The sequence below is a fragment of the Hyperolius riggenbachi genome, chromosome 12, assembly GCF_040937935.1.
Source record: "Hyperolius riggenbachi isolate aHypRig1 chromosome 12, aHypRig1.pri, whole genome shotgun sequence".
NCBI lineage: Eukaryota > Metazoa > Chordata > Amphibia > Anura > Hyperoliidae > Hyperolius > Hyperolius riggenbachi.
Genome location: NC_090657.1, coordinates 188506555 through 188650733, shown reverse-complemented (window position 1 = coordinate 188650733; position 144179 = coordinate 188506555). Strand labels below are relative to the sequence as shown.

At 46.5% G+C, this 144179-nt stretch overlaps 1 protein-coding gene across 1 annotated transcript; it reads right to left on the bottom strand.

The window, feature by feature from the left end:
• Positions 1 to 43910: 43910 nt before the first annotated feature.
• Positions 43911 to 110418, bottom strand: RBM38 (RNA binding motif protein 38). Its single transcript, XM_068263906.1, has 4 exons — positions 109940 to 110418; positions 82244 to 82367; positions 78749 to 78803; positions 43911 to 45735 (listed from the first exon to the last, which is right to left on the bottom strand). The coding sequence occupies exons 1-4, from the start codon at positions 110105 to 110107 to the stop codon at positions 45435 to 45437; spliced, it is 648 nt and encodes a 215-aa protein (XP_068120007.1). The 5' UTR covers positions 110108 to 110418; the 3' UTR covers positions 43911 to 45434.
• Between the last annotated feature and the right edge of the window lie 33761 nt (positions 110419 to 144179).

The following is a 144179-nucleotide window of genomic DNA, read 5'->3' as shown; positions in this document are numbered from 1 at the left end:
GAGCCCAATATAGTGCAGTAAGTCTAACAATTGTTGGCGAAATAATTAACAGATGTGGATATACATATACTCACAAACACGGGTTACCACATAGGCAACCACTTGAACTGCAGGTGGGGAGTATTAGAACCTGACCCCACTCAGGTTTAAGAAGTCGCTCTCTGTAGATAGAAAGAAGGGGACAGTCCCCTCCACCCAAGGTGGACTATATACTGTGCAAATTTGGACAGAGGCGCCAGGCAGGTTAAAATGATCTAAAAACAACTAAAAAGGAGGAGTACAGGTGGACTTACCTCCTGAAATGATGGACAATCAAGATTGTTCAAATCGCAAATAACAATTTATTTTGGCACTCCGCAACGCGTTTCGCAGGTATAACCCGCTTCATCAGGCAAGGAGTGCAAGCTCAAAAAGGTCCAATAGTGGCAATGCGCCTCTGTAACTCACAGAGGCGCATTGCCACTATTGGACCTTTTTGAGCTTGCACTCCTTGCCTGATGAAGCGGGTTATACCTGCGAAACGCGTTGCGGAGTGCCAAAATAAATTGTTATTTGCGATTTGAACAATCTTGATTGTCCATCATTTCAGGAGGTAAGTCCACCTGTACTCCTCCTTTTTAGTTGTTTTTAGATCATTTTAACCTGCCTGGCGCCTCTGTCCAAATTTGCACGATTGAGGTGGATGTGCGGTGGCCAGATCAGGAGGTAACTTTGGTGGCGGGGAGGTCCCAGGTTACCTTTGACCAGCGGTCCCCTGATCATAACTTAACCTGGGTCTGTTCATGGTTCAGTGGCTGGTTACATACACTGGATTCCTGGCAGAGATGTGTATGGAGCTTTAAAGGAACCCAAGGAGGTGTGAGACCTATGGAGGCTGCCATATTTATTTCCTTTTAAGCTATACCAGTTACCTGGCTGTCTTGCTGATCTTTGTGGTCAGTAGTGTCTAAATCACACACCTGAAACAAGCATGCAGCTAATCTTGTCTGGTTTGTCATGCATGCTTGTTCAGGGTCTATGGCCTAAAAAGTATTAGAGACAGAGGATCAGCAGGACAGTCAGGCAATGTGCATTATTTAAAAGGAAATAAACATGTCAGCCTCCATATCCTACTCACCTCGGCTTCCCCTTAAACAGTGCTGACCAACTTCATGGGCATGGAGGGCCATTTTTTTTTCTGACCCCATGGTGGAGGGCCGAAGGTTCTTGCTGGAGCCGCAGCCCCCCCCCCCCCCCCCCCCCCGCAGTAAAAAAAATGCAATTAAAGGACAATTAGATTGGCAGCACTTTCCACAAAATGCAATGCAATTGGCAGCAGATCCCCACAAAATGCAATTCAAGAGGTCATTGAAGTTGCGCGTGCTGAAAAACAAGGGTACCGTTCTGCGTGCCGAAAAATGGGTGTGGCCATGGACCAGAATGTGGGTGTGGCCACGGGTGGAGACAAATTTACATGAAGTTAGCAATGTGGGACATTAGATCAGGACAGTGGTGGCAAACCTTTTGGAAGCCGAGTGCCCAAACTGCAACCCAAAACTCACTTTATCGCAAAGTGGCAACAGCAATCATGATGCCCCCAACAAGACAAATTTAGCAATAATGAGGCCCCCAACAAATCATGAGGCTCCCAACAAGACACATTCAGCAATCTTGAGGCCCCCAACAAGACAAATTCAGCAATCGTGATGCCCCCAACAAATCATGAGGCACCCAAGAAGACAAATTCAGCAATCATGAGGCACATAAATAGACAGAATTTCACATAAATAGGCAGAATGCCCCCTTAATATGGTTGACACCTCTCACCTGGCTTTTAAATTCTCCTCTACTGGCTGCTGTGCCTGGCAATAGTGTTTTTGGCTGGATTGGGGATGATGTGTGGGCTGAAAGGCCTTGCGGTGATGCTGTGGCCGGGCTGGCGGTGATGCTGTGGTGTGGCCAGCTGAGGTAGTGACAGGTGCCCCCCAGTTAGATAGTGACAGGTGTCCCCCCAGCTGAGGTAGTGACAGGTGCCTCCCAGTTAGATAGTGACAGGTGTCCCCCCAGCTGAGGTAGTGACAGGTGCCCCCCAGTTAGATAGTGACAGGTGTCCCCCCAGCTGAGGTAGTGACAGGTGCCCCCCAGTTAGATAGTGGCAGGTGCCCCCCAAGTTAGATAGTGACAGGTACCCCCCAAGTTAGACAGGTGCCCCCCAAGTTAGATAGTGACAGGTGCCCCCCAGCTAGATAGTGACAGGTGCCCCCCAAGTTAGATAGTGACAGGTGTCCCCCAGCTAGATTGTGACATGTGCCCCCCAAGTTAGAGACAGGTGCCCCCCAAGTTAGATGGTGACAGGTGCCCCCCAGCTAGATAGTGACATGTGCCCCCCCAAGTTAGATAGTGACAGGTGCCCCCCAGCTAGATAGTGACATGTGCCCCCCAAGTTAGATAGTGACAGGTGCCCCCCAGCTAGATAGTGACATGTGCCCCCCAAGTTAGAGACAGGTGCCCCCCAAGTTAGATAGTGACAGGTGCCCCCCAGCTAGATAGTGACAGGTGCCCCCCAAGTTAGATAGTGACAGGTGCCCCCCATCTAGATAGTGACATGTGCCCCCCAAGTTAGAGACAGGTGCCCCCCAAGTTAGATAGCGAGGTGTCCAGTCCCCGTTACCTGTCATCAGCGCTGTCCTCTCCCGTGTCCCCGCTGGCGCTGCCTCAGCTCAGACCTCACAGATCGCGGCGACTGAAGAGAGCAGAGTGCGCATAGCACCCGCGCGGAGGAACTTCACATGCGGAAGTGACAAATGATGTCACGTCCGCATGTGAAGTACTCCGTGTATGCGGGTACTACACATGCGCACTCTGTTCTCTTCAGTCGCCGCGATCTGTGAGGTCTGAGCTAAGGCAGCGCCAGCGGGGACACGGGAGAGGACAGCGCTGATGCAGGCCAGCGGGGACACGGGAAAGTGCGCGTTTTGAGATTGCAGGCATGGCGCCTATAGCGGAAGCCATGCCTGCAACTCAGGGAGACGAGTGGGCCGCAGCTGGAGGGGGCCGCCAGTTGGACAGCGCTGCCCTTAAAGGTAGCCTCTCCTATTACAAGTAAAGGTATCCATACATGACTCAATTTTCGGCATCAAAATCCAGCCACTACGATCACAGTGATCAAATCTGGCAGATGTTAATGCTGCAACATGGCACACCAAACGATCATTTCGATCGATATCCAGGCAAAATCGTTTGAAAGGATCAATCAGGTACATTGGAAAATCTCAAGGGATCAATCATGTGCACGGCAGTAGCAATGTTCGATTTCCCAACGACTAATGGGCTGGTCTCCTCCCAATTAGATTGTATCATTAATGGCTACTTTAACATTTGCCATTGTAATGAGCTAATTAATGTCAATCATCTGTCAGAAGTCATATTGTTGTGGTTGATTGGTTTAAAGCTGGCCTTCATACAGGTGTGTTTTTTTTTGGTTGTGAATGCTAGCGTTGCTGTGATTACCGGTAAACGGCCGCTAATCGCCCTATTGTGAGTGGGCCCTTATCCTCCTGTTGTATTTTGCAAACCGCCTGTTATCAGTTGGACGTCTTGTTGTCTTTTGCTAGACTACACACACACAACTGTCATCCAACAGACCAAGTTTAGATGATAGTTGGGTGGAATAGTTGCATGCGTGTACACACCATACAATTAATAGATGACATTTTCACCAATTCGATAACTTATTTCCGTTGTCCTGAAAAATCGAGAGCTTTTCTTTGATTGGGGAAAAATTGAACATGGGTGTTGGTCAGATTTTTTAATTGCTACAATCAGTCAGAAAAATGGATTGCTATTCTTGAATTGAGCAGATATTCAAATAATTGTATGGTGTGTGCCCACCTTAAGGGATCTATTGAGAATGGGATCATTCAGGATCAGTTTGGCCCACCAGCTGCTTCTCTGTTTTCATACAAAACAGTCTGAATAATCTGATCCAAATTAATGGGCACCTTTAGTGATTGACCATTTAACTCTTGAGGTCCACAAATTCCCCCCCCCCCCCCCCCCCCCCAGTGACCAGGCCATTTTTTACAATTCAGCTCTTCGCCACTTTAACAGTTTATTGCACTGCCATACAACTTAGCACCCAAATGAATCTTACCTCATTTTCTAGTCACAAATAGGCCTTTCTTTTGGTGGTCTCAGATTGCTGCTGCGTTCATTATTATTATTTTTTTTTTATTAATAAAAAATGATCTTTTAAAAAACAAAACCTATTTCCTTTATTCAGCGAATGTCCCCACCCAATTGCCCCTGGACTGCGATCCATACACTATGCTATGCCTACATGGCATAACACCAGGGCCGGCCCGCTCATGAGGCGGGGTGAAACATTTGCCTCAGGCGGCAGATCTGGGGGGGCGGCACCCGCCCGTCCATGGACGCTGGGGCCGCCCGCCGAGCTGGAGGGGTAGCGGGCAGAAAGGGGGTATTGGGCCTAGCGGCGGGGAGGGGGGTCGGACCCCCCCCTCCCTCGCCTGGGTCCCCCGATCTGCGCTCCTCCTCCAGCGTAAAGTACCAGCCAGCGTGCATATGAGAAGAGGCAACGGGCGGGGGAATCACTCACCTTCCGCGTTCCATCGCGTGCTCCACTGACATCACTTCCGGCAACGCCGCCCACTGTATTGTAAGTGGACGGCCTTGCAGGAAGTGACGTCGGTGGAGCGCACGATGGAACGCGGAAGGTGAGTGATTCCCCCGCCCGTTGCCTCTTCTCATATGCAGGACAGGTTGGCTGGTACTTTACGCTGGAGAAGGAGCGCAGATCGGGGGACCCAGGCGAGGGAGGGGGGGGTCCGACCCCCCTCCCCGCCGCTAGGCCCAATACCCCCTTTCTGCTAGCTACCCCTCCAGCTCGGCGGCACCACCCCCCCCCCACCCACGGGGGGGGGGGAGCGATTTTTTTTCTAATTTTGCCTCAGGCGGCAAAAAGTCTAGGGCCGGCCCTGCATAACACTATGGCAGGGAATGGATTGTGAGCCCATCCGAGGCACAGTGAAGTGACAAGGCTGTCACTTGTACAGCGCTGCGGGAGATTGCAGCGCTGTTTACATATATTTACCCCTGTATTTGAAAAAAAAAAAAACAGCCTGCCAGCCACAGGCTGGCAGGCTGATCCCAGTGTCCCCCTTTGCTGGCTAACGAGCGTGAGCTCTCGCCTAACCTCGTGCATCGTGAGATCCTGCGTTAGGCAGTCCTGGGGGAGCCACTCTGCAGCCGTCATCCGACGTTAGGCGGTCACAGAGTGGTTAAACGATCAGCATGTCCCAGACAGCGATCTGTCTGCTGATGCAACACTGTCTGATCAGGTAATCTGACCTCTGCAGCAGCTACATTTGCACTGCTACAATTGTGTTCAAAATTATTCAACCCCCAATGCTGTAAAGGGTTTTAGGGAATTTAGTGTACATTTGTAATTGTGTTCAGAATGAAATCTTACAAGGACTTTTTAAAGAACCAAATTCAACTAAAATGACATCAATTGTTTTTATAATACAGTATTAAATGGGTTTTTTTTTGCGATTTCTTCATTGACACACTTATTCAACCCCTTAAAGACTACCACTCTTAAGAACAGAGGTTCATTCAAGTGTTTTCGATCAGGTATTGAAAACACCTGTGGATGTTAACGAGCAGCAATCAACCATAATAAGCACCAATTAGGCAGATTTAAAATGACTGTGATACTCAGCTCCTTCTAGGCATTTACTGGTGTGTTTACAAGCATGGTGAAGTCAAGAGAATAGTCCAGGAAGGCAAGAGAAGAGGTGATTTCTCTTCACAGGAAGGGCAATGGCTATAAGAAGATGGCAAAGATGTTAAACATACCAAGAGACACCATAGGAAGCATCATTCGCAATTTCAAGGCAAAGGGCACTGTTGAAACCCTACCTGGTCGTGGCAGAAAGAAGATGCTGACTTCGACTGCTGTGCGCTACCTGAAGTGCAAAGTGGAGAAAGAATGCCACATGGGGGTTGAATAAAACTGATAATGATGTGAGCACAGAAAAGACATTTGTGGTTATTTCATTATAAATGTTATGTTATATTTGTCTGACTTACAAGTGCCTCTTTCATTTAATTGTAAACAAGATGACTGAAATGATCAAAATCAATGTCAAACTGGCCAAAACACTCAATTATTTTGAACACAACTGTAGATGCAATACAGAGCTGTAAGGGCCCGTTTCCACCAGAGCGAATCTGCATGTGTTTTCTGCATGCAGATTCGCATAAACAATATAAATCAATGGGCCTGTTCCCACTTCTGTGCAATCGACTGTGAAGAAAAAGTCTGCACAGCAGAGCCATCAGAATTCGCACACCGCAAGGCTAGTGTGCAATTCGCCTGTAATGTATTTAATAGGTAATTCGCCTGCATTTTCGTTATGCAAATTTTCCATGCAAGTTTGCATACGTTTTCGCTTAAATTCAATGTAAAAGCTCACAGGCACTAACATGATTAAATTGACATACTTACAAACAGATGTGAATTTTAATGGGTTTTTGCGTTAAAATTCACATACAATCGCATACAAATTCGCATCCGCATGCAAATTCGCTTTTTCTGCAACGGAATCCCACCGCACTAGTGGAAACAGGCCATAAGACACGTCAATTGCACTGTGCTGCTGGTGACCCCTCCCACCACTCTCTCGCAGGGACCCAGTGGATCGCCCTATTTCCCCCCCCCCCCCCCCATAAAAAAAATAAAAATGAAGTATTGGATCTTCATACGGGCAGCTAAAGGCCATGAATACACCATCTGCCAGCTGGACTGGCTCCCCCCCACCCCCCATGAGGTCACCGCTGAGCATGTCTGCAGCCATGTTTAGACGTGACGTTGCAGTTCCGTGTCAAACGTTAAAGCGCCTGTCATTACCACTGCTGCCATTCAGCTGCATTTTAATTGTACCAGAACGGCGCTGGTGGGCGGCAGCCATTCTCAGACATGACATGTTTCAGTTTCGTGTCAAGAGCTAGAGCGCCTGGTGTTACCACTGCTGCCATTCAGCTGCATATGAATTGCACTGGAATGTCGCTGGTGGGAGAGAGACACGCTGACCTGCTCGACAAGTGCACAGTTCAACCTCCCGTCCAAAGTGGCCTTATCCACCCAGTATATCACTTGAAATACTGATTTAAAAAAATGTTTCAACAGATTTTCATTTCATTCGATGATTTTACTGAATCTAATGTCTTTGCAAAGCTTGATCATTTTTTTTCCTTTTCTTATTTTAAAGAACCACTGTGGCAAAAAAAATTTAAATTTAAAATACATGTGTATGAATATGTATCAAATATACATTTATCCCAGAGTAAAATGAGCTGTCACTTAGGGTAATCTGTAAAAATCTGACAGATTTTGGATTACTTCATCTGCTCATGGGAGATTCTTAGGGTATTATTTAGGTGCGTACACACATGCGACTGTAGTCGTTTGAAACGATCATTCACTGATCATTTTAAATGACGATCGTTTAAAAAAAAGCAGCCAATGACCATTAAGTCTAACGACAGACGAGCTAGATTGTTAAAAACGAACGATCTAGCTTGGCGGATTTTTTCCAATAACGATCGTTTGCAAAAGTAGCACATCGTTGGAAAACGGTTGTTCGTACTAGACTTGACATGCGCATTTCACTATTTCTTCATGGAACTTTTCATTTTTATGCGCAAGCGCAATCATTGCTTTACGTGATGTAACGTTCGTTCTAATGATCAGATCGTTACACACCTTTAAAAACTAACTTTACTTAGGTCGTTCTTTCCTGAATTAAAAGTTCGTTCGTCGTTCACAACGAATGATCATTGTCGTATGTGTGTACGTAGCTTTAGTCTTCAAAAACACTTACTGAATGGCAGATGCTCAGTCCAACTGCCAAAATAGTGTGCAGGTGATTTGGGAAGCTGGCTGGCATCTTTTTATAGACTCTTTTTATGGAGTGATTTTTGTAAAAATAAAATAAAGGAAATACTGAGACTCCCCCATGAGGAAGACTAGTCCAAAACCTGTTAGATCTGCCAGACTTTTACTGCTTACTGGAAGCGACAGCAACATAGGAGAAAAGTAATTTATAGCTTGTTGTACTCTGGGACAAATGTACATCCTATATGTATGTATTTTACATTTTGTATTTTTTCAGGATAGTGTTCCTTTAATGTCTGCTACCAGAAAGCAGTAATGGTTTTGCAAGCTGGGAAGCTCAGCATAGCCTTATATATACATCTGCGTGCGTCTTCCCATTAATTCCAGGCAGGGAGTCACCAGGTACGCAGAAACCAGTAAATTAAGGCTCTATAAGTCCGGCTAATATGTGTGCCGGCTTAGGGACATGACAGGCCGGTCACTCCGCAATCCCTGTTTATGTTCACCGGATTGCCGATTGCTGTAAACGAGTCCCCTTTTAGTGGCTGAGTGCGGCATATGGTGTTAGCGGGGCCGGCGACTGTTTATAAGTGCTTTATTCCAGGCCCGAATTCCTCCGTCCCTCCAAATCCTCCATTAACCCCTTAGAGTGGGAGATTTGCCGCTGGGACCCTAATTGTTCAATGCGGCCCAAACATGGCTCGGTGAAAAGGGCCCCGGCATGGCGGAAGCAAAGCAGGGGGAGAGTGAAGGATCTTAATAATTAATATTCCGCTGAGCAGAGGGGACTTCGGCCAAAGCAAAAAGCCATCGTTACGCTCTCCTAATATCAGGTGATGTGCCTCCGATGGCATTGTTTCTATCAATCGTGAGCAGAAGCATGAGCTTGTCATTAGCTTTTTCAGCTATGTACCTATTATTATTATTATTTAGTGTTTATATAGCGCCATCTTCCGCAGCGCTGTACAGAGTATATTGCCTTGTCACTAACTGTCCCTCAGAGGGGCTCCCAATCTAGTCCCTACCATAGTCCTATGTCTGTATCGTGTGGTGTATGTATATTGGTCTAGGGCCAATTTAGCGGGAAGCCAATTCACTTCTCTGTATGTGTTGGGGATGTGGGGGGAAACCGGAGTGCCCGGAGGAAACCCACGCAGGAACGTGGAGAACATACAAACTCTGTGCAGATAGTGGCCTGGCTGGGATTTGAACTGGGGACCCAGCGCTGCAAGGCGAGAGTGCTATGTAATGAATGGTACACATGATGCAATTTCCCGTCAGATTGACCGTCTAATCGATCAATTCTGACAGGTCTGATCTGATTTTCAGTTGGTTGATTTTGTATAGAAGTTATTGGAAAAACGATCAGAAAATCAGATTGGCCCTGTCAGAAATGATTGATTCAGTTGTCAATTTGATGGGAAATTGCATTATATGTACCAGGTGTAAGAGTTTTGTCATCCAATCTATCGTGATCATTTAGAGTGATTAGTTCAAGATTGGTCGCTGTACAGACATGCTGGTGAGCTACATGTTACAGAGGAACTCCAGTGAAAATAATGTAATAAAAAAAGTGCTTAATGTTTACAATAATTATGTATAAATGATTTAGTCAGTGTTTGCTCACTGTAAAATCTTTCCTTTCCCTGATTTACATTCAGACATTTACCACATGGTGACATTTTTACTGCTGGCAGATGATGTCACTGGAAGGAGCTGTGCTTGCTTTTTTGGCAGTTGGAAACAGCTGTTATTTCCCACAATGCAACAAGGCTCCCACAGTGTGATGTCAGAACCATGGTCCTGACATCACACTGTGGGAGGGGTTTCACCACAATATCAGCCATACAGAGCCCCCGATGACCCATTTGAAAAAAGGGAAATATTTCTCATGTAAAAGGGGGTATCAGCTACTGATTGAGATGAAGTTCAATTCTCTGTTACGGTTTCTCTTTAAGCTGTGTACACACAGTAGAGTTTTGACATCTGCAACAACAGTTCCCGATCATTTCAGGTGACAGAGTCTTTACAAATCTTCCCCCGATGATAGATATGGCATGTATTGCCTGTGTGATACCTCCTGCCTGTCCTCTCCCTCCTCCGTACAAAGAACCAAGCAGCTTAAAAGTCGTCCTGAGGTTTTATACTGTTATCTCACCTCGGGAGGAACAAGTCAGGACCGCATTTAAAGAGGCCCTGTGGTAACATAATCAAATGCAGTAAATTATTTAGGATACCCTCTTTTACAGTACTTTCCCTGGTTTCAGTATCAGAAACACTTCCTAAAGCTATATACTGCTGTGTGTTGGTATGTAGCCCCGCCTTCCCAGCCAAGGCTGCTAAGCTACGTGGAATTTCCTCCCCTCAGAGCATTCTGGGAGACCATGTTTATTTTCTACTGGCTTCAGAACTCTCAGTAAACGAACATTCTGCAGTGATGCACCTGCCAGTACTAAAGATGTTGCTACCTATCATAAGTTTCAGAATTTGAGGAAAGATTTAACAGTGGTCAAACGTAGCTAATTAATAAATATTGTAAAAAAAAATAAAAAAAATAAGCAAGTATATTCATTACATTATTTTCACTATGGTTCCTCTTTAAGGTTTTGGGGAGAGATTATTAATGTTATTCCTGTATTTGATTCACGGATCCCCTTTGAAGCCTAAACGCAAATTCACAAAATATCTGCAATTTTCATGATCAGCTCTCTAATTATTATATAAAGAGTTAAACATTACTATATAAAGTTGTCAGCCAGCGTTTGCCCATTGTAAAATCTTTCCTCTCCAATTCAATCTGAAATTTATCACAGGCAGCAACATTGTCCTGGCAGGTGATCTCTGAGGAATGCTTGTTTGCTGAGAGATCTGAAGCCAGTACAAAACATACCTGGTGTCCCAGAATGCTCCACGGGGAAGGGAGGTTAATTCTGCATATCTAATCAGCCTAGGCTAAATATCATTGGGAGGGCAGTGCTACATGCTTTACGTTTTATAGCAATATATAAATATAGGTGTTTATGATGCTGAAACCAGGAAAATTACTGTAAAAGTTGCTATCCTGAACAAGTAACTGTATTTTTCTATGTGTGGTTACAGTGCCTCTTTAACATGTTACGCTGTACAATCTGTTATGCAGGAAGAGGAAAGGACTTGGGCCACCTGCAGAGGATTAGGCCTATGTATCTGGGCTGCAGACATAAACAGCCGCTAATTTACCATACCAGCCTTTCTTACCTTCGTATTTGTTCCAGGGTTGGGACCTATGTACACACTAGAGATCACACTTTGGCGAGGTGCCTTTTCAGAAGCTAGCTTTTGTATAGGTGCCCCCCAATATGGCATGCCGCAATGACATCCAAGCAACCGCGGAGTGCATTATTCACATCCTAACCCCACCTCCCAGAAGCCACTTCATTATCCGTTGATCTGTCATCCATAGCAAACAGATGCATTGCTAGCCTCTAGGCTAGAAACATGTCTGTGCAGCACTTGAGAGGGTATATCTGCGCGTGCTGCCCCCTGCTGGTGACATAGTCTATGATTATGCCTGACCGAACCCTCTCACCTGAATGTTGCAGATCGTATGCAATTCCTGCTAGATTTGGCACTGCAGACACAGATGTATACCATTACACTTGATTGGCTGATGGGCTGTCTGTGGACCATATAAAATGGCTTGTGTTTTGCATTCAGCATTTAGATAGAAGCAGTGTGGGTGAATCACCTGGTGGTGGCAGCAACGGGGCTCACCTACACTCCCCCTCTTGCTGTCACATGTGGGTTTGGGGGTCCCGGGCAGTGGCAGAGCCCGAGCCCCCGTCTGTCATGTGCACCAGTGTTTGTGGTTGTACAGCACTTGACCCTGAATTGCGGCCTAAAGGAATTGACTCCAGAACCATGCGGGTGACAGTAATTGTGCTTCAAATGTTTTATAACCCGAGGATTAGTATGACAGCCATTGCCTTGCATTGTTCTCAGAACAGGATCAGCACTGGTGGTCTCCACATTTCTCCCGTGACCAGTACACTTTGAAGTTCGGCGGACGCCCTCCTGGCCCATACAGGGTTGTAAAGCAGCGCTATAAAAAATCCCTCCGCTCTGTAAATAACATTTATTGCTTTATAAACGTTGTGGCGGTGCCCGGAGGCAATCGCTTTCCTGAGCAATTGTAAAGTTATCTTTCCTTTTGTTTTTTTTAAACATGCAGCCCGTTTTATGAGAGGTAAAATGTATCTGTCAAGGGGGAAGGAGAGATGCAGCTTTCATGGAAAAACTCTGAGGCCAACTGAATGAAGAAAGGGGGTAGAGCTGTGAGATACTCTCTCGAATGTCCATCCTACTCAGATACACAGGAAAGGAACCCTACTTGTTTCGCCACACAGGAAAGGAACCCTACTTGTTTCGCCACACAGGAAAGGAACCCTACTTGTTTCTCCACACAGAAAAGGAACCCTACTTGTTTCGCCACACAGGAAAGGAACCCTACTTGTTTCGCCACACAGTACAGGAACCCTACTTGTTTCGCCACACAGTAAAGGAACTCTACTTGTTTCACCCCACATTGTAGGCATATGGTGATGGGGCAAGCAAACATATCAAAAACAATTAATCATAGTAGTTGTAACGATTGGGTGCTGCAACTCAGACATCTGATTATTTGTGATCTGCAGAATCACCAATAATACAGACGCTATACCTGATTATGTGGTGATCTGCAGTATCACCAATAATACTAGTATAGCTAGCTGAGAGTAAGGTGTGGTGTTGGGTGCAACAGTAGGATAATTGGATAGATCTCACCAGAGGAGCTGGTGAGTACTATCTGCAACAACAGTGCTAGACCTCACCAGGGGAGCTGGTGGGTACTAGCTGTAACAATAGTGCTAGGCCTCACCAAAGGAACTGGTGGGTACTAGCTGTAACAATACATACTTCTCCAGAGGAGCTGGAGGGTCTACTAACACAAATAACAATACCTTTACCAGAGGAGCTGGCAAAGTACTAATAACGAGAGAACTAAAGTAGTTTGGCTAAACCTTACCAGAGGAGCTGGTAAGGTACTGACAGTACAAATGACTGAATAGTCTAACTAAACCTTACCAGAGGAGCTGGTAAAGTAATAACAACACAAGTAACTGTATGGTTTAGCAAGACCTTGCCAGAGGAGCTGGTAAGGTACTAACAGCACAAGTGACTGAATAGTTTAGCAAGACCTTACCAGAGGAGCTGGTAAGGTACTAACAGCACAGGTGATTGAATAGTTTAGCAAGACCTTGCTAGAGGAGCTGGCAAGGTACTATCAGTCACTGGGGCTTATACAAGTGAGTCTGAACCTCACCAGAGGGGCTGGTGGGTTCTAATAGCTCGAGCACCTCACCAGTAGCAAGGGCCCACTGGTGAGTAGAATAGTCAGACAGGCAAAGTTCGATAACAGGCAGGTAGAGACAGTACCAAAACGGCAGGCAAGAGAGTAGTTAATATCAGGCAGAGGTTCAGCAACTAAAGTCAGAAAGGCAGAGGTACAGAATCGTTTAGCAATAGCAAGGTCAGAGAGTAGCCAGAATCATACACAGGTTATCAGAAATACAATGTAATAATAACTAACTATAGATAGATGTATATGGAGTGTTTGCGATATACATCTATCCTCAACAGGCACCTCACTAGGTCTGAGCGCTAACACGAGTGTATTCGCAACAGCAGACCAGTTGCCAATGATCTGTGAAGGCATAAGAAGCCGAGGAGAGCCCAGCGCCACGCCCCCTAGCAATCAGCCAATCCGAGCGGCGCGAGTCACTCTTGACGGCAGCCGACCGGCAGGTCAGCTGACGCGCCTTCTTCCAGCATAAAGGGCCTGTCTCCGCGCAATACAGAGACCCTATGAGCAAGAGACAATGACGTTCCCAGCGTGCTGGACGCCGCCGGGACGGACAAGGCCTGTGAACAGGGAACAAAGGCGGCTGCGGGTATAGCCTGCGTATCTGCAGCTGCCACAGTTTCAGATGTTACAGTAGTCTAATACACAAAACTCATCATCCCTGTATTACAGCCTTATGAACTTCTTTGCTGCTCCTCTCAGTCAAGCTCCTCATTGGCTATCAATTAACCAGAGGATCTATTTCAAACTCTTAACCCTAACCAATAAAGCTTTCCACAATCTCTCTCCCCTGTACATCTCCTCACTAGTTTCCAGATACCAAACCAACCGCAATATCAGATCTGCACAATTGCCTTCTTTGGTCTTCTTCTAGCATCCCCTCCTCACATTCACGTATACAAGATTTCTCACGAACCTCACCACTCCTCTGGAATCTACTTCCATAATACATGCGTCACTCTCCAACGTTTGAAATCTTTAAAGGGAATGCCCAGGATGAATGAACATCAAAAATCTACTTACCTCGGGCTTCCTCAGCCGTACTGTGCCCTCGCTGCTGCTCTGCGGGGGCTGGTGGCCCGGGGTCCCCTCCGGTACAAGAGACCTACTTGCGTTCCAGTGTGCGACTCACGTAGTCGCGCTGACGTCATCGAGACTGTACTGCGCAGTAGTTCTGTGCTTGTGCAGTACAATCCAGAGGATGTCTGTGCGACTCCGGGAGCCGCACGCTGTAGCACAAGTAGATGCCGACCAGGCAAGGTCGCGATCTGCACCGGGGGGGACCGGGAGCCACTGGAGCTGCGTCGAGGGCACGGGACGGCTGCCAGGGGCTGGAGGAAGCCCCAGGTAAGTAGATTTTTGATTTTTATTCTTCCTGTACCTTCCCTTTAAGCGCTCTCGCTCAAAACTCACTTTTTCCGACATGCATACACTCTAATTAACCACTTGAGGACCACAGTCTTTCTACCCCTTAAGGACCAGAGCCTTTTTCTTCATTCAGACCACTGCAGCTTTCACGGTTTATTGCTCGGTCATACAACCTACCACCTAAATGAATTTTACCTCCTTTTCTTGTCACTAATACAGCTTTCTTTTGGTGCTATTTGATTGCTGCTGCGAGTTTTAGTTTTTATTATATTCATCAAAAAAAGACATGAATTTTGTCAAAAAAAAGATTTTTTTTTACTTTCTGTGCAGACATTTTTCAAAAAAATTTCTGTATACATTTGTGTCCAAATTTATTCTGCTACATGTCTTTGATAAAAAAAATCCATTCAGTGTATATTTATTGGTTTGGGTAAAAGTTATAGCGTTTACAAACTATGGTGCCAAAAGTGAATTTTCCCATTTTGAAGCATCTCTGACTTTTCTGACCACCTGTCATGTTTCATGAGGTGCTAAAATTCCAGGATAGTATAAATACCCCCCAAATGACCCCATTTTGGAAATAAGACATCCCAAAGTATTCACTGAGAGGCATGGTGAGTACATAGAAGATTTTATTTTTTGTCACAAGTTAGCGGAAAATGGCACTTTGTGACAACCACAAAAAAAAGTTTCCATTTCTTCTAACTTGCGACAAAAAAAAAATGAAATCTGCCACGGACTCACTATGCTCCTCTCTGAATACCTTGAAGTGTCTACTTTCCAAAATGGGGTAATTTGTGGGGTGTGTTTACTGTCCTGGAATTTTGGGGGGTGCTAAATTGTAAGCACCCCTGTAAAGCCTAAAGGTGCTCATTGGACTTTGGGCCCCTTAGCGCAGTTAGGCTGCAAAAAAGTGCCACACATGTGGTATTGCCGTACTCAGGAGAAGTAGTATAATGTGTTTTGGGGTGTATTTTTACACATACCCATGCTGGGTGGGAGAAATATCTCTGTAAATGACAATTTTTTGATTTTTTTTTTTACACACAATTGTCCATTTACAGAGAGATTTCTCCCACTCAGCATGGGTATGTGTAAAAATACACCCCAAAACACATTATACTACTTCTTCTGAGTACAGCGATACCACATGTGACACTTTTTTGCAACCTAGGTGCGCTAAGGGGCCTAACGTCCTATTCACAGATCATTTTGAGGCATTTGGATTCTAGACTACTCCTCACAGTTTAGGGCCCCTAAACTTGATTGATGAGTTCATAGAAGATTTTATATTTTTTATCACAAGTTAGTGAAAAATGACACTTTGTGAAAAAACAATAAAAATTAATTTCCGCTAACTTTTGACAAAAAATAAAATCTTCTATGAACTCGTCATACACCTAACAGAATACCTTGGGGTGTCTTTTTTCTAAAAAAGGGGTCACTTGTGGGGTTCCTATACTGCCCTGGCATTTTACGGGCCCAAAACCGTGAGTAGTCTGGAAACCAAATGTCTCAAAATGACTGTTCAGGGGTTTAAGCATCTGCAAATTTTGATGACAGGTGGTCTAAGCGGGGGGCGAATGTGGAACCGGTCATAAGCAGGGTGGCCTTTTAAATGACAGGTTGTATTGGGCCTGATCTCATGGATAGGAGTGCTAGGGGGGTGACAGGAGGTGATTGATGGGTGTCTCAGGGGGTGGTTAAAGGGGAAAATAGATGCAATCAATGCCCTGGGGAGGTGATCGGAAGGGGGTTTGGCCGAGTGATCAGGAGCCCACACGGGGCAAATTAGGGCCTGATCTGATGGGTAGGTGTGCTAGGGGGTGACAAGTGGTGACAGGAGGTGATTGATGGGTGTCTCAAGGTGTGATTAGTGGGGGGAATAGATGCAAGCAATGCACTGGCGAGGTGATCAGGGCTGGGGTCTGAGGGCGTTCTGAGGGTGTGGGTGGGTGATTGAGTGCCCGCAAGGGGCAGATAGGGGTCTAATCTGATGGGTAGCAGTGACAGGGGGTGATTGATGGGTAATTAGTGAGTGTTTAGAGGAGAGAACAGATGTAAACAATGCACTTGGGAGGTGATCTGACGGCGGGTCTGCAGGCGATCTGATGGTGTGGGTGATCAGATTGCCCGCAAGGGGCAGGTTAGGGGCTGATTGATGGGTGGCAGTGACAGGGGGTGATTGATGGGTGGCAGTGACAGGGGGTGATTGATGGGTGATTGATAGGTGATTGACAAGTGATTGACAGGTGATCAGTGGGTTATTACAGGGAAGAACAGATGTAAATAATGCACTGGTGAATTGATAAGGGGGGATCTAAGGGCAATCTGAGCGTGTGGGCGGGTGATTGGGTGCCCACAAGGGGCAGATTAGGGTCTAATCTGATGGGTAACAGTGACAGGTGGTGACTGGGTGATTGATGGGTAATTAGTGGGTGTTTAGAGGAGAGAATAGATGTAAACAATGCACTTGGGAGGTGATCTGACGGCGGGTCTGCAGGCAATCTGACGGTGTGGGTGGGTGATCACATTGCCCGCAAGGGGCAGGTTAGGGGCTGATTGATGGTGGCAGTGACAGGGGGTGATTGATGGGTGGCAGTGACAGGGGGTGATTGATGGTTGATTGATAGGTGATTGACAGGTGATCAGTGGGTTATTACAGGGAAGAACAGATGTAAATAATGCACTGGCGAATTGATAAGGGGGGGGGGGGGGGGTCTGAGGGCAATCTGAGCGTGTGGGCGGGTGATTGGGTGCCCGCAAGGGGCAGAATAGGGTCTGATCTGATGGGTAACAGTGACAGGTGGTGATAGGGGGTGATTGATGGGTGATTGATGGGTAATTAGTGGGTGTTTAGAGGAGAGAACAGATGTAAACAATGCACTTGGGAGGTGATCTGACGGTGAGTCTGTAGGTGATCTGATGGTGTGGGTGGGTGATCAGATTGCCCGCAAGGGGCAGGTTAGGGGCTGATTGATGGAGGCAGTGACAGGGGGTGATTGATGGGTGGCAGTGACAGGGGGTGATTGATAGGTGATCAGTGGGTTATTGCAGGGAAGAACAGGTGTAAATAATGCACTGGCGAATTGATAAGGGGGGGTCTGAGAGCAATCTGAGCAGGTAATTGGGTGCCCGCAAGGGGCAGATTAGGGTCTGATCTGATGGGTAACAGTGACAGGTGGTGATAGGGGGTGATTGATGGGTAATTAGTGGGTGTTTAGAGGAGAGAACAGATGTAAACAATGCACTTGGGAGGTGATCTGACGGCGGGTCTGCAGGCGATCTGATGGTGTGGGTGGGTGATCAGATTGCCCGCAAGGGGCAGGTTAGGGGCTGATTGATGGGTGGCAGTGACAGGGGGTGATTGATGGGTGATTGACAGGTGATCAGGGGGGATATATGCATACAGTACACAGGGGGGGGGGTCTGGGGAGAATCTGAGGGGTGGGGGGTGATCAGGAGTCCCCAGGGGGCAGTTTAGGGACTAAAAAAAAAATAACGTTGACAGATAGTGTCAGTGAGTGATTGATGGGTGATTAGGGAGTTGATTGGGTACAAACAGTGGTCTGAGGGGTGGGAAGGAGGGGGTCTGAGGGGTGCTGTGGGCTATCAGGGGGCAGGGGGGTGATCAGTGTGTTTGGGTGCAGACTAGGGTGGCTGTAGCCTGCCCTGGTGGTCCCTCGGACACTGGGACCACCAGGGCAGGAGGCAGCCTGTATAATACACTTTGTATACATTACAAAGTGTTTTATACACTTTGTAGCGGCGATTGTGGGGTTAACAACGTGCCGGCGCTTCCGAACGGCCGGCGGGTTGTCATCGCGGGTGGGCGGAGCCAGTTGCCGGGGGAAGCGTGCGCCACCAGTGATGCGATCGCTCCCCCGGCATGCCGAAAGGACGCAACGCCCATGGGCGTATTGCGGCCCTTTCGGCGTCCACTTTGCCGCCGCCCATCGGCTGTGGGCGGTCGGCAAGTGGTTAAAAACCCATGGCCTCTAGGTATTCCTATTGTATACTACCACCAACTCTTCCCCCCCCCCCTCCCCCATTCATTTAGTTTGTAAGCTGACAAGATCAGGATTCTCACGCTTTTGTGTCTTGGCATTTGCTGTACATTTTGTTCATGATGTCACATTTGTCACTGTAATTACTATATCCACCGACTCTGTATTATGTACCAACATCTATATTTTGTGTATACCATTGTTTGTATTATTATGTATCCCATGTTTGGTTGTACTCTGTACAGCACCACAAAATATGTTGATGCTTTATAAATCAATAATTATGATGATCATTCAGTATGTTGTTTACCCAGTCACTTTATGCGCCCTGATGAAGCCCCTGCAATATGGGACAAAACATATAGTTTTGTTTTCTTCACTGTTTTTGAGTGGGTATTGTTGGATGGATATTTTTGGGGAAAAAACAACTTTAAATATTATTAGCCAATCACATAACTATCAGGTATCAAATAAAGTGACCCTGAACACAACTAAAAAATGCCATACTGAACTTACCTGAGGCTTCCTTCAGCCCCCTCAGGGGCGTAACTACAAATCACTGGGCCCCCCTGCAAAACTTTGGATGGGGCCCCCCTACCCTTGCACACGGTATAGGGACTGTCTACAATTCTTTGACTACAAATCTTTGTATGATTCATTATCAGTGGCTGAGCAGATGCAGTCATTAGAACAATTGTGCAGAGAACAGGACGTTTTTTCTCTCCTTGCCCTCAGCTGTCAGTCTCTCAGGACGGGGCCCCCTGTGGCTTCTGGGCCCTCCTGCGGCTGCATCCCTTGCAGGGTCTATTGTTACACCCCTGAGCCCCCTGTAGTTCGTGTGCTCCCTTGGTGGCCTCTAGGTTAGAGGTCCCCAATCTTTTTCGGCCTTGGGACCGCTATCTAAATCAAACGTTTCCCTGTGGACTGGGTACGGACGTTGTACGGGTGGCAGATTGATGTTGCAGGTTCGGGGGGGGGGGGGGGTGATGTGGCTTAGGTCGCCAGGTACACCTGTAGGGTATCTAGGTATAGTTGCCCCAGTATAGGGAGTATAGTTGCCCCAGTATAGGGAGTATAGTTGCCCCGGTATAGGTAGTATAATTACCTTAGTATAGGTAGTATAGTTACCCCAGCGTAGGGAGTTTAGTTGCCTTAGTATAGGGAGTTTAGTATAGTTGCCCCAGTATAGGTAGTATAGTTACCCCAGTACCCACGTACCCATCTTGCTCTCGCGCGCCCATCTCATTCTTGCTGTCGGTCGCCTGTCTCCAGAGCGCCTGGTCGCTCATGACCTCACGAACTATGGAGGGCTGGAGGAAGCCCCTGGTAAGTGTTCTGGTGATCGGAGAGAATGTTGCCAGGACTGAGAGGTGTTCTGATGATCGGAGAGAATGTTGCCAGGACTGAGAGGTGTTCTGATGATCGGAGAGAATGTTGTCAGTACCGAGAGGTGTTCTGGTGATCGGAGATAATGTTGCCAGTACTAAGATGTGTGCTGGTAATCGATCACCAGGAAGACATCCTCTCAGTACTGTCAAGATTCTCACCGATCACCGACAACCTCTTAATCCAGGTATCACTGTCTCCGAGCACCGGTGCAACACCCTCAGAACGGTTCCAGCTCTGAATGAGATGAGAGCGTCTTTAGCATGTCAGAGTCACCCATTGGATGAAATTAAACAAACACAAGAAGTTCTGTTTCCACCATATTACAGGTTCTCAAATGTGTCAAAACTAATTCAATATATACAACAGTTCTAATGGCGCAGTGGATTGAAGAGCTAGCCTTCTGTGTTGAAGACCCTAGCTCGAGGCCTTGTGTGAAAGGTTAAAACTCAGTGGCGTACCTAGGGCTTTTGGCACCCGGTGCTGGGTATTAAAAGACAAGCCCCCCCCCCCTCCGTGGCCACAACCTGCGAAACATGGGCTTGGCCATGACCAGATGAGGACGGAGCTGACTGTAATTTAAGGTATTAGCTAGTGTAGTTGCCCCAGTATAGCTAGTACACTTGCCCCCAGTATAGCTAGTACACTTGCCCCCAGTATAGTTGCCCCAGTAAAGCTAGTATAGTTGCCCCCAGTATTGCTAGTATAGTTGCCCCCAGAATAGCTAGTATAGTTGCCCCCAGTATAGCTAGTATAGTTGCCCCCAGTATAGCTAGTATAGTTGCCCCCTGTATAGATGCCCCCAGTATAGTTGCCCCAGTAAAGCTAGTATAATTGGCCCCAGTATAGCTAGTATAGTTGCCCCCAGTATAGCTAGTATAGTTGCCCCCGGTATGGGGGAAGCTTGGAAGGAGGGGTGGCAGGGAGGGGGGCCAGACCCCCCACCTTCCTCACCTGAGCCCCCTTCTCCTTGCGCTTCCCCCCTCCTAATCAGCAGCAGCTTTAAATAAGCGGGCAGGAGCGAGTGGAGAGGACTTACCTGCTTCCTGGAGATGGCGCACACGTTATCCTCACGTGACGCTGGTCTCCGACTTCTCTGTCACTCACTGCGCTTCCGCTAATCAGGAAGCACAGTGGGCGGTGGAGAAGGCGGAGAGCAGCGTCACGTGACGATGACGTTATGCGCCATCGCCTGAAACGCAGGAAGCAGGTGAGTAAGTCCTCTCCGCCCGCTCCTGCCGCATATCTAAAGCTGCTACTAATTAGGAGGGGGGAAGTGCAAAAAGGAGGGGACCCGGGTGAGGGAGGTGGGGGGCCGTCCCCCCTCCCCGCCGCCTTCCCCACCACCCCTCCATTCTGTGTTGCTTCCCCCTCTGTGGGAGGCCTTCATGACACTCCCTGGGGCACCCGACACCCGGAGCGGGGCGCCCCCTGCCGCCCCATGGTAGGAACGCCACTGGGTGGCAGGGAGGGGGGCCAGACCCCCCACCTCCCTCACCTGAGCCCCCTTCTCCTTGCGCTTCCCCCCTCCTAATCAGCAGCAGCTTTAGATAAGCGGGCAGGAGCGGGCGGAGAGGACTTGCCTGCTTCCTGGACATGGTGCATAGCGTCATCCTCACGTGACGCTGGTCTCCGACTTCTCTGTCACTCACTGCGCTTCCGCTAATCAGGAAGCACAGTGGGCGGTGGAGAAGGCGGAGAGCAGCGTCACGTGACGATGACGCTATGCGCCATCGCCTGAAACGCAGGAAGCAGGTGAGTGAGTCCTCTCCGCCCGCTCCTGCCGCATATCTAAAGCTGCTACTAATTAGGAGGGGGGAAGCGCAAGAAGGAGGGGACCCGGGTGAGGGAGGTGGGGGGTCCGTCCCCCCTCCCCGCCGCCTTCCCCACCACCCCTCCATTCTGTGTTGCTTCCCCCTCTGTGGGAGGCCTTCATGACACTCCCTGGGGCACCCGACACCCGGAGCGGGGCGCCCCCTGCCGCCCCATGGTAGGAACGCCACTGGGTGGCAGGGAGGGGGGCCAGACCCCCCACCTCCCTCACCTGGGCCCCATCCTCCTTGCGCTTCCCCCCTCCTAATCAGCAGCAGCTTTAAATAAGCGGGCAGGAGCGGGTGGAGAGGACTTGCCTGCTTCCTAGACATGGTGCATAGCGTCATCCTCACGTGACGCTGGTCTCCGACTTCTCTGTCACTCACTGCGCTTCCGCTAATCAGGAAGCACAGTGGGCGGTGGAGAAGGCGGAGAGCAGCGTCACGTGACGATGACGCTGTGCGCCATCGCCTGGAACGCAGGAAGCAGGTGAGTGAGTCCTCTCCGCCCGCTCCTGCCGCATATCTAAAGCTGCTACTAATTAGGAGGGGGGAAGCGCAAGAAGGAGGGGACCCAGGTGAGGGAGGTGGGGGGTCCGTCTCCCCTCCCCGCCGCTTTCCCCACCACCCCTCCATTCTGTGTTGCTTCCCCCTCTGTGGGAGGCCTTCATGACACCCCCTGGGGCACCCGACACCCGGAGCGGGGCGCCGCCTGCCGCCCCATGGTAGGAACGCCACTGGGTCAACTGCTCTTGTTTTAATTGATGAAGACCTGTTTCTGAGCAGAGCTGATGGCTCAGGGGATTAGAGTTCTGGCCTGCTATGCTGGAGACCTTGAGGAACAAGGAGAGGGATGGACAATACACAGAGGTTTGTGGATCTAGAATGAGCATCCCTTTGTGCTTACTTTAGGAACTTCTGAACAAGTATCCTTTAAGACAAGAATAGTCTACCTTCGCCACAAGTAGGGATGATCAATCAATTTTTTTTATGCACATTTTTGTGCAAATATATGCAGTGCACCTAAACTGAGAGGGATATGGATGTTTCCTTTTAAACAATACTAGTTGCCTGGCAGTCCTGCTAATCTCTTTGGCTGCAGTAGTGGCTGAATTTCACACATGAAACAAGCATGCAGCTAGTCCAGTCTGACTTCAGCCAGAGCACCTGATCTGCATGCTTGTTGAGGGGCTGTGGCTAAAAGTATTAGAGACACAGGATCAGCAGGAGAGTCAGGCAACTGGTATTATTTAAGAGGAAAAATCTATATCCTTCTCAGTTTAGGTTCACTTTAGGCATGGCTTTTGGGTGGGGCTGCCTCAATCAATCAAGACAGTCACTTTCAAATACTGTTATGCCTCATACACACGGGCTACAACTGTCGCTGCAACCACATGGCACGCGTGTGTTGCGACGACAGGTCGCCCATGTGTATGCGACGCGCACGACGAACCGTCGCTTGTCAGAGCAGTCGCCAGGCGATTGACTTGGCCAATCGCCGGCAACAGCTGTCGCCGCAACTGTCGCTAGTCTGCCGTGTGTATGCGGACTAGCGACAGCAACTCCATACACAATGTATGGAGCTTCCGGCGGGGGGGAAGGAACCTTCGGCGACAGCTTCCGCCGAATCTGTGTCCCTCTGTGCGCCGTGTGTACGGCTGATGCACAGAGGGACCTGGCGATGAACTGTCGCTGCTTTTTTTTTTTTTTTTTTTTTTTATTATGGCTCTAGCCACAGCGGTGGCTCGTGTGTATGAGCCATTAGATGAATAGACCACCAAGTAATAGGCAGGAGAGGAAGCCCAAGCTATTGGGGGGGGGGGGTGGAGTTACAGGGACCCCTCTTATACATGGGACTGAGGAGTGAGGGTGCTTGTCCATGGCTACAAGGTCTTCAGAATCTGGTTTCTCATTAGAGCTGAGGGAGTCTATCCAGGGTTAGATTTCAGGTTTCTCAATAGTTTGTTCATGTATTCATGCTACATTCTAGAAATTAAAATATGATGGCAGCAGCTCTGCCCTCATTCAGGCCGCAGGGGAATCTTCACCTCCCCAATCTGGCGGTTTTTCACTCTGCCCTCATTGGACAGCAAGTTTGCCATATGCAATGTGTGCAAACTACAGATGAGCAGAGGTTGTGACCCCTACAAGTATGGCACCTCCAGCTTCATCACCCATCTGGCCAAAAAACATGTTGTTGAGCATGAGGAGTTCAAGAGGCTGAAGCAAGCTGGCGCTGGCTCCCACCACCACAGTGCCACAGGCCACTGCTGCTGATACCACCACCTATATTCAACCCAAACACAATTGCGGTGTCATTTTTTGGAGGTGTCTGGGCTGAAAACTGTCATGTCCCAGTTGTGCGGTTGGACTTTGGACACAATGTGGGCTGCACGACCGTCGACCGCTGTCTGGAACCTATCCTGATGTTAATAATTTACAGGCTTTGTTTTGTCCACCAAATAATAAATTAGTGTTTCCCTTTAAAGGACTTCCGAGGCCAAAATCCGGGCCCAAAACATAAAAAAAGTTAGCTACCTTCATGGCTTTGTAAGGCACGGAGGACGCCGTCCGCGCCCTCCGTGCCGTTCCGCCTGGTCCCCTCTGGTGAATAGCCCCCCCGAAAGGCTGCGACCCCACGGTCCGGGTCGGCATCTTCTGCCCCTATAAAGATGGCCGCCGGAGCTGGCCACGGCTGCGCAGTCCGCATAGCCGCTACTGCGGCTGCGCAGCTCTAGGGCCAACCCTCCGATCCACGCTGCCTGTTACGTAGCGGCTATGCGGACTGCGCAGCCGTGGCCAGCTCCGGCGGCCATCTTTATAGGGGCAGAAGATGCCGACCCGGACCGTGGGGCCGCAGCCTTTCGGGGGGCTATTCACCAGAGGGGACCAGGCGGAACGGCACGGAGGGCGCGGACGGCGTCCTCCGTGCCTTACAAAGCCATGAAGGTAGCTAACTTTTTTTATGTTTTGGGCCCGGATTTTGGCCTCGGAAGTCCTTTAAAAAAACATGATGCTACATGCATCATTTACCCTAAAAACTCTTCTTAAAGCTATTCAAAGGGCACTTCCGGTTTTTCTACCCGGATACTCGAATAGGTCGGGTATCCGCGGGTAATGCGGTCGGATGCGGATATCCGAATCGAATCCGGATATCTGGGTACCCGGATCCGAATCCATTCGGGTATTAAAAAGTACTACCCGAGCATCCCTGGTTAAGAGTAGTCCATCCTTGTCATTAGGTCTGTTGGAGTGCTTTTATTGGTCATATGTAATGCAGGTGAAGGTTGTTTGTTGTAGCATAAATGTGATAGTTTCAGAAAGAAAAGGCTCATACACATGCTCAACAAAAGTCTTTAACGACAAGGCATTATCACTGATAAGCGGCGACCCACGACTGATAAGACGCAGCTCAAGTCAATCCAACTGTTGGATTGACTTGAGCTGCATTTTATCAGTCGTTGTTCGCCTCTTACCAATGAAAACGCCTTGTCGTCTTGACAAAAGCTGTCCAACTTTACTTGACAAAAATTGTCCAACTTCTTCAAGTTGTTTGATAATGGTGCATTTAAAAGACTTTTGTTGAGCGTGTGTATGTGGCTTAAGCCTTTTGGCTGTCATACCTATAAGAAAGTGATAAAATTGTTGATTAGTCAATCAAAATTGAAGGAAGGTGTGTACCAGACTTAACAGTCTGGAGTGAATTGAACAAGGGCTGTTATTCTTTATGTCCACAACAATCCTTAGTGGTCAGCCAGTCCTGCAGCCAGGGAACAACGAGCGACATACACTGTCCAGTATAAGGAGGAGAAGTAGGAGGACTCTTCACTACAGACGTGGCCAAAAATATCTGGCCTGGCCAATCACTTGTAAGCTGGATTCATTTGAAGATGGGATGCCTAGCTAGACAACAAACCGATGGTCACAACAATTACAAAGAGTCATTTTAGTGGCACATACATAACTTCAGTACTCTCGATGTTGAGTCATAGTCCTGTACTGTGTGAATCACCTGTTGGTATAAAAGAACGCCTTTGGTTTGTTGTATTATTCATGATGCATTCTAATGTATGATTGGTTCAAATTATGATGCATTCTAAAGTATGATTGGTTCAAATCCTTAGGTGGCCTTGTGTTAAGTAGTAAAAAAAATAATAATACTTAGCTGATGGCTCAGGGGATTAGAGGTCTGACCTGCTTTCTAAGGGACCTTAATTCAAACCCTTTGAGAGTCTATGGGGTGAAAGTGGACTGTTCTTCTTTCAAGTAGAAGGTAGATTGTGTGGTTGCAATATTTATGTAATGGTAAACTATTTAGGAACCTGAAATATGATAGATAACAATAGCTGTGTATGGGTAGAGCATGTGGCTCAGGAGGTAAAAGGTCTGACCTGCTATCTAAGGGACCCCAGTTCAAGCCCTGTGAGTGTCTTTGTGTTGAAGGTAGACTTATTTAAGTATGAATTACTATTTAAGCACTGGTAAGCTGCTGAGGAGCTTGAAATATAATGGACGAAGACATCTGTGTATGAGCAGAGCTGGTGGCTCAGTGGAATGGAGCTCTGACCTGCTATGTGATGAACCACAGTTCAATCCCCCAAGAATCCTTGTGGTGAAGGTAAACTCTTTTATGTACTAAGTACTATTTATGCACTGGTAAGCTGCTGAAGAACCTGAAATATGATGGACGAAGACATTAGTGTATGAGCAGAGCTGGTGGCTCAGGGGATAAAAGGTCTGACCTGCTGTGCTGGAGACCTTGGTTCAAATCCCAGAAGTATCACAACCCTGCATGGAGGTACTTCAGAGGCTCAGAGAAACTTTCTTCCATTGATGAGGAGGAGGGAAATATAAAAAAAATTAAATCTATCAAGGAAGAAAAAAAAAGTAAAAATATACTAATATATATAAAAAGAAAAGTTACAAAAAAAAGAAAAATTATATAAATAAAATAATTTAGAAGCAATAAAAAAAAAATTCATACATGTAATGTTTCTACTAATATATAATTATTAGAGCTTTATAAATACAATAAATAATTAATTAAGTTGTAATGTTTTAATAAGTATTTTGTGTATGTATTGATTATGAAACCTAAAAAGTTGAAATTTTTTGCTAAGTACAATTTCGGAAAGGGGCTCCCTCAAGCAAGACAGCCCCTTCCAAATACTGTCAGATGTATAGACCACCAAGCAACGGGCAGGAGAGAAGGCCCAAGCTATTTGGTGTTACTGATGCATGTTACAGGCACCCCTCTTATGCCTGGGACTCAGGAGCTGAGGTGGCTTGTCCATGGGCCACAAGGTCTTCACTTGGTGGTATCTGAACTCAGGTTTCTCAGCACTGCTGTCAGAGTCCAGTGATTGAACTCAGGTTTCTCAGCACTGCTGTTAGAGTCCAGCCAGGGATTGAACTCAGGTTTCTCAGCACTGCTGTCAGGGTCCAGGATTGAACCCAGGTTTCTCAGCACTGCTGTTAGAGTCCACCCAGGGTTTGCACTCAAGTTTCTCAGCAGAGCTGTCAGAGTCCAGGATTGAACTCAGGCATCTCAGCACTGCTGTCAGAGTCTTTACCCTCCAGGCTATCTCCTTCTCCCAAACACAGAGCTGCTCGTTCTTATATTTCACATTGACCAACAGCTTAAATGTCACTAAAATACTGTAGGGATTGAACCGGCAACTCTCATACACGCCTGAGTCATGAGCAGACTGCTTTCCCCTGAGCCATATCCTTACTGGATAACCAGGAGAGACATCTTTCTATCTCATTATAGACTAAAGCTGGGAATAAGTTAAAAGCAAGCAGTTGGATTGAACCAGGCTCTCCAGCAGCTACACACAGAGTAGCATGTTCTACTCCACTGAGCTATACCATCAGTGACAACCACCCAAGGAACTCTGTGAGTTTTTAGGCAATTGCTGTGCTTCAATAACTATAGTCACTCATACTAGAGCCCACAGATCCAAAACTATTATCAGAAGGGTGCTAGGCTCTGAGAAATGCAGCTCCAGACCATTGCTACAGTGATTTTTAATAAATCCAGACACTAAAACATTTAAAATATTTCTATTCATCAAAACATTTAAACTACAGTACTATAGAAATACCCAGGCTAGAACCTGTACCCAGGGGCGTAGCAATAGGGGGTGCAGAGGTAGCAACCGCATCGGGGCCCTTGGGCCAGAGGGGCCCCAAAGTGTCCACCCTCTATCACAGTATTAGCTCTCTGTTGGTCCTGTGCTGGTAATAATCACTTCTATAGATGCTTTGAATAGTAGTAATCATTAACAAACTGTTCCCCATTCCCTTCTTGCAACTCTGACACTGTGGTTGTCCTTAGCAGGTTTTGGTGCGCCGTATCAATTGTTATGTATAGAGTGCTTGGGGGGGCCCCATGTAAAACTTGCACCGGGGCCCAAAGCTCCTTAGCTACGCCACTGCCTGTACCTTACAGCCTTACTCCTGCATCCACAGCAGGATACCAAACCACTGATCCACCTGACCTAACAGGGTTCTCAAGGTCATGGCCGGCTCTACACTCTGAATAGTTAGCAGGAATGGAAAATCAATTTTTTTAAAAGATCCAGTTCATGACTACATTTCTCTCTGCATTGCCTCAAAGCCAACAATACAGGTCAGGATGCGGATAGAGAGCTGGTCACCAGGGGCGTAACTACAGGGGAGCAGCTCCTGCAAATGCTGGTGGGGGGTGAGCTGTAAGGGGGCACCACCCACTACTTCACTCCATCAGATCAGGTGTTTTCATGGCTACAATTGTTATGGATGTGAAGATTATTGCCCACTTCTTTTATGACCCTTGCAAGGTGAGCCACCATGCTGTAAGGGTCACCAGGGGTAGGCAAGGGAAAGGGTGTGAACATTTTTTTTTGTGGGGGGGGGAATCAAAGTTTTGCTGAGGCCCCCCTTGATTTGCAGTTGCTGGTTACCTCCATGCATTGTTGATGGCATTTGAGGGTAGTTTGGATATAATTCGCAGGTGTTGCACACTGTATTTGTCAATGTGTGGGGTGGTGGATCTCAGCACGGTGACTACTCATATCAGCTCCTCAAGCCACATTCCATGGAGCAAATAAGAGCCTCCAATGCCCAATATAATAAAACAACTCCTGTTCTTCAGCCCATGTGCACAGAACCGTTATCATCTCAGGATAGGTGCAGAGCGGCCGGTATGGACCTCACGTTTTTAGGGGCCTTAGAGCCTCCGTGACATCGTCGTGACGTCACACTGTTGGCCGCACTGACACCACACCAGCCAGTTCCCAGTACAGAGCAGAGCTACGGGAAGATGGCTGCCGAAGCCCTGCTCTGGAGACTATGACCTCGATTCATCATTGTCTTTGAGATAACTTTTTCTAGTTTGTTAAATTACCGAATTTGAAGTTTATCGATTTCTAGTTGTATTTTTCAAGGTTTTTCTGCATTTGGTGTGAAATAGATAAAATATCGATAACAATTCGGTAACGTGTCGATATTTCCATTTTACAGCAGTAATTTAACACAAGGCCATAAGATTTCCATGGAATTGTGGGTAAAAGGTAGTCCTTTGAACACTACGTAGCAACATTCTGAATAGGGCTTAACACCTGGACCAGGATTCTGGAAGTGGTTCGGGACAATCCCACAATTTCGGCAGCTGTGGCTTGATAGGAGCCTTTTCTAAAAAAATGTAGTGCAGCTAGCAATTTAGTTAACCCTGGCACTGCCTGTGTTCTCTTACAAGATGATTCAAGAGAAATGCAGATGTCCTGTTATAGCAAATAAATCCATTCTCTTGCAAATTGATATGGTTCTAGACCTTATTCTTGCCCTTATGCGCCTTTGAATCACTCTCAGCTGATACCTAACCACTTCAAATGGCTCCATCTTCTCTGTCAGCAATGATCTGACAGGAGTAACGACAGAGCAGTGAAGGCGATAACTAATCCTAAATGTAACGCTAAACCACGCCCACTTTCATTTTCATGAATTGCACTTTCTTCCGTTTTAACGCATCATTACCGAATTATTACCGAATGCTCGCCAACAGCTGTAGATAATTTTTATGAATCCTGAAATCAACTTAACGAATTCAGTATTTTACCAAACTGTCGTTAACCAATTCGATAAGTCTTGATGATCGAGGCCTATTTGTGTCTCCAGTACAGGGCTTCGGGCGCCATCTTCCCGTAGCCCTGCTCTGCCAGCGCGGGAGATTGGAGGAGCAAGATCTCCGGGGGAGCTGCGCACCAGAAGCCGGCCGGAAGAGAAGAGTTCTGTCAGGTGAGTAAATTATTATTATTTTTTTGCAGAAATGTGGCCCAAACTGCGTTTTTTATTATCTGCTGAAATGTGGCCCAAATTGCGTTTATCATCTGCTGAAATGTGGCCCAAATTGCGTTTATTATTATCTGCTGAAATGTGGCCCAAATTGCGTTTATTACTATCTGCTAAAATGTGGCTCAAATTGCATTTATTATTATCTGCTGAAATGTGGCCCAAATTGCGTTTATTATTGTGTGCTGAAATGTGGCCCAAATTGCGTTTATTTTCTGCTGAAATGTGTCCCGAATTGCGTTTGTTTTCTGCTGAAATGTCACCCACATTGCGTTTATTTTCTGGTGTCTGGGGTAACTGCCGCTGCATTTATTATTTAATGGTCATAGTTGGCTATATTTGCTGCTTTGGGGTTACGGTTACGCTCCACCCATACAATGTCATGGCCACACCCATTTTTCAATGCGGCGCGCATAGCACACCACAAACCCCTCACGCCCATTTTTCGGCACGCTGCACACGCCGCTCACGCCCCGTCCTGCTCCACCCACATGTCATGGCCACGCCCACTTTCTTGCAGAATAGCCATGCCCAGGATAGGGCCACTTCCTGCACTCCGCTTGGGACCACAAAAACCTTAGCTGCACCCCTGTGCACAGGTGTGGTAATTAGTGTCTCAGCAGAGCTGATTAACTACAGGAGCCCATACACTGGTCAATTTCTTTGATTGATCGATTCGGTGGAAACGATCAATCAAAAATAAATAAATGAATTCTTTCCAATCGATCGATCGATTTGTGGCCAATTACGATGGATTTGATCTGACAGGATGGAAGATCTAGGTTGATCTGTTGCTGCCAGCAGATCAATGGCCCATAGAGTTGCATTGGATCTAATGGTCCAATAAAGCATTTAGATAGATTTCCAATAAATTTCATTCTGAAATCAATTGGAAATCTGTTCCTAGTGTGTGGCACATATCAGATAGATTCCTGTCAGATTCAACTTGACAGGCATCTGACAGAAATCTATCTGATGGTCGAATCTGCTGCAAATCTATCAGTGTATGGCCACCTTACCTGTGTGGTTTCCTGAAAAACATGCACTGTTGCGCCTTGAGGACAGGGTTGGGGAACACTGAAAATAAAAAAAATGTGCCTTTTATTTATCGTCTCTGTTGTCCACATCTGTGTTGTGGAAATGTAGCAATTTGAGGCAGTAAGGGTGAGAACACACATCCAATTTTGATCAGCCAATTTTTCCACTTCCATGCAGTACTAGAGCTTGCCTACACAATCTGAGATAGTAATCACAGTGTGTTGGCCCGCATGCTACAGTGAGGTGGCAAAATCTGCCTATTCAGACTGTGTCTACAATCACACTGAGCTGGTTCGCACTACAACAGTTTTTTTTCTGAGCGCTTTGGGATTTGAAAAGCTCTTGCTAATGTAATGCTTTGGGTGTGATCCCACTTCAGCGATGTGATTTAATAAAAATCCCCCATAGCATTGCATTAGCAAGAGCTTTTTCAAATTACTAGAGCTAAAAAAAAAAATAAAAAAAAAAATCTCTTGCCGTGTGAACCAGCCCCTAACGCTAAGCAGCCTCCACTTCTCCCCCATGACAAGTGGGATTAACACTTACATTTATTTTTATTAACCTGTTGCCGACTGCTCCACGCCAATTGGCGTGAGCAAGCAGTGCGGCAGCCCCAGGACCGCTCCATGACCATTGGCGTGAACAGTCTTCTATGGGGCTAGCAGGAGATCGCGAGCAGGATGCGCGTGCATCTCCTGCTTGGGGGCGGAGCTCCACCCCACCTTCAGTCTGCGAGCGGCAATCGTGTGACACGGCTGTCCCCCTGGGGGACAAGAGAGTGATCGGCTCTCATAGGCAGAAGCCTATAAAAACCGATCGCGTGATTGGCTGGCTGGGGGGGGGGGGGGGGGGGGAAGTTACATTTATTTAAAAATAGTTTATATATTGATAAAAAAAAAAAAAAAAAATGTGGGGGCGATCAGACCCCACCAACAGAGAACTCTGTTAGTGGGGAGAAAAGGAGGGGGGGGGACTCACTTGTGTGCTGTGTTGTGCGGCCCTGCAGCTTTTGGCCAATTAAGTAAAAATGGCCTGGTCACTGGGGGGAGGGGGTGTTAACACTGCAGTCCTCAAGTGGTTAAATTAATAGTTTCCCCCCAGGGCCACCACAAGCATGCCCGATCACCATTTTCGGCTCAAAATTAGTTGAATTGTTGAACTGTATAATCAAGCATGATGGATATCTCATGCCGACGTGATTGGTTGGGTGCATAGCAATAACCGCATGCGATATTGCCACAACTGTAAAACGCAACATAACCCCTGGCATGCACCCCCCCCCCCCCCAAAGTAAATCTGCCCCCCAATTTCAATGTCCACTGAAATCGCTCATATGGAACATGCTAACATTTGAGGGGACATCAATGGAATGAGGACAATTTCCAAGATATTTCATGCTGAAATCCATTGGGAATCGGTCTGATCTGTTGCCTGCCAATACACCGCAGATTCCATCAGAGAGAGATCTGTCTCTTGGTTGATCTGCCCACACAGGCATATTAACCACTTGCTGACCGCACACTCATACAGTGCGGCGGCAAAGTGGTAGCTGGAGGACCAGTGACGCACATCTGCGTCGCCAGGTGCCTCCCTAATTAATCAGAAAAGGCCACTCGCGCGAGCAGCCATTTCCTGTTAGATCATGGAGCGGGTCTCCGTGAATAGCCTGCGAGCCGCTGATCGCGACTCGCAGACTAAACGTAAACGCAGGAGACGTTTGTCTCCTTTGTTTACATTGAACGGCGCTGCTGCTACAGCAGCGCCGTAAGGCAGATCGGTGATCCCTGGCCAATCAGCGGTCGGGGATCACCACCATGTGACAGAGGACAGCCTGTCACTGGCTGCACAGGACGGAGAGCGTCCTGTGCAGCCCCGATCACCAGGGGTGAGAGGGAGGGGGGAATTTTGCCACAGAGGGGGGCTTTGAGGTGCCCCCCGCAACACCCAGGCAGGCAGGAGCGATCAGACCCCCCCTGCACATCATCCCCATAGGGGGGGGGGGGGAGGGGGAGGGGCGATCTGATCGCTCTGCCTGCAACCTGATTTGTGCTGGGGGCTGCAGAGCCCACCCAGCACAGATCATAAAAAAACACGCTGGTCCTTAAGAAGGAGGGGGGGGGGGGTAAAGGCTGAGTCCTCAAGTGGTTAAAAAATAACTGAAGTGAGATATGAAGTCTGCCATATTGATTTCCTTTTAAAGGGCACCTCAACCGACATGGAAAAAATAAAGTTTCACCTACCAGAGGCTTCCACCAGCCCCCTGCAGACGTCTTATGCCTGCGCCGTCACTCACTGATCAGCCAGTCCCCTGCCATGGCTCAGTTTCATTTTCAGCAGTGGGCCCGCTGCCAGGCATCTGGTAAACAATAGCCGTTACAATACTAGTTGCCTGGCAACCCTGCAGAACTATTTGGCTGCAGTAGTGTCTGAACTACACCAGAAACAAGCATCGCTTGCCTGCGATTGCATTCAGGTCCGCAAGCGTGATCTGGCTGGTGAAATCTCACAATTTGCCCTTGTGATGCCCGGTCAATAGAACGAGAATCACAGTGCAATCGCCCCCAAAATGCTGCGGCAGTGTGATTATATCCATAGGGATACATTAGTAGCAGCTAAAAAAACGCCCAGTGTGAACCAGCCCTTATTAGAGGCAGAGGATCAGAAGGGCAGCCAGGCAACTGGTATTGCTTAAAAGTAAAATAATTATGGCAGCCTCCATATCCCTCTCACTTCAGTTGTCCTGTTGGCCAAAACAACATTTCTTCAGTCTTCTGGAACCAACATGACTCATGTGCTCCTCCTCCCCCTCCATAAAAGAATACAGGAGGCCCGGCCGATGCAGTCATGCCTGACTGTCACAGAATACTATCGGTCAACATGAACGCAAGCCATTGTTTCATTTAAAGTGTAACTGTCAGGCATAAAATCAATTCTTTATTTGTATCTGGTAAACAAGTAATAAGGATGCTAACCAGGCAATCCAAAAGTTAAAGAGAACCCGAGGTGGGTTTGAAGAATATTATCTGCATACAGAGGCTGGATCTGCCTATACAGCCCAGCCTCTGTTGCTATCCCAAACCCCCCTAAGGTCCCCCTGCACTCTGCAATCCCTCATAAATCACAGCCACGCTGCTGACAAACAGCTTGTCAGAGCTGGCTGTGTTTATCTCTATAGTGTCAGTCTGCTGCTCTCCCCGCCTCCTGCAGAACTCCAGTCCCCGCCTGCATCCCTTCCCTCCCTGCTGATTGGAGGGAAGGGACAGGGGCAGGGATCAGAGCTATGCAGGAGGCGGGGGAGCATCTGAGACTGACACTACAGATGTAAACACAGCCTCACAGCACGGCTGTGATTTATGAGGGATTGCAGAGTGCAGGGGGACCTTAGGGGGGTTTGGGATAGCAACAGAGGCTGGGCTGTATAGGCAGATCCAGCCTCTGTATGCAGATAACATTCTTTAAACACACCTCGGGTTCTCTTTAAAATTCACTATTACTTTTCTTGTTGTTCACTCCGATTGGCCAATATTTCTTATGCTGAGACAATGCACTTTCTATAGTGGAGGGTGGGCAATGCAAACACAATAAGGCAGAGTAGAGTAACGGAGGAAATGACATCAGGATTGGCTTCAAATAGTCACAGTTAAAATGGGAAATGCCCAGAAGTATTTTCTCTCTTTTTTTTTTTACTATAGAAAAATCACTAACATCAAATTGTGGATAGTGCAATACAGGTGTTATGTAAGTACAGCAAGCACTTTGCAATTCAATAGAAAGGATAGCAAATACAAACACACTCAGAAAATGGTGCACTTTAAGTTAATTTGCATTAAACCAATCTTGAATTATTAGCTCTTAATTACTCTTAAGGGGCCCATACACTTACCGATTTTCCCACCGATATACAGCAGATTTGATCACTGATCGAATCAGCTGTGAAATCGTTGCACAAACATTTACCAAATAATCAATTTCCATCCAAAATCAATCGCTCCCATCAATCTGTCTGTGCGGAAGATTTTGTTCGATCACCGGCAGTGCATTGATAGCGGCGTTAGAATGCCCGACGACCGATGCTAGCGGCAATAGATTACCTGATCCGGCCGGCGCGAGTCCCCGCTGTCACCACTGCTTCTTCTCTGCACTGGGCTCAGAGTCTGGCAGGCTTTACTTCTTCCTGTCCCAGCAGGAAGTTTAAACAGTAGAGCGCTCTCTACTGTTTAAACTTCCCCAGACAGGAAGCGGCAGCTTGACAGATGGAGAATAGATTTCATGCTGGAATAGAGTCACAATCTGTTTGCAGTAAAGGCAGCCATTAAATCCTCAGATTCGATCAGAGAAGGATCTGTTAGTTGATCTGATGGCAAATCGACCAGTGTATGGCCACCTTTAGCCAGTATAGATGATCAATGCAAATCAGGGCATGACACACTGGAGAGCATTTTGTGAGTGGTTTTCATTTTTTTGAAACACACTTCCATTGACTTACATCAAAATCGTAGTAAAATTGATGGCCAAAAATCTCACATTGATAGCTATTTTGCTGCAATTTTAATGTCAGAGGAAGGTTTTTTTTTTTTTTCTCTCCAGTGTCAAGGTTCAAACTCTGGCCCTATTCTAAGCTGTGTGTAATTTGCATTACATCTGCATGCAGGCCTTTCAAATACACTTCCTGACAATTTTGATTAATCCAGTTCCAAGCTGCATTAAGTTTGCATGCATCATTTACACACCAGGTCTTTTTAGCAGGCATGCTGATCCTCAGCCATGCTGGCATCCCTGACCGCCCTCTAGATCTCTAAACGATATACTGGCGTCTCTGTACACACGCTGGCATCCCTGACCACCCTCCAGATCTCTAAACAATATACTAGGGTCACTGTACACACATTAGCATCCCTGACCACCCTCTGAATCTCTAAGCAATATACTGGGGTCGCTGTACACACGCTGACATCCCTGACCACCCTCTGAATCTCTAAGCAATATACTGGGGTCGCTGTACACAGAGGGTGGTCAGGGATGCCAGCATGTGTACAGCAACCCCAGTATATTGCTTAGAGATCCAGAGGGTGGTCAGGGATGCCAACGTGTGTACAGTGAATCCAGTATATGGCTTAGAGATCCGGAGGGCGTTCAGGAATGCCAGCGTGTGTACAGTGACTCAGTATATCGGATCTCTAAGCGGAGGGTGGTCAGGGATGCTAGTGTGTGTACAGCAACCCCAGTGTATCGTTTAGAGATCCACACTGGCATCCCTGACCACCCTCTGGATCTCTAAGCAATATACTGGGGTTGCTGTACACACGCTGGCAGCCCTGACCGCCCTCTGGATCTCTAAGCAATATACTGGGGTTGCTGTACACACGCCAGCAGCCCAGACTGCCCTCTGGATCTCTAAGCAATATACTAGGGTCGCTGTACACACGCTGGCATAACTGACCACCCTCTGAATCTCTAAGCAATATACTGGGGTCGCTGTACACAGAGGGTGGTCAGTTATGCCAGCGTGTGTACAGCGACCCTAGTATATTGCTTAGAGATCCAGAGGGCAGTCTGGGCTGCTGGCGTGTGTACAGCAACCCCAGTATATTGCTTAGAGATCCAGAGGGCGGTCAGGGCTGCCAGCGTGTGTACAGCAACCCCAGTATATTGCTTAGAGATCCAGAGGGTGGTCAGGGATGCCAGTGTGGATCTCTAAACGATACACTGGGGTTGCTGTACACACACTAGCATCCCTGACCACCCTCCGCTTAGAGATCCGATATACTGAGTCACTGTACACACGCTGGCATTCCTGAACGCCCTCCGGATCTCTAAGCCATATACTGGATTCACTGTACACACGTTGGCATCCCTGACCACCCTCTGGATCTCTAAGCAATATACTGGGGTTGCTGTACACACGCTGGCAGCCCTGACCGCCCTCTGGATCTCTAAGCAATATACTGGGGTTGCTGTACAGAGGGCGGTCAGGGCTGCCAGCGTGTGTACAGCAACCCCAGTATATTGCTTAGAGATCCAGAGGGTGGTCAGGGATGCCAGTGTGGATCTCTAAACGATACACTGGGGTTGCTGTACACACACTAGCATCCCTGACCACCCTCCGCTTAGAGATCCGATATACTGAGTCACTGTACACACGCTGGCATTCCTGCCCACCCTCCGGATCTCTAAGCAATATACTGGGGTCACTGTACACATGCTAGCATCCCTGCCCACCCTCCGGATCTCTAAGCAATATACTGGGGTCGCTGTACACACGCTGGCATTCCTGCCCACCCTCCGGATCTCTAAGCAATATACTGGGGTCGCTGTACACACGCTAGCATCCCTGACCACCCTCCGGATCTCTAAGCAATATACTGGGGTCACTGTACACACGCTAGCAGCCCTGCCCACCCTCCGGATCTCTAAGCAATATACTGGGGTCGCTGTACACACGCTGGCATTCCTGCCCACCCTCCGGATCTCTAAGCAATATACTGGGGTCAGTGTACACATGCTGGCAGCCCTGACCACCCTCTGGATCTCTAAGCAATATACTGGGGTCACTGTACACACTGGCAGCCCTGACAGCCTGCCCACCATCTCGGATTTTAGGATAGTGTGCGTTTGAGGCTTTATTTCTTTCCATTGCTTATTGTCCCTCTGAAGCTCCATTAGCACTGCAGCACACACAAACACACACTAACGAGGAGCTTTTTCTTAAGCCTGGTACACACATCCAATTTTGATTGACCAAATTCTACCTCCATGTAGTATGAAGCTCACCAAATATCGACTACTATGAACAGATTATGTAGGTCAAATCCCACACTACGTAGAGGTGGTAAAATTGGACATGTGTATCATCTTGGAATTGGGCAACCAAATTGGCAGCAACTCCAATAGAGTTTGTCCCAAATTCAACAAAATTTGCACAGACCGCGTCTCCTCTCATCTTCTGATTTTAACCACCATTGATTCAACGTATAATATTTTGGGCATACTGGAACACACTCAATTCTCTCTCGATTTGATAAAATCTTCGACCTTACAGCCAAATCACTTTACGTATGGCCACCTTCAGTGCGACCGTTGAAGATGCAGTTTGCAGGCAGATGCAGGCCACCATTTCAAGTCTACATGGTGTGTACCAGGCATTAGTACATTTCCAAGTTCAGAAAAAACTATTAGAAATCAAATTGATCATTTTTCTGGATAATTTTGTATAGAAGTGATCTGACCTGTCAGAAATGATAGATAGACTTGACCCATCTGATGGGAAATTGCTTGGTGTGTACCAGGCATTGGGCAGGAGCTGGGAAGTTCACCAGTTCTCCTTCAAGAGCATGTTTTCGTTTAAAGATGAGTGACCTACCGGTATCTTCTAATCAACAGAATAACTTTACATTGTAAACACCAGTAAATATTTTTGGGATCTGAGATGTCAGAGATTTCAGTGGTATTACTATCCCCATTTTAGGGGCCATGAGCGTGAAGGAGTTTATAAACACATGAAATATGAAGGTACAGAGTAACTGTCAGGCTGCAGAAGCTAATTTAAATCTCTATTCTCCTGTGTTAAACAGTTTAGAAGGAAGCTCAAAAGCCATTAGTGAAGATAAACATTTCAGTTACCTTTGATGTGTGCTTATCTTAAAGGGGAACTGAAGAGAGAGGTATATGGAGGCTGTCATGTTTATTTCCTTTTAGACAATACCAGTTGCCTGGCAGCCCTGCTGATCCTCTGCCTCTAATACTATTAGCCATAGCCCCTGAACAAGCATGCAGCAGATCAGGTGTTTCAGTGGTTCAGACTTATAAGTCTGATCTGACAAGACTAGCTGCATGCTTGTTTCTGGTTTTAATCAGATACTACTGCAGAGAAATAGACCAGCAGGGCTGCCAGGCAACTGGTATTGATTAAAAGGAAATAAACATGACAGCCTCCATATACCTCTCTCTTCAGTTCCCCTTTAAAGTCTGTTATAGACCCATAAAGACGCAAGCCGCAGCTAAACTGCAAAGCATTCTGGGGCCCTCCCCTCGGCTGCTAATGAGACGGTACAGGAGCTTCTAATCAGTCCAGCGCTGCGAAGCACTGATAAATCTCGGGCAGACTACACTGCAGGAGTCAGCTATTGTTCCTAGCCACATGGCTCATTAATATTCACTGCACACCGTGTTGTTCAAGAACGAGCTTATCTGTGATCAGAAGCAGGCAGGACATGACGACACATTTGGCTTCACAAACATGGAGCCTGCCATGAGCTGTCAGGAGCATCTATCTCTGCATATACTATATACAAAATCTGTGAAATCCAAACGTGGACAGTGAAATGCATATGTAATGTAAGTACAGCCAATCTTTAGCTACTGATATATGTGTTTATTTTCTCTGAGACCCTATACCTAACAGCTCCTCTTTCACACTTCTAGCCAAGCTTAGAGATAAAAACAAGTGAGAAAATGGAAAAAGGTAAAGTTTTCAACATAATTGGAGGCAGCATCTGTTAAGAATTTGGACTCTAATTTACAGTTAAAGCAGAACTGAAGTATCGATTTAAAAAAAAAAGTTTCACTTACCCGGGGCTTCTGCCAGCCCCCTGCAGCCAACCTGTGCCCACGCCATTACCAAACGATCCTCCTGTCCCCCGCCGCGGCTCACAGCAGCATCACAAGGCTGATTCCTGATTGATTTCAGCATGAAATTGGCCTTTGGTGTATGGGCAGCCAAAAGATCTCTCTCTGACCAACAGACAAATCTCTCTGATCGAATCTGATTAAATCCGCCCATATACAGTGTGATGCAAACGTTTGGGCAAGCGTGTTAATAGTCTTTTTTTTTATCGTAACAACCAACGATTTATACAGGAAAATCATGTCAGTTAAATATATTATATAGGAGACAGTAATATTTGAGAAGTGAAATGAAGGTTATTGGATTTACAGAAAAAGCGCAATAATTGTTTAAATAAAATTAGACAGGTGCATAAATTTGCACAACACAAAATTTTGGGCATGGCGTTCCAATAATTCTAAATGTTTTGAAATCAATAAAATAACAAATTGGCTTGGTAAGCTTAGTGACCCCTGACCTACATACACAGGTAAATCCAATTATGAGAAAGATGGACGTATGTCTTTTTTCAACCAAAATAACTATGTAACTAAGTAAGTATTTAAGGGGGTCAATTGCAAGTTTCCCTCATCTTAATTTTCTTTGAAGAGTAGCAACATGGGGGTCTCAAAACAACTCAAATGACCTGAAGACAAAGATTGTTCACCATTATTGTTTAGGGGAAGGCTGCAGAAAGGAGTCTCAGAGTATTCAGCTGTCTGTTTCCACAGTTTGCCACTTCGAGCCTTAACTTGAACTGAGCCTGTGGTCTTCCATTTCTTCAATATGTTCCTGACCAAGAAAAATCTCGGATAAACAGAAGCGACAAATGATGAGAACAGTCAAGAGTGAATTCACAGACCAGCACCAAAGACCTACAACATCATCTTGCTGCAGATGGAATCATTGTGCATCGTTCAAGCATTCCGCGCACTTCACACAAGAAGATGCTGTATGTAAGAGTGATGCAGAGGAAGCTTTTTCTCCACCCACAGCACAAACAGGTTCGCTTGAGGTATGCTAAAACACATTTGGACAAGCCAGCTTCATTTTGGAATAAAGCGCTGTGGACTGATGAAACTTGAGTTATTTGGGCATAACAAGGGGTGTTTTTCTTGGAATTCTGTTCTTTTTCCTCCATGCATAACACCTGCTATCTACAGTAAAATATGGTGGTGGTTCCATCTTGCTGTGGGGCTGTGTGGCCAGTGCAGGGACTGGGAATCTTGTCAACATTGAGGGACGCATGGATTCCACTCATTATCAGCCAATTCTGGAGACCATTGTCTAGGAATCTGTAACAAAGCTGAAGCTGCTCCAGGGCTGGATCTTTCAACAAGACAAGGGCCCTAAACACTGCTCAAAATCCACTAAAGCATTCAGGCAGAGGAACAAGTATAATATAAATGGAATGGCCATCTCAGTCCCCACCTGACCTGAATAGAATTGAAAATCTGTGATGTGAGTTAAAGAGAGCTGTCCATGCTCGGAAGCCATCAAACCTGAATGAACTAGAGATATTTTGTAAAGAGGAATGGTCCAAAATACCTTCAACCAGAATCCAGCCTCTCATTGGAACCTACAGGAAGCGTTTAGAGGCTGGAATTTCTGCAAAAGGAGGATCTACTAAATTGATTTCATTTCTTTTTTGTGGTGCCCAAATGTATGCACCTGCCTAATTTTGTTTAAACAAGTATTGCACACTTTCTGTAAATCCAATAGACTTCATTTCACTTCTCAACTATCACTGTGTGTCTCCTATAGGATATATTTAACTGACATTTTTTTATCGTAAAAACTAACGATTTATACAGGAAAATCATAACGATCAACAAGGATGCCCAAACTTTCGCATCCCACTGTATTCCTTGATTTATGGCTACCTTAAGTCAATCAAAAGATACATCAGAACAGAATTATCAGAGTAATATGACTTCCCCATAAAGATCCTAGTCCCCAACTTATTTATTTAAGCCAAAGCGATGGAGAGAACTCACCACTGTGCAGGTCTGTCGCTTATCCAGACTGTTCTACCACCTTGTGGAAGTCACAAGAGGACTTCTTGAGTCAAGCCAGAAGGTGCTTCTCCACTTACCAAAGAAGCATCTTAAAGGATACCCAAGGTGACATGTAACATGATGAGATAGCCATGTGTATGTACAGTGCCAAGCACACTAATAACTATGCTGGGTTGCTTTTTTATATTTCTCTACCTGAAAAAGTTAAAAATCAGGTAGTGACAGTTTCTGAAGGCTCATACACACATCAGACTATAGTCTTTGGAAAATGAAAGATCACAGACCAATCTTACCACCCTTCATGTAGTATGAGAGCCATACCTACACAGTCTATTCTATGAAGCAGAACTCCACATCAGAAAAAAATCTTTGCAAGATGCTGCACACACAGATGCTGTACAGACACAAAAGATCAGTATCTGCAAAAGATCTGTTCCTGCCAAAAATCCATTCCTGCAAATTGCAATGATAGTCTGAGATCTGCAGATCATCATACACACATGATTTAACTGACATTCATCTGCAGATCAGATCCACCAGGATGGATTTTCAGATCTGCGGATGATTGCTTGATCTGCAGATGAATGTCAGTTAAATCATGTGTGTATGATGATCTGCAGATCTCATAGACTATCACTACAATTTGCAGGAATGGATTTTTGGCAGGAACAGATCTTTTGCAGATACTGATCTTTTGTGTCAGTACAGCATCTGTGTGTGCAGCATCTTGCAAAGATTTTTTTCTGATGTGGAGTTCAGCTTCATAGAATAGACTGTGTAGGTATGGCTCTCATACTACATGAAGGGTGGTAAGATTGGTCTGTGATCTTTCATTTTCCAAAGACTATAGTCTGATGTCTGTATGAGCCTCAAGTCAGGACTGGATCAGACTATAGCTTTACCCTCACTGATAAGGAAATACAACAATAAAACACTTTCCTAGCAGCAAATGGCTTCTGAGAGCAGAAGTGAGATAAAGGGGGTCAATAGTTCATAGATTTGATCTCTGGCATACTTCAATAAATGTGTCACTGAGCAGAAACAAACAGTAAAAAAAAAAAAAAAGTAGATGTAAATCTAAAATAAATCTGTGGGATATCTTTAAACAACTGCATCTATCCTCTATTAGAAATGTCTTTTTTTTAAAGGACACCTACGGTGAAAATTAACTCATGTGATAAAGAGGACCTGAACATAGGACAGAAGGAAAATTGGGAAATCCTCCCTGTATGTATTTAGAGAGTTTAACCTGTCTAATTACCCCTCATCTGACTAATCACAGCTGTAATTTGATCTCACAGCTGTGTCAGCTGGCTGCCTGGGCAGAGCAGCTAATTTTAAACACAGGAGGTTAACCCTTAGGCCCGGTTCACATTTGCGTTTTTTCCCCAGAACGTAAACTGGATGTGAATGGATCCAATGTTAACCTATGGATCCATTCATATGCGTCCATTGATACGGATACGTTCTTTGAAGGTTATTACGCTGTTGTGTATCTTTAAGAGCAGAGGGGAGTTCAGATCCGCTTTAAGGTCGACCGCTATGGCTTTAACCACACTGCCACCACTGCCTGAGCGGAGTCCCTTTGGGCTGAATAGTGGCTTGCCACCTCATCTGAGGTTTTCAGCTTTGTGCCGCTTGCATTTTCTTTTAGGAATAACGAAGTAGATTATCCAGACCAACGCAAGGGACATTTTAACAAGAGTGGATCTATTGCACAGAGAAACTCAGTTGTGTTCCAACTGTTAAATTAAACCTGGTTCATGGTCTGCTTTAGTTTTAAAGGTCACCAGTCTTGTCAAGTAGGGATGAGCTGTAAGATACGAATATTTACAAGGTGATGTACATTTTGTTCAGCTTGTGAATGGACCAATCAAAGTCACCGACTGCTGCATCCTATTAATCCATTTTCAAGTTGCATAAATTTGCCTAAACATACCCAACAACTCAACCATCAGAAACGCCCCTTATTGATGTAATGAATGCCCCAAATAGCCACTTGCACCGCACATACAAAAATAAAAGAACACATTCAATAGCCAAGGCATAAATTGAGTGATACATGAGAATTTGAATATTTGTTTTATTTATCAAAATTTTCCCTATGTAAACTCTCTAGAGCAGCGTTGGAACTATACACCATCAGTAGGGTTTTGTTTTTGTGCCTTGTTACAGCCATGCGCCTCCATCATGATCAGACTACATCAACTGAAAAAAAAAAATTAGCCCTTTTTTTCTATACATTTTTTTTTAGCGTACCCAGACCATTCTCCACACTTCCTTGTGACAGTCATTCAAGCAATAACAGTCTCTTATGTTAAAGGGCAGCCAAGACCCCTGGCCGATTACCAAACGAAACAGGCCGGAGTAAATACAAAAAAAAAAAATCAAATCTTTTCCCGTTTGCCTCTTCCCTCCAAACAATTAGTACATTGTGACCGGAAGGGCATTTGTAAATTAAAGAGAATTGGCTTTTTTTTCCCCTTTTGAGGACCAGCGTACAAGAAAAAAAAAACCAAAACATTCCCGTATCTATGAAATGTACAGAACATGTATAGAAAATGTACAGCCACAGAGCGGTCAGGGCATTCTTTTTGTAGTCATAAAAATTTTTAGTTTTTTTTTCAGCTTTCCCCCGACCCATTTATAAGCATGTCCTTGTAAAATCACTTTAGGTTTTTTTGCGTTGCCTTGACTATACCATAAAATACTGCATTTTGTCCGTCTGTCTCAGTATTGCAGCAACAACAAAGACCTTAGCAGTTACATTGCGATTTGTTTTTTTTTTTCTTTAAATATACAATAAAATATTACAGTGCTGTGACTTATGGAGGGTTTCTTCCCTGCTTTCGCCACCCCCACGCTGAACAAGCCATGAGAGCTATTGTCCAAAAAAACCCACCTCCATTTGCATATTGAAATAGCCAGCAATTGTCAAGAAAAAAAAATAATTTAGCGAAAAAGGAGGAGAAGAAAAAAAAAAAAAAAAAAAAAAAAAAAAAAAAAAGCGAATGTTTCCACCCTTTTTCCCATAGCGATTCACAGCGCAGGTGAACAAAAAGAAAAGAATTGCAATAAATATTCAAAAATAGTTACTTCTAGAAGGCATCGCTGAGTATTTGAGTACTTTTAGTTTTTAGACATATCCACGGAAGTAAAAAGAAAAAAAAAATTGTCATAAAAAATAAAAAAAAGTAATCCTGGTGAGGTTGTTTGATGTACCTTACAGAGAAACAATGGGAGAGACGAAACTGAAATGAGAATCAACTCAAGTTTTCCCCCCTTCAACAAATAACAGGATGGAGTTGATTTTTCGTCTCTTCCCAGCAAGACCAAAAACTTCTCAGGATGCCCCAAAAAGTTTTGCTCAACGAAAAGAAGTTGCCCACCTTACTTTTAATACAACTGAAATGTTAGGTCACAGCTTCCTAGGTGGCTGGGTTAATACACTTTGTGGGTTTCATTTTTTATTATTATTTTTTTTCTTTTTTTGGTAGTCTTGTGCTGAAGCTGTGTCATCTTCTAGTCAAAAAAAATAAAATAAAAAAAAATAAAAAAAATCAGGAATTTTGAAGTGTAGTGTTCTGCTCTCATTGGATCCGGTCGGCTTGAAGCTGTGCTGGCTGGTACTGGATGTAGGCAGCAGGAGGGGCTCCAGTGGCCGTGGCAGACATTGGCTGTTGGACTGGGCTGGTGTAGCCGTACCCGACATAACCGGCAGCAGGCGATGCTGCGTAGGGGTACTGTTCGTAGGCAGCGGTGGTGTAATGAGAGTAGGCTTGCGTAGCAGCGTTGTATTCGATGTACGGAGAAGGCAAGGACTGGATAGGGGTTGGAATGACCACGCTGGGTTGGATGAGCGCCGGTGGATAGATGTACTGAGGGGTCAGCCTGGAATAAAAAAATAAAATAAAAACATTGAATAGTTAGGAATTATGAAAATATCCTTTTCAGTATCATTTTATTGCTAATTTAAAAAAAAAAAAGTGCCTACAGGCGCTTTATGTGGGAGAGGCAGTACCCCTTAGTTAAATGACAGATTACAGTTTAATCCCTGCCTTATATCCACTGACCTCAGGCACTTTCACCCTAATCCTTGTCTCATGTCATTAAAGAGAATCTGTATTGTTAAAATCCCACAAAAGTAAACATACCAGTGCGTTAGGGGACATCTCCTATTACCCTCTGTCACAATTTCGCCGCTCCCCGCCGCATTAAAAGTGGTTAAAAACAGTTTTAAAAAGTTTGTTTGTAAACAAACAAAATGGCCACCAAAACAGGAAGTAGGTTGATGTACAGTATGTCCACACATAGAAAATACATCCATACACAAGCAGGCTGTATACAGCCTTCCTTTTGAATCTCAAGAGATCATTTGTGTGTTTTTTTTCCCCCTGCATCTCTCATGCACTGAAGTTTCAGGCTGCTCTTTTCTTCCTGCAAACAGCTTTGCCGTTGTCTGTAATTCCTCACTATGTGAAATCCCAGCCAGCTCAGAGGACGATTTATCTAGCTTGTAAAAGATAAGAGAGAAGCTGCTCTAATCTAAATAACACACAGGCAGTGTGCATAGAGGGGCCTGGAAGGGGGAGTTCATAGCAGAACCACAACACTGAAGAATTTGGCAGCCTTCCAGACACAGGCTGACAAGTCTGACAAGATAGAGATAAGTTGATTTATTACAGAGACTGTGATAGTACAAAGTGCTGCAGTAAGCCAGAACACATTAGAATAGCTTTTGGAACTTGTAGGATGATAAAAAACAGGATGCAATTTTTGTTACGGAGTCTCTTTAAGGAAGATGAGACAATGATTAGAGAGAGTAAGATTTTAAGGAAAGTAAAGGTAGCCATACACTGGTCGATTTGCCATCAGATTCGACCAACAGATAGATCCCTCTCTGATCGAATCTGATCAGAGAGGGATCGTATGGCTGCCTTTACTGCAAACAGATTGTGAATCGATTTCAGCCTGAAACCGATAACAATCTGCTGAACTGCTGCTTCTGCTGTCGCCCCCCCCCCCCCCCCCCCCCCCACATACATTACCTGAAGCCTGGTACCGGGCATCTTCTCCGCATTGGCTCCCGGCGGGCATCTTCTCCGCATCAGCTTCCGCATCCCGGCATAACTGTCGCTCCAGTGACAGCGGAAGTTCAAATAGAGCACCCTCTATTTGTACTTCTGCTGTCACTGCAGTGACAGCGGAAGTTATGCTGGATGCCAGTATGCGGAAGCTGATGCCAGCCAGGAGGTGATGTGGAGAAGATGCCGGGAGCCAGCTTAAGGCAATGTATACCTGCGTCGGTCATACGCCGCTAGCGATGCGCTCTTTACCCGCGGCGATCGACGGTAATTTCCCGCACGGCACGATTGACGGGACCGATCTATTTCAGGCCGAAATAGATCGAAAATTAGCGTGTTGCGTGAACGATTTGACAGCAGATTCGATCCCAGTGATCGAATCTGCTGTCGAACGGCAGGTAATCGGCCTAGTGTATGGCCAGCTTTAGTGACAAAGGCAGGGATCAGAGTGCAGAATATTTTACTTGGGGTGTGGCCTGTGTTCAGGGGGTGGAGTTTAGGGCACCTGAACGCCTGTGCCTACAGACTTCTGAGTTGTAAGTCCAGCCCAGAGTGGGTACTGAAACTGTCTGGCTCAAATATTGGAACAGGTAGAAAAGGATTCTGGGAAGTTCTGCCCATATATTTGGTGCAATAGCTCTGAGGCTGGAAATGTGACTTCTTTGGAAATTTATCAAGCTTAACCTAGCCATGGGGGTTCTTCTCAGGGTTGTGTGTGTACCAGTTATGTGTACATATCATATTTTTTAATCACCTGATATTTCCTTCAGCAACCTGACACTAATTACAGTCAGAGAGAGAAAATGCAAAATTATCTTTGACTATTGATATAATTTGATAAAGCAGGCGAGCATAAAATTGTTCAAAAATTAATACTAAGTCCACATAAAAGTCAAATATAATGAGTTTGTAAGCATTCAGTATCTCAGGAACGGTAAGATTTGGTCACATTGCTGTTATAATACAGCAATAAAATATATTTATATTCAATGTATGTATTGCAAGTGCTGTTCATTTATCGCTACGCAATTTTTATGCTGCAACTAACTTTGCCATAATCCCTTACATTCTTTGAATAAAAAAAAAAAAAAGGGGGGGGGGCACTAAGACACGCCCTTGCCACACCTCTAGCCACTCGCCCGGCCACCCTCCTAGTCAACCACATCACAAAGGCTTCATAAGCCAAAAGATGTGGTTTTATCATTCATACTACACTGGTCCTGTCTATCAGTTATATTTCTCACCTTAAATTAATATACATTTCTTAATAGAATTCGAAAGGATAGAAATAGAGAGTCCGTTAACATTTAGGAGAACCAAATACATACCCATATATACACTCGCATACAAGCCGAATCACATATAAGCTGAGTTAGCCACTTTTTCCTCAGAAACCAGGAAAATGTGATTGACTCGCGTATAAGCCCCCTCCCCTGTATAGCCCCCTCAACATTAGCCCGATGTGCCCCCAGTGCAAGTCAGCCCCTCTCCCCATAGCCAGATATGCCCCAAGGATGATACAGCAGTGTCTCAAGATGCCACTAGATTGAGTCATAGATAGGAGATCGTAATTGCCAGAATCCTCGATCATTGCACCACTGACACATGGCTTGAACGCTCCACAAGCTAGAGGACACAGGGTGTGCAGAGTGTACTGCTCAAAACTACATGTTGCAGGGGTTGGGGGGCATGGACACAGCAGGAAGCCAGTTGGCAAGAGCAGGATCACTAGTGCACAATCCTATCCTTACACTCCTCTGCCAGTAACAAAACCTGCTCCACCATCTGTTCTGCTCTAATAACTCACATATAAGCCGAGGGGGTAACTTTTCAAAAAAAAATATGTTTGTGCTGAAAAATTAGGCTTCTCCGCAAGTAAATAAGGTACATCATACCTTCCAACTTTGAGATAAAAGGGACATTTTAAGACACGCCCACCACAGCCCTAGTTAGAAACCAGAATTCAGAAACAAGAGTAATTTTATAATTCAGACCACACTGACCCATCTCCATTTTAAAATAAGAAATATGTAATAATTGAATTATATTTAATAATTTAATAGAAACAACATTTAGTGTATTCTATCTACTGAAAAATGTGTTTAATACATGCCATATATTTACAGTAGACTGCTAAAAGAGGGACAAATGAGGGAGAACGAGGGACAAAGGGATTTGCCTAAAAGGACAGTTGGGAGCTATGTGTTGCCATCCTTAAAGCACCCCTGAATAGGAGGGGTAAAAAGTTATGGTGGGCTAGAAATGAATCAACTTGAAAGTGGTATGTTTGACAGATGCATCACTGAGTGATCTATGAATGTGGCCTCCAGGGAAAACAAAGGTGATCTAGAGCAGATTCTCAACCCCTCTTGACCCCCACCTAAACTGTAGTGTTGGGCAAACACCCTCCATATTTAGGATTTCACTATAACTAAATTCACCAGGTGTGGCGATGGTGGCCAGTGATTTGCAAAAGTGTCCAGTTTCCTCATGCGGAAAGGACATTGCAGAAATTGCCACTTTGACGATTCTGAAATTGTGATCTTGCTGATCGCGATTTCGGTTTAAATTCAGTCTTTCAGGCCTACCTCTGATCAATGATGTGCTATGTATAGTGGAGGGCCACTAGACACCAGGGAACCTTATCGGGGAAGGAGGGGGGGGGCACCAGACACCCGTGAACTGTATAGAAAGGAGTTGGCTACTAGACGTTGAGGTTGGCCTGCTACTTGGTCCTAGTGTTCAATAATCGGCCCTCTGTATAGGACAGAAGTGTCCAACTCCAATACACAAAGTTTCCAAGTAACTAGTAGATGGCATTGGATAGCCATATCTGCTGGTCTATGCATATAAAGGTGACCACTAACCATTAACATTAATTTGGCAAATTGTATTAACGATTCTTCGTATGACCGATTGGAAATGATTGTTTGGGACCACAAATGGACTAAAAGCTCCTAAGTCCGATCAGATGAATGAACTTAATCCAATTTTTGGATCGATTTTATTCATCTGATCGGATTGGTTAGGATAGTTTTGTTCATTAGTGGTCCCAAAGGATCATTTCCGATCGTTCATACAAAGAATCACAGCTCCAGTTATTCCTGCAGCAAAGAGGAGCTTTTCAGCCACTACAACCGCAGCAGCAGCAGCACTGTGCACGGAGTACAATGACCGGCAATGTGAGCTGCCTGTAATGGACATTCTCAGCTAGCTACAAATTCAAAATAGATCATTTTTTTTGCATTAAACTACAAAAAAAACAATAAAAACAAACAAAAAAAAGGAACTTGTTCAACACCAATCTAGGTTTATGGCGATTTTACAAGGAATATGGAATTTCCGATCTACAGATGCTGTTGATAATTGCGGGTGACATTTTGCTAATGGTAGTTTCAGGCAATAGCACAATAGCTATTGTTGTCCAAAAATGCTGCCGGGATCGCAGCCAACAGCCTGGACTGCTCTATGGAGAGGGGAGGGCAGGCTCCCAGCACCACAGTGACGGGCGGCCGGGCATTCTCCACGTTGATGGGAGAGCGGTACAGACACGTATACTCCACACTGGTGATCCTGGACTAGTCACCAACAGTCACCTCCAGGAGCACTAAACTCAATGTGAGACGCTAGTCCAAAAACCACAAGTGGTTAGAAGGAAATAAACAAGGCAACCTCCAGATCCCTTCAGGTGACAAGCATTATGCGAGGACAAACCTTAAACCCTCATACACCCATACGAGGACTGTCACCAGCAAGCACCCCCAACCCCCCCCCCCCCTCAAAAAAAAAAAAAAAAACAGTAATACAAAGTTATACTTACCTCAATAGTGGGAAACCTCCGGATAGTTCAGAGGCTTCCCCATCCTCCTAGATCTCGTCATTCCAGCCCTGCGACCCTCTGAATATGTTCAACAAGTTTGTTGAATATGTCCTTGCGGCTGCACCCCAGTCTGTGTATAAGTGTGGCTTCACTGCGTATGGAACAACCGGCACAGTTTCACAGAGGTGCTCTTGTATAGCTTTTTTCCCTCCATGCACAAGCAGCTATGATCTACTGCCCAGACCATACTTGTACCCCCCCCCCCCCTCCCCACCTGAAGAGGGTCCTGATGAGCAGTGGTGGGATGAAGGAGGATGATTGGAAAAGTCTCTGGATAGTATTCCTTCCACTGAGGCAAGATGGCAGGGAGAGTTGATGAACTATACTCTCGACCAAGGCAAGATGCCAGTTTGATCACTCACTGACCATCGAGGTGGATCGGGGTTTGCTATGCCCATACTAGATTCTCCCCAACCGAGAACAATATGGCTTGTGTATACACTATACGAGTCTCTCTTTAGAACACATAGCCCAGGCTAGGACAGGGAAGACAGATCCTGACCGACTGCCATATTTACTGTATTTTGCAACCTTGTCTTCATTGAGGCCTTGAAAGGCAAAAGTTTTCGTTAAGTAATATAAGATACACCCGAGGGAGAACGCTGATGACTCACAAATCACAAGAGCTTTCTGGCAGATAAACAGAAATCTGATCACTGATCTAACGATTGTTTACCCCACAGAGCCCTTCAGTTGGCTTATATGGAAACGGGACAGAAAATATTTGTTTGGGGCCCGGCCACAGCTCTGGAGACTGTTTGTACAACAAAGGCTCTTATCAGTTGTGGTGTGTGATGTCACACAGAGAGCAGATCAGACGCTAAACCGGAGCAACAGCAAAAGCAACCCAAACCAGAGCAAACCTCCACGGCAAGGCTCTCACTCACACCTCCACGGCAAGGCTCTCACTCACACCTCCACGGCAAGGCTCTCACTCACACCTCCACGGCAAGGCTCTCACTCACACCTCCACGGCAAGGCTCTCACTCACACCTCCACGGCAAGGCTCACTCAAACCTCCACCAAGTCCCCCGGCAACGCCCACTCAAACCTCCACCAAGTCCCCCGGCAACGCCCACTCAAACCTCCACCAAGTCCCCCGGCAACGCTCACTCAAACCTCCACCAAGTCCCCCGGCAACGCTCACTCAAACCTCCACCAAGTCCCCCGGCAACGCTCACTCAAACCTCCACCAAGTCCCCCGGCAACGCTCATTCCCTCAAACCTTCACCAAGTCCCCGAAATTGATCCTTCACTTCAGCAAGTCCCCGACAACACTCACTCAAAACCCCAGCAACGCTCCTACCAACCTCCAGCAAGTCCCTAGCAACGCTCATTTACTCAAACCTCCACCAAGTCACCAGCAATGCTCCTTCACTCTAGCAAGTCCCAGGCAATGCTCATGCACTCCAACCTCTACTAAGTGCTCTCTCCTGCGAGGTTTGCTGAAAGAAAAATGAGAATTACTTTAGGGGGCTTCCCCACCAAGCTGGAATTAAGCCCTACCCCAAAACTAAGCCCTAGCGGCAGTAAGGGGAAAAAAGTATAGCAACTTGTGTTTCTACTGGAGCCGATGGTCTAGCAGGTAGAACCATGGCTCTATCATTGGGCCAATCGCTCCTACTCCCTGGTTGCAGTGACCGGCAAAATAACGGAGCCATGGTCCTGCCTGCAAGACCATCTCGGCTCCAGTAGAAACACAAGATGCCTTCCTTCTTCCCCATAGGCTGAAGTTCGGAGACACAGCGGCATAGAGCTGGAAGGAAGATATTGGAGGACATGGCAACAGCGGAGAACATAGGGGGGACAACACTAAAGATACAAGGGGGACAAAGAGGCACACAAGAGGTGGTTCCAGCAAAGGAAGAGACGGCACAGTGGGGAAGGCAGGAGGACACAACACAAGACTGTTCATATAAATATAAGACATCCCCTGAAAATAAGCCCTAGCGCATCTTTTGGAGCAAAAATTAATACAAAAAAGACAGTCTTCTAGAAACTATACCGCTTTTCCCTGAAAATAAGATCAGTTCACACTTAGCAGAACGCAAAATTGAAGCCTGCACAATAATTACTGGACAATGGATGAGATGCTCGCAAAAGCATATGGTGGAAACACACGTGTTCCGAACTCCAACCAGACCACAAAGGACCATCGGGGCGGACAATACACTGTCCCCACCCGCTGGCTGTTGGAAATCCAGCTCTAATGGGAAACACAGTCTGTGGCCTAGTGCACACCAGAGCGGTTTGCGATCCGCTTGCAGGTGCGGATCCGCTAGGGTAATGCATTTCAATGGGCTGGTGCACACCAGAGCGGGAGGCGTTTTGCAGAAACGCATACTCCCGGGGTGAGGCATTTTTTGGATTGCGGATGCGTTTCTGCCTCAATGTTAAGTATAGGAAAAACGCAAACCGCTCTGAAAAACGGCACTTCAGAGCGGTTTGCCAGGCGTTTTTTGTTACAGTAGCTGTTCAGTAACAGCTTTACTAACAATACATGAAATCTACTACACCAAAAACGCTTCACAAAACCGCAAAATGCTAGCTGAAACGCTACAGAAGAAAAAGCGTTCAAAAAACGCTAGCAGATCCGCAAAATGCTAGCAGATTTTGAGTGTACACCAGGCCTAAGACCTCATATACGAGTCAGTTCCTGGCCAAGGCTGCCAGTCAGGGTCATCTCAGTGGAGAATCTAACATGTGTACAGAACCTACGAAGCTGCCGGTTCAGCCTGTTGGAGCACAAGCGGCGGCTATTCTTATCCTCCTTAACCTCACCAGCTCCATCCTATGTCGTACCTCGACCCCCCCCCCCCCCCCCCTCCCCAGCAACAGAATGCATCGCTCGCCTATAGGCTAACATCTGCACAGCGGTGTCCTCAACTGTCGCAGATCCCTAACGGAGAAAGTCTTCATACTCCTGTTTGGGGCTTTACTCTCTAGCCATGCTGCTTGACAAGTCGTCAGCAGGGAGGCATGGTGTCAACTGAGAGCAACCAATCTCCATGCTGCCTGCCCATGTGACGTAAAGGAGTGGCTCGACTGGCTGGGAAGAAGAAGGCAGTTGTAGGTTTCTTAAGTTCTTGTTCACTATGAGCTTGCTGGGCAATCTAACGCCAGGTTTCTAAAGAGGAGATATTTCTGCACTAACGATTATAGGATGATTTAGTGATAGTAAACGCTGATATAGTAAACCTTCAGGTATAGTAAACAAAATAACCAGATCTTGGCCAAACACCATTGTAAGTAAATGCCTGGCATAGTAAACCCTGCTATAAGAGAACTTCGGCTATAGTGAACCTGTGTTTGGCCCCCAGTGGTATTTTGTATCCAGCTATAGTGGAATGTGGGCAGACACATGTCATGCCAGTGAGATATCCATGAGCTGTGGTCGGCGGGCAGGCTGCTACTTGTAGCCTGCTTGGTACTCTGGGCCTGAGTGGATCATCTCAAAAGCACCGTGGGACCTATGCTGCCTGATTACTGAGGGAATTGCCCGTCATCTGTGACATGATTGTGCATGGTTGCACTGCTACAGTATCATCCAGGTGCCATGAGGACAGAGGAGAACACTATCAGTACTGTATTTGCACTAACTGGTGAGACCTATGCTTCCTATGTAAGCTGCTGCCTGATTACTGAAGGAATTAACGGTCGTCTGTGACCTGCTTGTGCATGGCTGCAACACTACATCATCCAGGCTGAACAGAAATATGGACAGAGGAGCACTGTCCATACTGTACCTGAATTAACTGGGGAGAGCTATGCTTCCTGTGCAAGCTGTTGCATGATTATTGCATGCAAATCCCTGCATATTGAGTACTGTGCATGTTGATCTAGCTTAGACACTTTTGTGCACGCTTGCTGAAGCATTGAAGAAAAAAAGGACTCAATTATTGACTGAATTAACCTCCCTGGCGGTACAATAAATCAGCCAGGGGGCAGCGCAGCACTTAATTTTTTTTTTAAAGGATGTAGCTAGCCTAGCGCTAGCTACACGCTTCCCCCCTCCCTTCGCCATCCCTCCCAACCCTCCAATCGCCACCGGCGCTTTTACCCTGCAGGGAATCCCGTTCTGAACGGGATTCCCTGTATGGGCTTCCCCATTGCAATGGCGACGATCGCGATGACGTCATGGCGGCGATCGTTTTGCTACACGCAGCTAGCAAAGTGCTAGCTGCATGTAGCAAAGAAAAAAAATATGTAACGCGGCCCAGCAGAGCCTGAGCAGCACCCTCCGGCGGCTTACCCCCGTGTCACACACGGGGTTACCGCCAAGGAGGTTAAGATGAATAGTATACTTTGTGCTTAAAGGATACCCGAAGTGACATGTGATATGATGAGATAGACATGTGTATGTACAGTGCATAGCACACAAATAACTATGCTGTGTTCCTTTTTTTTTTTTTTCTTTCTCTGCCTGAAAGAGTTAAAGATCAGGTATGTAAGTGGCTGACTCGGTCAGGAAGTGGCTACAGTGTGACCCTCACTGATAAGAAATTCCCCTTTTTACCTCTTTCTTGCTCTCATACGACATTTTCTGCTAGGAAAGTGTTTTGTAGTTGGAATTTCTTGTCAGTGAGGGTCACACTGTAGTCACTTCCTGTCTCAGTCAGGACTGAGTCAGCCGCTTACATACCTGATATTTAACACTTTCAGGCAGAGAAGGAAAAAAAAAGTTAACAGCATAGTTATTTGTGCGCAAGGCACTGTACATACACGTCTATCTCATCAGGTCACATGTCACTTCGGGTATCCTTTAAGTATGACAATTTCTGACATAGTTAACGCCTAATATGGTTAACTACCAGTACTTGGCTTGGTCCCTTTTAGAGTTTGCTATAAAGGGATTCTACTGTAATGTTCTATCAAATGCATTAAAAAAAATATATATTAAGGCTTTAAAGGGACTCCGAGCAGTGCACAAACTATGGAAAGATGCATATCATTTTAAAGCTCTCTTTCTCCTCTTTCCAATGATATATAAACCGCTGCCCTACGCCTTTTAGTTTTCTTTATTTTCGCGATTGAAATTGCCGCGGCCGTGATTTCAATCGCGAAAATAAAAAAAACTAAAAGGCGTAGGGCAACGATTTAGGTGTCGCCAGAAAGAGGAGAAAGAGAGCTTTAAAATGATATCCATCTTTCCATAGTTACATTGTATTACACAGGCCGACTTTTTCTGCTGAATGGAGCTGCTGACACTGGGGAAAGTGTCGTCCTGTGTAATACAAGTAACTATGGAAAGATGGATATCATTTTAAAGATCTCTTTCTCCTCTTTCTGGCGACACCTAAATCGTCGCTCTACGCCTTTTAGTTTTCTTTATTTTCGCGCTTAAAATTGCGGCCGCGGCAATTTCAATCGCGAAAATAGCGAAAACTAGAAGGCTTACGGCGGTGGTTTATATATCATTGGAAAGAGGAGAAAGAGAGCTTTAAAATGATATGCATCTTTCCATAGTTTCTGCACTGCTCGGAGTCCCTTTAACCCTGTCTGGGCACTAGCAGATTGCATGTGTGGTGACAGTTTTATCCCCTTCATTGTCCTGTGACACCCCCCACAGGAGGGGTGCTTCAAACAATTACTGGTCAGCTGTAAGGAAATGGCACCTTGAAAGAAGGAATTATCACTTTGGCCAGCACAGTCACACTTCAGCAAATGGTCACCCCACAGGTGTCTATTGGAGAGACCTCACACCATTCACTGCAGCACAATACTGTCATCTGTGGTCACTTTTACCAGTCAACAAGCTAGTTTGTGAGTTCTAGCATTTGTCCTAACTTTGTACATCCTGATCTATGCCAGTTAGTGATGGTCATGTCTAGGAGACTTCCTGGAGAAGCAGGTGATCAGTTTGGCCAGGTGATAGATATACAAGTCTCTGGTTTGCTAGTCATGATCATGTGATAAAGCAAGATGTGATCTCTGCAAATCCATCAGCTGACCAAACAAATCACATGCTTCTCCACGAGTTCTCCTAGACATGATCAGCACTAATGGCAGATCCAGATCACACAGTAGGTGGCGACACAGTGGAAAATGTACCGTAAAGTCATATATAAAGACTTTCACCCAAAATGATCCATCAAGCTGGAAAGCCTTCTCTACAGATTGCCACCTGAAACAATCACTGATTACTGCCAGTTGGGAGAGCTTCTATATTCCAGCAGCAGCTGCCACAGAGATGCCTCGTCCAACAGAGTATGATGTTCTATACAATAGGAGGTGAGTGATGGTGGGTTGTGTAGGACAAGATGAATTAGGTTGCTTGACCTCTGCATAGGACAGAACAGAAGGACTATGAGCGTTACTTTAGGTGCCGAGGCATCGGCTACAGTGGACAGAAGTTTGGCTGTGGGCAGTTTGGTCCATCAGTGGGTGCTCAGCTAAAGTTTGGGGGGGGGGGGTCAGGTTAATACTACATGTAGGTGGTGGTGAGGGAAAAGGGGGGGGGGGGTTCATGTGAGAATTAGGAAAGAGTAGGAGTTAGGAAAGTTGATTGTAGAAGGTCCATAGAGTTACCTTCAGAGGGTCAGTTAGCTGTAAATTGGATTATATTGTACAAAGTATATTGTCCTGTCACTATTTCAAGCTGGGTGTTGCTTGCATCAGGGAAAGGTATGGATTCACATGACTATGCCTGGACTTGCAAGATGTATCCCCGCTGTGTTACCTGCAACACCTCTGCATTCAGAGTCCTACCACCACTGAGCCATACCAATGCCCACATTGCACAGATGAAGGAATCACTGGCCCGAAACATCTGTCTGCAAGCTGGAGGGTAAATTTGCCTGAAACATCTGTCTGCAAGTTGGAGCACGCAAACTTAAGTTACAGGCAGCAGTTCAGGATGCAGGTTTGGCTCTTCAGGTGGAATAAGAAGAAAAAAAAAAAAAAATAAAAAAATATTTCCCTATTCACTCATTGTGTTCAAATGACATGGCGTTACTCCCAGCTCATGTGGTTCTGAATACTTACAAATACCTTCTATTTTGGGAAAGCAATATTTAAGTTCTTAGTGGTTGTGGTTTTCTGTAACTGTTCCATGGAATCGCACCACTTCCAAAATGGAAGGATAATGGACATTCCTGTAGATTATCTGATAGGGACATGAGATTAGGACGACAAGTGACGCGAATAGCTGAATATGCTTCACGGAAGATACTGCCATGAATATGCTTCACGGAAGATACTGTCAGCATAATACAAATGCGGGAAACAGATCTGCACTGTAACTTATGGGAATACACAAGTGGTTAAACTACAAGTCCCAGCACTCTCTGCTCCACAGACAAGAGGGTCCAGCTACAAGCTGGGAATCTATTCCAGGGAAGACTGTGTGCAGACTGGAACGATAGCCACGGGACGTTCCTAAGAAGCAGATTAGACACAGCGACCATCCTTGTAATTATATTCTGCATTTTCCCATGCTGATTACATGCAGGAAGGAGAGACAGGATTGGCCATGACCACATTTGGGAAAGATTTGATTTCCTTTCCTTGGGGAGGGGGGGGGGGGACCGCTGCAAAAGTATTTTTTATGCCAGATGTTCATGCCACACTTTCGTGCCAGTTAACGGCGTATTTAAGGCAAAAGCATCTGGCATACAAAAAATACTTTTACAGCGGATCCCCCTCCCCCAGCGTTATCTAGATTGGAGGGGGGGGGGGGGTGTTTAGTCTGCCGCCATAGGGCTTCTATACTAAAACTGAAATGTTGTGGTAGAATTATGGAGCTGGTTAGGTACAGGAATGTTTTTCTTACTTGCATGGACTATAACTTTAGGGTGATGCTTTTGCCTTTAATACTCCATTAACTGTAGTAATAAGGTTTTTGGCATGGAGTATTAAAGGCAAAAGCATCACCCTAAAGTTATAGTCCATGCAAGTAAGAAAAATATATTCCTGTACCTAACCAGCTCCAGAATTCTACCACAACATTTCAGTTTAGATCAGGCTGGGGAGGGGGGAGTCACCAGCACCAGTGACGTGGGACGCCGGCACCACAGCGGGAACCAGCACCAGTGACGTGGGACGCCGGCACCAATGGAGAGACCAGCACTGGCTTTGTAGGCCACACAGGAGACAGCCCTGACGACATGAAGCACACATCTCACAGTGGTGACCAGCACTGGAAACATCCAGCTGATATGCCAGAAGTGACGGCACAAAATGTTAACTTTTCACTTTGTTTTAAAAAAAAGTTAAGAAATGGAAAGTTGAATATTTATTGAAGGAAGCGGTTATATACTGTGAGGCGTGCGGACGACATGTTTATAGCTCAGGGAATCAGGCGGTGACAGCAGACGGACGTTTCATTATATCAGGTAACTGAGCACACTTTGTTGCCATAACACATAAGAGGAACATTTATGAGATGAAATGTGAGCAGTTTATTCTTAATAAATTTTCCTCTTCAATGCACTTCCTGGAGCAGCGACAAGCCCGGGAAGAGTGTGCCGGGAACGCCAGCGGCTCAGACAAGCAGGTTGTACACACACACACACACCATGTGACACTGTCGCCACATCCACACAGACAGCAATCATGTGACTCAGTCACACGGCTTATCCACACAAACACCAGTCATGTGACACGGTCACACGTCCGGTCCACACATAAGCAGCAGAATGTGTATGGAATGGGTTGGTTTTGAATATCGCTCGCCATTACCACCATGCACTTGATCAAGCAAGTACGACCGATTGTTTGTCCGTTGGGCATGCACCGATTTTCATCGGATTAGATGATAATAAATCGGATGGTCGATCGGCTGCTAAAGTCGCCTGATTTATGACCACCTTAAGGTGCCCATAGACCTAGCGATGTATGGGCAGATTCGACCAAGAGACAATTCTCTCTGAATGAATGAATGAATGAATGAGAGAGAGAGAGAGAGAGAGAGAGAGATCTGTCAGCTGCCCATACACTACAGGCTGATTCCCGGTGAATTCATGCTGAAATCAATCTGGAAACGGCCTTGCACGCCGCATCCGCCACCCCGAAACTGTGCCTCCCTAATGAAGACTGTCTTCCCAATGCCTCATGTAAAGTATTCATTACCTGTCCGCAGCCTGCGCTGGTCCGTGTGTGCGTGTGTGTGGTGACGTCACACGCGCCCTTACTAGGAAACCACGTGGGGCGCGAGTGTATGGAGAGGGAAATGCGCCTGGAACAGCGGAGGGACAAGCGCACACTGGACAGGTAATGTGTCCTTTACACAGGGCACATTCTTCATTAGAAGGGACAGCGGCGGGGATTTCGTTGCAAAATTGCACCCAATCGAGCAAGTTGGCCCTTCATTTTGCGCAATTGAGAATGTGACCAGTTTTCACCCCGAAATTGGTAGCATTGTTGGTCGGGCATGCACTTGGCGGCACAGAGTTTCATCAAATTTGATTATAATAATCAAATCTGATGGTCGATTGGCTGCCAAGTCGCCTGATGTCTGGCCACCTTTAAAGTTTTAAAAACACATCACCAAGAATTGAACTTCATCCCAATCAGAAGCTGATACCCCCTTTTACATGAGAAATCTATTCCTTTTCACAAACTGATCATTAGGGGGCTCTGTATGGCTGATATTGTGGTGAAACCCCTCCCACTAGAAAACTGAGGACTGTGGTCCTGGCAGTTTCTTGTCCGTAAATCTCACTGCATTGTTTCCAACTGCCAAAAAAAGCAAGCAGCAGCTACATCACCTGCCAGCAGTAAAAATGTCACCATGTGATAAATGTCAGAATGTAAATCAGGGATTTAAAAGATTTTACAATGGGCAACCACTGACTAAATCATTTATACATAATTGTAAAAATGAAGCACCTTTTTTATTACATTATTTTCCCTGGAGTTAAATGAAAATACAGGCATGTGGCTGGCTGTTTGGATTGAGAAAGGACTCCTCACTCCTTTATACTCAGCAGGAGCTGAAGTGCTGAGTATAAACAGCACACAGAGATAAGCAGTGCATACAGGGAACACTTTGCAAGCAGTGGGGAAGGAGGTTTGCTGCTAATATTCTCTCTAGCATGGATCAGCACTCACTGCTGCCAGTTTACTCTCTGCATAAGCAGAGCAAAGGTTAGCCAAACATCTATCGACCTCAGTATGGTTGATCAAAAGTCAATCGACTAGTGGCCCACACACACTACAAGCGATATCCTATGCAATTCACCTTCACTATTCAATCTGAGCGATATTGTGCCTCCACATGTCATTCGATCAACTCTAAACAGATTTTTGCATGCAGCGCACAAACAGTATCCGATTCCTGTGCGATCGACATCTTGCTAAGCTGGTCAATTCGACATGAGATCTGCCACTTTTAAGCGATTGGGCATACCGGAACACTATTCTCTATCACAAAAACGATCAAAAGGTTGATCATACATCCAATTCGCCTAGATGTATGGCCCCCTTCTGCTGAGAATACACCATGCAAGCTCTCCTCCCGGTAATCGGGCTATTATTTCCGACATGCCCAATCTGTTTCAGATTGAGAAAGGGATAGATTTTGCAAAGTTATCGGAAAATCAATTTATCGACCAGGAGTAGTCTGGACATGTACACATGCTACAACATCCTGTGCAATCACCACACACACACACACGTAAAGTCGACCTGAACTCTTGCACAAGACAGAAGGAAAACAGATAAATGCACCCTGTATATATTTAGAGAGCTTGGCCTGTTTAAAGAAAATCTGTAACCCAAAAAAATAAATAAAAAAAAAAAAAAAAAAGTTCCCCTGGGGGGTACTTACCTCGGGTGGGGGAAGCCTCCAGATCCCATCAAGGCTTCCCCCGTCCTGTGTCCCACGGCGGCGGCGATACAGATCCCCGAACAGCGGGGTTGTAAATATTTACCTTCCCGGCTCCAGCGCAGAATCGGCTCTCCGCTCGGAGATGGACGGAAATAGCCGATCACTGTCGGGCCGCTCTACTGCACAGCCCCAAGTCGCCTGCGCATTAGAGCAGACCCGACGGAGATCAGCTATTTCTGAGCAGACAGCCACAACAGCACCTTCGCCGGAGCATGTACCGGTAAATATTTCACAGCCTGCCAAAGTGTCGGCTGTGCGTTCCGTGGGCTGCAGCGAGACCGCCGTGGGACACAGGAGGACGGGGGAAGCCTCGATAGGGTCCAGAGGCTTTCCCCTACCGAGGAGAGTACCCCCCAGGGGAACTTTTTCCATTACGGAGTCTCTTCACAAGTAGTAAATTTGATCTCTCCCATGTCACATGATTGCCACGGCATAAACGGCAGAGAAGCTCATTTGAAAGCGCAGTATGTTAACACATCTGCTTCCATGAATCAGAAAGTAGAAACTGCAGATTTACTGCAGGATTTGTATCAGCTGTAACAAAAATGTTTTTATTTAAAGGCTATTATGCTGCTCTTTTAGAGCAGTGGTCCTCAAACTAAGGTCTGCAGGCCGAACGCGGCCCACCGAGGCCTTTTCACTGGCCCTCCAAAACACAAAATGTATGACTTCTAGACGCAGCCTCCTGTACCTTTAAATATTGGCAGCCCGCATATAGAATAGCAGTGCTGGCATCACCCATCCACATACTGTAGAAGCCAGTGAGCAGTCATTCCCTGGCTTCCATTCCAGTTCTGCATCAGGAGACGCTGCTGTCCGCAGGTTGTCGCCTGGGTATGCTTCATTTTATGTATACTCCGGTATACAACATGAAGCATGTTGACCCGGCCCTCGACTCAAAAACGTTTGGGGACCTTTATTTTAGAGCAAAGAAGTAGTTCTGGGTCCCCTTTAATGTCCTTGGGCCAGCAGGCAGATTAAAGAGAAGCTGCACATGTCTTATCAGGTTCACAGCTGCTGAGGGAACTTCCTCTCCTGCCCCCACATTGTCACCCTGGCCCATTTGCACATCACAGGGAGGGCCCACACTGGGCTCAGGAAGCAGCCCTGCACCTCTGCTAAACACACAAGGCCGGGTGGCTGAGCAGTCACAGGAGGGGGAAATCACCACACAGCAGGCACTTGCTAGGTTTTGTTTTTCTTTAAATTGCAAAGTGACAAAAAGTGACACATGGTCAACAAAGCATTAACAGGAGTACTCTGTCCTCTTCAGCCCCTGGCCCAGAGGGCATTTACCCATAATTCACCACTACACACACAGATCTACTACTGCAATGTCTCTTCAAACGGGGCTTTAGATGTGGACATTCTAAACTCCAATCTACACGATATGATTCTTTGTACGATTAGATTACGATTCTATTTACAATCCGATTAAATCCGACATGTTCGATCAGGATTAGATTCGAGTCAGTTTGCCATTGTTTTGCAATGGCAAATCGAATCCCGATCGGACATGTCGGATTTAATCGGATCATAAATAGAATCGTAATCGAATTGTACAAAGAATCGTATCGTGTAGATTAGGCTTAAAAGTAGCCATACATCTAGCGAACAGCGGTGATGGGCAGATTCGACTAAGACAAATCTCTGAAATCTGATGAGATATGTCAGCTGCCCATACACCACAGGCCGATTCCCAATCGATCTCATGCTGAAATTAGTCAGGAATTGGCCTCATGACGCCGCATCCTCCCATCTCACCACCTCGATACTGTCCCCCCAGTAGCCAGGTATACAATACCCGTCTGCAGCCTCCGCTGCTTTCAGGATTCCTCCTCTGCATACACCCACGCGGTTTCCTAATAAGGGCGTACCTCTGATGTCACACGTACGCCCTTACTAGGCAACCATGTGGGTTGCGTGTGTATGTAAATTGGAGTGCACCGGAGCCAGCGGAAGGACGCGGACAGGTAATTAATACCTTGCACTGGGCACCAGGGGGACCACGCCAGGGTTTACGCCGAGTCCATTGAGAGTCGCAAATTTGCACGCCGTTCCCACCGCGCACCCTATCGAGCAAGTCGGCCCAGCATCTTGGAGCATGCGCGATTGACAATGTGCCCAATTTTCGTCCGGAAAGGAGTGGCTGGATAGTGTAATGGTGTTAAGGGCTCTGCCTCTGACACAGGAGACCAGGGATCGAATCTCAGCTCTGCCCGTTCAGTAAGCCAGCAGCTATTCAGTAGGAGACCTTGGGCAGGACTACCTAACACTGCTACTGCCTATAGAGCGCGTTCTAGTGGCTGAAGCTCTGGGGTTTTGAGTCCGCCAGGAGAAAAGCGCAATATAAATGTTGTGTGTCACTTGGAAGCAGATTTTTTTATTGAGTTTTAAGTTTTTTAAAAAAGGTATACAACATTGCAGTAGAAGGAGCTTGACATGAAAAAGTTTCCATTGTAAACAGAGGGTATGGTGAACAAACTGAGCAATCTCAACAATGCATCACCCTGTTCTGTATTGTTACTCTGTGTGCGGATTGCAGAGTGTGCCCCAGAGGATTAAATCCAGCTATATGAGGCATGTTTTTACTTGGCAGCACATTGTCATCCAGTTCGATTATAATAATCGAATCGGGTGGTTGGAGGGCCGCCAATAATGAATTGGACCAACTTTTGGTCCCATTAGGGCCCTTTCCCAGGAAGACATACTGGACACTTAAGCTGCACCCCAAATTATGCCTTCAACACAAACCTATTGACGCAAATTTACATAAATCTGTACATCAGCCTTGAAAGGAGGACACATGAAGAAAGATGGATGGGGTTCCCGAAGAGGGACTGTCCCTCCAGAAAAAGACAGTTGGGAGCTAGGAGTAAGCGCTTGTGTTGGTGTGAACACATGACTTTACCCTGCGCGTCAGTTGTGCATTCAGCAACCACCGCCGCACAGAGGATGTGACGTGAATAATTCTGGCTCTTATGCAAATTGTACGCAGAAGATAAATAAACGAACACGCACATTTAAAGCGGGCCTGAACTCAGAACTTCCTCTCTTCTCTAAAAGATAGGCAACAGCATAATAACCTTTAAGGAAAACAACATTTGTTACAGCGGATACAAATCCTGCAATAAATCCCCAGTGTGTATACTTCCTGCTTTCAGGGAAGCGGACATAGGGTTAACATCTGGTGTTTACAAATTAGCTGCTCTAAGGAGGTAGCAGCGATTCCTGAGCCGACAGCTGAGAGATCAAATTATAGTGGTGATTAGTCACAGATGAGGGGGGATTGGACTAAACCAGGCATAGGCAAACTTGGCCCTCCAGCTGTTAAGGAACTACAAATCCCACAATGCATTTGCCTTTATGAGTCATGACTGTGGCTGTCAGACTCCTGCAATGCAGACTTTAAGTTCCTCAACAGCAGGAGGGCCAAGCTTGTAGTGATGGGAATTCCGGCTCTTCTCGGAGAATCGGCTCTTCTGAATCGGCTCCCATTAAAGAGCCGGCTCTTTCGGCTCTCAATCGGCTCTTCATTAAATATCACTGGACACCACTCAGAATCGGAGGAAAAGCCCCGCCCCCGTCTCCATGACAACTCCAGACTGCATCGTTGACTGCGGCAATCCCTTCTGCTACTGCTCTGGCCTGCCCCATACACTCCTACAAGCTGCAACTACAGGACTACATCTCCCAGCATGCCTCAGCGCCCTTTATTACACAGAAAATCAGAGCTGTGTGGGGCGGCTGAGGCATCGGATCTTTCAAAACTGAGAGCCGGCTCTTGTCGTTCACAGCAAAGAGCCGGCTCTTAGAGCCGGCTCGTTCGTGAACGACCCATCACTACAAGCTTGCCCATGCCTGGACTAAAGTTTTCATACATACAGAGTGCATTTCTCTGTGTTTCCTTCTGTTCTGTTCAAAAGTTCAGATCCATTTTAAAAAAAGGAAATAAATATGGCAGCCTCCATATACCTCTTGCTTCAGTTTCCTTTAACGAGCATGGCATACTGGCTAAAGCGTGCAAAAATCACCACCGACATCCGATGCCCTGGCACTGCCCAATTTCTACAGAGGCATTCTGAGGTTATGTGGCGCCAAATATGGCTGCTCCGCCCCCTCACCCCCCCTTTCTTGACCATCTCCCCCTTTTGCTGTGGCAATTTATTATCTCTGCCATCCCCTCCCCCTCAGCCCAGCAATCACTGCAGGCGGCCCTCCCAGGCATCTACACGGCGGTATTTTGCTCGCCTTTCTTGGCTCTCCGTAAAGTAAACGACGGCCGGAGCCGGCGGTAAATTAAAGATTCCTCCTTTGAAAAGTGCTTACGATCAATTTGCAGCGATAAAACAAGCGGAATGGGACAGGAAGGATTTGTATTGTTCCAGCCCTATACTAATCACCCAGCGATATACGATGTGTTTAAACAGTGAGGATTCTGCCACAGTTGCCCCATAGATCAGCTTTATAATCCGCATTCCGAAACTTCCCTGCGCTGAAGCCGGTCGCTGCAGAAGATAGGCCTCCCCGGGAACGAAGACGCAGAGGGTCAGTTCTGCTATGGCAACGGACCCGCGTTATTAAAACAGAATCCTTTATAATAAGCTGCACACGGCAAGATAGGAGTTCATAAGGAGGTCTCACTCTATAAATAGAAAGGCTTGTTTGGCAGATCGACCAACCAGCTAATGGCAGTCATTCAAAGGGATAGGACAAGTCTGTTTAAAGTATACCTGAACTATGCAAGTCCGTTGCAAAAACCCATCCAAGCACCCTGTAAAGACTAAGGAACTGTAGTGAAAATGACAATGAATAAAATTGCTTATTGTTCACAATATTCATTTATAGAGTGGTCAGTGTTTGCCCATTGTAAAATCTTTCCTCTCCCTGATTTATTTTCTGAAATCTACCACTGGGGGTGACATCTTTAGTACTGCCAGTGATCTCTGCAGAATCTTGGTTTACAGAGAGTTCTATGCACAAAAGGGATAATCTGGCAGCTGTAAAAAGGCTGTTATTTCCCACAATGCAGCGAGGTTCAGACAGGAAACGGTCAGGACCATGGTCATGACATCACACTGCGGGAGGGGTTTCACCACAATGAAGTTCTATCTTGGGTTACAGTTCCTCTATAAAACCCAGGAAGCACAATGGCCTTCTGCCTACGAGAAATCAATCTTGCACTGCCCCATTTAAAAAGGTTCCCATATACATTACTTGATCTGCGGCATCAATATCGGTCCAATTCGATCATAAAGGATCAAATCCGGCAGAGATTGATGCAACAAATTGGTTGCCCAATTGTCATTTAGATAGATTTCTGTCCAAAATGGATTCGAACGATTGAATCAGCATTCTAGAAAGATCTCACTCAAAAAGGCTTGATACAGCGCATGGTAGTAGTGGCGTTTTATCTCCGGACAGCCGACAGACCTCCAGGACAATGGCTATCATTCATAAAGCGTTCCCGCATGCGGAAATGCTAAAAACAGCCGACTTTACCGACCACAAAGCAAAATGTGTATTTATGAAGGCTGTTTCCGCATTCGAATCGGACTTTCCCGAGCAGAGCGATAAATCATTGCAGTATGCGGTGATTCCATGCAGAAATGTAACAAAATATCAATTCATAAAAACTAACGCAGGCGGTATGCGGACGGGGATTACAGCTCCCCTGGATGTAGCGATAAGCATGCGGAACACATTGTAGTGAATGGGAGAGACCTCCCAAGCAGCAGCAGAGAGAACACCGCACTGAGGGACTCGGCCAGCTTCTCCTGTTTCCGTATGCCTACCGACAGCCTACAGCGGGATATCTCCGCACTTCTAGCGCAACAGGCAACATTTTTATGAATGACCACCCAGAAGGCTGAAATACCGACAGCGGTGTTTCCCCGCACGGATTTCATTTACCGACAGCACTTCTATGAATGATAGCCAATGTCTCTCCCCCCACCAAACGTAAAATGTGTACTAATAGCCCTTACTTAAATGAAAACTGGGTGGAGGAGTTTATAGTTATTTATCTTTATGTATTTGGTGCCCGATTCATCTGCTGCGCCCCTATGAAGTCACTCCGAGTGTCAAGCAGCGACACCCACAATGTTTCCAAGCACTGCCCAAGCTCAGGCAATCAAGGAATTTGATGCCTGCACGCTTTCAGACCCTGGATCATTTTCAACCAAGACCCCATTTCGCCTAGCACTGGCCCTACTGGACAACAAGCATTGTTTTAATTGTTTTTATCAGGCCATATAAGCAGATGAATTCCAGGCTCTACTCATTAGCCAAAGGGGAAAAGATAAAAATGCAAGATGGCGGCACCACTTAACAAGGCGCAGCTTCCCATTGCTCAATCGTGGTTGAAACACTGAGAAGCAAGACGACCCATACAGCAACTAAAGCGGCAGTTTAAAAAGGCTAGTTTTGGAGCTATTCATTTAAAAAAGGTATCCTGATCTGGCAAAAATGAAACTGGGACTTACCTGGGGCCTCCTCCAGCCCACCGTAGGCTGCAAGGTCTCCCAGCATCCTCCTGGCTCCTCTGCCGGTCCTGCGACTTTCAGGCTGAAGGTCAGCAGTATACTTCCTGGACGGGCATGCTACGAGTCATGCTGGCTGGCGTGAAAAATCCTGCGCATGCGCGGTTCAGAGTTAGAAACCAGTGCATGTGCAGGACTGTCGTACTGGCTGGCATGATGACACGTAGCGTGGCCATCCAGGAAGTGTACTGCCGACCTTCAGCCCAAAAGTCGCCGGTAACAGCCAGGAGGATGCCGTGGGCTGGCTTTAAGGCAAGGCCACAGAGGCCATGGCCTAAGGCACCATGAATCAAGGGGTCCATGGCCACCCTGCTTCCACAGGGCAGAGCAATAGAGCCCAGCAAAGGATAGGGGAAGCATAGGACAGGGGAGCATAGGATGAGGGTTCTCAAGACCAAGGGAGACAGGGGACAAAGTGGGGTTGAGGCCTCTTGCACAATGCAAATCAGACTCCTGATTCCGATTTGCAATGCCAATTTTCCCTGGATGCCATCAACACAAGAAGAAAAATGCCGGGGGAAAAAAACGCAGCATGCAGTACAGATTAAAAAAATAAAAATAAGACGCAATTGTGTCAAATTCAAAATCGGAATCACATGTAGTGTGCAAGAGGCACAGTGGGCAGTAAAATGTACAAATCCGACCCTGGCTGGAGGAAGCCCCAGGTAAAGTACCAATTTCATTTTTATTGACTTCTCAGGGTCCCTTTATTATAGAAAAAAACAAAACAAAAAACAGACGACATAGCTGATCAGGTGGCTGGATAGTTGGGCTGTTAGAAGGGCACTGCAGCTGAACAGAGGGGCGCAGGATGACGGCAAGGCCACAGAGGGACTACAGGAAGCTAGAGGTAAGTAAAATTGTCTATGTCCAGTTTTATTCCACTACCACAGAAATTGGGCCAAATCTCTATTACCATATATGGCAGGATTTTATTTGCAAGAGGAAATAAACAAAAACATTTGATAGGGCCATCTTGTCTCCTCAGTGGTGAGCGATTAGCAGCAGGTCTCCCTGGAGGGGTGGAAGGGGGGAGAATCAGCACTGTGTGGAACAGCTAGATGACCCCATGAGGTGGTAGGTCCATTGACCGTTCTCTCCCACCTTAGCTCAAGGGTTGCAGGCTGATATTTATTCCCTCACAGGCTTGTACAGTATTTATGGTTTTGGATCAGTCCCCTCAGAGGAGGAGGTCTGAAGTAATGCTGCTCCTGGGGAAATCTCTCCTGCACAAGCTGTGGGGCGAGGAGGCCACATGCTCTATCATTTGCTGTGTCATGCAGACTCATGGCTCAGGCGTTCCCCAGCTGTGCAGACCCAACATGAGGCCTGAGAACACACAGGGCAAACCCAGGGCAAGTTCTGAACACTCAGCAGGAAGAACAACAGAGGAACGTCAGAGGGAAAACACCGAGACCTTCCATACAGACGTCATCTCTAGCCAACCACTCAGCTTCTGGCCCAGGCTTAAAGAGAATCTGTATTGTTAAAATCGCACAAAAGTAAACATACCAGTGCGTTAGGGGACATCTATTACCCTCTGACACAATTTCGCCGCTCCCCGACGCATTAAAAGTGGTTAAAAACAGTTTTTAAAAGTTTGTTTATAAACAAACAAAATGGCCACCAAAACAGGAAGTAGGTTAATGTACAGTATGTCCACACATAGAAAATACATCCATACACAAGCAGGCTGTATACACCCTTCCTTTTGAATCTCAAGAGATCATTTGTGTGTTTCTTTCCCCCTGCATCTCTCATGCACTGAAGTTTCAGGCTGCTCTTTTCTTCTTGCAAACAGCTTTGCCCTTGTCTGTAATTCCTCACTATGTGAAAGCCCAGCCAGCTCAGAGGACGATTTATCCAGCTTGTAAAAGATGAGAGAAGAGAGAAGCTGCTCTAATCTAAATAATACACAGGCAGTGTGCATAGAGGGGCCAGGAGGGGGGAGTTCATAGCAGAACCACAACACTGAAGAACTTGGCAACCTTCCAGACACAGGCTGACAAGTCTGACAAGAGAGAGATAAGTTGATTTATTACAGAGACTGTGATAGTGCAAAGTGCAGCAGTAAGCCAGAAAACATTAGAATAGCTTTTGGAACTTGTAGGATGATAAAAAACAGGATGCAATTTTTGTTACGGAGTCTCTTTAAGCCAAAGGAGCACACCAGGAGAACTTCAAGGACAACTGAAGCAAGCAAAACCAGTTGCCTGGCAGCCCTGCTGCTCCTCTGTCTCTAATCTTTTAGCCATAGACCCTGAACAAGTATGCAGCAGATCAGGGGTTTCTAACATTGTCAGATCTGACTAGATTAGCTGCATGCTTGTTTCTGATGTCATTCGGACACTACTGAAGCAAAACAAATATGGGATTGACTAAAAGCAATGGGTCCTAGGGAGAGTGAAGAAAGACATTTATGGGGTTGTAGACAGACAATAGTCAGCAGCACGGTGGCATAGTGATTAGCACTCGCTTTGCAGCGCTGGATCCCCGGGTTGAATCCTTGTCAGGGCACTATCTGCACGGAGTTTGTATGTTTTCCCTGTGTATGTGTGGGTTTCCTCCTGGCACTCCGGTTTCCTCTCACATCCCAAAACATACAGATAAGTTAATGGTTTCCCCCTAAATTGGCCCTAGACTATGAAACATACACAACACGTTACATACGTACACCTATGACTATGGTAGGGGATTGTTGAGCACCTGAGGGACAGTTTGTGACATGAATATACTCTATATAGCGTCAACATCTTTCGCAGATCTGTACAATTACCGGTAACAACAACCAAATTGAGGCATGCATATGGATTTTTACTGAATATGAACGGAAGTGTGATGTGTTATGAAAAATAGTTCCATTTTGGGATGTTTTTAATATCTTGTGTATAGAAAAGCAATTTTTATAAACACTATGAATAGGTCAGATGCTTCTCATTAGTGGCACACACTGAGCACAATTACTAAAAAACTACAAACTCCAACCCAAACACAGGCTTCTGATGCAGACAATAAAATACATAGACAGTGCTAAGGGGGTGAAGCTAGTGTGTTCTGTTGACCAGGGCCTTTGTTTTTATAAGGTGAATTGGTCAGATATGCAAATCGTACCAGCTTGAGTGTCAGTGTAATGCAAATTGCATGTCTCTAGTCATTACTTCATGCAGATACCCTTTCTGCCATTTCTTTCTTGTTCTGACCTGCATGCAGTTTACATTTGCATTGAAGACAAAAATTTGCATTTATTTTTTGTTTTTAATAGATGCAAGGACATCTACAGTGTGTACATTATAAGCTTTTTTTTTTTAAGCACGTTTTGCTCATTGTAGCACTTGAAGATTTGATTTCAAAATTAAATTTTTTTTCCCATTTAGGGGTAAAAAAAAAAAAAAAAAAAAAAAAAAAAATACACATGCGCATCTATACGCTTGTGTGAGCTTCTATGCCAGTGGTCCTCAAACTAAGGCCCGCATGTGGCCCCCTGAGGCTTTTTTACCGGCCCCCCCCACACACAAATTGTATTATAGATGTGGTCAGCTACATCTTTAAATTTTGGTCGTCCGCATATAGAATGAAGCCAGAAACCAGTAATTCGCTGGTTTTCATTCAAATTAGACATCAGGTGACACTGTTGTCCAATTGGACTGCAGGTTGTCACCTGGATATGCTTCACTGTCTGGCCCGCAAAGACTTCTACATCATTTTATGTATACTTCGGCCCCACAGCAGTATGAAGTATGTTGACCCGGCCCTCGACTCAAAACGTTTGGAGACCCCTGTTCTATGCGCTACAAAAGCGCACCCATTCACATGCATTGATGTGCGCTTTACAGCTCAGCGCACAGAAATGCATGCAATGCTAAGTTTTTGTAACGCAGCTTAGCGCATAGATGTGAAAGAGGCACATTACATGGGAAAATCAATACCTTGCAGAACGCACAGCGCAATGCGCACAGAACGCAGCTCCACAGATTGTGATAGGTTTATTAGTGAAATCGAATCACAATCTGTTTGCAGTAAAGGCAGCCATACGATCCCTCTGATCAGATTCGATCAGAGAGGGATGGCAAATCGACCAGTGTATGGCCACCTTAAGATTAGCAGCAGATAGATTTTCTGATCTGATGTGTTTAGGAATTTTTTTTTACTAGGGACAGATTTCCAATAAATTTCAGTATGAAATCTATCGAAAAATCGATTTGATGGCATTTTTTTGCCATCACATTTCCATTAGGTCCAAAGCAAATTGATAAGCAATCTCATCAGATAGACCTAGATTTTCCAGCATGTCAGATAGATTGAAATCGATCTAAATCGTCCGCAAATCAATTGACCGGGCAATTGATTTGCGATCGATCGCTCGCTAATCGGCTGAGTGTATGGGCCCCTTAATACTGATGGTAAACTAGCTGCAGTTTTTGCTGATCTCTGCTACCTTCAGTATGTACAGTATATTATTATTATTATTATTATTATTATTGATTTATAAAGCACCAACATATTCTGTGGCTCTGTACAAAGTAGGAAAACAGAAAGGGGTACAGAATACAGACAAGGATATACATTAAGTATGGACACTGGTGCAAAATACAGAACTGGTGATAACAATCACAGATGTAACATAAGGAATACAAATGTATAACAAGCAAGCTATGAAAGAACAACAAAATCCAAGACACAAAAGGGTGTGAAAGCCCTGCCCTTGCAAGCTTTCAGTATGAGCTGTTATGTGCCCAATATGGATAGTAACCTAGCTGCAGTGTGTGCTGATCTCTGCTATGTCCAGTATAAGCTGTTACTCTGTGTCTAGTATGGATTGTAAGCTAGCTGCAGTGTGTGCCATCTCATCTGTACGTGTGATTTTTTTTTACCCTGTGCCTGTACGGATAGTAAACTAGCTGCCGTGTATGCTGAACACCACAGTCAAATAAACTTTCTCTGCAGAGGTGCTCAGTGCTTCAGTAGAGAATACTGACAGTAAAGTACAGGCTGCAAATGGCTTCCAAGTGTAAAGCTTGGAATGGATGCACAGATCCTGTCCCCCCTAACAATTACTGATTGAGAATTAAAGTGAAAGTTTAACCACCCTGGCGTTCTGATTAAATCGCCAGGGTGGCTGCGGGAGGGTTTTTTTTAAATAAAAAAAAAACTATTTCATGCAGCCAACTGAAAGTTGGCTGCATGAAAGCCCACTAGAGGGCGCTCCGGAGGCGATCTTCCGATCGCCTCAGGCGCCCAGAATAAACAAGGAAGGCCGCAATGAGCGGCCTTCCTAGTTTTGCTTATATCGACGTCCTGACGTCAGCCGCCTCCGATCCAGCCCTTAGCGCTGGCCGGAACTTTTTGTTCCGGCTGCGCAGGGCTCAGGCGGCTAGGGGGGCCCTCTTTCGCCGCTGCTCGCGGCGAATCGCCGCAGAGCGGCGGCGATCAGGCAGCACACGCGGCTGGCAAAGTGCCGGCTGCGTGTGCTGCACTTTATTTGGTGGAAATCGGCCCAGCAGGGCCTGAGCGGCAGCCTCCGGCGGTGATGGACGAGCTGAGCTCGTCCAGACCGCTCAGGAGGTTAATAAATGAGCGCTGTACACATATGCTGTTTGGCTATAGCTGAGCGGCACATACTGCTCAATGAGGGTAAGTGCAAAAAGCATTATCTTGCAGCATGGTTAAAAGCGCTTGTTCAGGGTTTATGGCCAAAAGTATTAGAGGCAGAGGATTAGCAGGGCAGCCAGGCAACTGGTATGGTTTAAAAAAGGACAAAATGTCAGCCTCCATATTGCTTTCACTTCAGATGTCCTTTAATTTAACGTACACTACAACCATTACGATACTGATAAGGTAAGGAGGATGACTTTTAAACTAGTTTCCACATTTTGACCTACCTTTCATAACTGTTACCTGTACCAACCAGGAATAAAAACACAAATACAATTTGAGGCCCAAGTGCTGTACGGACATGCTGCTGGGCTAAAGCCAAGTGACCTGTACCATTGCTATGGAGAGGGAGGAGAAAGCAGTGACAGCAGTGCACAATATATGAGGCTCCAAGCAGCTGCAGTAAGGAGCTGAATAATGTGGTCGTGAAACGCTGCCGCTCAAAGATCCTGTGTGCATGATCTGTAATTGACCGCAGGGGACAGCTGTACACATGCTAGATTCGGTGCCAAGATGGCTCCGAAAGTTTTTCTTCTGTGTGTGCAGGAGTCTGCACAGGGGTTTAACACACAGACACACACACACAGACACACACACACACACACACACACACACACACACACACAGACACACACACAGACACACACACAGACACACACACAGACACACACACACACACACACACACACACACACACACACACACACAGACACACACACAGACACACACACACACACAGACACACACACAGACACACACACACACACACACACACAGACACACACACACACACACACACAGACACACACACACAGACACACACACACAGACACACACACACACACACAGACACACACACACACACACAGACACACACACACACACACAGACACACACAGACAGACACACACACAGACACACACACACAGACACACACACACAGACACACACACAGACAGACACACACACACACAGACACACACACACACAGACACACACACAGACACACACACAGACACACACACACACAGACACACACACACAGACACACCTTGGGTTCTCTTTTAAGCATTGCCAGTTGCCAAATTTAGCCATTGCCCCTGAACAAGCATGCAGTGGATCAGGCATTTCTGACTATGGGCATAGTTCAAAGCTTTTTCACCTTATGTTACACTTTTAAGCTCCCAAAAAGCAAAAATATAATCTAATTAAGGGAAGAAAAAAATTATTAAAAAGTTCATCAGGAACAACATTGAGTGATTATTTTGCTTGTAAATGTGCTTAAAGGTTATTTTTATCATTTAGGTGATGAGACATTTTTGTTTTTTGTGAATACTGCAGCCAAATAGATCAGCAGGGCTGCCAGGCATATGGTATAGTTTAAAGGATAACTGTAGTGAGCGGTATATGGAGGCTGCCATATTGATTTCCTTTTAAGCAATACCAGTTGCCTGGCAGTCCTGCTGATCCTCTGCCTCTAAAGCCCAATCTACACGATAAGATTCTTTGTACGATTCGATTTACGATTCGATTAAATCCGACATGTCCGATCAGGATTCGATTCAGTTCGATTTGCCATTGCAAAACAATGGCAAATCGAATTGCATCGAATCCCGATCGGACATGTCGGATTTAATCAAATCGTAAATAGAATCGTAATGGAATCGTACAAAGAATCTTATCGTGTAGATTGGGCTTAATACTTGTAGCTATAGACCCTGATGAAGCATGCAGATCAGGCATTTGTCATTGTCAGATCTGACAAGATTAGCTGCATGCTTGTTTCTGGTGCGATTCTGCAGGCAAATCGCTCAGCAGGGCGGTCAGGTAACTGGCATTGCTTAAAAGGAAATCAATATGGCAACCTACATATACCTCTCACTACAGTTGTCCTTTACGGGCAAAAAAGTCAACATAGTTAAACAAAACAAAAATAAATAAATAAAAAAGGGAAGGAACCACTCAGAATGCTTACAAATAAAGCATAAGGAAGAGGGGGAAAAATTGAAATCCAAGAGAAAACAGAGGGGGTTTTCCAGGGCCAGCCCTAACAAAGGCCGGCGCCATCACCCCAGCACACTTCCAGAAGCGCAGCGACCATTTGTGTCATGTCACCAGCGCCGCGCATTATTCCTCTTTCTACAGAGAGTACATCACCCCGGCCTTCCATAATTATAAAATAATGATAAAGGCGCACAGCTGGTGCCGCCCTCCCTCAGCCTGACAGCGCAGTTAACCAGCGATCGGCCAGGGCAGCCCTCGGGAAAAGGCAGGGAACCGGCCGCAGAGGGGCAGGGAAGGGTTAAACGGCTCGCATTGTGTTGTGTCTATTGTTCTCCCCGAATCACTCGTGTTTTCCAGAACAGCTGCCGTGCCCAATTAGCGGACTGTTCTGGCGTGCTAGAGAAAGGAGCGGATAAGCCACTGAAAGGGGCCCAGACAATAGACCACTATCACAGGGAGTCAGGGACCCAGCACAACATCTGTCTGAGATTTCTCCCAACGGCTGGGGAGACCGCTGAGGCTACACAGCCACCCGAGAGAGAGGGGGGGGGGGGGGGGGAATGGAAGATAGACACCCTGTGTGAGACTTCCACTGCAACAGTCCCAGGGAAAGAGACAGAGCCAAAAAAGAAAGCGCGCGAGAGCCAAAAAGAAAAAAAGTGCGCTAGAGAGCGCAACACACAGCAAAAGAGCGCAACAGAGCGAGAGAGAGAAAGAAAGAGAGAGCAGGAGACAGATAAATCCAGAGATAATAAACAAGGCTTCCTTCATTAAGAAATTGATGGCCCCAATTCCAGACTTTCACTGCTTAGATAAAAAAAAAAAAAAAAAAAAAAAGGGGAAGATGCTGAGGTCTGTTGAAAATTTGTGTGGCAGGAATAGATCTCTCAGATCAGATGTCAGGTAGGGATTTATCTTTTGGGCGCATCAGAGGGCCGTCTGCCAATGTATGGTCCCTTTATTGCAGCACAGAGGTCATTCCCATAATAATTCCTGTCTGCATGGACAGTGCAGGGTTTCTCCCAGAGACCAAACCACAGATCCGCTTGCCCTAGCAGCATGGTTGAGCACAGGTAGTAGGAAGGGCGTTAAAGCCCCATCTAAACCATACAATTTTTTTGTGCGATTTGATCAGACATGTCGGATTGAATCGAATCGCGCAAAAAAAACAAACAAAAACAAAAAACTGTATGGTGAAGATGGGGCTTAAGCCCTATCTACACCATACAATGTTTTGTCCGATTCGATTTAATCCGACATGTCCGATCGGGAATAGATTCGATTCAATTTGCCATTATTTTGCAGTGGCAAATTGAATCGAATCCCGATCGGACATGGATTGAATAGAATAAAAAAAAAAATAATTGTATGTTGTAGATGGGGCATTAGACTGTCAGGACCATGGGACAGCATCTGATTAATGGTGGATTACACCAATACCTCCAACAATGTGTTGAGACACACACACACACACGGCTAGTAACCTGTACTCATCTTGCTAAGGAAACACCGCTCACCACACCCCCATGCCAAAATGGGGAGCAGGACCAGGTGAAGCCAGACCAAACGACAGAGGTAGAAATAAAGTCCGCTTGACCAAATGGGATAAAAGTCCAATCTTTACTGGCAAATTGTTCTGGACAGAGACATCATCTCACGCGTATTGGAGCACAAACTCACTCTTTAGCCATAGCTAAAAACGGGGCATGTGTAGTCACACCCAGATGGGCGGATCAGTGCGCTGAAACATGCAAATTGACTTTTCTCAAAAGGCATAAAGTACAAAAGGCAATCTGCATGTTTCAGAGAGAACAGCGATGTCCCGCCCCCGGGGAGCTCACCACAGTGTGACACTAATCAGACATCAACATGGGAACGGCTATAGCCCTAATGACAGGTGTACTTCAGCAGCTCGATATAAATCAGAAAGCAGCATGACCAGCGGTCCCTGCCTAGGTGTCCCACCATTCATCTACGCATGTCAAATGTAGAGATCGACTCCAGGATTTTCCAAATTAAAATGCTAAAAATGGACATGGATGAGCCCCCCCCCCCAAAAAAAAAATAAACCACCTTTCCTGCTCGATTTGATTGGCCCAATAGAAACCAGCACAAAGTTTGCATTAACCACTTGAGGACCACAGTGGTAAACCCCCCTAAAGACCAGGCTGTTTGTTTCGTAATTGGCCACTGCAGCTTTAAGGCACAGTTGCAGGGCCGAACAACACAGCACACAAGTGATTCCACTAACCCACCTCCCCCCCCACCCCCACCCGCGTTTATTTTTTTAAAATCAATATTTATGTTCATTTTTAATGATTTTAACTGTTTTTGTCCTATTTTGTTTCTCTCCAATCCCCTCCCTCCCCCCAGCTGGCCAATCACTCGATCGGCTGTCATAGGCTTCTGCCTATGAGAGCCGATTGCTCTCTTGTCCCCCAGGTGGACAGCTGTGGCAATAGCTGCTCGGAGACTGAAGAGGGAGATGCGCGTGCAGCCTGCGCGCGATCTCCTGCAAAGTGCAGCTCCAGGACTTGACGCCAATTGGCGTTAGTCGATCCCAGGGCTGCCGCTGCGGCCACGTCCATTGGAGTTAGCCGGTCTTAAAGTAGTTAAACATGTATGCAAATTGTAGCAGTGATAGAGAATGGAATGCCCCTTATTACGATCCAATCACAGCTCCTAACAGTAATAGTAAGGGCAATATGAAATTATCTGTGGAGGCAACACTCCAAACAACCCCATCCTGGTGCACACAGGAAACTAGGATGGCCTATTCAGTATACTGAAAGGTTGGGGGAAGGGACATCCCTCCTATGTTAGTCAATCTGCAGAGCAGCATATTTCCACACTGAGCCACAAGTCTTCCCCACAATAAAAGAAAAAAAAGAGAAAAATCGTTCAACGGACTCACCCGATAGGTCTCTGAATGAAGGCCGGATGTAACTGTTGTACTCCAATCGTAAAGCCTGTAAAAATAAAAACACAAAAATACAATGCTTCAGTGTAAGTCATTGCTAGGAGAAGTACCGTAATATGCTAATTATTGACTACCCACAATACAAGAAAAAAAACAAAAAAAAAAACCATGCCAGTTATAAAGTGAATGCTCAGACTTGACTATATCTTTGAAGTACCCCTGACCTGGTCCCCTCCCACCCGACACTTTTTAATATTGTTTTATCATTGGTGCTGTGACTATAGCACACAGCACTAGTGATGGGTCATTCACGAACGACAAGAGCTGGTTCTCAGTTCCGAAAGAGCCGATGCCTCAGCCGCCCCACACAGCTCTGATTTGCTGTGTAATAAAGGGCGCTGAGGCATGCTGGGAGATATAGTCCTCTTGCAGCTTGTAGGAGTGTATGGGGCGGAGCAGAGCAGTAGCATGAGGGATTGGCCCAGTCAGAGAAGCAGTCTGGAGTTGTCATGGAGACGGGGCGGGGCTTTTACTCCGATTTTGAGTGGCGTCTAGTGATATTTAATGAAGAGCCGATTCAGAGCCGTAAGAGCCGGCTCTTTAATGGGAGCTGATTCAGAAGAGCCGATTCTCCGAGAAGAGCCGGAATTCCCATCACTACAAAGCACCATCCCCCCCTCCCCCTGAGACTCCCGTTCTGCTCAGTTGTATTCTTCGACTGAGCAGAATGTCGAATATGGGCGGGGAGTAAGTGGCAGCTCTTCTCCTCTGCCCATCCTTAGTCCCGCCCCCTCCACTCGCCGCTATAGTTACCCTTAGGATTCACTGCATATTCTTCTCACTACAGTAGTCCTTTAAAGCCCGTTTTTCACTGACCATGATCCGATCTGAAAGTTGGAAACAATTTTCCGGAAAATTCGCCATCACACCGTACAGAACAATCAGATCACAGAGCGGTTGTGGTTTGCAGTGGTGAGGGCTCTTACTCTGGCACACACTGGCGTACGAGTGCAGGGAGCACTGTAGGCCAGCTGGGAAGTCCGTGGGGCCCTGCAGGATCAAGCCTCTTGGGGCCCATTCACACTGGGGCAATTAGTGGCCGTTTACTGCTAATTGCCGGCGATCGCTAGCGCTTTTTAAAGAGCTAGTGTAATGTAAAGTATATAGCAGTAATCTCACTGTTGTGATCACCAGCGATTTGCAGTAAACGCAAAAGGTATGCATGCATCGCTTTCTCGTCACTCAGTGATCGCAATATTAAAGTGCTAATCCCGAATGCCCAAAAATCACTGAGGCTAGAAACCCACTAGGAGCGATTTCTAAGCACTAGCGATTTGAAAAAGCTCTTGCTAATGCAATGCTATGAGGGATTTTTATAAACTCACATTGCCCAAGTGGGATCACACCCATAGCATAAGAGTTTTCCAATAACAAAGCGCTCAGAAAATCGCTCCTAGTGGGTTCCTGGCCTAAAATGTACAGCAGAAAAATACACGTTATACCGTGAAAATAAATAAATAAATAGGATTCACGTGTAGTGTCACAGAGCCCTTGGGCTCACTTCCTGCTGGACACCCCAAATATCCAGCTATCAGGGACTCACTTCAGAGAGGGTCTGCCCAGATCCTATACTTTAGCAAAGACGCTCCTCCTCCACCCCTCCCCCCCCCCCCCCCCCCCCATTAATTGCTTTATCAACTCTGCCACCCTCCTGTGTCTGAACTGCAAAAGCTGTTCTCCCTTCTCAGCCTGCAGTGTAAATAGTGGCTGATCAGCAAGCACAGCTTCACCAGGGCACAGCAATCTCCTGAGCGTCAGCTGATGTGTGTGACATGAAGTTCCATGGATTATCTGAGCACACAAGAAGTGTCTGCATATTCCCAGCTCACCTCATTTCACCTGAAGCTGCTTGTGAAGAGGCCTTGCAGCTTGCATGCAAATTGTTCCGCTGCAGCCCACTATGGCTTATGTGCCCCACGTCCCCAGTGCTCGTCACCACCATGGCTAATGTGCCCCACGTCCCCAGTGCTAGTCACCACCACGGCCCATGTGCCCCACGTCCCCAGTGCTAGCCACCACCATGGCCCATGTGCCCCACGTCCCCAGTGCTCGTCACCACCACGGCCCATGTGCCCCACGTCCCCAGTGCTAGTCACCACCATGGCTAATGTGCCCCACGTCCCCAGTGCTAGTCACCACCATGGCTAATGTGCCCCACGTCCCCAGTGCTAGTCACCACCATGGCCAATGTGCCCCACGTCCCCAGTGCTAGTCACCACCATGGCTAATGTGCCCCACGTCCCCCAGTGCTAATGTGCCCCACGTCCCCAGTGCTAGTCACCACCATGGCCAATGTGCCCCACGTCCCCAGTGCTAGTCACCACCATGGCTTATGTGCCCCACGTCCCCAGTGCTAGTCACCACCATGGCCCGTGTGCCCCACGTCCCCAGTGCTCGTCACCACCATGGCCCATGTGCCCCACGTCCCCAGTGCTCGTCACCGCCATGGCCCATGTGCCCCACGTCCCCAGTGCTAGTTACCACCACGGCCCATGTGCCCCACGTCCCCAGTGCTAGTCACCACCATGGCTAATGTGCCCCAAGTCCCCAGTGCTCGTCACCACCATGGCTAATGTGCCCCACGTCCCCAGTGCTCGTCACCACCATGGCCCGTGTGCCCCACATCCCCAGTGCTAGTCACCGCCATGGTCCGTGTGCCCCACATCCCCAGTGCTCGTCACCGCCATGGCCCATGTGCCCCACATCCCCAGTGCTTGTCACCGCCATGGCCCATGTGCCCCACATCCCCAGTGCTTGTCACCGCCATGGCCCATGTGCCCCACGTCCCCAGTGCTAGTCACCACCACGGCCCATGTGCCCCACGTCCCCAGTGCTCGTCACCACCATGGCCCATGTGCCCCACATCCCCAGTGCTCGTCACCGCCATGGCCCATGTGCCCCACGTCCCCAGTGCTAGTCACCCTCACGGCCCATGTGCCCCACGTCCCCAGTGCTAGTCACCACCACGGCCCATGTGCCCCACATCCCCAGTGCTAGTCACCACCATGGCTAGTGTGCCCCACGTCCCCAGTGCTCGTCACCACCATGGCCCGTGTGCCCCACATCCCCAGTGCTAGTCACCGCCATGGTCCGTGTGCCCCACATCCCCAGTGCTCGTCACCGCCATGGCCCGTGTGCCCCACATCCCCAGTGGTCATCACCGCCATGGCCCGTGTGCCCTACATCCCCAGTGCTAGTCACCACCATGGCCCGTGTGCCCCACATCCCCAGTGCTCGTCACCACCATGGCCCCAGTGCTAGTCACCACCATGGCTAATGTGCTCCACATCCCCAGTGCTCGTCACTGCCATGGCTCGTGTGCCCCACGTCCCCAGTGCTCGTCACCGCCATGGCTCGTGTGCCCCACGTCCCCAGTGCTCGTCACCGCTATGGTTTTCAACACATTCGTAGAAAAAGGGGGATCCTTACCACTCTGTACGTTTCGTGGCTTGGCTCCAAGATACGCCAGGTTGACATTTGCTTTCCTGCCATCAATGATTGGATTGGGGTCTTTGCAAGCTCGGTCGGCTGCCGCCCGGTCAGTCATGGTCACCTGCAACAAACAACATATTGACTGAGATGTGGAAGCAGCTGCAATACAATTCAAGGGGAAACGCCATCCACCTAGGGGCCACTGCTACAGCTCAAGCACCCAACACACTGCCCTGCTCTGGGGAGGTCACCACACCGCGACCAACATGAAGCACCATATGGAGGTCACCACACCTCGGCCAACATGAAGGGCTCCAGAACCGATGTTCTGTAGCTCGATTAAGACGAGCTACTTTAAATATCTCACCTGAAATCTAAAAAGGAGGCAACAACCTACTATTGAAACCATCCCTTCATGGCTGAGGGGAGGCAGCATGCTATAAATGATTAGTGCCAACATATTACACGGCGCTTTGTCAAAATAGGTTCATAAGCAATACTTGGGATTAATAATGATAAAGAGAAATAGGGTAGATGGAGCGGCCTACAGCCTCTGCTCTTGTCATTCTCCCAACATGCCTCACTTGGCATAGTCACATGATCTGGAGTCAAGGCTGAACTTTTTTCTTTGATTTAAATGCATAAACAGGTACATTGAGAGACAGCAGTACAGCGTCTCTAGTTAACAGTTAGTTCCCAGCAAGTGGTTTACTTTAAAGCAAACCTGTTAGATACTTACCCAAGTAGATGGAAGGCTCTGGATCCCATAGAGACTTCCTGGTGCTCGCCACGTCCCATCATTCCTGCACTGTAAATCCTGTTGTATGCAGCCCGCTGGGTCTCCAGTATTTCACAGGCAGCCTTTGGAAATACAGGCTTCTTACTAAGTACTTCCAAGGGCTGCCTGAGAAACAGGACTAACGCATCCGTACGGCATGTGCACAAGTCCAGACTGGCTGCCCCCAACATGGCAAAGAGCTATGCGCCCTAGCAGGTTATATACCTTGAACAGAGGACAGCGCAGCGCCTAACCTGAAGTGAATTTCCTCACATCATGGTCCCTGGAGGCCCCTTTTACACTTGCAGGTAATTCCTGTGTTGGGTTACACTATTTTACCACAAGGGGCTGCAAAAGCAATGAAAATCTATGGAGACTTTTAGGGCCTGAGCCCACTAACGCAGTTGTGGACAGTTGTGTCCGCTTTTCAGAAACACATCAGTGTTACGGATGCTGAAAAGTGGACACAGCTGCGTACAACTGCGTTAGTGGGCTCAGGCCCTTACACTTATTGCGGTCTGTTGTGGTGCAGCGAAAGTATCCAAGCCAACACAAGGGCAGCAGCGCGTTACCGCAAGCACCGCATGAAATGCACAGTGCTTCGGGTAACGAAGTCTATGGGCGATGTACATCAGGGAGTACATCACTGAGCGAGGGGGTGCTATGCATATGACTGATGCAGGGTCATACGATTGTTGAAGGAGTACCACATACCCACCGGAACACCAAAAAAGAAGTAAAACTGGCCTTAAAGTTAAGGTCCGAGCAGCTTTATGAAAAAAAAAAAAAAAAAAAAAAAAAAAAAAAAAAGCAGAGGAGCATTTCCTTTTAAAACAACGCAGATTGCCTGGCAGACCTGCTGATTCTCCGCCTTGAACACTTTTAGCCAAAGACCCTGAACAAGAATGCAGCAGATCAGACTGTTGACTGTAGTCTGACTGGATTTGCTGCATGCTTGTTTCAGGTGTGTGATTCAGATATTACCGATGCATAAAAAAAATAAAAAAAAATAAAAAAAAGTAGAGCCAAACTATGTGCATGGTTTAAAACGAAATATGGCAGCCTCCATGTACCTCTCACTTCAGGGGTCCTTTAAATGATTTAATGGCCAGTCTAAATGTATAATTTTCCTAAGCCGTGGACATTTGCTGCATATTTATAGGTGGGCACACACGTCAGATAAAAGTCTTTGGAAAATGAAAGATCACAGACCAATTTTACCCCCTTCCATGTAGTATGAGAGCCATACTCTACACAGTCTATTCTATGAAGCTGAACTCCCCATCAGATAAATTCTTTGCAAGATGCTGCACACACAGATGCTGTACACATGCAACAGATCAGTATCTGCAAAAGATCTGTTCCTGCAAAATGCATTCATAGTCTATGATATCTGCAGACCTCATACACACCTTGTTTAACGGACAATTATCTGTAGATCAGATCCACCAGGTTGGATCTTCAGATCGGCAGATAATTGGCTGATCTGCAGATGAATGTCCATTAAACAAGGTGTGTATGATGATCTGCAGATATCATAGACTATGAATACATTTTGCAGGAACGGATCTTTTGCAGGAACAGATCTTTTGCAGATACTGATCTGTTGCATGTGTACAGCATCTTTGTGTGCAGCATCTTGGAAAGATTTCTGTCTGATGGGGAGTTCAGCTCCATAGAATAGACTGTGTAGAGTATGGCTCTCATACTACATGAAAGGGGGTAAAATTGGTCTGTGATCTTTCATTTTCCAAAGACTTTTATCTGACGTGTGTACGCACCTTAAGAGATCTCCAGAGGGCAAGACCTCATTGGGAACATGACAAGAGGCTAGGGTGTGTATACACGCACAAACTGCACCCGTGTCATTGAATAATCTTTTAGTCGGGTGTTACATCTATCGGCTTGGCGGCAGATCGTCCATCCGATATTTATTATCGTATTGAATGAAAATTGGTGCTGCGAAGAACATGCCCGATCGACAATACACCTAATTTTAAGCAGAAATTGGTTGCATGTATCGATCAAGCATGCTGCAAGATGCCGGGCTGTCGTGGTCAATCAGCTGCATTCACCACAGGCTCAGGGCACATGCAACCCACATGGAGTAACATGGGCGCATAGGACATCACACACACATCCACGCTGGCAACCACGTGGGACGTGTGTATGTATGGGGATTGCAGACCAAGCCTGCGGTGGACACAAATATACTGCACTGAGGGGGGCACATTTTACATGGGGGGGGGGGGGGGGGGGAAGACAGTGCGGTAGGCAGCGGATGCAGCATCACAAGGCCGATTCCCCAGAGATTTCATGCCTAAATCAGGAATCGGTCTGCGGTGTATGGGCAGCTGACGGATCGCTCTCCAATCAGAGGGAGATCTGTCTCTTGGTAGATCTGCCCATGATGTATGGGCATCATTAGAAAGTAAAAACTGAACAACAATCATTTGATGAAAATGCCCTTTTGTTTGAGCACTCTACTGTAAGGGCCCATTTACACTAGAGCGTTTTGCCACAATTTTGGCAACACTCAAACGCTAGCGCTTTTTAGAAGCGCTAGTGTAATAAAACCCTATGGGCCCGTTCTTACTAGGGCGATTTGCGGCTAGTGTAATAAAACCCTATGGGCCCGTTCTTACTTGGGCAATTTGCGGCTAGTGTAATAAAACCCTATAGGCCTGTTCTTACTTGGACGATTTGCGCCAATCGCCGCAAAACGCAAATGCGTCGCCTGCACCATTTTCAGGCGATTTCCCAGCGATCACGTTTCAGCGCTATAGAAGCACTAAACGCAATCACGGAAAAAAATCACTGCAGTGTTCAGTGATTTTTCCGCATGAAATCACTCCTGCAAAACGCCGACAAAAAACGTTGGGTTTTGCAAACGCAAGTGTGAATGGGCCCTGAAGGTTCAATGTTGGGATCATTAAATCTGACAGTGTCCCCGCTGTTCACACTGTACATGGTGCGTTATCGCCATTGTCTGTGCCATTACTTCATACACCATTTGTACAGCACCAGAGAAGCAGGTCAAGGCTACATAATTCAACAATCCTTTCAAAAAGCGATGAAAACAGTGGTGTAGTTTTATCTAAGGATACATATATTAAAAGAAAAAAACCAAAAACCCTCAGAATGGTCATCTGTTTCATGCAATTGGCCGTCTTGCTTTCCCAGATGACAGCACAGCGCGAGGTCGTAGCTTCTCTGTATCGGTCAGTGAAGCAGTGAGCTGGCAGCAATGCCACATTCTCTGTACGGGGCTGGGACTTCCAGCCTGTGAACTGAAATGGCCTCCAGACATATTAGCATGCGGGCCAAGTCCAGTGAATGGGAGCCAGGTTGCTTTGCGGTAAGGGACTCTTTCACACGGAAGGGGGGTACTAAAGACGGCTATAGATCACTTGATGTACGATGGACCGCTAGACCGATTCCTCTCTGATCCAATCGGATGAGAGAGATCTATTGCCTGGCAACACACTGCACACCAATTTCCAACAGATTCCAGCATAAAGTCAATGGAAGTTGTCCTGCGGATTCTGCTTGCTGGGCCACCACACAAGTGCATCTGTGTGCCCTCCATGCCCACCTCTCCACGGGCACGACTCCTGGCTTCCCCCCGATGTCAGCGGTGATATCACATGACCCGTGTCACATGGTACAGGTGCCCTTAGCGACAGGGCATTGGAGTAGGCCAGGAGTCATGCTAGTAGAGAGGGGAGGCTTTAAAGGACAACTGAAGGAGAGCTATATGGAGACTGCCATGTTGATTTCCTTTTAAGCAATACCAGTTGCCTGGCAGCCCTGATGATCCTCTGCCTCTAATACTATTAGCCATAGGCCCTGAAAAAGCATGCAGCAGATCAGAGGTTTGACATTGTCAGATCTGCTTGTTCTGGTGTTATTCAGACACTACTGCAGCCAAATAGATCAGCAGGGCTGCCAGGCAACTGGTATGGTTTAAAAAGGAAAATTAATATGGCAGCCTCCATATTCTTCTCACTTCAGTTTTCCTTTAAAAACACAGCACAGGCAGGGACATTTTACACTTGAGTGGACACTGCCTGGGGGTCCATTGGTCATTGCGACACAGACATCGTTGTCGCACACATGATGTAGCCCTTGTGACCGAGATTTTTCCAACATTGCCAATTGATCCATTTGACTGATTTCAGCGGGGAAAAACAATTGATCAACAGATTGGTTGGCGGCCATATTGCAGCACCATTTCTTTTCCAATCAATAAAATGATACCTTAATGCTGGCAACACACGATACAATTTTCCATCCGATCAACGGGAAATCGGCCATTATTTCCGATATGTCCAATCGGTTTAAGATTGAGAAAGGAAAAGATCAAAAAATCAATTCTTTTATTGATCTGGAGCAGTTTGGACATTAACACGCACTACACCTTCCTGTCAGATTACCCATCGATTTGACAGAGAATTGCATCGTGTGTTCCCAGCATTACTGTCCCTCAGAGGGGATCAAAATCTTATCCCTATCATAGTAATTTGTCCATCGTAGCCGAATAAGGCAAATCTAGGGAAAAGCATGCATGCATGCATGCATGCATGCATGCATGCATGTATATGGGAGGAAATCAGAGCGCCCAGAAAAAAAGCCAAGCAAACAGTGAGAACATACAAACTCCATGCAGCGATTCAAACAGGGGAACCAACATTGCAAGGCACAATACAGACAAGACCATCATAGATTTCACAGACCTTCTCAATTGGAAAATATACAAAGTGTTTTGAGGGTCAGAGACCACAATACAGAGCTTGTGTACAGGAGTTTTCCAGAGAACAGCAGAATCTAGAGAAACGATTGCGTCACACAACAGGCGGTGCATGTTCAGCCGGCACACAATGACCACAGCAGTACGGCCCTTTTCTGTGACAGACGCTGGCTTTTACAAATTTTAACAAAAACCCACCAGGTATTAAAGGACCAATGCAGTGAAAAAAGTAGGCAGTAAAAATCTGACAGAACAGACAGGTTTTGAACTAGTCCATCGACTTATAGGGGATTTTCAGGGGTTTTTTTTTGTTTTGTTTCCAAAAGCATTCCCTGAATGGCAGGTGCTAAGTCTAACTGCCAAAATAGTAAGATACCAGCCACCCTCCCTACTCACTAGCATACCATTTTGGCAGTTAGATTTAGCAACTAGTTCAAGAAAAGCTTTTAAAAACAAAGAAAAAAAAAAATGATAACCCTCCATGAGGAGATGACTAGCTCAAAACATGTCATTTTAACGACTTCCTCCCCCCCCCCCCCACCCCCCACCCCCCACACACACACACTGGAATGGTCCTTTAATGCAGCCTGGATACTTGTTGGAAAGGTTTCCTTTGCTTCCTGACCGGGAGAATTGGAAAGACTCACCTGACAGTTAATGGTGACAAATGCCCCAATTGGTTAATTATTCACAAACCACTATTTTACGACAACCATGAGATTCTGAGATCGGTTCACCTGCCAATAAAGTATTACTGCTGTTTTTTTGTCAAAACAAGCGTGGCCAAGTCCCCACTCCGATCTCTGGACATGTACAGCTGAGCCCAGGAGGAAGTTAGAGTCACCAAAACAGAAGTTTAGGTTGGGGGAGGGGGGGGTTGAAGTTTTTTTTTTTTCACTGATCTGAAGAAGCAGGCAAGCACCCACAAAACGCGTTGTCAATTTTATGTGCTCAAATAAAATACCTTATTTTGATAAAGTGGTCCAAATCCTTTGAGAGGTAAGATTAGCTCTATGTTTATAAGGATTAACAGCTTATTAGCCTATCATGCATTGGGCGCCTCCACATCTGTTTTTTTTTTTAGCGGAGGAAAGAGCGGCAGCAAACTTAAAAAGAGGGTCCAAGCCAGTTGTGGTGGGGGTCGAGGAGGAGGTGGGAAAGATCTGGAGGATGCAGGACTTCCCACGTAAGTAAAGAAGGTCAGCTTAGCGGACCAGAAGGGCCGGTACACACTGCTGTGCTTAAAACAAAAAAAAAAAAAAAAAAACACACATGCTTTTTTTAATGCAAGGTCTTTTGAAAAATCATGAAAACCGCAAAGACCTGTACACACTGGTGCAATGCGTCTTTTCTATTTTCATGAAGACTTTGCGATTTAAAAAATCATATAAGACTATAAAAAACGCAGCGCAAGCCCAGCAGTGTGTACAGGCCCTAACAGAGGTGAAAAGATCCCATGTTAATCAAAAGGATCTGTCACAAAGCTCTGGCCAAATTGATCCGTTCAGCAGCGATTCTTCTTGATCGTTGGATGCGCTGCATTGACTGCGTGGAACAGAGGGACACAGGAAGAAAACTGATTAGTCACATGCTTATTTCTGGTGTAATTCAGACAATACTGCAGCCAAATAGATCAGCAGGGCTGCCAGGCAACTGGTATTGTTTAAACAGGAAATATTCTTCTCACTTCAGTTGCCCTTTATGAAAAACATCTAGTGTGGTTATTTTTTTTTGATGAGCACAAAACCTCATTAGGATCGGGCTTCTCTCAAACCTTCACTGGACAGGACAATAGACGGACAACGTATACAGACTGTTCTGCTTTGCGTTTCTCAGTTTAAACGGGCTTAATCGGGAGTGCTCAAGTCTTACGCTGCACGCTTACAGAGCCTGGAATCTGGCAACCAGAGGCAAGCAATGGACTCCCATCATTACACCTGTCCATCTGCCACAGCTCACACAATAGTAACAGTCCTCCCATGCCAACCACTCATAACGCACGTGTGCTACCGGCCAAAACGCCATGTTCCAACGCGGAGAGTGGCAAATGGAAAAACTAACTAGAGGACACGCCCAGAGTTTTGTGAGTGATATGGAGGCAGCCATATTTACTTCCTTTTAAACAATACCAGATGCCTGGCCATCCCTGCCATTCTCTTAGGCTGCAGTTGTGTGAACTCACCTGAAACAAGCATGCAGCAAACTTCAGCCAGAAACATCTGATCTGTATGCTTGTTCAGGGGCTATGGCAGAGTATCAGCAAGACAGCATGGCAATTTCCATTCATTAAAAGGGAATAAATAGTCACCTTCCATGCCCTTTTCACTTCAAGTGTCCCTAATGGCCCATACTCACAGGCTGCAAAAGTGGCCTGTCGTCAGCACACGTGAGCGTGTGCGCGACAGGCCGGCGACAGCTCGTCGCCAGGTCCCTCCGCATACACACGGCGGAGGGACCTGGCAACTAATGCGGCGGAAGCTGTCGCTGTTGTTCCTCCCCCCGCCGGAAGTTGATGGTATTCCCTGGGTGCTGCTGTCGCTAGTCCGCATACTCATGCGGACTAGCGACAGCTGCGGCGGAGATGGCGACAGCAGCGACGGTTCGGGGTGCGCGCCCGTGCAACGGCTCATACTCACGGGCAACCTGTCGCCGCAACGACATTTGAAGCCTGTGAGTATAGGCCATAAGATCAGGATTATTGGGGGGAGATCTGTGTATATATACATACACACACAGTATATTATATATATATTGCCTCTCCAGGTCCAGATAGTTAACTGCTGCTCAATCTATAGCTGGGGGCCAGCTTACCAGCTTTGTCCCCCTTTGCACACTTTCCCAGGGCAGAGGTGATCAAAGATGCCCGTACACTCATTTTGTAAACTGTCACCTGACATGATCACAAAAGACTACTCGCTATAAAAACAGATGTTACTTCTCTTTCCATTCTGTAGAATGGATTACTCAGAGTACCACATTTTACCTCAATTACAGTTTCAGCATCAGAAACATTTCCTATATGTATATATATGGAGCTACGGCGGGTGCCCTTCATCAGATAAGGTGCAAACAGTCTGCATTTTACCTGATGAAGGGGACTGTCGTGGCCATGAAACAACGGTCATAACTAGGTGTGTACTTCAGCTTTGAAACTACTGGAGTACTAACCTACTTCTGGCCATATTTGCTTGGCACCTTGGTTATGCATATTGAAAGCACCATTCCCCCCAGGACTTCTGATAAACTTTAATCTGGGGTGAGGAGCGATATTACAATGGGCAAATACTACAATATTATTTTGTAAATTTAGTCAAATCATCAATGAATACAATTGCCTTTTTTCCCCACAAAAATTACAAAAATGTAGTCAGTGTTTTTGCCCATTGTAAAGTCTTTTCTCTCCCCAATTTCCATTCTTAAATTTACACCAGGTAGCGATAGGTTAGTACTGGCAGGTAATCTCTGCGGAATGTTCCTTTAACAAGTGTTCTAAAGCCAGTAGAAAATCTCTGGTCTCCCAGAATGCTCAGGGGAGAGAATTCCAAATAAAAACAGCTTAGAACTACCCTTGGTGAGAGGGCCGGGCTACATACCAATGTACAGCTATAGTAAGTGTTTTTGATGCGGAAGCAGGGATATTTCATGTATAAAGTGGGTACCCAGAATAATTTTTCACATGTAAAAAGGAGTTTTAAAGTGGACCTGAACTCTTGCACAGGACAGAAGGAAAACCAAGAAATGCACCCTGTATGTATTTAGAGAGTTTAGCCTGTCTAATTCCCCCTCATGTGTGACTAATCACAAGCTGTAATTTGATCTCTTCCCTGTGTCACATGACTGCCACGGCAGAGATGGCAGATAAGCTAATTTGAAAGCACAGGATGTTAGCCCTTTGTCTGCTTCCATGAATCAGGAAGTAGACGCACTGTGGATTTATTGCAGGATTTCTACCAGCTGTAATAAAGAAATGTTTTTTTGTTTAAAGGTTATTATGCCGTTGTGTATCTTTTAAAGCAGAGAGGACTTTCTGAGTACAGATCCATTCTAACTTCAAAACAACTTTTATTTCCGTGTTTTATCTTTGATTCTCAACTTTCTTTTATTTACAAACAGGCATTCATCCCGGGGGCACAATAAAGAAAAAAAAAGTGAAAGTTGGAGAAGAGTGGCAGCTCCGGCCGTCAGAGAAAACACACAGAGAGGGAACAGGATGTGCCACCAGATCTCTGTATTATTCGGAGGGCTTGGGAGCCCATTCCAGCCGCACTGCCCAGAATAATGAAGTGATGTAACAGCCGGCTCTGCCAGATTGGCCGGCGTTCAGCTGCCTGGGTTCAGAAAGTCACAGCGGGATCCGGCGAAAACTCGTTACTGGAGCCGCGTACTGCGTGATGCGGGGCCAGGGGGTTCCCCAGGAAGACCCTCTGATCAATCAAGAGCACGCTGTACATTACAGAGAAACACAGGAGAAGGCCTTGTTCACATTAGGAGCGTTTGTGTTTTTAAGTGCTGGCGATTTTAGAAATCGCCCTTAAAGAGAACCCGAGGTGGGTTTGAAGAATATTATCTGCATACAGAGGCTGGATCTGCCTATACAGCCCAGCCTCTGTTGCTATCCCAAACCCCCCTAAGGTCCCCCTGCACTCTGCAATCTCTCATAAATCACAGCCACGCTGCTGACAAACAGCTTGTCAGAGCTGGCTGTGTTTATCTCTATAGTGTCAGTCTGCTGCTCTCCCCGCCTCCTGCAGAACTCCGGTCCCCGCCTGCATCCCTTCCCTCCCTTCTGATTGGAAGGAAGGGACGGGGGCAGGGACCGGAGCTATGCAGGAGGCGGTGGAGCAGCTGAGACTGACACTACAGATGTAAACACAGCCTCACAGCACGGCTGTGATTTATGAGGGATTGCAGAGTGCAGGGGGACCTTAGGGGGTTTGGGATAGCAACAGAGGCTGGGCTGTATAGGCAGATCCAGCCTCTGTATGCAGACAACATTCTTTAAACACACCTCGGGTTCTCTTTAAGGCCTCTTGCACACTACATGCGATTCAGATTTGCGGTTTATCAATTTTAACATGTGATTCCGAGCCGCGATGATGGTTACTGCAGGTTACGTTTTTTTCTTTCGATAGCATCCAGGAAAATCGGAATCGCAAATCGGATTTGCAGTGTGCAGGGAGCCTAAAAACGCTTGGGCAATTATTCCCTATGAGAGACATATGAGCGGTTCAATTGCGTTCCGCTTCCAAGAGCGCTGCCTGTACCATTTTCTGAGCGATTTGTCTCAATGGAAGGTATAGGGGAAAAAAAAAAAAAAAGCCTTTGTATAGAGTTTTCCGAGCGCTTTTAAGAATATATTGTATTATTTTCCGGGTCAAAGAGTTCACTTCCTGACTGATGTTGAAGTGAAAAGCTCAATCGCTCATCAAAAGCGCTTAGAAAAGCACCTACACAAAATCATTCAACACTCGGAAAACGCCGGGCATCACTTGGGGAAAAAAAAAAAAAATATATATATATATATAAAATAAATTGCGCACAAAAGTGCTCAGCACTTGCAATTTAGAAAGTGAACAAAGCCTTCAGAACCTTGGCAGGGTTTTAGGACACCGGAGGCGAGAGGGATACGGAGGCTGCCATATTTATTTCCTGTTAAACAATACCAGTTGCCTGGCAGCCCTGCTGATCAATTTGGCTGCAGTTGTGTCTGAATCGCACACCTGGAACAAGCATGTGGATAATCCAGTCAGACTTCAGTCAGAAACACCTGATCTGCTGCATGCTTGTTCAGTGTCTATGGCTAAAAGTATTAGAGGCAGAGGATCAGCAGGACTGCCAGGCAATCTGCATGGTCCATCCATGAGGATGTACTTCATAGAACAGGGCAGCGTTGCAGATGAATTAATCTTCACAGCTTTCCTGCTGAAATCTATATCCATGTGTGGTATGAGTCAATTTGATCTGAGTTTGATTAGAGAGGGATCCATCACTTTGCTATGTTAGATAAAAGTCTATATGCGGGTTTCCTCCGGACACTCCGGTTTCCTCCCGCATCCCAAAACATACAGATAAAAGTAAATTGGCCTCCCCGTAAATTGGCCTTGGACTACGATACATAGATAGGCATGACTATAGTAGAGACTAGATCAGGCATGGGCAAACTTGGCCCTCCAGCTGTTAAGGAACTACAAGTCCCACAATGCATTTGCCTTTATGAGTCATAACTGTGGCTGTCAGACTCCTGCAATGCATTGTGGGACTTGTAATTCCTCAACAGCTGGAGGGCCAAGTTTGCCAATGCCTGGACTAGATTGTGAGCCCCTCTGAGGGACAGTTAGTGACAATATACTCTGTACAGCGCTGCAGAAGATGTCGGCGCTATATAAATACTAAATGATAATAAACAGTGTATGGATCAAGCAACAGACCCACTGGCAACAGCAATTGTGATTCCTGATCTAACAATTATCGGGTAGATACAGATCATTTACCCTGATCTACAAGCGTTTAAACCAAACAAGAAGCGACTGAGAAAAAAAAAAGGACAAACAAAACAAAAAAAAAGGGGAACAGTTTTATAATCACTCCAGTTACTCATTTCATGATCTCACCTACACAAACCGGTGATCTCATCTAAACCCGGGGCTGGAGTCTGTACAAAAATCATCCAAATCAAACCAAACTCCGACTCCAGGTACCCAAATTTGCTCCAACTCCACAGCCCTGCCTAAGCCTCTAACATTCCAGGATCACCCTCCTCACACATAAAAACTCAGACATTATACACGGTGAGGTTCTGATGCAGTTCTCTATAATGCCTGAAGAACAAACATGATGTTTGGAAAGCTTGCAATGAACCATGTACAGCTAGTCATTAAAGGTATCCCCGGAATGAACGCTTGTTGGTGTGAGGTCAGTGTTGATACTGCTATACATGCTCTGATGGTGTCTATAGGTCCGAAACACGTGCTAGACAAAAGTTTATGCACACAAATAAGCAACTTTGCTCTAACATTACCCTGGGAAACAAAAACAAACAAAAACAAAAGTTTGCTTTTAACAACTTTGTCCAAACACACAAATATTCCAAATGACTGTCATCTAAATACTGTGTGCAAAAGCAATTTCATGTTACATACGCACATGCTCTGGAACAAGGGGTAGAGCGTTGTACACACACAAAACTTCCATCAACAAACAGTTAAGGAAACCTAAAATGAGAAGGATATGGATTATACCAGTTGCCTGACTCTCCTGCTGATCCTGTGTCTCTAATACTTTTAGCCACAGCCCCTCAACAAGCATGCAGATCAAGTGCTCTGACTGAAGTCAGACTGGATTAGCTGCATGCTTCTTCCAGGTGTGAGATCCAGATACTACTGCAGCCATAGAGATCAGCAGGAGAGTCCAGCAACTGGTATTGTTTAAAAGGAAACATCCATATTCCTCTCAGTTAAGGTTCCCTTTAAGGGTGACTGTTAAGGTGGCCATACACTGGTCGATGTGCCATTAGATCGACCAGCTGACAGATCCCTATCTGATCGAATCTGATCAGATAGGGATCGTATGGCTGCCTTTACTGCAAACAGATTGTGAATCGATTTCAGCCTGAAACCGATCACAATCTGTTCAGCTGCTCCTGCCGCCTGTCCCCCCCCCCCCCCCCCCCGTATACATTACCTGAGGCTGGCTCCCGGGCGTCTTCTCCGCACTGCACCGCACCGCTGTTCTTGCTCCATCCCGGCGCTTCCTGTGTTACTCCGTGACCAGGAAGTTCAAATAGAGCGCCCTCTATTTCAACTTCCTGGTCACCGGAGTGACAGGAAGTATAAGCGTACACTGGGACATGCGGAAATGCGGTGCAGCGAGGAGAAGAGGACCCCGGAGCCAGCTTCAGGTAATGTATACATGCTCGGATCGGGCCCGAATCGTACGCCGCAAGCGACGCGCTCCTACCGCCGGGCGATCGAGGGTAATTTCCCGCACGGCGCGATCGACGGACCGATCCGATTTCGGGAGGGAATCGGATCGGCGGGTGCGTTTAGCGCAAGCGATTGGCAGCAGATCCGATCCCAGGATCGGATCTGCTGTCGAAACGGCCGTGAATCGAGCCAGTGTATGGCCTGCTTAATGGTTTGTCTGTGTACGCATCTTTAGAATACATATGCAATTTTTATTGGCCAATGACTGGCCAACTTTACCTCTTCCATGGTAGTAGGAGGTCTTACCTACACAATTTGTTCACAGTATTCAAAATCTGTTAACTCTTAAAGGGAAGGTTCAGGGACACCTTGCAAAAAATAAAAATCGATATCCACTTACCTGGGGCTTCCTCCAGCCCGTGGCAGGCAGGAGGTGCCCTCGCCGCCGCTCCAGAGGCTTCCGGTCGTCTTCGGTGGCCGACCCGACCTGGCCAGGCCGGCTGCCAGGTCGGGCTCTTCTGCGCTCCAAGGACGGGCTCTTCTGCGTCCCACGCGGGCGCGCTGACGTCATCGGACGTCCTCCGGGCTGTACTGTGCATGCGCAGTAGTTCTGCGCATGCGCAGTACAGCCCGGAGGACGTCCGATGACGTCAGCGCGCCCGCGTGGGACGCAGAAGTGCCGGGCCTTGGAGCGCAGAAGAGCCCGACCTGGCAGCCGGCCTGGCCAGGTCGGGTCGGCCACCGAAGACGACCGGAAGCCTCTGGAGCTGCGGCGAGGGCACCTCCTGCCTGCCACGGGCTGGAGGAAGCCCCAGGTAAGTGGATATCGATTTTTATTTTTTGCAAGGTGTCCCTGAACCTTCCCTTTTAAGGCAGCCATACACTGGTCGATGTGCCATCAGATCGACCAGCTGACAGATCCCTATCTGATCGAATCTGATCAGATAGGGATCGTATGGCTGCCTTTACTGCAAACAGATTGTGAATCGATTTCAGCATGAAACCGATCACAATCTGTTCAGCTGCTCCTGCCGCCGCCGCCTGTCCTGTCCCCCCCCCCCCCCCCCCCCGTATACATTACCTGATGCGGGCTCCCGGGCGTCTTCTCTGCATCTTCTCAGCGCTGCACCCGCTCCATCCCGGCGCTTCCTGTGTCACTCCGTGACCAGGAAGTTCAAATAGAGCGCCCTCTATTTGAACTTCCTGGGTCACTGCAGTGACCCAGGAAGCGCCGGGATGGAGCGGATGCAGCGCTGAGAAGATGCAGAGAAGACGCCCGGGAGCCAGCCTCAGGTAATGTATTTTTCATCGGATCGGCCGCCGCTAGCGGCGCGCACTTAACCGCGGGCGATCGAGGGTAATTTCCCGCACGCCGCGATCGACGGACCGATCCGATTTCGGGAGGAAATCGGATCGTCGGCGGCGTTTACCGCGAACGATTGGCAGCAGATTCGATCCCAGGATCGAATCTGCTGTCGAAACGGCCGGGAATCGGGCCAGTGTATGGCCTATACTTTATGGAGGCGATGAAATTGGCCAGTGATTGGCCCATCAAAATTATATGCGCTTTACATACCGTTAAGATAACCATACACACAAGATTTTTGCCCAATGTGACAAACAGATTAATTGCTCTCATATCTGAATCTGATCAGAGAGGCATCATTTCCGCTCCGTACACGGCACACAGATCAATCGATTTCACAATGAAATCTACTGAAAATCTATCGCACTGCAGCGTTACACTGTTTGATGCAACGCTATGGCCCGTCGATCTACCACAATGTCTGATCGAAGTTTACAGTACAGTTTTAATATCGACTTATGCGGCTCATGGCAGATAACCGACAGATTAGATCAGTGATTGAATCTGCTGGTAAAAATCAATGTGTATGGCCTGCTTTAGCTGCAAGGACAAGAAAGCAGGAGGAGCCAGAAAGAAATTGAGGAAAAAAACCACCTTCCTATGAAGACAAGACCGCTAATAAAGGTCTATAGCCCTATGATAGCGGCTGGATAGTGTACTGGGTAAGGGCTCTGCCTCTGACACAGGAGACCTGGGTTGAAATCTCAGCTCTTCCTGTTCAGTAAGCCAGCACCTATTCAGTAAGGAGTCCTTGGGCAAGAGTCCGTAACACTGCTACTGCCTACTGAGTGCCCCTAGGCCTAGTGGCTGCAGCTCAAGCACTGAGTCCAACAGGATTCAAAGTGTCAGAAATGTATCCATTTGTCTAATATACAAAAAAAAAAAAAAAATTCAATTCTAGTAGCTGGACCTTGGCAAAGAGCTGGGCTGTATTAGGCTTGAGTACAGCAGCAAATACCACCCTTCAGCACTCCAATCTGAGTCACACAGCCTTCACAGCAACAATGAAGATTTCCCAATACCCAGAAGAGCCCTCCTGAAATTAAACTATGAACAGGCGTTCCTAAGCAGAGCCCTGTCTAGTGTTGTGCTCGCTGGTATTTCTATAGCGCTGGTTATACACATTCAGGACAACACAGACTGTAAGCTCAACCTTCACTACTCTGAAAGCCTGGGGTATGTACTGTCTGGAGTACAGATGAACCAAAAACTCCCATCTACATGCACAAAGCTGGAACCAATCTTCCTTATCGCCTTATGCTGAGTACACACGGTGCGTTCCTGCACTCGATTTCCCGCTTGATTCCCGTCGATTTGTTTATTTCCAACATGTCCAATTTGGATTTCGATGGCTCGTTAGGTTGATTCGCATGCAAAGTATGCCAAATCGACCTAACGATCCATCGAAATCCAAATCTGACATGTTGGAAATAAACAAATCGACGGGAATCGAGCAGGAAATCGAGTGCGCGAACGCACCGTGTGTATCCAGCATAAGCCCAATCTACACGATACGATTCTTTGTACGATTCGATTACGATTCTATTTCCGATCCGATTAAATCCGACATGTCTGATCGGGATTCGATTCAATTCGATTTGTCATTGTTTTGCAATGGCAAATCAAATTGCATAGAATCAAATCAAGATCGGACATGTCGGATTTAATAGAATCGTAAATAGAATCATAATCGGATCGCACAAAGAATCGTATCGTGTAGATTGGGCTCTACACTGGGGAATAATCTAGTCTTTGATACTCCCAATTAGGCCAAGTTCCCAGGAGTGGCCTTATCAGTTGCCTGCTGCAGTGGTAAGGCCCATACACACATCCGGTTTTTTCGGACGGGTCGTTTGAACAACCCGTCGTTAAGTCGTTCGCCCGCTAAATCGGGCACGTGTACAGACTGTCGTTCGCGTGATTAGAGTTTGAGCGATCCGGGCGGATCGCTCAAACTCATTCTTATCACGCGAACGACAGTCTGTACACGCGCCCGATTTAGCGGGCGAACGACACGACGGGTCGTTCAAACGACCCATCCGAAAAAAACAGATGCGTGTATGGGCCTGTAGAACGACGCATCAAACAAAATTCACTCACGTCTGATTGGGCTATATGTATTTAGAGAGTTTAGCCTGTCTAATTCCTCCCCATCTGTGACTAATCACAAGTGTAATTAGATCTATCAGCAGGTTTTGCGTCAGCAGAGCAGCTAAACACAGGATATGTTAACCCTTTGCCTGCTTCAATGGAAGCAGGAAGTAAACACTGCAGTTTTATATCAGCTGTAACACAAACTTTTCTCTTTAAAGGTTATGCTGTTGCTTATCTTTTAGAGCGGAGTGGAAGTTCTGAGGGCAGGTCCGCTTTAAACAGCATCACACAGTATTGCATCGCAATAGTGGGAAATCAGCTTCAATGGCCGCGTCTGGCAACCCTTGTAATCGAGAAAGTACATGTTTGGATCTTCAAATACAGAGAAGATGTCCGCACACTCGCTGGTATGGTCCAAGGGTTTTTATTTTAATCCAACTCGCAAATACAGAAAATTGGCTGACATGTTTCGGATAAGATCCTTACTCATAGCCTGAGGCTATGAGTAAGGATCTTATCCGAAACATGTCAGCCAATTTTCTGTATTTGCGAGTTGGATTAAAATAAAAACCCTTGGACCATACCAGCGAGTGTGCGGACATCTTCTCTGTGTTCCTGTTCTGCTGTCCGGTATCCAGCACCTTGCACAAGGTATCAGAGGTAGAGCGGACTTCCTCTACTGCATCTCTTCACTTTGGATCTTCAAATCTAAACACCTGTGAGGGACAGTTTAGTGGCATAACTGTACAGCACTGCGGAAGAGGTCAGTGCTACGCAATTACATAATAATATGATAGGCGACTGCACTATGACTGTGGTAGGATTAGATTGTGAGCTCCTCTGAGGACAGTCTGTGACATGACTATGTACTCTGTAAAGTGCTGCAGGAGATGTCAGTGCTATAATAATAATAATAATAATAATAATAATAATAATAATAACATTAGGCTATGATTATGGTAGATATTAGATTGTGAGCTCCTCTGAGGACAGTTGGTGACATGACTGTGCTCTGTAAAGTGCTGCAAAAGAGGTCAGTGCTATACAAATACATAATATGGTAGGACATTAGCCTAGGATTATGGTAGGGCTGAGGACAGTCACTGACATGACCATGTACTCTGTAAAGCGCTGCGGGAGATGCTAATGCCATACAAATACATAACAATATAGTAGGACATTAGACTATGACTATGGTAGGATTAGAGTATGAGCTCCTCTGAGGACAGTCAGTGACATGACTATGTACTCTGTAATGTGCTGCAGAAGAGGTCAGTGCTATATAACTACATAATAATAATGGTAGGACATTAGACTATAACTATGGTAGGATTAGATTGTGAGATTCTCTGAGGACAGTCAGTGACAGGGCTATGTACTCTGTAATGTGCTGCAGAAGGTGTCAGTGCTAAATAAATACATAATATGGTAGGACATTAGGCTATGATTATGGTAGGATTAGAGTGTGATTTCGCCTGAGGACAGTCAGTGACATGACTATGTACTCTGCAAAGTGCTGCAGAAGAGGTCAGTGCTATATAAATACATAATATGGTAGGACATTAGGCTATGACTATGGTAGGGTTAGAGTGTGAGCCGAGGACAGTCACCGACATGACTATGGACTCTAAAGTGCTGCAGAAGGATGTTGGTGCTCTATAAATACTAAATAATAACGTTGAGGAGCACAGTGTACAGACATTACCTTTAGAACACCTGTTTGCAAAAAACACAGCCCCCCCCCTCCCCCCAAATCACCCTCAGTGTCTGTCAATCTATGTAACACATACAACTGAAAAGAACTGTGCCCCCTCCCCCCAATAAATGGCAGAGCTAATTTGCAAGTACAGCAGGGAGGGGGTGGGTCTGTAAATTACAGTAGTTGCTTATTAGCACACTGCAGCTTTAGGTTGACTTTACCACAGGCACAGATTTGCATTGCGATAAAGACACGACCCAGACACCTGCTGCAACAATTCAACGTCAAATAAAGACACCGGCACATACACAAAATAAAAAGCTTAGTATTTATCCGCCACCCTCCCATCAACTGCCATGGCCCTCATCTCTATTCTGATTGGCTGCTGGAAGTTACAATTTAATAGAGCCTATGACACAGCAGGGATCAGGCCTCAGTCACCACAAGAAAGCAAAGGACGACCGTTTAGCAATCATAGCTAGGCAACCGAATGCTTGGCCCTGTCGGGGATTATTTGTGGAAGCGAGTAAATAATATCATAAAAAAACCACAAACTGAAAATACCAGCCCATCAGGAGGAAAGGAATTCACACATTGCACAGACTTCCCACCAACAGCTAAGGAACAAAAAAGGCACAGCAGCAATTATCTCCTCACATCATCTGCCTGGGGCTACTGAGCACCTGCCTGGGGCAGCAAGGCCTGATAAGGGCTCCTCTCACAATTAACCTCTCCATCGCTAGTGTCTCTGTGGTGTGGACACACCTCAGCCAGGGTGGACCTGAACTCTTGCACAGGACACAAGGAAAACAGAAAAATGCACCCGGTGCGTTTTTAGAGATAAATAAAAAAGTATGCTTTCGGCTAATAATAAGCCTTCCTTTTTATCTCTAAGCTTACTTTTTATCTCTAAGTTAGCCAATAAATACATCCAGATTCTAAACTTCTTGCTTTTACTGATGACTAACACGGTACAACACTCTTGCTTTTACTCTGCTTCCATGAAAGCAGGAAGTAGACAATGCAGATTTATGGCAGGATTTGTATCAGCTGTAGCAAAGAAATGTTTTTCTTCAAAAAGGAACCTTAAGTGAGAGGAGGGATATGGAGGCTGCCATATGTATTTCCTTTTAACTACTTGCCAACCCCTCCACGCTAATTGGCGTGGACGCAGCTGCAGCCCCAGGACCGCTCCACCCTGATTGGCGTAAACGGTCTTCTATGGGGCTAGCAGGAGATCGCGTGCAGGCTGCGCACGCATCTCCTGCTTGGAAGGCAGAGCTTTCAGTCTCCCAGTGACGATCACCGTTCGGAGACAGTTAGACGGCGAAACCGCCGTCTAATAACGGTGTACACCGATGCAATCTGCAGCAGCGCTGTACTGGGGACAGGTGTGTGACACGGCTGTCCCCTCCATAGGCTGGAGAGTGATCGGCTGCCAGTCATGCTGTCACGGGAGAAAGAACAAATAAAAACCAGGCACATTTAAAGTAATAAAAAACAAAAACAAACAACTGAGGGGCGATTAGACCCCACCAACAGAGAGCAGCTCTGGGGGGTAATCACTTGTTGTGCGGCCCTGCAGCTAGGCCTTAAAGAGGAACTGTAAGGGCTCTTTTCCACTATGAAATGCGATCGCGATTGCGATTCCGATCGAGTTTCAATTTCCACCATGCGATTGAGCTACTATACTCATTCTAGTCCAGCTCAATCGCATACAAAACGCGGCAGGACGATTGCGATTTGACCAAAATCGCATCGCAATCGGATCGCACTAATGGAAATTGCTGCTGCAGTTTCCATTAGTTTAATGTACCTTGCGATTTGCAATCAGAAGCAAATCGCAAATCGCAGACTAGTGGAAAAAGGCCCTAACAACAAAACGTCCTATGGGGGGTACTCACCTCGGGTGGGAGAAGCCTCCGGATCCTAATGAGGCTTCCCACACCGTCCTCCATCCATCAGGGGTCTCGCTGCAGCCCTCCGTGCAGCTGTGATGTCAATATTTACCTTCCTGGCTCCTGCGCAGGCGCTCTGACGGCTGTCGGCTCCGAAGTAGGCGGAAATACCCGATCGCCGTCGGGTCTGCTCTACTGCGCAGGCACAAGTTTCCGGCGCCTGCGCAGTAGAGCGGACCCGACAGAGATCGGGTATTTTCGTCTATTTCCGTGCCGAAAGCAGCCACAGCGCCCCCGCTGGAGCCAGCAAAGGTAAATATTGAAGCTACAGTCGGCTCTGTCGCCGGCTGTTCAGAGGGCTGCAGCGAGACCCCCGTGGGACAGAGGACGGCGGGGGAAGCCTCATTAGGATCCAGAGGCTTCCCCCACCCGAGGTGAGTACCCCCCAGGTGAGGTTTATGTTGTTACAGAGTCTCTTTAAAGGATACCCGAAGTGACGTGTGACATGATGAGATAGACATGTGTATGTACAGTGCCTAACATACAAATAACTATGCTGTGTTCCTTTTTTTCCTTTCTCTGCCTGAAAGAGTTAAATATCAGGTAGGTATGCAAGTGGCCGACTCAGTCCTGACTCAGACAGGAAATGACTACAGTGTGACCCTCACTAATAAGAAATTCCAACTATAAACCACTTTCCTAGCAGAAAATGGCTTCTGAGAGCAAAAGAGAGATACAAAGGGGAATTTCTTATCAGTGAGGGTCACACTGTAGTCACTTCCTGTCTGAGTCAGCCACTTACATACTTGATATTTAACTCTTTCAGAGAGAAAGAAAAAAAAGGAACAGCATAGTGATTTGTGTGCTAGACACTGCACCTACCCATGTCTTTCCCACAATGCAATGAGGTTCACAGACAGGAAATTGCCAGGACTCAGTTTCCTCCTATGGGAGGGGTTTCACCACAATATCAGCCATACAGAGCCCCCTGGTAATCAGTTTGTGAAAAGGAATAGGTTTCTCATGGGAAAGGGGGCATCAGCTACCGATTGGGATGAAGTTCAATTCTTGGTCACGTTTTCTCTTCAAATGTTATGAGATGTCACGCAAACAGTCGTTTGTCAACGATTTGATGCAACAATCTTCTGGTGGGTATGATCCTTTATTTGCAGCCTCTGCTGCCTGCATTTGAGCCATTCAGGCATGTTGGACAGAAGGTGCCACAGGCTTCAATACAGCCAGAGAGGACACTCAGCGCATGTGTAGAGAGCACACAGGGACCAAGAGGCGCCTGACAGGTACTCATGACAGGCAACCTGATGGTCTTTTGTGCACCACCCTGTATAAGCGCAAGAGAAACAACCGACGAGCTGACATTTTACCACCTTCTATTAACGTAAGATCTGTCTTCAGCAATCTGTACACACTGAAGATCAATGTTGCCCATAACGATCATTCCTCAACTGACACTGCAGGAACTGAGCACTGTACAGAGAAGCATTTCGCCTATAGGCAACCACTGTATACTGTTGTATGGAGAGGGGAGGAGGACTATGGGGTGGGGCAGGCAAGTTCAAATGCAATTGGCTAATTTTATGTGTAGCGATCTGCCAGTGTGGGTCGCCTCAGCCAAGGCTTATCTATTGAGTGTAAAGGGTTGTAGCTGTGCGTTCATTGACATTGTACAGAATCATGCTGTTAGGGCCCATTCATACTTAACCCTCCTGGCGGTATGAAAAAATCCGCCAGGAGGGAGCGCGGCAGTTTTTTCTTTAAATCATGAAGCGAGCCCAGGGCTCGCTACATAATAGCCGCTGCTCAGCGGCATCCCCCCGCCCTCTTCGATCGCCTTCGGCGATCTCCGATCAAAGAACGGGATTTCCTGGAGGGCTTCCCCCCCCCGACGTCATTGGGAGTCCCGATCCACCCCTCGGCGCTGCCTGGCACTGATTGGCCAGGCAGCACACGGGGTCTGGGGGGGGGGGGGCCCGCGCGCCGCAACGGATATCGGCGATCGGGCGCAGGCCGGCGGCAATCAGTGTGCTGGCGCAGCTAGCAAAGTGCTAGCTGCGTCCAGCAAAAAAAAAAATAAAATTAAGAAAATCGGCCCAGCAGGGCCGGAGAAAAACCTCCTGCGCGGCTTACCCCGAACTACGTTCGGGGTTACCACCAGGAAGGTAAAAAAAAAAAAAAAAAAAAAAATATATAAGAAAAGAAATTAAACAAAAATCGCAAAACGGTAGCGCTATTCACAAAAAGGAGTTCTGGTATAATTTGATAGGTGTATCAAAAGTATCTACATTAAAGTGGATCAGGGCATGTACCTCAAACGTTAAACCTGCCATGCACATGCAATTTTAATTGGCCAATCTTACTACTTTCCCATGTAGTATGAGAGCGGACCTACACAATCTGTTCATATAGTATTCAAAATACTACATGGAAGGGTTAACATTGGCCAATGAAAAAGGCTGGGTTCACATGACACCATGGTAGTGCCATGGGCAATGACCATCCATAGCAAAACCCCTATAGTCCTCACCATTTACATTGTATGGATTGCAACAGATGGTGACCCAATCTCCATGTAAGAGTCGTGAAAAAAATTTGCGTTACGTTGCCACAATGGACGTCAGAACACGCCTGAGCTGTGCTTGGCGTTCATTTTTTTTTTCCCCCCGGTAACGGGCTGATTTCAGGCTAAGGGTGCATACACACATTGGATTTTGATCATTGGTCAATTTTACCCCTTCTATGTAATGAGGGGCAACAGATTTTGACTACTACGAGCAGATTGTGTTGGTAAACCCTCACACTAAATGGAAGAGATTTAATTGGACAACCAGAATTGCAAGTGTGTATGTACCCCAAGTGTGAAAAAAGCCTAAGGGTGCACATACAGATGCAATTTCGATCGGCCAATTTTACACGTAGCTTGAGTGCTTACCTACTCACTCTGATCTTTGTATTCAGAATCTGTTGGCCCTCACTACATGGAGGTGGTAAAATGTGCCAATCAAAATTGGTTGTGTGTACACACATCCAATTAGGATTGGCCAAAGATTGACCAATTTTACTACCTTCACGTAGCAGGAGAGCCAACAGATTTTGAATACAGTGAGCAGATTGTGTTGGTAAACCTTCTTACTACACGCATGTGGTAAAATTGGTCAGTCACGGACCAATCAAAATTGAAAATTTGTACCAGGCATTAGACAAGTACAGTTACCGCCATGCAGAACCATCACTAATGAATCATTCAAATGATCATTCTTGGTGACCGTTGGAGGAACAAGCACTGTACAGAAAATGCTGCCACAGACAGGTAGACTGGTATCTTCTAGGTAATGGGAGGAGACGAGCAAGCACAACAAATGCTGCTCGCTCGCCAGCTTGTGTGAACCAGAACGCACTTCCTGACAATTTTGACAAGCCCAATTCCCAACTGCATACAATTTGCATTAGATTTACATGCCATCCGTAAACATTAGCATACCATTTGGTCAGAACGGATGACAGGAGTACTGACCAAAGATTTTCAGCCGATGCAATGGCAGACGTTTCTCTCTAGCGTGTGTATTGGGGTCTTTGCACAAGTGGCATGGCATCCACAGGCGCCAACATTCAGTGCTAGTGTGGTTGAGGTGAGCCAGCGTGAAAGTCCATAAGGAACAGTTCTCCAATCACGGCAACATGTACAACGTGAAGAATTCCGATTGGCAGAATAATGTGGGCATACTATTACTACAACCAATTTGAAACCTAGCAGTCCCAGAGGGTGCAGTGCACACAATCACATTAGCTGAATTCCCCTAGACTCAGGCCCGGATTTGTACTCTACCTCCCAAGGCCAATGTCAGCAGCCACGACCCTTCAGTATAGGTATGCAGATAACCCCACCCCCCTTCCCTCCAGTTTAGATAGCCTGATGACCCCTCCCTCTAGTACAAGCCTGATGACCCTTTACCACTCCCCAATATAGCCTGCTGCTCATCAGCCCTTGATCTTGTGGTGCCCTAGGCCATGGCCTATGTGGCCTTGGCTTAAATCTGGCCCTGTATAGAGACTCACTTGCTGGAAGGTAGACTGACCATACACTGCTAGATTGTTCAACACAACTGATTCTGCTCTGATTGAAATTCCTAGAAACAACCGCATTTAGGAAAGACTAATGACTATAGATCAGACATGTGGTGGCAACAGGTTTTGATAAGAATGGGAAAAAAAAAAAAAAAAAAAAATCACTAAGTTTATTTGGTCACCTTTAAGGTCTGTACACACGCCGGACTGGAGGCAACGCCGGGCGGATCGCTCTGAAACAGCCGTACCAGTCCGCCGACAGTGCGTACACACGCCGGACTGACGTTGGCACGCCCACCCAGCGGGAGGTAACGACGGACCCGTCGTTACCTCCAGTCCGGCGTGTGTACGGACCTTTACTGGCACTAAATCACAGCTGGAGGCTGCAGAGAAGGGCTTGTTTGATACAATTCCTGGTCTTCCCTAAAGCCTGGTACACACCATGTAATTTCCCATCAGATAAATGGGTTAAATATATAATTTCCAACAGGTCCAATTTTGACTGTCCGCACATGTGATGTCACACTAAAGGAGGCAACCACATGGAGGGTGACAGAGATGTAAAGCAGAAAATAGCCGGGGAGACCCACAGCAGCTGGAGCAGGTGAGATTTTAATGCACAAACACCAGGGGGTTTCACATTTACATTTGGGTGAGACAAGATTCCCTTAATTGGCCTACTGTGTATGGGCAGCCAACAGATCTCCCTCTGGTCACATTCAATGAAAGAGATCTGTCTCCAAGCAAGGACACCTGGAGTGAGAAGAATAGGGAGGCTGCCATATTTATTTCCTTATAAACAATACCAGTTGCCTGGCAGCCCTGCTGATCTATTTGGCTACAGCAATGTCTGAATCACACCAGAAACAAGCATGCACCTAATCTTGTCAAATCTGACAATAGTGTCAGGTACACCCTTGTTCTGGGTCTATGGCTCAAAGTATTAACCTCCCTAGCGTTCTGGACGAGCTGAGCTCGTCCAGAGACGCTAGAGGGGACCGCTCAGGCCCCGCTGGGCCAATTTTGATCATTTTTTTTTCAAACACGCAGCTAGCACTTTGCCCCGATCGCCGCCGCTCGTCTCCGATCCGCCGCTACCCTACATGTAAGAGGGAGCCCCCCCCCCGCAGACCCTGTGCGCAGCCTGGCCAATCGCTGCCAGGCTGCACTCTGGGGTGGATCGGGAGTCCCTGTGACGTCACGACGTCACTCCGTTCATCGCCATGGCGACGGGGGAAGCCCTAAAGGAAATCCCATTCAGAACGGGATTTCCTTATGGGCGTGATCGCCGGCGGCGATCAGAAGGGTGGGAGGGAGAGAGGAGGAAGGGGAGAATCACGTAGTTGGCGCTAGGCTAGCTACGTGCTCAGAAATAAAACTCGGGCGAAAAAAAAAACCTGAAAAAATGAAACGAAACGCCCAGCAGGTTAAAGGCAGAGGATCAGCAGGCTAGTCCATCAACTGGTACTGTTTAGAGAAGGAAATAAATATGGCAGCCTCCATATCCCTCTTGCTTCAGTTGTCCTTTAAGCTCTCATACTACATGGAAGAGGTAAAATTGTCCGATCAACATTGAATGTGCGTACCAGGTATAAGCGCTCGTGTGTCCAGTTGTAGAGCGCATCATTGTCTGCTTAATAAGAACATCACATTTTTTTAGTTTTGGTAAAACCCAGTGTAGAGCGAGCCAGAGATCGTTAGTGATCACCAGTTGAATAGAGAACAAACAGCTTTGAGAAGCTGCAGATGTTTGCAGTGTAAACATGTTTCAATATGAAACTACCTGTTGTGTGGGATGGCAACAAGGGCAGTGTTTTTAGCACACAGCCACAGAAGAGAGACAGCGGGGCCACCGCAAACCAGAGGAGGCCAGACCTTGGATCGAACGCAAGATCTAGAGGGGGCCTCCTACACAACGGGAGACCCAAGGGGGGGAAGTGACCAACTATTGCAAAACTGAAACACTTTCAAAGTTGCAAAAAACAACTAGCTGATGGAACTGGCCCATACGTAACTGATAGAAACTCTTACAATACACCCTCCCCTCTACTGGATCAAAACTAAAGCCGGGTACAGACTTTCAATTATGATTGGCCAATCACTGACCGATTTTACCACCTCCATGTCATATGGAGGGTCAACAGACATTGACTACTATTAGCAGATCGTGCAGCTAAACCCTCAAACTACATGGAGGTGGTAAAATTGGTCAGTGATTGGCCAGTCATAATTGAACGTGTGTACAAGGCTGCCAATTTTACCACTTCCATGTAGAATGTAGAGCATACCTATATAGTATTCCAAATCAGTTAGCTCTCATACTACACGGAGGTGGTAACATTGGCCAAGAGAAGGGAGACTGCACAATGGGATAGCTTGTAAGGCCCGGTTCACATTAGCGTTTGCCAACGGAACCGGCCGTACGGATCCATGGTCCGAACCGGAAGGTTTTGCAGCATATAGGAACCAATGAAAACGGACGTTTTACAGCACACTGGCTGTAAAATGGGCCATTTTCACCAGATCCAGCTGGCCTGATCCATATGTCCGGTACCGTAAAACAACGCTAATGTGTACCAGGCCTGACAGGCCACATCCACTGCAGCCTACCGGCACCCACACACGATACAAACCATCACACCTCACATTAAAAAGTTTAAATACATTTTCATAAATAATTTAGGGTAGCTTAATCACCCAATTTTTAAGGCTCACAACATATCCAAGGTCCATTTTGCTTGTTGCCATAGGAGGAAGAGCCTCCTGCATCCAACAGCAGCCAAAGACAATGAGGCACAACAGATACTCCCAGAGACTCAGCACAGACCAACACCACAAAGCCTTCAAAACATTTACAAAATGTGGGGATAGTTTACTTTCTGGGACCCAACAGGCTACAGTAATGTTACCAAGTTGTGGAAGTTGGTCATCAATGCCTCCCAAAATTCACAAACTTCCCATCAAGTCTAAATGAACCTAGCTACCCCTGACACACAAAGCCATTGAAAAAGGTGATGAGCCCCTTCCAACCAAATCCAGTCCCTATTTTTTCTTTAAAAAAAAAAAATTTTCAATATCAGAAGTCGACCACAGGCGATATACTCACAAATCCGTAACCTCTGGATTTCCCCGTCTGCCTGTCCGTAATCACCACCGCCTCATCGATATCCCCAAACACCTCAAAGTATTTCCGCAGGGACGAATCCGTAGTGTGGTAGGGGAGACCCCCAACAAAGATTTTGGTAAAAGTGGTGTCTTTCTGCACTGTGTGCATGTTGGCTAAAATCTCCACCTGCAGGTATCCACAAAACTCTGCCCCAAAGGCTGCCTTATCTCCACTGCATAGGTAGTAGACAGAAAATCAGTCTCAGATCCTTAAAAAGATTATTCCTTTCTAAAAAAACAAAACAAAAAAGGGGGCTATGGGAAAAGGTGATGATCAGTTTTGAGGTAGTCGGTTGGGCTTTGGGCTGTATAGTGCTGATCAACAAGCAGCTGACAGTGTAACAGGCTCCCCATAGACCAGCTGCAGTAGCTCCACTCTCTGGGCGAGCTAACTCTGCTGTGCTACAAGGCAACACATTGCTAAAAAGCTTTGTACTCAGCCCTGGCTCCACCCACCCCCACCCCTCCCCCCTCCCTGGAAGGGGAGAGGCCCAAGCTGGCCACTTGCACCATGGGAATTGTAGTCTTAGCACAAAGCCAAGCCTGTCCTGGGCATCTGCTAGGCTGGTAGCAGTTTAACCCCTTAACCACCAGCGCAGATTTTTTTTTTTTTTTTTAGTGTGTTACAACTGAAGTGAGAAGAATATGGAGACTGCCATATTTATTTCCCTTTTAAATAATACCTGTTGCCTGGCAGCCCTGCTGATCTATTTGGCTGCAGTAGTGTGAATCACACCAGAAAAGAGCATACAGCTAATCTTGTCAGATTTGATAATAATGTCAGAAATACCTGATCTGCTTGTTCAGGGTCTATGGCTAAAAGTATAATGCTAGGTACACACAATACCATTTTCTGGCAGATTCACCTGCTAGATTGATTATTTAACATGTCAGATCTGAATTTCGATCGATTTTCTGATCAATTTTCCAATCGTTTTCCCGATCGATTTCCATTCACTTCTATGAAAATCGATCGTAAAATTTTAAATCAATCTGAAAAAACAATCGAAATTCAGATCGGACATGTTGGAAAAAATCGATCTGGCAGGTAAATCAGCCAGAAGATTGTATTGTGTGTAATGCTAGGTAGACACCATACAATTTTGTGTTAACAAACAACAAACACAGAACATTTATATCGCGCCTTTCTCCTGACGGACTCAAAGCGCCAGAGCTGCAGCCACTAGGACGCGCTCTATAGGCAGTAGCAGTGTTAGGGAGACTTGCCAAAGGTCCCCTACTGAATAAGTCCTGGCTTACTGAACAGGCAGAGCCGAGATTGAAACCCAGGTCTCCTGTGTCAGAGCCCTTAACCATTACTCTATCCAGCCACTAGATTGTTAGATAGATTAGATGATTTCATGATCGATATTGTTATCGATCGTTTTTGTGGTCGATTTCTCATAGAAATCAATGGAAATTGATAAGAAAAGATAAGAGAATCACGCGGGAAATTGACCGGAAAAACGAATCGAAAATCGATCGAACGGAAAATCGACCGAAAAAGAGCATCGTGTGTACCTAGCGGCAGTACCGGAGCAGGAGAAGACTGAGGATGGCGGTGTGGGAGCGATCCGTGCGCATGGGGCTGGAGGAAGCCCCAGGTATGTATAAAAGCTTATATTTTTAAGCTCTGGTTTCCTTTAGGCCTCTTTCACAGTGCGACGTTAAAGTCGCACGTTAAAACAACATGTAACGCACAATAACTTACAGCAATGAAAAATCAATGGGCTGTTCACAGTGCAGACGTTGCGTTGGTGTCTAATGCTGCACGTTAAATGAAAGTGCTGCATGCTGTGCGTTATACATGGTTTTAGCTGCGTTAGACTGTTTGCACATGCTCAGTAATGTTTTTTTTTTTCACTGTGCGACGAAAACGGCGCACCAAATGCAGGGCTAAAGAATGCACTATAACGTCCAAGTTATGGTGCACAATGCGTTGTGTTAGGGGCACGTTGTGCGACCTTAACGTTGCATCAAACGCAACGTCTTACTGTGTAAGAGGCCTTCATTGTGTTACAGAAAGCTTGAGTTGTCCTCTTTTTTCCACAGAGTAAACAATATTTAATGAAATATCTCATCTGGTAAAAGGTTTGTATTTCTGTCCAGACAGTCCTGTCATTCCTGTGCTGGGCTTGGGCCAGCCAGGTGGCACATCCAGTAACCACACCAGAGTTTACTCCTGGACTCCACAGTGAGCAGGTCAGGCCGCGCTGATTGGATGCTGGAGATCAGGAGCACACTGAGGGGGTCATTCTGTTCTCTCCTCCCATACGGAAGCTCAGACTAGCAGTGCTGGATTAAATAATGCCTCTATATCAGGGGTCTCAAACTCAATTTACCTGGGGGCCGCAGGAGGCAAAGTCAGGATGAGGCTGGGCCGCATAAGGAATTTCCCAATCGTGGCGCATCGCCGCCTCCTCTCACTCTTCCTTCACAGAGAGGGGCGGGGAGAGGCGGCGATCCCTGCGGCGATTGGCGTCAGGAGGGGCAGAGCTGAAGCTGAAAGCTCTGCCCCTTCCAGGAAATGCTGGCGGATTGCCCCCGGGCGATTTGGGGGCTCTGCAGCCCTCGTTTAGCGGCGGGGATGCGGCAGATTACTTTGGAGCACTGAAGCGAACTATAAGGAAGCTTTTGCCGGTGAGGGCCACAAAATATTGTATCGAGGGCCGCAAATGGCCCGCGGGCCGCGAGTTTGAGACCCCTGCTCTATATGCTTGCCTTGGACAGTTAAAGCACATTCCACTTTTGTTAAAAATTGCTTTAATATTAAATCAGGTGCTGTCTAATTCTTTATTTAATGTATTTTTTTCTCCATTTCAGTACGCAAATTGCTGTAATTTTATTATTATTTAGTATTTATATAGCGCCGACATCTTCCACAGCGCTGTACAGAGTATATTGTCTTGTCACTAACTGTCCCTCAAAGGAGCTCACAAGCTAGTCCCTACCATAGTCATATGTCTATATTGTATAGTGTATGTATTAGTCTAGGGCCAATTTTAGGGGGGGGGGGGGGAGCCAATTAACTTATCTGTATGTTTTTGGGGTGTGGGAGGAAACCAGAGTGCCCAGAGGAAACCCACGCAGACACAGGGAGAACATACATACTCCTTGCAGATGTCGACATGGCTGGGATTCAAACCAGGGACCAAGCAATGCAAGGCGAGTGCGCTAACCACTATGCCACCGTGCTGCCCGTAATTTTCAGAACTGATCATAAGCTTAAATTTTTACTACTTGTATGTACTTAAATCTGTACTCTCTTGGGAGTACAGACTGCCTTGAAATGTCTACCTCCCCACATAAGTAATTAGCTACCTCGACCCGAGCAGAAGTCCTTGTCAAGCCTTGTACACACATTAGATAAAAGTCATTTGAAAGGTCAGACGAAGGACAAATGTCATAATTTCCAATGATAAATGTAGTTAAACGATGATGAGCGACCGATGTCAGGTATGAACTAGGAACTACAATTGCAAGAAAAGGCATCACAGTGAGAAGGACTGAACAGTCCTGGTCTTGAGGGCATGTAGCCTAGCACAGCCTCCACCTTCAGCTCAGCTTGAGGTGGAGTGGGGGGAGTATATGGAGGGAGTTCAAGAGGCTGACACCTGAGGGAAACAACGAGTTCCTGTGCCTGGCAGTTCTGGTAGGTATGGCCCGTAGTTTACGGCCCAGTGGGAGCAGGCTGAAAAAGCGATGACCCGGGTGGGAGGGGTCGTTGGCAATCTGCAATTCTCTAGAGCGCAGTCTGGTGTTGTATAGGATGTCAAGTGAAGGGAGGGGGCTCCCAATAACCCTCTCCGCCGACCTGATGACCCTCTGTAGTTTGTGTCTGTCGTTGACGGTTGTTGACGGTGGTGCCGGCGTACCAGACCAAGATGGAGGAGCCCAATCCAACTGGCAGATCAATTCAGACGACTATTGGGCAGATATCACACTGTAGGCCGGTGCGTACAAGTCGTTGTTTCACAGCATGCGAACGTCGTGTGGAATGTTACTCACTGCTTGCACGTTTTCGGATGACATCATTGTTTGGAATATCAGTGTGTGAACAACATTGTTTAAAGAGGAACTAAAGCCAGGGATCAAACAAAAATGAGTTTTCCTCACCTGGGGCTTCTACCAGCCCCCTGCAGCCGTCCCGTGCCCTCGCAGTCACTTGCGGATACTCCTGTCCCCCGCCGCCACCTACTTCTGTTTTCGCCGACAGGATTACTGCGTCTGCGCAGGCCTGGCTACGCATCTCCTTCTTTGCATTCCCATCCGCAATAGCGTGCTGCACAGGACGCTATTGGGGACGGGAACACGAAGAAGGCTACGCGTGGCCAAGCCTGTCGGCGAAACGATACTAGCTGGTGGCGGGGGACATGAGGATCCGCAAGTGACTGTGAGGGCACGGGATGGCTGCAGGGGGCAGGTGGAAGCCCCAGGTGAGGAAAACTGATTTTTTTTTACCCCTGGCTTAAAGAAGAACTCCAGTGAAAATCATCTAATAAAAAAGTGCTTAATTTTTACAATAATTTTGTATAAATTATTTAGTCAGTGTTTTTCCATTGTAGAATCTTTCCTCTTCCTGATTTTCATTCTGACATTTTTACTGCTGGCAGGTGATGTCAGTGGAAGGAGATGCTGCTTACTTTTTTGGCGGCTGGAAACAGCTGTTATTTCCCACCATGCAACAAGGCTCCCGCAGTGTGATGTCAGCACCATGGTCCTGACATCACACTGTGGGAGGGGTTTTACCCCAATATCAGCCATACAGAGCCCCCTGATGATCCGTTTCAGAAAAGGAATATATTTCTCATGGGAAGGGGGTATCGGCTACTGATTGGGATGAAGTTCAATTCTTGGTTACAGTTTCTCTTTAAGTAGCCCTTTAAACTACTTGTCGTTCCTTTTTGCCGGGAAATATCGTTTGACCAATGATCCGCGTTTGTGTGCACCGACTTTAATCTAGCATGCGTACGTACCTTTACTCTGTTGGACTAAGCCGATGATTGTTGGCACTTATCTAAAGGACCTGATCCCCTTGAGTGACATCGCTGGGCTGGCCAGTATAAACTTGTGGACGCTATGCAGGGGGTGGAGGAAAAATATAGTGGCACGTATGATGTCACACGGCGTCTTTAAATAAATTGTCGTTCGGGGGCTAAGTTGGTCCCCGGGCAGATCGAGGCCATTGTACTCGTGCCTATCAGCTGAGATGGTCGTTACGAGAGTTTATTAGAAACTTTATGGGATAAATGTGCTTTATATGCATATAAAACAACAGTATGCAAAATGTAGGGCTATTTCACACTGGCGCGGTGCAGGCCTATTTTTGATGGAGCGATCCCCGGACTGCACCGATACCGCCAATATGCAGTGTGCAGTGGCGTAGCTAAGGAGCTGTGGGCCCCAATATTTTACATTGGGGTCCCCAAGCACTCTATACATAACAATTGATATGGTGCACCAAAACCTGCCAATGGCAATTATTGTCAGAGGTGCAAGAAGGGGATAGGGAGCAGTTTGTTAATGATTACCAATATTCAAAGTATGTATAGAAGCAGGGCCGGGCGGAGGCATAGGCTGGAGAGGCTCCAGCCTCAGGGCGCAGTGTAGGAGGGGGCGCACAATTCATTCAGCTGTCATTCCTAATTGTGTTTGAAACAGAAAAAAATAAGAAAAGGGGATACATAGCAGTGACTGCAAGCCAGATAACTAGATATTAAGGTGTTGGGGAGGTTGTGGGCCCTGTGGCGCCTCTTAGTCTAATAGCAATCAGTGTGTGATGGCTGGGGTGGCAGGGATGGAGGGGCACACTTTGGTGTCTCAGCCTTGGGTGCTGGAGGACCCTGTCCCGCCTCTGTATAGAAGTGATTATTATGAGCACAGGACCAATAGAGAGCTAATACTGAATTTGAGGGAGGGCCCCTCGGAGCCCCTCTGGCCCCCAATGCGGTCGCAACCTCTGCACCCCCTGTTGCTACGTCCTGGCAGTGTGAAACCGGCCGAAATGTTTCTGGTTGATAGATGTCTGTCATTTCTTGACCCCCAGGATCACACTGAAGCTCTGGGAGTTTACTGGGGCAGAAAGCCAGGGGGAAAACACCCAGCCGGGCCCCAGACAGCAGTAACAACCTGACAGCGGCTCTGATCATGCCACAGATTCAGAGCTTGCTGCACACAAGGAGGAGGAGCTGCTTTCGCTGTCGGTGCTTCTTGGAAATGATAGCAATAACAATAAATATTTGGCTAGTAAATAGAGTGATCTGGAAGCGTATTGTGTTGTGTTTTCAGCATCCCATGAGATGTGTTGACACTGCTTACACGAACATAGCTGCCTATCTGGCCACATGCTAAGGCCAGCCGTGCCAGGTGAGGCGGGCACCCTAGCCTGCAAATAATCTACATCTCCCTGATAGGAATTCCATTTCAGGTAGCGATCGTTTTACTGCGTTAGGGTGCCCACACATCACTCAATTTTCAACATCGTTATCCGGCTGATTCATTCATAATGCTGGAATCCGGTAGAGACTGACACTGAAACATGACCACTCAATTAATTCGTTGTGATCGATTTCTGGCAGAATCGACTGAAATGATTGATCCGGAAAGCTGAAATATGGGTTGAAGGGCATGTGTTGGTAACAGTCTCCCCAAAGTGAGACTTTAGGCCTCTTTCCCACGGGCAATTGAACGAGCAAGCGGTTACCAGGCAGCAGTGAGCAGTTGCCAGGCAGCAGTGAGCAGTTACCAGGCAGCAGCAAACAGTTGAGAGAGTTCAACAGTCTTCATTGTGTATCAACTCCTTGTGGAATAGGGCCATTAGGCCACTTTTCCACAAGCAGTTGATAGGCAGTACAAAGCTACTCAAACTCTCACAACTGCTTACTGCTGCCTGACAACTGCTTGCTGCTGCCTGGTAACTGCTCACTGCTGCCTGGTAACTGGGAAATGAGCCCGTAGGCCTCTTTTCCATGTGTAGTTAAACTTTTGTGCTCAGCAAGCAGTTACCAGGCAGCAGTGAGCAGTTGGGAGAGTTTGAGAGTCATTTCACTGCTTATCAACTGCCCATGGAAAAGAGGCAGTATAGCATCTGGCATCTTCTGCAGCACTTTACAGAGTACATAGTCATGTCAATGACTGTCCTCAGAGAAGCTCACAATCTAATCCTACCATTGCCATAATCTAATGTCCTACCATATAAATAGTATGTATTTATATAGCAGTGACATCTTATGCAGCACTTTACAGAGTACATAGTCATGTCACTGATTGTCCTCAGAGGAGCTCACAATCTAATCCTACCATAGTCCTAGTCTAATGTCCTACCATATTATTATTATGTATTTATATAGCACTGACATCTTCTGCAGCACTTTACCGAGCACATAGTCATGTCACTGACTGTCCTCAGAGGAGCTCACAATCTAATCCTACCATAGTCACAGTCTAATGTCCTACCATATTATTATTATGTATTTATATAGCACTGACATCTTCTGCAGCACTTTACAGAGCACATAGTCATGTCACTGACTGTCCTCAGAGGAGCTCACAATCTAATCCTACCATAGACATAGTCTAATTATTATTATTATTTGACTGTTCTAGTCCACGAGAGGTAGTGATTGTCAGTAAGATTGCATAATCAAGCTGGAAACACTAGGGAGGAGGGCCCTGCCAGAGGCTTACAATCTAAAGGGTGGGGGTGGAGACAATAGGTGTATCTTTTGAGAGGGTGTCTAAGGCCCCGTTCACACTGCACGCGTTTCCAGCCGCGTTTTGGAAACGCGTGCAGGAGGCCGACACGCACAACATCAGACAGTGCATAGAGTGCACTGTCTGATGTTCACACTGCATGCGTTCCAGACCTGTGCGGTCCGGGAACGCATGCTGCACGCATTTTTTGCAAAAACGTGTGGCTGTCCCATTCACTTTTCAGTGATGGGATCAGCCACGCAACACACACAAACGCGGATGGCGTGCGTTCGCATGCGTTGCGTTCCATACGCATGGCCATCCGCATTTGTGATGTGAACGGCCCCTAAGGCCTCTTTTCCACGAACTGTTGAGCTGTGTGCTCAGCAAGCAGTTGCCAGGCAGCAGTGAGCAGTTACCAGGCAGCAGTGAGCAGTTACCAGGCAGCAGCAAGCAGTTGTGAGAGTTTGAGAGGCATTTCACTGCCTGTAAACAGTTCGTGGAAAAGAGGCCTAACAGAACATATTATGGTGCTGGTGTAGGGGGGTATGCGAGCATGAAAAGGTGAGTCTTGGGAGCTTGTTTGAAGGTATTAAAGCTGGGGGCGAGTCTGATGGCTGGTGGGAGTGAGTTCCAGAGAGTAGGGGCAGCCCTAGTGAAGTCCTGCAATCGAGCATGTGACTGAGATATGTGTGGTGTGACTAGGCGCAGGTCATTGGTGGATCGGAGGGGGCGGGTTGGTATGTGCCTGTGGTCAAGATCAGAGATGTAGGCTGGGCAGGTCTTGTGCACTGATTTCTAGGTCAAGCACAGGATTTTGAAATTGATCCTAAAGCTGATGGGGAGCCAGTGTAGGGCTTTACAGAGCGGAGTTGTAGAGGCGCTGCGCTGAGAAGAATGTATCAGTCTGGCTGCCGCATTCATTACTAATTGAAGTGGGGCAGTACGGTTAGAGGGGAGGCCAGACAAAAGAGAATTGCAGTAGTCTAGGCGGGAGATGACTAATGTCCTACCATATTATTATTATGTATTTATATAGTACTGACATCTTCTGCAGCACTTTACAGAGTACAGAATCATGTCACTGACTGTCCTCAGAGGAGCTCACAATATAATCCTACCAGAGTTAGGCCTAGTGCACACCAGAGCGGTTCGGCAGCGTTTTTCGATCCGCTTGCGGATGTGGAAACGCTTGGGTAATGTATTTAAAAGGGGTTTCATTTGATATTTTCATCATGTTCAACTGAGGTCCCAATTTTTGTGCCATTTGGATTTAGCGGAGCATATAGCAGCCATCAGAGGGGTGCCACAATACTTTAAAAGTAATTTCCATGTTGCTTGAGAAACACTCAGAGTTTTGGGTGTGTCTCTATATACTTCAAGAATTTATGGCAAAGATTATTTTAGCTTCATTGCTTTGTTTTCACTGTGCACATGGCCAGATTCCAGGCAAGGCCAACAGGTACTTACAGTGATCTCGGAGCTGCCTATAAGGGCTCGTTTCCACTATAGCGAATCCGCATGCGGGCACTGCATGCGGATTCGCATAGTCAATGTAAGTGGATGGGGCTGTTTCCACTTGTGCGGCGGCGGGAGCGTTTTTCGGTGCGGCAGAAATCTGCACGGCAGAGCCGTCAGATTTCGCGTACGGGAGGAATGCGGGCGAATCGCCGCTAATGCATTGAATAGGGAAATCGCATGCGGCTTTGTCATGCGGATTTCCCAGCGATTTCGCATGGTTTGCTATGGAGCTTTACTCAGGCAGTGACATGGTTAAATTTGCCTGGCTCCTTGCCATGCGAAATCGCATGCGAAATCGCGGCTAAATCCGCATGCGGAAACGCAGCCGCATGCGATTTCTTCTGCGGTGGAATCCAGGCAATTCCGCACCGCAACAGTGGAAACGAGCCCTATCTCACCAAATGTGCCGCTCGCCAAGGATCCCTGTCATCATGTCACTAACTGTCCTCAGAGGAACCTACAATCTAATCCCTGCCATCATGTCACTAACTGTCCACAGAGGAACCTACAATCTAATCCCTGCCATCACTTCACTAACTGTCCTCAGAGGAGTTTATAATGTAACCCCTGCCTTCATGTCACTAACTGTCCTCAAAAGGAGCTTATAATGAAAACCGTGCCATCACTTCACTAACTGTCCTCAGAGGAGTTTATAATGTAACCCTGCCTTCATGTCACTAACTGTCCTCAAAAGGAGCTTATAGAGTAACTCCAGTGAAAATAGTATAATAAAAAAAGTGCTTCATTTTTACAATAATTATGTATAAATGATTTAGTCAGTGTTTGCTCATTGTAAAATCTTTCCTCTCCCTGATTTACATTCTGACATTTATTACATGGTGACATTTTTACTGTGGGCAGGTTATGTAGCTGCTCCTAGCGGTTTTGGCTGTTAGAGACTGTCTGTGAACCTTGTTACATTGTGGCAAACTGTCAAAAGTACCGCGGCCCTCAGAGATTCTTTGTGGGAGGGGTTTCACCACAATATCAGTCATACAGCGCCCCCTGATGGTCTGTTTATGAAAAGCAATAGATTTTTCATGTAAAAGGGGGTATCATCTACTGATTGGGATAAAGTTACATTCTTGGTTGGAGTTTCTCTTTATAATGAAATCTCTTCCATCACTTCACTAACTGTCCTCAGAGGAGACACAATCTAGTCCCTGCAATCATGTCACTAACTGTCCTCAGAGTATATTATAATGTAATCCCTGCCATCATGTCACTATTCACTAAGGCCTCCTTTCCACGAACTGTTGAGCTGTGTGCTCAGCAAGCAGTTACCAGGCAGAAGTAAGCAGTTATCATGCAGCAACAACCTGTTACCAGGCAGCAGTGAGCAGTTACCAGGCAGCAGCAAGCAGTTACCAGGCAGCAGTGAGCAGTTGAGAGAGTTTGAGAGGCATTTCACTGCCTATCAACAGTTCATGGAAAGGAGGCCTAACTGTTCTTTAGAGGAGTTTATAATGTAATTCCTGCCATCACTTCACTAACTGTTCTCTGAGGATCTTATAAAGTAATCCCTGCCATCATATCACTAACTGTCATCAGAGACGCTCATAACGTAATACCTGCTATCATGTCACTAACTGTCCTCAGAGGAGATTATAATGTAATCCCTGCTATCATGTCACTAACTGCCCTCAGAGGAGCAAACCCATGCCATCATGTCACTAACTGTCCTCAAAGGAGCCTACAACCTAATCCCTGCCTTGTTGGGGGGGGGGCATTAAGGATGCTGTCAGTCTGGGGGTAGCTGGTGATAGCGTGCCTTGGGCGGCAGAAGTCCCATCCTGAATGTGCATAAGAATCACAGCGGGATGTGGCATATAGAGTCTGCTGCCAGTCAATGGATTAGTTTACCTGGGACAAGCATGCGGCAACTCCAGTCAGACTTCAATCCGAAACATCTGATCTGCATGCTTGTTCGGGGTCTGTGGCTGAGAGTATTAGAAGCAGATGACCATAAGGACAGCCAGGCGATCTAAAAGGAAATATATAAAGGAAATATGTCTCCATATTCCTCTCACTTCAGGTGTGCTTTAATTAAACCCATCTATGCATTTTTATAATGTCATAACCGCACATTTATAACAAAAGCGCCATCTCCCTTTAAATTGCCAGGGTTGTGTCTCATCATTTGCACAGTCACATTTTGTAATGTTGCTTGGCAGGACTACGACTCCCATGATGCTTTGCGGGCCTGTTTTCGGAAGCGTACGCTCTCTGTGGTCTGGAAGGAGGGGGGCTGCCCCTGGCAATTTGACTAAGAAATAGACTTTGCAAAGCAAATACGACAGTCACTACCCGCCAGAAACCAGCGCTGCCTGGCGCTCTTGTCTTGTGGAAAGCCAATAATAAAGTCTGGGGCATGATAGGAGGGTGATTTATAGGCAGGGCGGGGGGACAAGGTTCCCTGTTTCCAAGCAAGCAGATAATGGGAAGGGAAACAGCGGTCACCGTGCACCTGTAATATTTGTCCTCCAGAGAATAGGGTGCCGTTGGTGCGCAGGAACGTTTTAAGGCTGGGCGCGGCGCGGCGTCTCAATAAATTCCTCTCTTTGTATCTCTGATGGGAAGTTGGAAAAGCTTGCACGTTTTTTGTTCTGTTTTCTTATCTGATAACAGTCATGCTGGGAGTACAGCGGCGATTTTCCTGAGCAAGTGCTGCTGAGCGATGGGTGGGTTACTTGATGTTGTGGGGTCTATCGTTTGAGAATCGTAAAGCGCAAGGATGTCTGGAAAATAATAAATCGCAGGAAGCCGTTTACACAGGTGCAATCCCATCATCTACAAGGCAACATAGGCTGGTGCCTAGGGCCCAGTGGATGTCAGGGGGCCCAACTGCCACTTTCTCTGACCCTTCTCCCATTTAGAACCATGAGGAGGAACCAAAACTACCAAATTGCCTAGGGCTCCTTTTCATCTTAATCCAATTTGGTCCCATCTGCTGCATGTTTCGAGTGTTGGCGTTGGCGTTCCTAGCAATCCAAAGAAAATCGCAAAATGCCACTTGCGGAAGAATCGCAGTGTAAAATCGCGATGAAATCGCACTGCGTTTGTGAATGCATTTTGTGATTTTCAGTGTAAATCAACCCTAAGGGCGCTCTCCCACCGGCCGCGCTTAAGGCCGATCACCAGGACAACGTGATTAATGTGGTAATCATTGAACTTTTTCCTCCAGTCCAATTAGATTTTTGGCCTAACACAACTGCATGCAGCATTCTTCCTGCATTCAAATTCTGAGATTTTCAGTGGAAGAGAGGGGCACTTAGGCCTTGTTCAGACTATATGTGTTGCCGTGCACAATTCGGCATCGCGTATAGAGTGCGACACGCAAGAACGGTAGAAGGGCATAGACAGCCCTAAACTGCAGGATGATTCCCGATCGATTTCAGCATGAAATCTTTCGGAATCGGTTTTGTGACTTGCCACGTACCCCTAAATGTTAGATGTAACGTTACACGTGCCACACGTGCAATACGCCAGCAGCCACGTGCCCCACATGCAATACGCCAGCCGCAGTGTACCCCCTGTGCAATACGCTGGCAGCCACGTGCCATATGCCAGCAGCCATGTACCCCACGTGCAATACGCCAGCAGCCACGTGCCCCACATGCAATACGCCAGCAGCCATGTACCCCATGTGCAATACGCCAGCAGCCACTTACTTCACGTGCAATACGCCAGCAGCCATGTACCCAATGTGCAATACGCCAGCAGCCATGTACCCCATGTGCAATACGCCAGCAGCCACTTACTTCACGCGCAATACGCCAGCAGCCAGTGCCCCACATGCAATACGCCAGCCGCAGTGTACCCCCTGTGCAATACGCTGGCAGCCACGTGCCATATGCCAGCAGCCATGTACCCCACGTGCAATACGCCAGCAGCCACGTGCCCAACATGCAATACGCCAGCAGCCATGTACCCCCTGTGCAATATGCTGGCAGCCACGTGCCATACGCCAGCACCCATGTACCCCACGCGCAATACGCCAGCAGCCATGTACCCCACGTGCAATACGCCAGCAGCCATGTACCCCATGTGTAATACGCCAGCAGCCACTTACTTCATGTGCAATACGCCAGCAGCCACGTGCCCCACATGCAATACGCCAGCAGCCATGTACCCCATGTGCAATACGCCAGCAGCCACTTACTTCACGTGCAATACGCCAGCAGCCATGTACCCAATGTGCAATACGCCAGCAGCCATGTACCCCATGTGCAATACGCCAGCAGCCACTTACTTCACGCGCAATACGCCAGCAGCCAGTGCCCCACATGCAATACGCCAGCCGCAGTGTACCCCACGTGCAATACGCCAGCAGCCACGTGCCCAACATGCAATACGCCAGCAGCCATGTACCCCCTGTGCAATATGCTGGCAGCCACGTGCCATACGCCAGCACCCATGTACCCCACGCGCAATACGCCAGCAGCCATGTACCCCACGTGCAATACGCCAGCAGCCATGTACCCCATGTGTAATACGCCAGCAGCCACTTACTTCACGTGCAATACGCCAGCAGCCACGTGCCCCACATGCAATACGCCAGCCGCAGTGTACCCCCTGTGCAATACGCTGGCAGCCACGTGCCATATGCCAGCAGCCATGTACCCCACGTGCAATACGCCAGCAGCCATGTGCCCAACATGCAATATGCCAGCAGCCATGTACCCTCTGTGCAATATGCTGGCAGCCACGTGCCATACGCCAGCAGCCATGTACCCCACGCGCAATACGCCAGCAGCCATGTACCCCACATGCAATACGCCAGCAGCCATGTACCCCACGTGCAATACGCCAGCAGCCACGTACTTCACGTGCAATACGCCAGCAGCTACGTACTCCGCGTGCAACACGCCAGCAGCCACGTACTTCACGTGCAATACGCCAGCAGCTACGTACTCCACATGCAATACGCCAGCAGCCACGTACTCCACGTGCAATACGCCAGCAGCCACGTATCCCCTATGCCAGCAGCCATGTGCCCAACATGCAATATGCCAGCAGCCATGTACCCTCTGTGCAATATGCTGGCAGCCACGTGCCATACGCCAGCAGCCATGTACCCCACGCGCAATACGCCAGCAGCCATGTACCCCACATGCAATACGCCAGCAGCCATGTACCCCACGTGCAATACGCCAGCAGCCACGTACTTCACGTGCAATACGCCAGCAGCTACGTACTCCGCGTGCAACACGCCAGCAGCCACGTACTTCACGTGCAATACGCCAGCAGCTACGTACTCCACATGCAATACGCCAGCAGCCACGTACTCCACGTGCAATACGCCAGCAGCCACGTATCCCCTATGCCAGCAGCCATGTACCCCACGTGCAATATGCAAGCAGCCACGTACTCCACGTGCAATATGCTAGCAGCAGCCACGTACCCCCTGTGCAATACGCTGGCAGCCATGTGCCATACGCCAGCAGCCACGTATTCCCCGTGCAATACGCCAGCAGCCACGTACCCCCTGTGCAATTACACTGTCAGACACATGCCATAAGCCGGCAGCCACATGCCCCACGTGCAATACGCCAGCAGCCACATGCCATACATCAGCAGCCATGTACCCCACGTACCATACACCAGCAGCCACATACTCCACGTGCAATACTCCAGCAGCCAAAATATTACTGCACTAACAACCGGGGGGTGGTTATGCAACATTTGGAAGGATGCAGCTGGGAGTTTCCATGGCGTTTTATGTTCGTGCTCCGTTACCGCTGCACACCCAATGGAGTACATCGGCCGAAATTTACCAGCATGTCCAATCGATACATGCAACCAATTTTGACCCTAAATTGGTTGCAACGTCAATCGGTATGCTTTTGGTGGCAGTGATTTTCATCCAGTTCGATAATAATTATCAATGCGTATGGTCAATAAGCACCAAGTCTATAGATGTAGGGTTGCTTCTTTTGCACTATACGCTAAAAAACTGATGCGTTTTAACTTTCCATAGCTACGCATTGTGAAAAAGCTTTCAGTTAAAACACATGTAGTGGCAACAGAGCCATAGGAAAACATGGACATTACTTTGAAAATCAGTTGTGCTTTCAGTTATAACTGAGAGCCACTGATATAGTGTACATTGTAAAAGGACCCTTGCTTATCAGACATTTGTGCTGTAGTAGCTCTTCTGTAGAACTAAGGGTACACACACACATCCAATTTTGATTGGCCAATGGAGCTTTGCATCTGCAGATTATGAAGAGTGAATTTTGGTGGTTGCATGGACTGGACAGAAGCCATGCTTGCTATGTACTGTCCTTGTGTCCCTCAGGCAGTCAGCTGACAGAGCCTGGAGGCTTGTGTGCTGGCCATGCACTGCGCCCAGCAGGCAGCACCATTGTCTCTCACTATAGAGGAAGGCATGAATATGAGACCATTTACACAACAAAGGCTCACACATGGCGCTGCTCACACTAGCCCCCCCTCACTATTAACCTCTTGTTAGATGGATCCCACCACCACACCTCCCCACAGGGGACACCTGGGCAGCTGCTGTGTGGCCCTAATCTGCACTTGGCAGCTGCCTGAAGCCCCCATTCACAATCCTCCATGTTATAGCACCAGTTCTGTTCCAGTTTTCTTTATACTGGTTTTCATATTGATAATTATGACACCCATGTGACCCTATGACACATTAAAATCAAGCAGAGGGGAGCGGAAGAGAGGTGCAGTAGCTCAATACTTACTTCTGTGACTGGCAAGGGGAGTGGGCAAGAACTGGCAATGAATTTGCCCGATGCCAGTGGAGATGAACTCTTGCACAGGACAGAAGGAAAACGGAGAGAAATGCACCCTGTATGTATTAGCCGGTCTAATTCCCCTTCATCTGTGACTAATCACAAGTTGTAATTTGATCTCTCAGCTGTGTCAGCTCCGAAATCTCCTCTACCTCAGCAGAGCAGCTAATTTGTAAACACAGAATGTTAACCCTATGTCCGCTTCCATGAAAGCAGTAGCAGACCTGCTGCAGATTTATTGCAGGATTTGTATCAGCTGTAACAAAGAAATGTTTTTTCTTTAAAGGGAAAAACTGACAAGGATCTGTCTGATGGTTAAATCTGGCCCTCTATATGGGTTCCCATACATCACTTGATAATGATTGATCGACATTCCATTTGGATAATTTATTGAATCAGTAGAGAAACTGTACCGCAATATGGCCGCCCAATTGGTCTTTTGATCGATTTCCATCTGAAATTGCTTAAAATGACCTATTGGAGACTCTGGAAAATCTCGGCTGCAAGTGCTTGATCAGGTGCGGATCGGTAACGGCGTTTGATGTTGCGGCAAATGACGTACCCCTGGCTGGTGTCCCCCAAGTGTAAAAGTCTCAGCAGCCGTTGCGACTCCGGTGTTCAAAGTCCTGCAAGCGCCGGTACCATGTGACACTGGCGCATGTGTGAGGTCATAACATGCACCTGGTGCCATGTGCTACAGGTACTTGCAGTGACGTCTAACAACGGAAAAGGCTAGATGTCGTGCCTCTCTGATCAGACAGAGATCTGTCTAATTGTCATCTGTCCATCATCGCTAGATGTATACAACCCTTTAAGGGACACATCCAATTTTGATTGGCTGATGAAGCTTTACAGCCCCTGCAGATTATGAAGATCAAAATTGTATAGCATAGGGAAGCATAGAAATTGTATTGTATAGGGAATGTCAGAGGAGTTAAAAAAAAAAATATAAATAGGTCTACTTACCTGGGGCTTCCTCCAGCCCTTCAGCCGTCCCGTGCCCTCGCCGCACCTCCGCTTTTTTCGCAGTTGGCGAGGGGTCCACTCTAATGCCGACCTCTGGGTCTGCGCAGTACACTCAAGATGACGTCTCTCGCACAGGCGCAGTAGATGCCGACCTGCCGAGGTCGGCATCTTGCACCAGAGGGAAGTGGACGGCTGCCGGAGGCTGGAGAAAGCCCCGGGTAAGTAGATTTTTTTTTCTTAAGCTCCTCGGATATTATTAACATTAACTTCCCTGAAATCCAGCATAAGATGCTATCCCTCTCACACAAGCAATCTCCCACCTCCTGTTACACCCCCTAATATTTTAAACCAGGACCCCTCTATCGCCTTGTACACTTGTGAGAGGGTTGTCGGGCGAGGTGGCCAATTGGGTGTCCCTGACTTGCATGCTTAGGATAAGCTATGGCTGCACAGCTAAAGGTGGCCACTAACGGTCCAATTTCTAGCAAAAAATCGTTAGAGCAATCAGAAATTCTGATCGGATTGGTTGAAAATAATCTCAGTTGATGGGCTTAATCGATTATAAACGATTAAAAAACAATCGTCCGACTGGATTTATGTCAAATCAAAATTTGGATGTTCTTGATTGGTTGTTATAGATAGGAAGCAAAGATTGGTTCGTTGATGGTATAGTGAACGATTTTTCTTACGATCAGAATTTCTGATCGCTCTAACAATTTTTTGCTAGAAATTGGACCATTAGTGGCCACCTTAAGTGGGACCACCAGACAGCGCAGTCTGTGCACCTCTGATGTCCTTGTGTAGGGCACACCGTATACAGCAGAGCCCCTGGTAACCGGCACCAGTGCATGGCGTCTGTGCAGTAGAGTGGATACGATCGGGTTTGGCTATTTCTGCCTTACCCGAACCAAGAGCCGCTACTGTGCCTGCGCCATGCTTGGATTTACATCACAGGAGCCTATAGGCACAGAAGGCAGTCTAGATTTCTCTCTCCATGAACCTACAAACCCCACCGAACCGCACCACAAATGTGCTGGCTGCCCCAGCTGTCACTTCTCCCTTACCCGTCATAAGCAGCTACAGGTGCTCCTTAGCATTAAAGAGATTCCGTAACAAAAATTGCATCCTGTTTTTTATCATCCTACAATTTCCAAAAGCTATTCTAATGTGTTCTAGCTTACTGCAGCACTTTCTACTATAACAGTCTCTGTAATAAATCAATGTATCTTTCCCTTGTCAGACTTGTCGGCCTGTGTCTGGAAGGCTGCCAAGTTCTTCAGTGTTGTGGTTCTGCTATGAACTCCCCCTTCCAGGCCCCTCTCTGCACACTGCCTGTGTATTATTTAGATTAGAGCAGCTTCTCTCTTATCTTTTACAAGCTGGATAAATCGTCCTCTGAGCTGGCTGGGCTTTCACATACTGAGGAAATTCAGACAAGGACAAAGCTGTTTGCAGGAAGAAAAGAGCAGCCTGAAACTTCAGTGCATGAGAGCAGAAGGGGGAAAGAAACACACAAATGATATCTTGAGATTCAAAAGGAAGGCTGTATACAGCCTGCTTGTGTATGGATGTATTTTCTATGTGTGGACATACTGTACATCAACCTACTTCCTGTTTTGGTGGCCATTTTGTTTGTTTATAAACAAACTTTTTAAAACTGTTTTTAACCACTTTTAATGCGGCGAGGAGCGGCGAGATTGTGACAGAGGGTAATAGGAGATGTCCCCTAACGAACTGGTATGTTTACTTTTGTGCAATTTTAACAATACAGATTCTCTTTAAGTATCTAGTAGTGCCCCAAAGTATCAGGTGGCTAGAAGAATCTCAGTATTAAGTAGCTAGAGGTGCCCCTGACAGAAGGGAGATCTCGTCAGTGGAATGCCAAGCTGGGTGAGTCATTTACACTCCACTTGGGACTCAGCATAGGTAAGGAAGGGGGAACTAGAAGGGAGTGAGCTGCCTCTCCATCATCAGGCGCATGTAGGAACTTGCCTATAGTGCCTTATGGTAAATCTGGCCCTGGCCTACGCAAAGCCTCATTGGGACCCTGAGGTTTCCCCCTCTCGAGACAAGTATCCCCCAGAGGATTTTTTTTTTTTAATACAGGTTCTGTTTAACAGTTTATTGCCCAGCCACACAACTTAGCAGCCAAATGAATCTTGCCTCCTTTTCTCTTTTTTTTAATTAATTTTATTGTTTGTTTTATTAAAAACGGCAATTTTTTTTTTACATTTCCTTATCCCCCCCCCTGGATCCAGTCGCTGTGATCACCACCTCTCATATGCATCAGCCTATGAGAGGGATCCGATTGTGAGACACTCCAGAGGACAGCTAAGTGACAAAGCTGTCCCCTGTGCAAGGTCGCAGTGCTGTACAAACTAAAATAAGTTTATTTTTATCTAACAGCCTGCCAGCTCCGATCGTGGCTGGCAGGCTGTTCCGCTCCGTAACTCATCGGGGAAAGCACTGGCATTTCCTGCTCATCCCCACCACCGCTCCTGACGACAATAGACGTTAGGCGGTCCCGAGGAAGCCACTCTACGACCATGGTCACAGAGCAGTTAAGCCTCAAAACTCGCCCAAAACACCTTAGCTGTTAGGTATGCCAGTAAGCCGAGACTTCTAGTTGTCTGAATTCCGGATAACAGACTTTGCTGTATCTTGTTAAAATGCTCACGGCAACGGGTATATCGTGAAGAAGGGCTTAGCTGCAGGATGAGAGAGTGCAATGCGGGTTACACCACTGCTTGCTCCCCTTAGGAAGCGAGGTAGCAGAGACTGGGGTGTTTCACTTACAGGGAAGTGCAGAGCGCAGCGTGTCATGCAGCGGCCAGCAGCAGCAGCTGGGACATCTTCTCATGACGGAGGGAGCTCGCAGCGAGTTTAATGGGCCTGCTGCACACCCTTATATGGAAGCCTGATGGCGCGGCCCATGTAAACAAATAAAATTTAAAAAAGGCTCCGGCCAGCCATTCGTCACGGAGCTGTCAAACTCCTGTAGTGTGTATTTTACGAAGCGGTGCGCAGTGCTGACTGAACTCCGCCAGCGTATCTGCTAGTTACTCACACCCGATTCACCAATAGCTTTATTTATAAGCTCAGCGCCACAAGAACATCGCTGTGCTGACCACAAACTGCTTTCTTAAAGGGACTCCAAGCGGTGGCAAAACAAAAGAACACTAGATTTACCTGGGGCTTCCACCAGCCCACCGTAGCCGTGAGGTCCCCCGGCATCCTCCTGGCGGCTCCGGTAATGCGGCGACTTCGGGTGAAGCTGCACCTGCGCGCCCCTGCCGCATAATCACGTCAGTCGCTGTAAGAGTCCTGTGTATGCCCGGGTGTCTAAGGACATGCACAGGATTCTTACGGCGACTGTTGTGGTGACACGACAGGTGCGCGCAGGTGCGACTTCACCCAAAGTCATCACCCCAGAAGGGGCCAGGAGGATGCCGGGGGGACCTTGCGGGCTACGGCAGGCTGGAGGAAGCCCCAGGCAAATCCAGACTTTTGTTGAGGCTGGGGCCCACTAGAAATCGCAAACGCTTAAAGTGAACCTGACCGGAGTAAAATTATTTAACATAAACACATGGCGTACATACAAATGCTTATTACATAACTACCTGGCTGTCAGTTCCTCTCAGAAGCTCACCATTTTCTTCTTACAGCGATCCCTTCCAGTTCTGACATGATTTTGTGAGAACTGAAATGTCAGTTATATATCAGTTCCTGTCAGTTATAACTGAAAGGACAACTGATGAGCAAGGTGATGTACATGTTTCCTTATGGCTCATGTGGGCGATATTATAGTTTAAAGTGGACCTGAACTCAGAACTTCCTCTCTGCTCTAAAAGGTAAGCAACAGCATACTAATTTTTAAAGAAAAACATTTCTTTGTTACAGCTGATACAAATCCTGCAATAAATCTGCAGTCATAGTGTTAACATCCTGTGTTTGCCAACTACCTCTCTGCCGTGGCAGCCAGCTGACACAGCTGAGAGATAAAATTACAACTTGTACTTAGTCACTGATTAGGGGGAATTAGACAGGCTAAACTTTAAATTTCCCTCTCGCTTCAGTTGTAAATTAACAGCGTGCTGACCAGGAAGCCGTTATGAGGTAATGGTCATTTTTTTGCAGCTATCTTATACTTTGTACATTGTATTGAAGCGCAATCGCTCAAAAAATACTGCATTTCAGAAAATCGCACTAGCTACTGTGGGATCATCTAGAATTTTTGGACTAGACGGTGATTCCAAAACCCTTTTGAAAACACTCTAGTGGGCCTCAGGTGTAACTGCTAAAAATGACCAGCGAGATTCTCGCTTTAAAAAAAAAAAATTGCATGCAGGGATGCTGGAAAATGTAGTGTGGCATCAAGTTCTTTTAAAGTAAACCTGTAAGATTTAAAAGTGCTCTTATGGGGTACTCACCTCGGGAGGGGGAAGCCTCTGGATCATAAAAAGGGTTCCCCCGTCGTCCTTCGTAGTCTCGTTTCAGCACTGGGACCCCAGAAAAGTTCAATTCTCTGCATATGCGCGCTAGGTCCGTCCCGCTTCACTCCAGCGGAGATAGCCAAGCCCGATCGGGTCCGTGTTACTGCGCAGGCGCCTATGTTTGAGGCTACAGGCTGCATTTTTTGTGTGGGCACACTGTCTAGTGATGTACTTTGTGGGGAAGCTTCCATCTTGGAGGCGTGAACTGGATCTTCCAGGATCCTAGCAACAACCCTGGTGAGGAGGGGGTGGAGCTGGCTGCCTACATGATCAGCAACGCTTCTGGGCAAGGGAGTTTATGTATTTAAGTATTTATATAGCAACGATTTATTACGCAGCGCTGTACAGAGTACCGTATATTGTCTTGTCACTAACTGTCCCTCAGAGGAGCTCCCAATCTAATCCCTGCCACAGACATATGTCTATGTACAGTGGCTTGAAAAAGTATTCGGCCTCCTTGAAGTTTTTTTCCCCATTTTGTCACATTACTGCCACAAACATGAATCAATTTTATTGGACTGCCACATGAAAGACCAATACAAAGTGGTGTACATGTGAGAAGTGGAAAAAAAATCCTACATGATTCCAAACATTTTTTACAAATAAATAACTGCAAATTGGGGTGTGCGTAATTATTCAGCCCCCTTTGGTCTGAGTGCAGTCAGTTGCCCATAGACATTGCCTGATGAGTGCTAATGACTAAATAGAGTGCACCTGTGTGTAATCTAATGTCAGTACAAATACAGCTGCTCTGTGACGGCCTCAGAGGTTGTCTAAGAGAATATTGGGAGCAACAACACCATGAAGTCCAAAGAACACACCAGACAGGTCAGGGATCAAGGTATTGACTTCATGATGTTGTTCTTTTAATGGTGCTGAATAAATCATGTAATCTTTTTACATTTACCCTGTGGTTTGGGTTCTTCCATCTGGAGTGGTAAAGACACCCTCCCTCCCCCATATTTTTTTTTTTGTTTCATTGCATTACCTATTTTTGAACACCTCCACCCCCAGTGCTACCCAAAAGGGAAGCTTCTGGATCCTATATACCCGGTTTCCTTGGAATTAAGACATCCCCTGAAAGTAAGCCCTAACAGGAACTTTGTATGGCAGTTTGTGTTATTAATGGAGCCGATAGTCTTGTGGGCAGGACCATGGCTCTGTCATTGGGCTTGCTACTCAATGAGTGCAGTGATTGGTCCGATAACTGAACCATGGTCCTGCTTGGGAGACCATCAGCTCCAGTAGAAACACAAGTTGCTGTACTTCTTCCTCATAGGCTGAAGATCAGGGACACAGCAGCATGGAGCTGTGGGTAAAGAGGAAGATGCAAGGGGACAGCGGGGGCCACCAAGAGGACACTAAAAGTACAAGGGGGACAACAGGGGCACACAGGAGGTGGATCCAGCAGAGGAAGAGATGGTACAGTTGGGGCAGGGGGACACACAGCACAGGAACCTGTGTGTTCATAGAAATAGAAGACATCCCTTTAAAATAAGCCCTAGCACATCTTTTGGAGCAAAAATTAATATAATACACTGTCTAATTTAACCACTTCAGGACCACAATGCTAAACCTCCCCCTAAAGACCCGGCCATTTTTTACTAAAAGGGCCACTGCAGCTTTTAGGAGCTCGCTGCAGGGCCGCACAACACAGCACACAAGTGATTCCCCCCCCCCCCCCTCTCTTTCTCACCACCAACAGAGATTTCTGTTGGTGGGGTCTGATCGCCCCCAGATGTTTATTTTTTTAAATAAATATGTATTGTATTTATTTTTTATTAAACTTTTTTTTTTTTTTAACATACACCCTCCCTTCCCCGGCCAGCCTATTACAGCGATCGGCTGTGATAGGCTTCAGGTTTCAGGCACAGGCACTGCTGCACTCATGCCAGGAGAGGAGTGCAGAGTCCTGTTTCAGCTGAAGGGTTCCGGGCTCCAGAGGCTGCCACCACCGCGGTAACACTATTTTATGACAAAAGGTACCCCTTAAAGTGACACTGAAGCGGAAAAAAACCCTTGCGATAATGAATTGTATATGTAGTACGGATAATTACTAGAACATTACTAGCAAAGAAAAGAGCCTCATATCTTAATTTTCAGTTATATAGCTGTTTTTCATTCTCTAATATTTGCAGTTTACAAACTACACTCTGCATTTTACACTATGAAACAGAGCAGAGCTAATGACCCTTTGAACTTCCCTGCAGTAAAACCTTATCTGAAGCTGTCTTCCACGGTTTCTTTGATGTAGAAGTGCTTCAGAAAATAGCACTGCTCTCTGACTAACGCGCTCAGAGCTATTTTGCCTAGATAACAAGTGAAGTTTTTAACTCTTCCTGTACTGGAAACAATATGAGATTCAGATCTGTGCTACTAATGTCCCATATCTTATCTGTACTACACATATAATTCATTATAGCAAAAGTTTATTTTCACTGTAGATTCCCTTAAAGTGGACCCAAATTAAAAATACAAGATTTCAGAAATAAAATCTATTTTCTAAATTATAATAAATAGCAGCTTTATCTCAGCTGCATGATGACAAATATAAACTATTTTACATCTATTGGAGGAACCCCTCCCTTCCTTTCATATTGCCGGGACAGAATCCGGCAAACTGATGGAGTAGATGGTGTCCGGCAAAGGAGGAATTGCTAATGGCTGCCCCCAGTATAAACCTAGTTATGAAAAGAGAAGGCTGAAAAGCATGCACTGAAATGCTCACAGGCTTGGAGGAGTGTTTATTTATCTTTGTATGTGTCAGAGTGGTGCAACTAAATATTTTGAATAAAAAAAAAAAATGTTTGGTTTGGGTCCGCTTTAAGGGCTGGTTCACACTACAAGAGCTTTTCTAAGCGCTTTATGATTTTAAAAGCTCCAGCTAATGTTATCCTGTGTGTGTTCTCACTGGAATGATGTGATTTTGTAAAATCCCCCATAGCATTGCATTAGCAAGAGCTTTTCAAATCACTAGTGTTTAAAGTGTACCAGAGCTGAGAGAAATGAACAGTTTTATACATACCTGGGGCTTCCTCCAGCCCCATCCGCACGGATCGCTCCCACGCCACCATCCTCAGCCTTCTCTGGTACCGGGTCCCGTAACTTCAGCCAGTCGTGGCCAGTGTGACGTAAGAGAAGTGCGCTCTCTACTTATCTCTGGCAGCTGCTGGAGAGATACGCAAAGAGCGCGCTTCTCTTACATCAGACTGGCCGCGACTGGAGGAAGTTACAGGACCCGGTAGCGGCGCAGGAGAAGACTGAGGACGGCCGGCGTGGGATCAATCCACACTTACGGGGCTGGAGGAAGCCCCCAGGTATGTATAAAACATTTGATTTCTTTCAGCTCTGGTTTCCTCTAAAAATCTCTTGTAACAGTTCACTGAAATAACTCCAATCAAATCTGAAACCACAAAGAACTTGTAACTTCCTCTTTGTTTTTCTATATGGTAAGAGGAGCCTGACTAGCTGCTATTGGCAATAGAAGTGCTTCACTCCTCCCCCTTGTGGCAGGCTTGGTGTAGTACAGGCTGCGGGTTGGTTCCTGTGGAGGGATCAGCAGTGCAGAGCCCCAGGCCACCTATTATCACCATTTGCTTGCAGCCAGCAGGTGAGGAGCCAGCTGTATCCACATCAAAGGCCACTCTGCATATCAGTGGGCATGGATCAGGCAGTTGTCACATCTCAGCAAGGTGATAACTGTATCAGATGTGAGTCTGTCCCTCAGCACATGGCCTGAATTGTGTGTGGGAGAGTCTGTATAGAGCTTGTATACAATCTGCATGGCATACATCTGTATAGAGCTTGTATACAATCTGCATGGCATACATCTGTATAGAGCTTGTATACATATGCTGCATGGCATACATCTGTATAGAGCTTGTATACACATGCTGCATGGCATACATCTGTATAGAGCTTGTATACACGCTGCATGGCATACATCTGTATAGAGCTTGTATACACGCTGCATGGCATACATCTGTATAGAGCTTGTATACACATGCTGCATGGCATACATCTGTATAGAGCTTGTATACACGCTGCATGGCATACATCTGTATAGAGCTTGTATACATGCTGCATGGCATACATCTGTATAGAGCTTGTATACACGCTGCATGGCATACATCTGTATAGAGCTTGTATACACATGCTGCATGGCATACATCTGTATAGAGCTTGTATACACGCTGCATGGCATACATCTGTATAGAGCTTGTATACACATGCTGCATGGCATACATCTGTATAGAGCTTGTATACACGCTGCATGGCATACATCTGTATAGAGCTTGTATACACATGCTGCATGGCATACATCTGTATAGAGCTTGTATACACGCTGCATGGCATACATCTGTATAGAGCTTGTATACACGCTGCATGGCATACATCTGTATAGAGCTTGTATACATATGCTGCATGGCATACATCTGTATAGAGCTTGTATACACGCTGCATGGCATACATCTGTATAGAGCTTGTATACACGCTGCATGGCATACATCTGTATAGAGCTTGTATACACGCTGCATGGCATACATCTGTATAGAGCTTGTATACACGCTGCATGGCATACATCTGTATAGAGCTTGTATACACATGCTGCATGGCATACATCTGTATAGAGCTTGTATACACATGCTGCATGGCATACATCTGTATAGAGCTTGTATACACGCTGCATGGCATACATCTGTATAGAGCTTGTATACACGCTGCATGGCATACATCTGTATAGAGCTTGTATACACATGCTGCATGGCATACATCTGTATAGAGCTTGTATACACGCTGCATGGCATACATCTGTATAGAGCTTGTATACATGCTGCATGGCATACATCTGTATAGAGCTTGTATACACGCTGCATGGCATACATCTGTATAGAGCTTGTATACACATGCTGCATGGCATACATCTGTATAGAGCTTGTATACACGCTGCATGGCATACATCTGTATAGAGCTTGTATACACATGCTGCATGGCATACATCTGTATAGAGCTTGTATACACGCTGCATGGCATACATCTGTATAGAGCTTGTATACACGCTGCATGGCATACATCTGTATAGAGCTTGTATACACATGCTGCATGGCATACATCTGTATAGAGCTTGTATACACATGCTGCATGGCATACATCTGTATAGAGCTTGTATACATGCTGCATGGCATACATCTGTATAGAGCTTGTATACACGCTGCATGGCATACATCTGTATAGAGCTTGTATACACATGCTGCATGGCATACATCTGTATAGAGCTTGTATACACGCTGCATGGCATACATCTGTATAGAGCTTGTATACACGCTGCATGGCATACATCTGTATAGAGCTTGTATACACGCTGCATGGCATACATCTGTATAGAGCTTGTATACACGCTGCATGGCATACATCTGTATAGAGCTTGTATACATATGCTGCATGGCATACATCTGTATAGAGCTTGTATACACATGCTGAATGGCATACATCTGTATAGAGCTTGTATACACATGCTGCATGGCATACATCTGTATAGAGCTTGTATACACATGCTGCATGGCATACATCTGTATAGAGCTTGTATGCATGCTGCATGGCATACATCTGTATAGAGCTTGTATACACGCTGCATGGCATACATCTGTATAGAGCTTGTATACACATGCTGCATGGCATACATCTGTATAGAGCTTGTATACACGCTGCATGGCATACCTCTGTATAGAGCTTGTATACATATGCTGCATGGCATACATCTGTATAGAGCTTGTATACACATGCTGCATGGCATACATCTGTATAGAGCTTGTATACACATGCTGCATGGCATACATCTGTATAGAGCTTGTATACACGCTGCATGGCATACATCTGTATAGAGCTTGTATACACATGCTGCATGGCATACATCTGTATAGAGCTTGTATACACATGCTGCATGGCATACATCTGTATAGAGCTTGTATACACATGCTGCATGGCATACATCTGTATAGAGCTTGTATACACGCTGCATGGCATACATCTGTATAGAGCTTGTATACACGCTGCATGGCATACATCTGTATAGAGCTTGTATACATATGCTGCATGGCATACATCTGTATAGAGCTTGTATACACATGCTGCATGGCATACATCTGTATAGAGCTTGTATACACGCTGCATGGCATACATCTGTATAGAGCTTGTATACACGCTGCATGGCATACATCTGTATAGAGCTTGTATACACATGCTGCATGGCATACATCTGTATAGAGCTTGTATACACGCTGCATGGCATACATCTGTATAGAGCTTGTATACACGCTGCATGGCATACATCTGTATAGAGCTTGTATACATGCTGCATGGCATACATCTGTATAGAGCTTGTATACATGCTGCATGGCATACATCTGTATAGAGCTTGTATACATGCTGCATGACATACATCTGTATAGAGCTTGTATACACATGCTGCATGGCATACATCTGTATAGAGCTTGTATACACGCTGCATGGCATACATCTGTATAGAGCTTGTATACATGCTGCATGGCATACATCTGTATAGAGCTTGTATACACGCTGCATGGCATACATCTGTATAGAGCTTGTATACACATGCTGCATGGCATACATCTGTATAGAGCTTGTATACACGCTGCATGGCATACATCTGTATAGAGCTTGTATACACGCTGCATGGCATACATCTGTATAGAGCTTGTATACACGCTGCATGGCATACATCTGTATAGAGCTTGTATACACGCTGCATGGCATACATCTGTATAGAGCTTGTATACACGCTGCATGGCATACATCTGTATAGAGCTTGTATACACGCTGCATGGCATACATCTGTATAGAGCTTGTATACACATGCTGCATGGCATACATCTGTATAGAGCTTGTATACACGCTGCATGGCATACATCTGTATAGAGCTTGTATACACGCTGCATGGCATACATCTGTATAGAGCTTGTATACACGCTGCATGGCATACATCTGTATAGAGCTTGTATACACGCTGCATGGCATACATCTGTATAGAGCTTGTATACACATGCTGCATGGCATACATCTGTATAGAGCTTGTATACACATGCTGCATGGCATACATCTGTATAGAGCTTGTATACATGCTGCATGGCATACATCTGTATAGAGCTTGTATACACATGCTGCATGGCATACATCTGTATAGAGCTTGTATACACATGCTGCATGGCATACATCTGTATAGAGCTTGTATACATGCTGCATGGCATACATCTGTATAGAGCTTGTATACACGCTGCATGGCATACATCTGTATAGACCTTGTATACATGCTGCATGGCATACATCTGTATAGAGCTTGTATACATGCTGCATGGCATACATCTGTATAGAGCTTGTATACACGCTGCATGGCATACATCTGTATAGAGCTTGTATACACGCTGCATGGCATACATCTGTATAGAGCTTGTATACACGCTGCATGGCATACATCTGTATAGAGCTTGTATACACATGCTGCATGGCATACATCTGTATAGAGCTTGTATACATGCTGCATGGCATACATCTGTATAGAGCTTGTATACACGCTGCATGGCATACCTCTGTATAGAGCTTGTATACATATGCTGCATGGCATACATCTGTATAGAGCTTGTATACACATGCTGCATGGCATACATCTGTATAGAGCTTGTATACACGCTGCATGGCATACATCTGTATAGAGCTTGTATACACGCTGCATGGCATACATCTGTATAGAGCTTGTATACATGCTGCATGGCATACATCTGTATAGAGCTTGTATACATGCTGCATGGCATACATCTGTATAGAGCTTGTATACACATGCTGCATGGCATACATCTGTATAGAGCTTGTATACACGCTGCATGGCATACATCTGTATAGAGCTTGTATACACGCTGCATGGCATACATCTGTATAGAGCTTGTATACACATGCTGCATGGCATACATCTGTATAGAGCTTGTATACACGCTGCATGGCATACATCTGTATAGAGCTTGTATACATGCTGCATGGCATACATCTGTATAGAGCTTGTATACACGCTGCATGGCATACATCTGTATAGAGCTTGTATACACATGCTGCATGGCATACATCTGTATAGAGCTTGTATACACGCTGCATGGCATACATCTGTATAGAGCTTGTATACACGCTGCATGGCATACATCTGTATAGAGCTTGTATACACGCTGCATGGCATACATCTGTATAGAGCTTGTATACACGCTGCATGGCATACATCTGTATAGAGCTTGTATACACATGCTGCATGGCATACATCTGTATAGAGCTTGTATACACGCTGCATGGCATACATCTGTATAGAGCTTGTATACATATGCTGCATGGCATACATCTGTATAGAGCTTGTATACACGCTGCATGGCATACATCTGTATAGAGCTTGTATACACATGCTGCATGGCATACATCTGTATAGAGCTTGTATACATGCTGCATGGCATACATCTGTATAGAGCTTGTATACACATGCTGCATGGCATACATCTGTATAGAGCTTGTATACATGCTGCATGGCATACATCTGTATAGAGCTTGTATACATGCTGCATGGCATACATCTGTATAGAGCTTGTATACACGCTGCATGGCATACATCTGTATAGAGCTTGTATACACATGCTGCATGGCATACATCTGTATAGAGCTTGTATACACGCTGCATGGCATACATCTGTATAGAGCTTGTATACATATGCTGCATGGCATACATCTGTATAGAGCTTGTATACATATGCTGCATGGCATACATCTGTATAGAGCTTGTATACACGCTGCATGGCATACATCTGTATAGACCTTGTATACATGCTGCATGGCATACATCTGTATAGAGCTTGTATACACGCTGCATGGCATACATCTGTATAGAGCTTGTATACACGCTGCATGGCATACATCTGTATAGAGCTTGTATACATATGCTGCATGGCATACATCTGTATAGAGCTTGTATACACGCTGCATGGCATACATCTGTATAGAGCTTGTATACATATGCTGCATGGCATACATCTGTATAGAGCTTGTATACATATGCTGCATGGCATACATCTGTATAGAGCTTGTATACACGCTGCATGGCATACATCTGTATAGAGCTTGTATACACGCTGCATGGCATACATCTGTATAGAGCTTGTATACATATGCTGCATGGCATACATCTGTATAGAGCTTGTATACACGCTGCATGGCATACATCTGTATAGAGCTTGTATACACGCTGCATGGCATACATCTGTATAGAGCTTGTATACATGCTGCATGGCATACATCTGTATAGAGCTTGTATACACATGCTGCACGGCATACATCTGTATAGAGCTTGTATACATGCTGCATGGCATACATCTGTATAGAGCTTGTATACATATGCTGCATGGCATACATCTGTATAGAGCTTGTATACATATGCTGCATGGCATACATCTGTATAGAGCTTGTATACATATGCTGCATGGCATACATCTGTATAGAGCTTGTATATATATGCTGCATGGCATACATCTGTATAGAGCTTGTATACACGCTGCATGGCATACATCTGTATAGAGCTTGTATACATGCTGCATGGCATACATCTGTATAGAGCTTGTATACACATGCTGCATGGCATACATCTGTATAGAGCTTGTATACATGCTGCATGGCATACATCTGTATAGAGCTTGTATACACGCTGCATGGCATACATCTGTATAGAGCTTGTATACACGCTGCATGGCATACATCTGTATAGAGCTTGTATACACGCTGCATGGCATACATCTGTATAGAGCTTGTATACATATGCTGCATGGCATACATCTGTATAGAGCTTGTATACACACGCTGCATGGCATACATCTGTATAGAGCTTGTATACACATGCTGCATGGCATACATCTGTATAGAGCTTGTATACACATGCTGCATGGCATACATCTGTATAGAGCTTGTATACATGCTGCATGGCATACATCTGTATAGAGCTTGTATACACGCTGCATGGCATACATCTGTATAGAGCTTGTATACATGCTGCATGGCATACATCTGTATAGAGCTTGTATACACGCTGCATGGCATACATCTGTATAGAGCTTGTATACATGCTGCATGGCATACATCTGTATAGAGCTTGTATACATGCTGCATGGCATACATCTGTATAGAGCTTGTATACACATGCTGCATGGCATACATCTGTATAGAGCTTGTATACATGCTGCATGGCATACATCTGTATAGAGCTTGTATACATGCTGCATGGCATACATCTGTATAGAGCTTGTATACACATGCTGCATGGCATACATCTGTATAGAGCTTGTATACATGCTGCATGGCATACATCTGTATAGAGCTTGTATACATGCTGCATGGCATACATCTGTATAGAGCTTGTATACACGCTGCATGGCATACATCTGTATAGAGCTTGTATACATGCTGCATGGCATACATCTGTATAGAGCTTGTATACATGCTGCATGGCATACATCTGTATAGAGCTTGTATACACATGCTGCATGGCATACATCTGTATAGAGCTTGTATACACATGCTGCATGGCATACCTGTGATAAAGGCACCTGGAAAAAGGGCGCGGGAGTTTGCCGCTGGTAGAATAGCGCTAAAATTAGTGATATTCTACTGCTGGATTCCAACAGTAAAATATCAGTAATGTTACCAATATTTTACTATATCTAAAACTAACCCTACTCTCACACAGAACTCTTCCTCTGCTGATGCCTAACCCCAATTGTCCTCCTGGTGGTGCCTAACCCTAAGACCTCCCCCCTTCCTCATGGTGGTGCCTAACCTTAAGAACCCACCCCCCCCTGGAGGTGTCTAACCCTAGGACCCCCCTCATGGTGTCTATAACTAATGCTAGGTACACACTGAGATTTTCCAGCAGATTTACTGTCAGATCGATTATTTCCAACATGTCCATTCTGATTTCCGATCAATTTCTAATAAATGGAAAAACCCTCAAGAAATCAGATCGGACATGTTGGACAATCCCCTCCCCCCCGTGATATGCGGAAAAGAAGATCATTTGGGGGCCCGATTACCAGCAAGCAGGGTAATCTTCAGCACCCATGGGGGGAGGGAGAAGAGGAGGGAATGGGTGGGAACTACACAGTCTAGAAATGTGACTTTATTACAGGGACCGGGGCAATGAGGAGAGGAAAAGACAGCGCACAGGGGTATGTGGATCCAGCATCCTGTTCTTACCCCTTAGCTTTGCTTTAACTGCTTTCCATTCTATGACACGAGTCTCATGTCCAAATTATCTACTCTAATGCTGGGAATACATGATGATTTTTCGGCCGATTTACTGTCCAATCGATCATTTTTCTGATCGATTTCCATTCACATCTATAATAAAATCGACCAGAAAACAATCAAAATCAGATTGGACCTGTCGGAAATGATCTATCAAGCTATCTATCTGCACAAAAACCTGCCCGCTGCCACGATAGTGTGTGCCCGCGGTGCTTGAATAGTGAATGATTGCTGACATAGCCGCAGCCATTCAATTAACGTTACAGTGAAAAAAATACGCCTAATTTTCCTCTATAAAATGCTTGTGAAATACTTGGAAAAAAATATTACTCAAAGAACCCCTAGATTGTCCTGAAAAACAAACAATACAAGTATCATTGTGATGGCACAAGTTATGAAAATTTATATATTTTTTTATAAATAGCGATACAGCTGATATGCTAAAATTGACAGGAATCCTTAAAGGATACCCAAAGCGACGTGTGACATGATATAGACGTGTGTATGTACAGTGTCAAGCACACTAATAACAATGCTGTGCTCCTTTTTGTCTTTCTCTGCCTGAAAGAGTTAAAGATCAGACAAGGAAGTGGCCGACTCAGTCCTGACTCAGACAGGAAGTGACTACAGTGTGACCCTCACTGATCAGAAATTCCAACTATAGAACTCTTTCCTAGCTGAAAATGGCTTCTGAGAGTAGGAAAGAGATAAAAAGGGTCAATAGGTCATAGATTTTAGCTCTGGCATACTTCAATGATTGTGTCATTGAGCAAGAACAATAAAAAAGTTAAAACTTAAAAAGTTGATTTAACCTCCTTGCCGGTTTTCCCGAGCTCAGCTCGGGGTAACCTGCGCAGGAGGATATCTCAGGCCCCGCTGGGCCGATTTGCATAATTTTTTTTTTGTTACAAGCAGCTAGCACTTTGCTAGCTGCTTGTAACTTTCGATCGCCGCCGATCCGCCGCGCCGAGTCGCTCCCCCCCGCCCCAGAGCCCTGCGCTGCCTGGCCAATCAGTGCCAGGCAGCGTTGAGGGGCGGATCGGGATTCCCTATGACGTCCCGACGTCATCCCGCCCCGTCGCCATGGCGACCGGGGAAGCCCTGCAGGAAATCCCGTTCTCAACGGGATTCCCTGCATACTCTGATCGCCGAAGGCGATCGGAGTGGGTGGGGGGATGCCGCCGCTTAGCGGCTATCATGTAGCGAGCCCTTGGCTCGCTACATGATTTAAAAAAAAAAAAAAAAATGTGCGGCGCTGCCTCCTTGCCGGATTTTTTAGACCGGCAAGGAGGTTAAACATAAAATAAAACTGTGGAATATCTTGAAAAGTCTTTTTTAGGAGAAGGAAGATCGATACAATTGTTCATTTCATTAGTTTATTTTTGATTCGGGTGTCAAAACCCAGCAA

What these genes read in the sequence shown, in the direction of transcription:
- RBM38 (XM_068263906.1), bottom strand. Translation starts at nt 110,107, where the DNA reads ATGCACACAGTGCAGAAAGACACCACTTTTACCAAAATCTTTGTTGGG. An exon ending in AATCCAGAGGTTACGGATTT is followed by an intron (nt 82,368 to 109,939) that starts GTGAGTATATCG and finishes TGTTTGTTGCAG; the next exon opens with GTGACCATGACTGACCGGGC. An exon ending in TTCATTCAGAGACCTATCGG is followed by an intron (nt 45,736 to 78,748) that starts GTGAGTCCGTTG and finishes TTTTTATTCCAG; the next exon opens with GCTGACCCCTCAGTACATCT.